This window comes from Perca flavescens, chromosome 2 (assembly GCF_004354835.1).
Source record: "Perca flavescens isolate YP-PL-M2 chromosome 2, PFLA_1.0, whole genome shotgun sequence".
Lineage (NCBI taxonomy): Eukaryota > Metazoa > Chordata > Actinopteri > Perciformes > Percidae > Perca > Perca flavescens.
The window spans coordinates 11,751,577-11,894,396 of record NC_041332.1 but is presented as its reverse complement, the minus strand read 5'-3'; the positions used below and the strand labels follow the sequence as shown (position 1 = coordinate 11,894,396).

Genomic DNA, 142,820 nt, shown 5'->3' with positions numbered 1-142,820 from the left:
AGGTTTTCAGCTATCTCTTTTAAAAATGTTCACATGCTGAATTAATATTCTCCCCTGCTAGAACACTGACCGAGAACAGAACTGAACCTGTTGGGCCACAAACCTAAACCATTACATTTACACTTTGTAATGATCTACAACTTATAAGGTCTACCATCTGAAATTGCTCTTCATACAGTCATGGTAAAGTAAGGCCATAGGCCTTTTTTTTTCAGACATTTTGTATCCGTAGGAAAAGCACAGGTGGACAAAAAAATCAAAATGTGAATGATGGAGCCATCGTTAATATTAGTAACACCTGTGCATTTCCTACCATGACCAAAATCTGCCATGAAAAAGGCATATTTAGATTGGTTTTTGGAACCAAAGTGAAACGCTAGATATTAATCATGGTTACTGAAAGTAATGAAAAGACAAAGTTTGACATCAAAACAAATTTAATGGTGCAGTATTAAAATCCATAGATCCTGTATTGTAAATACTGCTAGTTAAAAGTAGTACAAGTAAAATTACATTTTACTTAATACAATTAATCATTTTTAACCTTCATTTACCCAACATGGTGTTTGATCATTCTTGTCTTGGGGTTCACAGTCACCTCATGAAACTGCCGTCGGATTTTCTTCCAGGAGAACAAAATGTATCTAGAAGACTTTCTAACTCCACCTCAGCATGTGTTATAACAAGTCTATAACAAACTGACTTTGTTAAAACCAAGAGCCATACAATGATTACCGTCTGAGAAGGCAGATCAGACCAAAGGCAGATGTTAATTTGTAACTTTGATCAAGGCCATGAAAAATATTTTACAGTACTGTATTTGACTTAAACTTTCCTTTATATATATTTTGCCAAATAGAAACATGTAAAACAAGTCTGAGGTAAAGGGAGTCTTATTGGGAAGTCTTTTTTTATCTCCAATGATTTTCAGGACCAGGTCTCTGTTCTCAAGACTCCTGCTTGACCTCCATAAGGCACAAACCCGGAAGGTAGCCATGAGCACTGGGGAGGAGAACAGAAGAGAAGAGGAGCTTTAGAAATGTTTAACTTGGTAGCAGATTTTCCTCCGACTGTCAGAGTCCTCACCTGGTGTGTCCGAGCAGCACGACTACAGACAAGGTGCCTTCTGGGAGAGATCTGAAGAGCTTCCGTAGGCGGCAGTCCAACTTCCCCATCGTGAGATCCATTTCCTGGTCCTACACAGATTACATATTGGAGTGTTCATCACATGTGGTCAAAAAAATGGATGGCACCAGAGACAAAGCCATGGCGGCCTTCATCAAAATTAGACTCGGCTCTGCTGTAGCCGAGTGTGTCAGCATGCCGACTAAGAAAAAATGCACTGGCGGACAGAGAGGCGGGGCACCCGTTTTCACTGGGACTGACCTATTTTATTTATTTATATTCTAAACAGTGACTTTAGGGATCTGTGACAACCAACTGGAGTCATCACACCCTTGTCTTTACCTGAGAACTGGTGTGCATGTGAGTCCTCTCTTCGTCTTCTGCTGCTTCACGGTCAGGATCCGCTGTGGTGATCGGTGTTGTCATGGCAACCCATGAGGGTAAGTGGGGTGGAGTGAGGGATGGACAGACGAGGTATTTGTCCTTCCAGAGATCCTGAGAGGCGCTGAGGGCTGCATGTTTGCCCTCGGAGCTCTCAAACTCTGTCAACCAGAGACGCTCGTGTTACGGACACACAGAAACTGTGTTTGAACAGTAAAACCAGCCACCTGCACGTGATCCGCGGCAAAAACCGCGAGGCACGGCGCAGAGCAAAGAGGCAAAGCGCAGCGCAGGAACGTAATGGAATTGGCTGCGCCAATGGTCCCTCGGCGCCTTGAAAAGGTCATCGGCAACTAGGTCAAAGTTGAAATAATTTTAACTTTGAGTGCAGCGCTCGGCGCAAATCCGAGCGGCGCGTGACGCCGAGGATAGCGTAGTGGGCCGGCACCGCTGTCCCCGTGGGAAAACAATGGAACGGCCAGCGCAAAGTGGTTTTTACCGCGGATCATCACTAGGCGGCTTAATGAATAATAAAGCTTTTTACTCACTTATGTATGCATGTCTTGCACCTTTTCCAGGTTTGGCAAGCAGGACGACTCTCTCCACCGTACCAAAGTGACCAAATGTCTCTCTGAGCGTCTCCTCAGACAGTTTAGACTTTGTGGTTGTCGTGGGATGCGACCGTTGACCATTGACTTTCACTGAGGGTAACCTGTTTGCTGTTTTAACAGAACATTTGGCATCTGACGTGTGTCCATTGACCCTTGGAGAACACGGTATGCTCTCAGCGACACTGGGGTTTAATTTAACAGCGTAGAGGCGACTGGCGTTGAGACTGTCACACATCAAAGTATCAAGAGTCAGATCCAAGTCGAGCATCGACTCGTAAACAGGCCTCTGGACCTAGAAAAGGCACACACGGGCAGATAAAGCAGTCTACTAACGTTTTGGACTAACTTTAACTGTAATGTAAAGAGAATAAGTGACAGAAAGCAAAAGAAAAACAGGGAGAGAGTTACCTTGATGGACTGTCCCTGCATATCAAGTCCATTCAGCGTTTTTAAAGCCAGCATAGCTCCCTCGAGCAGCTCAAACTCTACCTCTGCATGAACCTGGAGACCAAACGTCGTCAGACAATAAAGGTACGATTAATAAACCACATCCAAAAAGGGGAGAAAAACTGATTTTAGAGTCCAAGTTTAAGAGAAACTAAAGCAGTAATTAGCAGCATATCTAAGACGTGTATTTAGTTGTCGATGTGTTCATCTGTGACAGAAGTACAGCTTATTAAATGTAAACTAAAGGATCGTAATTTAGGTGAGATATACCCTGACTGTTGTGTTCAACATTTTGATATTTCGAACCGGTCCACAGCAACAAAACAGCCGCCTCACTTCCCTCTCAGAGAAAGCCGCAGGGAAGGGCCCGGCAAACACTACACACATATCTCGAAGGTTTGCACACACCTGCAGGGCAAACAAACACATGAAGTAGTACATCTAAACAACTCTTAAAATGTATCATGTTGTGAATAAATGCCTCACCCCCTGGTGCTCCTGATGAGGGTAGCTCCTTCTCAGATGGTCCGAGAGGGAAGAAAACTGGAGCACTGAGAGGAACGGACACTTGGTCCGTCTCCGGAAAGAGGCCAACACCTGAAGGAGACGAGATAAAGCAACGGGTGGAGAATGAGAAGAGTTAAGGGGAGGATGGTGAGGAAAGAGAAGAAAGACAGAGGACACGTAGTGAGTGCAGCAAAACCATACGTGTATATTCACCTATAATGTAAACAATGATCATTTAAGTCATCTTTTGAACAAAAAGAGCAACTTTATAGTTCGTTGTCAAATTAGGCCGAAATGCCATTAAAGATTTTTCATCAAAACCAGATACCTGAAGATATTCACCACTGCAAATAGCTAACAAATAGGTAAACCAGCAAACCCTCTATGAGGATTGCTGTATATGCAGCACAAACCAAAACAGATCGATGCATAGTTTGGGTAGGAAACCAAGCTGACTTAGAGTGTTTGATCTGGTAAAGGTCAGGAGGCAGTTAGTCTATATCCAAGTCGTTCCTCTTCTGGGATTGCTCCGTTGCCGATGGAAATTCCGCCATATTTCACTCATTTAGGCCGGATATCCGTTACCTTGGGCTGTCTTTGTGTTGCCATTTTAAACTCCGGTCGATTTATGAGGAATATAGTTAACCTTTTCTCAGCTCTCTGCAGGGTAAATCCAGACAATCTGAGTTTTCTGTTGCACGACTAAAACAACCTTTGAACGTACACATGTTCAACCAAAACAAGTTCCTTCCCGAGGAAAGGCGATTGTGATTGGTTTAAAGAAATGCCAATAAACGAGAGCATGTTTTTTTCCCATCCCGGAATGCTGTGTGGACTCGCCAGACCCTCCTTTGCAGAGCTGTGGAGGAAGGTCTGGCAATGCGCGACTAGGAGACAGTAGACGGCTCCGGAGTCAAAACTTCTCATGTCTCACCTCTTTGTCAGAGTTGTGCCACTGCTGATGGGACAGATCCAGGTCGATGTCACAACGCTTTCCGAAAAAGGCTACCGACCGGCCAAGTGTCTGTAGTATGTCAGCAAACCTGCACGAGTAATAAAGATGAAGAATCTGTCAAATACAACTGCAGAAAGAACGTGCGATGAGATTGGTTCACATTGTGAATGAAGAGCAGAATCCTTCTATTAAAGTGATTCAAGATATATTTTCCCCATAAGTCTATCATTTTGGATTTCGTGGATCATGTTAAATCTCATAGACCTTTTTGTTGTTGTGGAAATGATTCTGTAGGACAATTAAATCATAGACATTTGAGTAGAAAATGCCATACTAAGTTAGAGAAAATCGGTAGACTGACTCAAACATTTCTGAAAACGTTTTCCGTGTCTGAGTAGGTTAACACCACTTTTTCAAAAGCTACATTTTAAAAGTCCAAACTCAAACGTGACGGCTTCATTTTTGTATTGATCCACCAATGTTTTTGAAAAGCTCAATTTTCGGGTGTGAAAAAAATGCTACCATAGTATGGAGGTCAAAAACCCAGAGGAAAGATATGGTTAACCGACTTAGTAAGGACATGGCCTGAGTAAATGTGGTAGGATGTAAAGAATACAAAGAGGTCTACAGATTGTATAACGTATTGTACCTGGGACTTGGTGTGGGTGCAGGTTCAGAGTCGGTGGACTCCTCCTCCACTATCGTATATCCCCACAGCTCTTCCATATGAAGTTCTACAACCTGACAGTGAGCATACACAGAAAATATTAGATAAATTGTGTGTGTGCGTGCGTGTGTGTCTGTGTGCGTGCATGTGTGTGTGTGTGTAAGAAAGCGATGTGTTACCTGACGAGGTCCTGTTTTAATAAAGTACTGAGCCAGCTCCAGGGCTGCCAGAGCATCCTCAATGGGATTATGACCATTCTTTTCTTCAGTTTGTATTTGCCTCCTGGGACATGAGTGGAAAATTAAATTATTAGCCGTGGTGGGTGAGAGAGACAAGAAAGAGAGACAAGGAGAGAGCGGGGAACTTACTTCAGCACGGTCTCGGCCAGGACCTTCAGTTTAAACCTCTGTCCAAACTCTTTCCTGTACAGCAGTGAGGTGTCGATCACATGCTGGTGGATCAGCTGCAGGGAGGGCACACACATAATACAGGTCAAAACTTCAAACTTCTATAGAAAGAAAATGGAATTTCTACCCCACAGTTGTATGCCTCTGTCAAGCAGTCAAGTTGCAGTTCCTGTCTGTCCAGACTCATATGATATATGTAGTGAAGACTTTGAAGCAATTAAATTAAAAAAAGCATTACGTGTTTTTCTTTTGTGGCAAAACATTGATGCTTCACACAAATCTTCAACCCCGGCAGCACAGAAAATCTATACAATCACCCCAGTTTAAAAGTTAGTGTCACCAAATGTGAAATATGTCCGAAAATGTCCCCTTCTGGTCCCGAGTTATGGCGTGAAGAAAGAAATCTAATCAGTTCATCGTTGAGTCCAAGTCGACGTTTGGGCCAAATGTGAAGAAATTCCCTCAAGGCATTCCTGAGATATTGCGTTCACGAGAGGGGTTTTAAAGCTTTGAAGACCACAGATGGTGTAGGGATGTTTTTACTCAACACACACTTCTATCTACGAACATTTACAAAAGCCTCATCTGCCCCTCAGATTCCTGACCCATTTAAACTGCCACGCACAACAACACCAACAACAACGTCAACTCAGAACCGTGTCCTGATAATGATATTGTTACAAGCAGACATTAAAATATTAATGGGATCTCACTTTCAGAGCCACGAGGTCGTTGTTTATGGAATGTCCCACCAGAACTGCGTCGCTCGGCAACAACTTCCTGAGCTTCACTTGAACGTCCCGCAGGGTGGTTGTGATTGGCCGCAACATCGCTGCGGTTATACCAGAGAACCTATCAGGAGGCACCCAGCAACGATAACGTGTATTAGAAATCAATCGTGTGTGTGTGTGTGCGTGTGCGTGTGTGTGTGTGTACCTGGTGAGGTAGTTGAAGATTCGGTTCAGAGGTTTCACCAGATCGTCCAGCACACAGTTCCCATCACTGTCCACCAGAGAGACACGAGCCAGCTCATATCCCTTTTCTGTCTGAACCTGAGGCACAGCATTATTAAGTGTTAATTGTTTGAAACTGCATAACTGGATTCTACAATCGGTGGAAATTATATGTATATTATATTATTATTATATTATTGAGAGCATCTCACCATTTCACAGTCAATTCCATACAGAGGGCTGTTGTCAGTCACGCTCTCAACACTGTCTGTGCACACATAGTCCTCGAAACCGGGCATTCCTGTGTCAAAACAGAGACGATCGAGATGGAGACACAGCCAAGAGAGAGGGAGATTATGTCCACGCTAGTCTCGCTTTGCCAGACCTTCCTCCACAGCGCCGCGGAGGAGGGTCTGGCTAGTCCACACAGCGTTCCGGGATGGGAGAAAAACGTGCTCTGGTTTATTGGCATTTCTTTAAACCAATCACAATCGCTAAGCGCCAGGCAGAGCCACGGTGCCGCCACAAAATAGCCTCGGGAAGGAACTTGTTTTGGTGGAACGTGTACGTTCAAAAGTTGTTTTAGTCGTGCAACAGAAAACTCAGATTGGACAGATAGTCTTGGACAGATAAACCTTACGCTTTCTCTGTGTTGTGATTTTAAACTCTGGTTGATTTATGAGGACTACGGTTAACTGCTCCTCAGATCTCTGCAGGGTAAATCAAGACAGCCAGACATTTAGGCCAGATATCCGTTACCTTGGGCTGTCTTTGTGTTGGCATTTTAAAGTCCCGTCGATTTATGACAGTGTTTCCCACACATAGACTAATTTGTGGCGGTGCGCCACACAATCAACACCGGCTGCCACAAGTTAGTACGGGTAAAAAGAGAGCTTTTGAAAAACAATAACATGGAGAATGCCTGCTAAGACAGTCGTGTGCAGAGTGGCAGTAAAAAACCACTCACCTTTGACAGGGAAGTGTTTCTTGATCATCTCCTCCTGGGTGAGCACATACGCTGTCAGTCCTCTCCTCTGTGTCCCAAACTTGGTGATTACTGGGTGACTCCTAAGTGCTGCAACAGTGTGTAAAAATAATAAAACACACACATTTAAGAACAAGATCAAAAACACTGAGAAAAAAAACACAACTAAAGCTAATAATAAATGTGATGATATTCTGGCAATAAATATAATGGCATTCAGAAGACAGAAGAAGATTTTTGACTATACAGTCAAATGGAACATTGAAACAATGAAACATTATTTGTACATTTAATCACCTATAACATCTTAATAAGCTTTTTTTAACTTTTTATTTTATTTTAACATCTTAATACGTTTAGAAATATTCAAACAGTTAACTCTATAGTAGCCTTAAATAATAATGAAAGGGCGAATTGTGTGGGCTACAGCATTATTTTTTTACAACCAAAATAAAAACCAATATCTACTCTCATATTACACTGATCATGTATTCATATATTGCCCCAAGTACACACACCTACACACACTCAGAACATATCCACATAAGATTCTCACCTTTGTGCAGTTCACTGGATCCATTGTGTTTTTGGAGAAGAAATGGACAAGCCGATTTAGGAACTTCACTGCTGAAGATTCCTGACGCCAGGTCGGCAGATGATGGAGTAAAGGTGAGCCTCTGATCCAGCCAGATAAAAAACAACAAGGACCAGTGTTAACCCAAAACACAGACACTGGGAATCTAGAAATGGACATCACCTCTGGTTACTTACAGTTGTGTAGTTGGTCCTGAGGTGTCGCAGGGTGAGGTAGTGTTTGTAAAAGTGACTCTGGGTCAGGCCCTCCACGATCACCATATTCACGGCTTTAACCCTCTTCTGATGCTGGAGACGACACCAACTGGAAGAGACACAGGGGGATGAAGACAGAAAACTGAGACTAGATAAGTATAAGTGGAGTAGACTAGGGATGGACCGATTATTGGCCCTGGCCGATTATCGGGCCGTTTTTTTGGCAGTTTGCAGATGATCTGCATCAGCGTTTTATTTGCCTGATAACCGATAAAGTTCATTCATTAAAAAGTGTCCTACTTTTGCTCTGCTACAGCTCTGTGTCCGTCTCTCTGACTGTCTATCTTTTACTGTGTAATTTTGTAACATTCCAAAATCTTAATTTGGACTTAAAGATTTTCATTTTCCCTGTAAATGCATATCGGTTCCAAATATCGGTTTCATTAACTACTAATAATCGGTATCGGCCTTGAAAAAAACAATATCGGTCGATCCCTAGTGAAGACTTTAAAAGGATCATTGAGATTGTTGTTAGAGCACAGGGGCAGAGTAAATGTGCATTACGGAGAGTTATTTGATGAAAGGTGATGAAGGAGATAACATCTTACAGTCATTACCTGGGCTGTTTAATGCCACCCGTTTTCCCCAGAGCGGCATAATGCAGCAGCTCTGTCAGCTCATCCGGTGTAATTGGTTGATGAAGGCGATCGGGCAACACAGAGATCCTCTGAGAGCGGGAGGAATGTCCACACTCCAGCAGCTCCTCGCCCTCCTGCGCAGTTTTTAATCTCTTGGCCTCCTCATGTGCCGTGGGGGCGATGTTTTTTCTTTTCCTTCTGTTGCATGTTGCTGCTGATGATGAAGGTTCCATGTTCAAGCTTATGTTTCTACTGGGAGGTAAAAAAAAAAAAAAAAAGATATTTTAAATGACACTGTCTCCTGGCTGTCTAATGTCAAACTGTATAATTCAAGCAGAAGTTTATGTACGTCTAAGATTTACACATGTTCCTCTTAGAATTAGTATTGAAGGTAGAACAGGAGATCACTGCGTTTAGCCAACTAGGGCTGTGTAACAAAGCTCAATGTTGCAAGTACTAACCACAATGTGTTTGTAACTTTGAATATCAAAATATTGTCAGTTATGCTTTAAGTGTTGTTTACTTATTCTTTGAGCAGATATTTCCTCGTTTTAAATCATCATTTTCAACTGCATTGTAGACTGTGGTTGCTTTGTGCAAAGACTCGAGAAATAAGAAATAAACAGAGAAAAAGATAAAGAAAATGAGTTATGTAGGTAAAGGTTTTTTATACGTTCAACAATGATAAAATATAGTACATCCCCCTAGCCCTATCCACCCAGCACCCAAGAAAATTCAGGAAATTACTTTTAAATGTTACAGTTTTAATATAGTTGAAGTAATTTTGCAGGTAAACTCCATCCGTGTGAGGCAAAACAGAGAGAAAGAGATCTGTATTTTTTTTTTTTTTTTTTACATTTTACAGTACAACACCTCTCAATGTGAGGCACTGAAAGAAGTACTATAGCCTCATATTGGCACAGGTATTGACACATTTCAAACAATACCTAGCCCAATCCCACCCTTTACGTGGGATTGCACTGGCATTTTATTTTTTAATAAATGCTGGTGATTTGGGTTAATGTTGATTACCTTGGTATACTGTATGTGCAGTTTAGTGTCCAAAATTCCCCATACAATGTCCTTAATTAGGAACCTGCTAAACCACCTGTTTAACAGGTGTTTGGGTTATGGTTATGGTTATGGTTATGGTTAGGATTAGGGCAACCTGTCTCAAATAAGACCCTCATCATTTGGGACACTGAGTTTTTGGAAATTAATTTGGGACACTAAACTGCACGTATACAGATTACGTAATCTAAAGCAACACAATGATTATTGGGATGTGTTGTATTTGGGGTACTGTATCCCATTATAAGTGGATATGTGTATTGCTTTATTTGTGCTGCAACTGTAATGTAAATAAAGGAAGTGTAATATGTATCTGTAACGTTAGGTCCAGGTGAACTGATTCCAGTGCCTTTGGCAGGGAATCTGAACTTTTACAGGTGAAGATACTTAACGTAAAGGGACAACTAGAAACAGTTCAACTAGGAACACTACACACTTAACGTTAGCTGGCTAACACTTTAAAAAAAATACACTTATACAATTATAATTAAGGAGTATTTATATGTTGGGTATAAGCGTGAGAATAGTAACGAGAAAAAATATGATGTAAATACCAGATGTTATTGGTCCTGCGGATTCCAAACTCATATTTTTACACTATTGATAGAAGCTAAAAACACATGGTGAAAGCACAGCTGCTGCTCCTGCTCCACGTTATAATTTGTGACATAAAGTTTATAAATAGTAGCACTACTTCCGGGTTGTAACGTTAAAATAACGTAAACGTTAAAAATAAACTCACGCAGTGACCGTTGGAATGTGTTTTAGTCAGTAGAGGTAACTACAATTGCGTAGATTTTTAAAGATTTAACAAAATCACATATTGCAGATCAGACTGACATCGGCATATAAATGTTTTTGATTCATAATGTCTATGGGCTGTAGTAATTTATGCTTTTGTTTTTGTGACAACATGGTATAACCGGAAATGCAGTTCGTTTAGTTTTGTCCAAATTTCTGTGATCGACTATTTCTTTCCGCAGTTGATTTTAATGACTAGCTAGCAGCCCTTGTTAATCGAGCTCAGACTGACGAACGGACCTGACGCACATTTGAAAAAACAGCGCGATTTTGGCAACATTTTCCAACTAAGACCCCTTTATACCTTCATGCTTTGTAAAGTTAGTTACCCAAATTTAACAAATAGCTTACGTTATGTCGACAAAGAAACTTGCCAAGTAAGTAACTGAATAACCATGAGCCTTTAACGTTAGCCTTACCGTGAAGACGAAGAAAACAAATATGCTATATTGTTTAAGGTTCTACGGTCGTGAGGCGTCGAGTTCTTGACTATTTTGAATATTACAACTATTTGTGTATAAAATGGTCAACTCTTTCTTACCCTATACATTGTATTTAGTAGTAGTAGTAACGTTAGTAGTGTTATTACCGCTAATATAATTGGCAAAAAACATTAGCTTTAACGTTACTGCATTTCTTGTTTCTCTTTCTGCCTCTACAGAGAACTGGGATTATTGAGGCAGCGGAGTCAGTCCTCTAATGGGTCAAAGAAATCATTATCAAGTAAGTATGATTATTTGCTTTGATAGTGTGCATATAGACCAACAGAAATGTTGAGACTTAATCCCCTTGTCATTACATGTTTACACTAGATTGCACTGTTGCACTTGCAATACATTTATACAGTTATACAGTATTATAATACTGTCTGTTTTCTTTCAGAGCAAGAGTTTTCATACCTGATCGTGATAGATTTTGAGTCCACTTGCTGGAGAGAGAAAAACAACACCACCCAGGAAATTAGTAAGTATAGCCCTTTAAATGTCACTTGTGGACCATTCTTATTTTTCACCCTTGTTGCTGATAACATACGGGCCTCTTTCCTTTCTTCCTTCAATGCAGTTGAGTTTCCTGCTGTTCTGTTGAACACATCCACAGGGGAGATTGAGTCTGAGTTTCATAATTATGTTCAACCCCAAGAGCACCCCATTCTGTCCGAGTTCTGCACGGAGCTGACCGGGATTACACAGGTGACAGTTTAAATACACAGCTACAAACACACGAGTGCACTTTCTGGTGTCGTGTGTGGTATATAGTTTTACATTACATCTGACATCTTTGTTTTTTCTGTCTCACAGATGCAAGTTGAGGCAGGGATACCCCTTCAGATCTGTCTTTCTCGGTTCAGCCGCTGGCTGCAAAAGTTGCAGCTCGAGATGGGTGTGGTCTTTCCCAACAGACAACAGAGATCTTCTCCACCTTCACCTTCTCAAAAACTGTGTGCTTTCCTCACATGGTCAGGTAAAATTCAATTGCTTTGTTCTACAACCTCTTTATGGTTGGTCTCTGCCTCAGTTAGTAAGGCTATTTCCTGCACTGGAGACCAGAGCACACTAAATATTGACTAGAATGCCATTTTTATCTTCAAATGTAGCAAATTTAGTACACAAAAACAGAATTATCTGGCTCCATAGTTCTAGGCTGCCTTATCACAATAACATGGTTTGTTTTCACCTTGTTGGAAATTTGAAAAAAAAAAAATTTTAAAACACATAATTCATTTTAATGTGCCTCCATTCGCGTTGCGTATCAGACTGGGATCTCGGAGTTTGTTTGCAGTACGAGTGTAAACGCAAGCAGCTCCATAAACCTGATGTGCTCAACAGCTGGATAGACCTGAGAAGCACCTACAGGGTAAGTTCACTCGCTTTGTCTTTAAACCTCTGTTCTCTTTAATGCTTCCTCATTGTTTAATGTACTAGGTATTTTTTTTTTTTATATTTAGTCTATATATAATATGAATTATATGTTAAAGTTATAGCAATCTCTTATCCTAAATTACTAGAGTCCAAATTAAAGTATTCAGTTTGCTTATTTTGTCTGACCAGCAGACCAAAAGGTATTCAATTATTAATGTAACCAGAAAAAGCTGTCAATCTTCACAAGTAAGAAGCTGTAACCAGAAAAAAGTACATTGATTAACCAAGTATTCACTGATAAAACGTTCTATCAATTAACTAATCACTTGGATTAGACCTAATCGTTTCAGCACTAATCATTTTGTGATCAACCCCCTTTTTTTTATTTTTCAGCTGTTTTACGACAGGAAACCCAAAGGCCTGAACGGGGCACTACAAGATCTAGGGATACAGTTTTCAGGGAGAGAACATTCTGGTATAAACAAAACAAAAGTAATTTTGTCCAAATAAGTCCACATTGAAAATAGACACAATCTAATCCTGTGACTTGTTTTTTTCTCTCTTTCCTCAGGTTTGGATGACTCCCGAAATACAGCTCAGTTGGCAGCGAGGATGATGAGGGATGGGTGTATGATGAAGATCACTAGGAGCCTGGAGAGGGTGAGTGCCCGTCGTCCAACGATGCATCCCAACTCCTAAATCCCCCGGCCCCCCTTTTGCCTCCCCAAGCAAAACCTGTTCTGGATGATGACTAAGTCTTCGTGGATAAAACTTGTTTGGTTCAGAAAGAAGTACATGTAGAATTTTTAAGTTTTATTGTGATGCTCTTTTTATATAAATAAACAAACAAATTATATAACTGGACTGTGGTCCAGTTTTTAGACTTTTGTACTCGATGCCTCGTAAAATTTGAAATAAATCTTTCCAGACAACAAAGGCAAAAGGAACAGCAAGATAAGTAAATGTGCAGCTTAAGGGGACTATACAGAGTAGCACCAATAACTACTGACATAGCTTATTTGACAATACAGTTTCAAGAAAAAAATCAGGAATGAATTACTGATTTTATCTCTCATTTTACCTTCTTAGAAGCCATCAATGGTCAAAACCATGTTTGGAAACACAGCTGCAGACAACAAGAAAGAAAACTCAAACACTGACAAAAAGGAAAACACACCAACAACAAACAAACCCTCATCTTCCAAGATTCCTCCCAAATTATGTCCGATAAAATCACGCTCAGAGAACATTACGAGGGACTTGGACACAAATGAGAACTCAAGTTCTGTTCAAATCTGTCAAAGCCTGATCGCACCAAAGACACTGCTAAATGGTACAACTATGCCACTATGGGGATGCAGCAGGAGGTCAGTTACAGCAGTGGCTGTCACTAATATTTCCTCTTCCGTTATGACAAATTGTCCTTCACCACAAATTAACAACAACGGCAGCCTTGTTCTGTGTTCTACTACTCTGGGCTGCCTTTCAAGTCGGCCTCAGCCAAACCAGCCCTCCAAAACAGGAGCAACAATAGGACGTGTGGAAGAAGAGGAAGGTTCAGAACTTTTGGTGGAAACAGAGGATAGGTGTGGTTCATATGATGATGTGGTGCTGGAGGAGGATGATGGCTTCATCAGTGAAACGGAGAGAGAATTTAACGGTGATTATGTGTCCGGTTTTGACAGCGGATGTCATGTGTGGGAAGAGCCTGATAATAAACATTCACTAGGCGGTCAGGTCACATTAAGGGACAAAATCAGAGAAAACGTGAGCGTTGAAAACAACTTAACGACTCAAAAGATGACCAGTGAATTGTCAACAACATCTTTACCTGCAAAGAATGACATCAGGCAGCATTCAACCATCTCAGAGCCCAATACTTATTTTGTTGTTCCTAAAACGGTGACTCGGGACTCCAAATCAAATCAGCACAAAACAGGACTTAGAACCTTTTTTCAAGTACAAGGAAAGTCAGATGAGCCTCATAAAAGCTCTAAAACAAACACGCCCTCTGTATTCAGACAAAAACCCTTCATCCCAGAAAATACCTCCACCCCTTACACCTCATTTGCCAGGCCCAAAGCAGTCGTCACACAACACAAGAAGCCCAAAGAGACTCCACAATCTTCCTTCACCATCTACACTGACCTAGCAAAACGCTCACCTCCCTTCTCACGCGGTTCTTTTTGCGCCTCAAAGAATGCCCTCTCCTCCCTGTCATCCAACACGCTCTCCTCACGTACCAATCGTTGGTCCATTTCCGCGACAATGAAAGGAGAGGCGAGGATCACATCCCCGCTGTGTGCGTGTGGGCGTCGTGCAAAGCGTCAGTCCGTATCCAACGGTGGTCCGAACCACGGGCGAGGGTTTTACTGCTGTCCAGTCCGCCGGTCAGGCAGCGGAGGCAGGATCCAGAAGGGCTGCGAGTTCTTTAAGTGGGAGTCGGCTCTGATGAAAAGCAGTTCTGTGGACTCTCCTGCTGTCGGGTCTTCTGTCTCACTCTGTCAGATCAACTCCACTCTGAGCTGTCGTCCACCCCAGAGGTCAACACTGAGAAAGAGCTATTAACTAGTTGGGAGAGGTGGAAAAAAAAAAAAGCAGAATGTGTGGTCTTCCTCAGTCACATAAACTATGTTATGTTATTATATTTGTAACCAATAGCCACAAAGACTGTTCCTCATTAATTGTATTTTGCTTTTTATGTTTTGTAATAAAGTCGAATCTGAATAGATACGCTTGAAAAAAAAAGGTGAGCTCTCTTTTTATAAACTACATACAGCAGTAAAAATCAAAGCTGTGATTTTATTGACATAGTGAATGCTCAATTAACTTTACTGATTCCAGTTTGGAGAATGAGTTGGCTTTTATAAAGTTAAAATGCCCCAAAATACTGACTTGTCGCTTTTCTGTATTTCGTATAATTCTGAAGTGAATATTTGGCACAATGTTAGTAATGTGTTTTTTACACACAAAAAAAACCTATCAACCAATAATGATAATATGCTTAATTTTAATTAATTAATTTTTTATGTGTTGTACAGTAAAAAGACTTTTTGGCAAATATGCTTTGGAGATCAAATGAAATGATAAATAAAATGATAAAGTGGCCGTTTTAATCATGACTTTGTTAAATGTTTTAGTTTTGCACTTTGTTTTGACCGTTGTTTTTATCAGTGGTGGAAGAAGTACTCAGTGTAAAAATTATTCTATTAGGCTTCAGTAAAAGTCCTGCATTCACTATCAATCAATGAATTTTATTTGTCACATGAAATCGTACGAGGTACAATTCCTGTGAAATGTTATTCCATCAGCTCTTTAAACTTAAACATCGTATCATCATAAAGCAGAATGTGGCCGTCAGATTGGCACACAGAAAAAGAGTTAAGTTAAAGTATTGGCATTAAAATATACTCATGCAGAATAGCCCATTTCACAAGCATATTTATGGTAGTACTGGATTATAATTAGTGATGCATTAATGTCCTGTATAAGCATCCCTTTAATGCAGTTGTAGTTGCAGCTGCTTAGGCGCTCATTTTAACTACTTTATATACTGACTTAACATTTAGTAATACATCATATGTATTAGTTGATTTATATTTTGTGTTAATAGTCTTAATCTGTAAAGTAACTAGTGATTAAAGCTATGTGAAGTAAAAAGTACATTTCCCTTTTGAAATGTAGTTGTGGAGTAAGTAAAAAGTAGCATAAAATTGAAATACTCAAGTAAAGTACTGGTACCTCAAAATATGTACAGTACTCGGGTAAATGTACTTAGTTACATTACACTACCAGTTTTATATAGTAAGTATACAACATTTTCTGTATAATCACTGCCAAAAATCCAAAAGGTGAACAATTAATCGCGAGAACGTTGAAGACTTTTGTCCCTCCTCACGCGCCGTACGGCGCAACCAAAAAACGTGCTATGTTGTGAGTGACTGAATGAGACATCGGTCCTCTGAAACAGCTGAAGTTCATTGATTTGAACACACATTTAAGCAGGCATTCTGTAGCATTTTGTAACCTTCACATGACTTTTACATTGTAGTCGCTACAGCTTTAAAATACCGGAATTTTTAGCCTCAACTGTTAAGCTAACGGCTAATAAAGCCGAGAGGGAGTAACCAAAACAACAAGTTAGCCCGCTGCTATTGAGCTTAAATACAAGGTTTTGATTCGTACCTAAGCTTGTCTGCTAATATGTCGGCCTTGTCAAACGACTCGAGGAAACGGAGCAAGAAGCGGTATGCGGGCGGTCACCACAACAAGCGGTGGAAGGGCTCCCGGGAGCTGGAGATAGGCATGCAGGGGATCCTCATCACATGCAACATGAACGAGAGGAAGTGCACCGCGGAGGCCTTCAATCTGCTCAATGAGTACGCCGACACGCTCTATGGGCCCGAGAAGGTGAGCCCAGACATTAATATTCCTCGTTATAACGTGATCAGATACCTTTCTTTGCCTGGACTGTTTCACGTTAGTCCTTTACTAACAATTACTGGGAAAGTTAGATCAAGTGCACTGCACCCTACAGTAGTGGGAAAGTGCTGACTTAATTGCATATTTTACCATAAGTTATTTTAGTTTTAGTTGCACATTGATTTTGTGTATTGCATAGGGGTAGCCAGAGCAAAAGCTTGTTATTGTGTACATGCCCATGTCAATAGACTTTAGCTAGCCAGGAATTACAAATGTAACCATGCACCAATCTGACTTTTTCAGTCCCGATATCAATACATGGGCTTTGGCTATCAGCCACCGATCCCAGTTTATATCATTGTAAATTCAATGTATTTGGCTTTTGGACTGTTGATTGGACAACAAAAAGTCATTAGAAAGGGGCACTTTTCAGTACTTCTTTAACATTTTATAGACTAAACAAGTAATTGAGTTTGCAGAAGTAATATGGTATTATAAACATGCCTCTCTCATGATCACAGTTGCAAGATAATAATGGGAGCAGTAGTGAAGAGGAGGCTGATGAAGAAGATGTTGATGTAGCACTGAAGAAGGAAGTGGCACAGCTGAAAGCATCTGGAGCTAAACAGGAGAGGCGCTTCCAGGCTTTGGACAGTGGAGCAAACAACGTCATCTTCATCAAAACTAAAAATCTAGGTAAGTCAAGTCATTTTTTTTTTTTTGTACGGATCATTGACATGATTTGTTTGCCTTTTAGTATTATTGTGGCCACAATTTGTTTGTTTTTTTCCTCTCCTAGAATCTGACAAGCTGGTTCATCACATCCTCTCTGATCTCCACACCACCAAGAAGAAAAAGTCACGTGTGATCCTTCGGATGCTACCAGTGAGAAGCTCAAATTTACAACTGTCAACCTATTTAACAGATGCAGTATAGAAATATGTTTTGAGTGTATTGAAATGAGATGCAGACAGTTTTTTTTTTTTTTTTAACCCTTTCATAACAAAAGTATTGTTAAAGAATAACTTAAACTCCATGCTGCCGCCGTGTCTTATTCTCGTTTTCTCCTCATCCAGGTAACTGGAACATGCAAGGCCTTTCAGGATGACATGGTGAAGTACCTGACTACATTCCTGGAGCCCTGGTTCAAAACCCCAAACAGTGGTACCTACCAGATCGCCTTCAAGGCCCGCAACAGCAGCCACAACAAGAGAGACGAAATCATCAAAGCAATTGCAGGTAGTGTTGGACGAGATTAATTTTGTCAGATGAGAATAAAGAAGTAAATGAAAAGTGAATTTCCCCTTTTTGATCCTCAGTGAACAAAACTGACTTGTCTCTTTGGTTTTTGACCGTTGCAGGTCTTGTGGGGAAGCTGAACCCTAAGAACAAGGTTGATTTGACCAACCCAGAACTGACAATCATTGTGGAGGTCATCAAGGCTGTGTGTTGCATCAGTGTGGTAAAAGACTATACACTGTACAGAAAGTACAATGTCCAGGAAGTAATGAAAGAGGACACACCAAAGCCTGACGTGACCACAGCAAAAACGGATATGAATACAGCTGAGCAGAAGGAGAAACACGATGCAGAGGAGACAAACAAAGAAGAGGAGAAGAAAGGCGATGACGACAATGACAACAATGGGCCACAGGACAACAAGGTGGCTGATAAGGAAGAAGTTGACGGGGAGTAAGAGCTCACATTTAGAAGAGCTGATTGTCAGTCAGATTTTAAATTTCTAAAAAAAAGTTAATCTCAACTTGCATTATATTGTAGTGATTTTGTTTTTAAATTGAAGGTTCAAAGCAAAGATTAGCCAATTTATTTTTTTCACAACTTAACCCACAACTCGAGTCCTCCTTTATCAGAATCCTGATATAATTTAATGTCTTTTTTTATATTCATAAAGATATCTATGATATGTTAGTACCAACTTTATTGGGGTATTCATTTTTAAATTAAGGTGATTTGAAATTAACTGAATGTCACCATTCTGCAGCACAACTGTTTTTTTTTTTTTAATGCTGAATTAGATTTATAATTTTAATGTCATTTTATTTATTTTGACATTTTTACTAAAGCAAAAGAGTTTTGTTCAGATCAACTTGTGTCACATTTAGTAACTCTGTTTTTTGTAACTGTTATTTCCTAAAGCAGTCCCTAAATTAAAGTTACCCGTGTGTTTGAATATTTTTGCCACATATCCTCATTTTATGGTACATTATGCTTCAGTGATTGACACCACAGGGGGGGGGAAGTAGATGAGAAGACAGCAGTGTCAAAACTATGTAAGCATAAAATAAGCAAGCTACTTTGCTACTAAAAACCTGCAGGGTGTCTGCAGTCTTGAATTTCACACATGTTGTCAAATGTCCTGTTTGACGTTATTAACCACCATCATTGAACTGGCAGTTCTTCTCTACACCACAAGATGGAGTTAATCCCTTATTTAGCGACATGGTCATTATGTGACCAGTGTGCTGTGGTTGTTGTTCCTGGAATTTACTTTATTTCCATGAATAATTTATCAAAATCTCCTGGTATAAATGGCTGCTTCAAATCACTTTTTAAATGTCTTGCAGCTTTTTGTAAAAATTAACAATGTAGGCTTTCATATTGACCACTACAATGTGATGACAAAAAACTGAATTGGTCTTGGGTGAGTTTCTATAGTGATCATATAGCTCACAATTCGCATGTTTTATTGTTTTGTGAACATGAAAAAAGTCCAGGACAGTCTTTCCATCAGAAATAAATGCAACAAGTATCAATCAATGATGTAGCCTAATAGGACTGCACAGCTGTGCTTTGACCTAATGCTAACTGCATGCTAACATGATGTTTACAAATATAGTAAGTTTACCAGGTTCACCATTTTAGTTTTAGCCTGTTAGCATCCTAACATGCTATTCAGCACTTAACACAAAGGACAGCCGAAGATTATGGGAGTGTCTTTAGTTTTGCAGGTTTTTTGGTCATAAACCAAATGATTGGACAAATGAAATGATGGTGGCGCTAGATTAAAATTCAGTGGATCACAAAATTATAACAATTCATCTTGAAAGGAAAATGCATATCTGTAACAAATTGCATGGCAATTCATCTTGTAGTTGTGTAGACATTTTTCTCAGTCACAAATGTCAACCTCATGGTGGCACTAGAGTAGTAGGAATTATCTGTCTGGGGAGCATCGAATGTCTGTACAAACAATACATTTCATGGCAATCAATCGAATAGTTATTGAGATATTTCAGTCTGGATAAAACTGGCAGACCAGTCAGCCAGCATTGCTATACCTATTGAGCAACACCAGGGTGACAAATGATCAAATATTAAAGCTACTTTCTGGTTTTTGTTTGCTGTGTTTGGACAGGTCTTGCATCTGTGACTCTTGCATGTGTTATATATATTTTCCGTTTACAGTTTTAAGCCAGAATGTGCTCATATTTCTGTAGAATTGTCCTGGGTCTCTCCTCTGCATCCACCGAGCCTTTCTGCAAAGGTCATGAATAGTTTAATGGTTTGTCTTTTGAAGATATTATCAGGAGAACTTGGCTTTGTTGTTAGCTGTGGGTAGAACAATCTAAACTAAATATCAAAATTTAAGAGAAACTTAAAAATGTTCTCTAAAACAAATATGGGGCAAGGCAAGGCAATTTTATTTATATAGCACATTTCAGCACAAGGCAACTCAAAGTGCTTCACACAAATCATCAATCATTAAAGAACAAATATAGGGAGTAAAATAAGAATAAAAATAGTAATGAATACAAATTTAAAACCATTTAAGATACATAAAAAAAAAAAAAAAAAAAAAAAGAAATCCATATTAAATTTGTATACGAAATAAAATACAAGAATAAAAATCACTGTTCGATAAAAGAATTAACAAAAAGCATTATCAAAAAGTAAGGTCTTCAGCCTTGATTTAAAAGAGCTGAGAGTTGGGGCAGACCTGCAGTTTTCTGGTATTTTGTTCCAGATATGCGGAGCATAAAAACTAAATGCTGCTTCTCCCTGTTTAGTTCTGACTCTGGGGACGGTGCAGTATAACCTGTGCTAGCATTCATGGAAGGCATTAATCATAGTGTGGAATTCCATAGTTCTCTGTCATGTACACATAACACACATGCATTAACAGAATTGTGAATTTTTCTGCTCATTACACTTGGGCTGAACTGTTGTTGTGACCCGTCAGTCGTTATCTCCACCACATTCAGCTTAAACTCACAAATTGCATTCTCACTGGCTCTCAGGTGCCCCAATCAGTGTGACCTGCTGACAAGCTTATAGCTCCAACACAAGGGGAAAGGATTGGATGTTTTCAGCCTGCCAGCGTGTTATTAGTACAATACCAATTAGACTGTGTGACGAGACTACATAATGGCTAACATACAGTGATGCCTCATAATGATATCACAGTGACGGCATCTTAATGATATCGTTGCTGTCAGGTGAAATCTTAGTAAGATAAAAACATATGGCCAAGGCAGTTATATAATTTTATTATATTTTAACAAATGTAGGTTATTTAAATTCTAGTCAATTCATAAAAAACATTCTGTAGAATATGACAGTTTTAAATGTTTAATGGCATAATTAAAATCAAGACAATATTTACTGTACTAACCACTGTGTGTTGTCTACATGAGAAAATAGCCTCTGATGTTTTAATTGGCCCCAAGGCCATTTCTAATTAAACCTCAGTTGGCACTAAAGCCCGCTGCTTTCCAACAAAATAGCCATACAAACACATACACACTGTTCTGCCACCCAGGATTGTACGCTCATTCAGGTTTAAATGTCACAGGCCTGTGAAACAATTGCATCCACAGGCGCATGAGCACACAGTCCCCGGGGTCAGGATTAGCATCCATTGGTGTGGCTCCATATCTGACCTTTATTAATGGCTAAGTAGTGCTCTCCAGGGTCTCATTTGTCTCACTTTACCCGAACAATGGTCTCAGCCCCCTCACAACTGTAGCCTTCTCTCTCACAGTGCAGAATGAACAAGTCGAGGCTCAAATTGTTGAGCTTCAGGGATTTTTAGGGACTCCCGGTCTACTTTCACCTACTTACTGTACATATGGTTAAAATAACCATTAGAGCCCCTGAAAATGTGGTTTAAACATTGCATTATAACCTTCCATATTTATTACTAGATAAGTTTGAAATTGATTTAGTCTTTCACTGAAAGACTCAGCTAATCTACTTCATTAGAACTGTGTTGATGTGGTTTTATTAGTCTCGCTTTGCCAGACCTTCCTCCACAAGTGCAGTGGGCGGAGAAGGGTCTGGCTAATCCACAAAGCATTCTGGGACAGGAGAAAAATGGGCTCTGGTTTCTTGGGATTTCTTTAAACCAATCCCAATCGTCAGGGGCAGCGCTAAGCACAGGACAGAGCTACGGTGCCGGTGCAAAATAGCCTCGGGAAGGTAACGTGTTTTGGTGGAACGTGTACGTTCAAAAGTTGTTTTAGTCGTGAAACAGAAAACTCAGATTGGACAGATAGTCTGGCTAGCTGTCTCGATTTACCCTGCCGGAGTTTAAAATTCCAACACAAAGAAAGCAGAAGGTAACGGACATCCGGCCAAAAAGAGTGAAATCCGGCGGAACTTCTGTTGGCAACAGAGCAATCCCAGAAGTGGAACGTTGTCGATATAGACTATGGTTTAATTACATTTGATTGACAGAGGCCTGACAACCCCACAACTGTCATCACATTTTGATTTGAATGTTGCTAAATTGTGATTGGTGCACGGCAGGTACGTGACATCAGGCACAAGAAAACATAAGGGCGCTCTTATTCACAATCCTGCAATAAAACCACATTTATCTTATGCGTCCAACCCATTACAAAATAATTACGGAGAATGGTGTAACTAAAACAGTGTCTCAAGTGTAGCATTAATCCTTTTGAGAGGAGATTTTGTCAATCAGCAATCGTATCCAATATCTGGATGTGACCTAGCCACATTCATTTTTTACCTTGAAGAAAGCACTTGACAGACTCAAGGTCCACTTTATCGCTTGCTTATTTTAGTTGAAAAAAAAACCTAATAAATATAGACATTTTGACATGTCACAGTAGGAAAAGCATAGGTGTTTGAATTGCCATTTTGTTTCATGTTAGTCATCATGTGCATCAGACACAAGAATACACATATATACAATATACAGTATGGCGAAGGGTAAAGTCTCAAAAAATCATGAAGATATACACAGCACGGCTGTATTTGCTTGTGGCAACTCATAAAGTTGTCACAAGCAGACCAACAATGACTGAGGAACACTGAATATGGTGTTTGTTTAATAAAAAATTATGGCCTCAAAAAATGACCACTGAGTTGAACCCAAACATCGACAGCGACAACAAAAAGCAATTATGAGCTTTGTCAAACTGGTGTTTACCGCAGAGCTATTGTATGGAGAGGCTTTTCTGTTATTTTGTCCAGGCGTCGGTTTGTAGCTCTCCAGATGCCTTCTCCTTTGTCACACACACATGCACAGTCAATAGATGCACACACCAATGAATTCTTTATTTATTTTTATCTATTGTGGCAATGGGAATATGGGTTTGGAGGACATCTATTTCTCTGAGAGATTCTGTGTGTGTGTGTGTGTGTGTGTGTGTGTGTGTGTGTGTGTGTGTGTGTGTGTGTGTGTGTGTGTGTGTGTGTGTGTGTGTGTGTGTGTGTGGCTGCCAGCTTTCTGAATGGGGTTCAATAATGAGAAATGCTTATCAACCTTCTACAGCCTGTCAGCCCGCTGCTATTAGCTGTTACCCCAACAATCCTACAGGTAGGGCAAGAGTGCTCGAATTGATTCCAAACATTCCTATTTGTCCCCGCAGAAAAAGGACCAATCAGAAGACGGATTTAGTTGATTAGGATTATGGGAAGTAATTTGTGGAGGAAATAAGTGGGCATTTTTAAGGGGTCTACTAATGTTGTGAAATTAGTTTTCTTAATACCTGGGATGAGGTTGCTGTTTGAATGTTAATCACTGTTCATGGGATTGGAACGTGGACACGAGGAAGAGGGCTGGTTTGTAGGAAAGCTGAGAAACAGTTTGCTGAGCTGAAGAGAAGGAGGTGGAGAGAGGAGAGAGCATAAGTGAACAACAAATTCAGGAGCAGTTATTCCCTTCACCACACACACTCACATCTACTCACTCATTATCATCAGCTGTATAATCCTCGCTGAGGGGGCTTACCATATCACTGGGTGGCTTTTGCTGCAGAGACGCATTTTAGCATAATGCTAACAAGAACCTTGACAATTAGTTAGACAGGATAGGGGACGTGGGGGCAGAGAGGCGGCCGGGCAGTGTGCAGAGTAAAGATGTGAATAAAAAGCTGGCAAAATAGAAGAACAGGAGACTATGGAGAGGAGGTGGAACTGGGGCGTCAGCTGTGTGACTCTAAAAAGCTTTAATTACTTTTCTTTCTTTAACCAGTGATCAGTGTTAGAAAGGAACTGGATCAAAGCCTTATTTCACTAATGAGAATTTTCCCTTGTATATATGAATACCGGTACACAGAAAGAACTCATATGAATGGCACCAAGACTCTTAAGATGAAATTGAAGCCAATAGTTGTTTAGAAATTTCTACAGGCAACACTCAGTGACCACTTTATTAGGTACACTTGTCAAATAGTCAGCTCTGCATGGCATAGTCACTTGTACTTTTCTATTTCACCATTTTATTAACTTGTACTGCAACTTTTAATATTTTATCAATATTATATCGCCATCATGATTATATATTTTGTTGTCTCATTGTGTATTGCTGCTCTGCATGTTTGCATGTATCAAGAAAATGGCTATAATCAGTGTTGCTTGGCTGTGTTTTGTTGCTTGCTTGCTTGCATGCATGGCTACGTGCTGAATGGGGATACTGTTGATGTATTACTGTACTAATGTCTTGCTGCTTCCTGTCGCTCTGCAAAGCTTCTTGAGAATGCTTATTTTGTTGCTGTTATGTTGTGGTTAAATAGGTGTTGTTGCACTTGACTGCGTTATATTGAGAGATGTTAGTAAGATATCCTTATTTACATACATGAGGAAGTAGAATATAAGAAACACTTCTCAAATTATCAAGTCCAGCACACCACCACCATTAACTTTCGCATGATCTTAATGCTGAAATATATCATTGAATTTACACATTTACAACAATGTTGCCAAAAACTAAACAGTATAGACATCTTTAATGTAGAACTAATTGCAGGGCTTGTATTATACTGCATTAGATTGTACAGGTGTACCTAATACAGTGGCCACTAGTCTGAGTATAACGTTATAAACACCTATTCTCAGGTTAACACTGTGGGCTACTTTGCTAGTACATCTTCTATCACATCAATGTATCAGAAACTACCATGTAAAACAATGTGTAAAACTTCTCAAGCATGTGGAGGAGAAGTTAAAGTTTAATTACTCAGTATAACATCGTTAATTCAGCTGCAGTACAGTAGGCTATTTTTGGTTTGTGTTCCATTGGATGATTTAACTAGTTTGCTATCTTATGTTAGCTTATTAGTCAAATACAGTACGATATATTATTGGATTCCAGCAACAACAATGCAGTTAGGGAGATAGTGTAATTGTAATAAATAGGTAGAGACAGGACATGTGTTTGACTACATTTTTGTTACATAACAAATATATTTGCCCTAAATGTTAAGTTTGAACTGCACAGTAACTACATATTTGGTCAAAATTGAATTAGGACCTGACCTTTTGACATTGGTTTTACTATATAAAAAAATTATTATACTCTGAAATAAAAAAAAAAATCTGCGAAAACAGAATGTAGAATTTACAATAACTACAAAATAAAGCTAAAAACAAAGCCACAGAGGGAGTTAGCTAACTAGACAACTAAAACCAGATAGCTAACTCTAGTGAAAACATAGCCACTGCTAACCTTAGATGAATCTAAATTAATGTTTTTTCCAAAGCTCTCTTTGTAATTAAAAAATATAAAATTTGATGAACTGACATCTTGGTAATTCTGTTTTTTTTCATTCTACATAACTAAATGTAGTATAGTCAGAAAAAGAAACGGCTAAATTAGTTTGGCTATAAGATAACTAGCCAAGCTTAACAGCTAGCAGTAAGTGAATTCACGTGATGTGGTTGAGTTGAGGTAAAATATTCAGCCCTAAAATGCATAAAATAATGCATTACAACATTTCTCTCTGTTGCACAGTTTGCTGGCCAGCCTGATTCCTTAAAACCCATTTTTTCTCAACTTCCCTATTTTTGTAGTTACTGCTCTCTGTCTTTGAAGGGCAGATACTGATTGCTAACTGTTATTTAAATTAAATGTATGTTAAAGATATGCTGATAGTGGTAAAGAGTTGATTGGCTCTATTCTGTTTGCTCGTACATTAATGTTTGGTCAAATGCTACTCATTCTTTTGCAAATTATGTGTGTTTTTTGGGCGGGGAAGCCCTCATTGGATTGGATAACAGCTGCCGCAGAGGATTGCGAGTGTGACAGTGAAACATGTATATGTGATTTTCAGGCAAATGACAGACAGACAGAAGGGCTCCTCAAGAGGACATACAAATTTAACAGGATTGGAAATGGTACTGACCAGCTGTAAGAGGTAAGAGAGAAAGAGCAGGGGATGAGAGTCAAAGTGGGAGGAAGGAGGGGTGGTGACTCAAGGAGGAGTGTTACTAGATCAGTTTGAGAAGAAATTAACTGTCATTAAGCCACAAAGTTGACTAAAGGACACATCTGTGTTTGTTGCAACAGCTTGAAAAGTTGGATAAGGAGGGTGAAACAAATGGTGGAGAAAAGAAACAAGCTTTGGGATGAATGAAGCCGTTAAACACATCATCAAACGCTACAGGCACAGCAGGGGGCCTCGGGATACAACCGACTGAGAGATGGGTGGTGTGGGTGTGTGCATGTGTGTGTATAGTTTTGTATTGGCCAAACAAACCATCCATCTGCAGGGAGAGGAGAACAGTGGATGGGGAGAGCGGGGGGGGGTGGGGGTTTACAGGACTCTTTATGCTCCATATTTACACCCCTTTCAAATGCACAGACCGACAGATACACAGTCCTGCCCAGAGGTTCTTTGATGCTTGTCGATACCGCTGCGTGATGATGTCATACGGCAGAGAGCAAGGGAGGGAGGCATGATCAAAGGACAGAGGGAGGGATGAAGACGCAGGAGAGGATATCCAAGACAACAACGGGACAAAGATGGCGACTGCTTCTGCTGTGGGACGTCCACTGGCGTCCAGACCTCCGAATCACCAGGAGGAACCCTGGCCGTGCAGGAAGTGTATTCACTTCCCTTATTCTAACAGGATGACCACCAGCATGACATACTGGAACCACCAAGCCAACGTCAGACACCACTACCGCCGGGCTAGCACGGTAAGCTTTCCGTCTACCTTAGCCTTTCCTCCGCTGCCGTTCAACCATCAAACCCTTAGCGCCCGATGTCTGGTTACCATCACTCCATCCCAAGTATTTATCATGAGTTGCCATTCTTTTTAATAACACATTTTATACCCATTTTCTTTCTTTCTCTCAGCCCTTTCATCATGGTCTTTTGGCTGTTAATATAGGCCTCTCTTTGCCATCAAAGGCAGCACATCAATTGCCTTGACTCCCAAGTGTATGTGTGAGAGTGAGAGAGAGAAAGGGAGAGAGGAGAAAAAAAGAAGAACACCATGTATCAAAGATCAAGGCACGCTTTCATGCCTGATTTTGGCCCTGGTTGGGTTTTGCTTTCCATCATCTTTCCATCCTCCTTTTTCTCCCTGTTCTAGGGCTGCAGCCGCTCTCTCCGAAACCATCACTTCCCTCCCAAACCCTCAGTCGTCCAAATTCCACGTTCACAGGAAAATGAAATTAGGCGCTTTTGTGGGGAAATGGAAGACATTTTTTTCTGGTTTTCTTTGAGAATATTCTTTAGCTTACAGGCTACTGGGCCAGAGCTCTGCCCCAATGATGACAATACGTGAAACAATATTTGAATAAGCAGCAGGAGGGCAGGCAGCTAATCCACTGTGGCTAATCCAGTATTGGTGCAGGCCATATTGGTAGCTGGAGTATTCAACCCCATCACAATACACATCAGCAGGACGCCATGGCAGATATACTGACACTCTTACTACAGGCATGGCTGGGAAAGGCCAGCAGATGGATGGATAGGTGGATGGAAGGATGTATGGATGGATGATATAGAGATACATGAATGGGCAATTGCATGCATGGATAGAAACCCTTGATATTGACACTGTGGTATCTTATTTCACATTTGTCTTATTCTCTTGTGTAACTTAATTAAAAAAAGAAAAAACTGTAGGAGTAAGACAAAAATAGACATACGGTTCTCAACTCTCAATGTCTTTAATAGTTCTGTGACAGTGTCTACATTTAAAGTAAACATGAACACAAACAGACCTGAAACATCGACATCGCCCAACTCACTCTAACATAATAAAAGGATTCACTGTACTAAATTCTCCTGTTCCTTTGTTTTAGAGCATGCATTGCAGCCAAGCAAAATATGTGTCTCCAATTAATTTTCTTAAAGAGCAGAGGTCTGTTTCTCTTTCAAGAGGTATATAATGAAGATTTCACTCTCTGTGAGCATCTAAATGGGTCTTTGTGCTGGGAGGCCCCCAAGAGATAAGCCTGTTTCTGACAGGCCTCCGTACAGATGCCCAAATCTGCTGTGGCAGCTGGAACAAAGGGACCCCTGAGCTGGACCAACACACTGACAAAGAGCTCTGTCTCAGTAGTCTAAGGGTGCTGCCTCAATTTAAGATTTAATAATCCACTTTTATCGTCACTGGGAATGGTTGTTTTCATCACATACTTGACAATATTTAGACAGTAATAATGAGGCTCTTTGTGTTTTTATTAAGACATGCAAATAGTTCAAACTAGCTTGCAAGGGTCATCAGTCGATGGATATAGATTGTTCATGTAACATTGACATTATAATCAGTCAGTACCAGTTGCATTGCTTAACCCTTGTCTTGTCTTCCATTCGACCATGCATCGTCCTTCCGGGTCAAAACTCGAAAAATCAACACCTTTTGTTGCACTTTTGGTGCTTTTTTCAATGTTCTTTGCGCTTTTTTTAAAATTTATTTATTTTACGTTTAACTTTTCTTTTTACTACCATGTATAAACACCAATAACACCAACTTATTGCCAGTTTTACAATTATTTTTGGAATTCATGGTCAATATACATCATTTATAGGAAATTATACCTAATTCTTAAGTTAAAAAAGCAGAAATTATGAATTATTTAGAATAATATTAAAGGAAGGATAATCACAGAGGGGTCAACGTTCAGTCGGGATATTGTTTCAAAACATTTACATTTTTTCTTTCAAATGCTAAAAGATGTAATGTAAAACACTCAAAATTCGATGAAGTAGAGATCCGATCTTTTGTTGTACTTGCAAAGCACGTTGTGTGGAATCATCCGTGTTATTTTTGGGCAATCGAAATTAGGCATAGTTAAAAAGAAACCCATATTTCTGATATAGAAATTTAGAAAATGGGTTCAATTTGACCCAAAGACAACACAAGGGTTAATCATCGTTTCCTGCAACATGTTCGTATTAGCCAAAACAGTCACCTAGAACTGAGGTTTTCAATCGTTTACCAGCCAAGGACCCCTTACAAGATAGAGAATATACCAGGGACCCCCTCGTGTATATGTACTGTACCTTGGAATAATATAATGTAGCCCATTTTTTACACTTCAATAGTCATAGTTATGTGAAAGAACAACATAAGAGAAATTTAGTAGAAAAATATTAGACATGTATTAACATATGCTGATTCTAAAAGTTATGGATTTGTTAGATTAGAACGTAATCTATGAACTATTATGAATTTCAAATTTCACATATTATTTGTTAAATTAAGCTTTTTGAAACAATATATTATTTTTGTATATCATGATCATTTAAATAAATGGTTCTAAATACTTTTCTCGGCCCCCATGGCAGAGTGCCACAGACCCCACCTTGAGAATCACTGTCCTTGAATGCCTCACAAGACACAGAAAGTGAAATGAAATACTAAGAATTACATTTCATTGTGCAATCCTGTATTGTATAATAATGACAATGACAAAACCTTGAATCCTTGAAGAATTGGTCATATGGATACAATCTTCCACCACAGTGTTATATTGTCATTTAATATGGCACTATAAATACATTTATTTATTTATAAGCGACTTTGAATCTATGAAAAGCGTTATATAAATTCAATTTTTTATTATTACCTCTGTGAGATCACATTTATGATCATATATGATCATTTTCATTTTTTGTGAGAAAATAAGAAAATTCAATTATAAAAAAGGTTAAAAAAAAATATAAAATGTTTTTTGATCATTACTGGTGTTTATTTCTTAGAACCTTTATCAGAAGAGGTGAAAGTGTTTGAAATGTAACAATTTTGTAACTTTGTGTGGGAATAACAAGACAACATAGTTTCATAGCACCTACATTTAAATACACTCGGGTCCAGTAGACCCTAACACCTCCTATGTAATAGTTATGTGTAGGGGGTGTACCGTGTGCAGTCATTAAAAATAAGTTTTTTTTTGTTGTTCTTCACAGAAAATGAGCCAAGGCCAATTAGTTTGAGTTAGAAGAACTAATAAATAGCATAATTTTTCTTTAAGCAAACATTGAAAACACACAAGGGTTAAAACATCCAATATTGGCATAAAGCAGCAATAGGCACATTTTCACAAAATATATTTTGACATGTCACAGAAGGAAGTACAGGTAGAAATAATAAAATGAATAAATGCTGAATTCTATTTAGCTGCTTCTGTTCAGGGTCCTGGTATTGTGCATGCTGGCTCACAGTAACTCATGGTTTACTGGGACACTTGAACAGAACAGAGCCATCGTAAATGTAAGTATCACCTAAGCTTTTCCCTACTATGACAAGCCCAAATGTCAGCTGTGACCCTAAAATAAACAAACTGTATACAGGGAAAATTTATATTGGATTAATTGAATCCAACTGAACACTTATAAATGTTTTAAATGTAACTGCAGTTAATGTTTAACTTCAGCTTCAACTGTAAAGGAAGCTATTTAGCCATACTTTAAGTGTTTACACATGCTGTAACCTGACCTAATCCCCAAAACCCCCCAAAAAAATTCTGGAGTCTTTTCATCACTGTGAGGTTGCCAAGCAACCAATGGACAAGAACTAGTCTGGCACATAACCAAGACATAACGTGTCATTTTTACAGTTTTTATACGGATGAAATGAGAGATATAACGTTAAGCGTATTTCAGCACATCGGCCAGCTTTAATAGGTTCATAAATGGATGGATGGATAGATCGATAGAATGATAGATAGATAGATAGATAGATAGATAGATAGATAGATAGATAGGTACTAAAGCTAGATAAATAGATAGATAGATAGATAGATAGATAGATAGATAGATAGATAGATAGATAGATAGATAGATAGATAGGTACTAAAGCTAGATAAATAAATAGATAGATAGATAGATAGATAAATAGATAGATAGATAGATAGATAGATAGGTACTAAAGCTAGATAAATAGATAGATAGATAGATAGATAGATAGATAAATAGATAGATAGATAGATAGATAGATAGGTACTAAAGCTAGATAAATAGATAGATATATAGATACTAAAGCTAGATAGATACTATAGATAGATACTAAAGCTAGATAAATAGATAGATAGATACTATAGCTAGATAGATACTATAGATAGATAGATAGAAAGACAGATATATAGATGGATAGATAGATAGATAGATAGATAGATAAAGAAAGAGGGAGCATGCAGCCAGGTGTATTAGTGCCCCCCAGGTGTGATGACCTTTCTTCAGCTAAGAGTTTAGACCTCTACAATACTCACACACACACACACACACAAACACACACAGAGTCGACATTCATTACAGATTCATAAGTACCAACATGCCCCCAGCCCCTCCTCACCAAGACATCATAAAGGTCAAGTTCATCTTCCTCAGTATTCTCTCTTTGCCTCCCTTCCCTCTCTCCTCATTGTCTCTGGGGGCACTGCAGCAACCATAACAACACCAGCCTGTTGCAGCAGTGTGTGTGTGTGTGTGTGTGTGTGTGTGTGTGTGTGTGTGTGTGTGTGTGTGTGTGTGTGTGTGTGTGTGTGTGTGTGTGTGTGTGTGTGTGTGTGTGACTGTTGAGCATATAAGCCAAAGGGATATATGAATACATTTCCATAATGAAGCATGTTTAGCTTGGCATGTACAGTCTGCCAATCAAACACACTGCGAAACATTTCATCATCATTTTCTCAAACCACCGCTGCAATCAACCCTGCCTGTCTTCATTGGTGCTGAAAGGCTTCTCTAGATCTCTGAACAATGTCACACTCACTAATTGTTCTCTAATTGTACCTATCTCTGACACAGATTTCTAATGTGACAGAAATGTTACACAACAATCGAATATACATGAGAGCAAACAGCACAGATGTGAAAAGATGTCTTTTGCCCATTTTGCTGGTTTTTCTGTTCCCCAGGTTCAGATTACTATGGAAGAACTGTCCATCCAGGAGTGGGCGGAGATGAGGACGGGTGTCTGGACCTCATCTGAGCCACCTGACCCTGCCTTCTCCACATGGGACAGCTAGCCTGACAGGCTTACAGGAGGCATGGTAAACTACTTTGTTAATCACTGCACATCATAGATGGATTTAGAGGTCTTCTTAAAATTACCTCTAAAATTGTTTTCTTGTAGTTTTTTTCTATTATAATGTACAGCTCAATTTGAATTTGTGAAATTGAAGAAGCTTTGGCTTGATTTTACCTTGTGCTCCACTAACTTGTGCTGCTATTATTCATTTTTAGACATATACAGTAAATCAGTGATTTATGGGTTTATTATTATTAAAGACAACGATCCACATTCATTTTATTTTAACCTTGTTATTAGCAGAGGTTTAAAGCTCCTTCTTGACCTTAGAAACAGCAAATCTCACCTTGCGGTGAGATAGTGAACAGCCAAGACAACTGACTCCAACTCCAACTGAAGATCATATGATGTAATCAAAAGCTCCGCAATAGGCGTATTTTCTGGACATAGTTATGCTGGAGCTCTCTACAGCAAGGATTAACAAAGCCAAGTCATCGACTATAGATAGACCTATGGAGAAACGCAGCAGCACCAGTATCGGTCCTAATGACCTCAGCATCACAAGAACTAGAGGAGAGTGACTAGGCAAGGTGTGATTTCTGTTTTTGTTTTTGTTTCTGTTTATTTATTTGTTTTGTTATTTGTTTTTTTTTCTTTTCTTTTCCTCGAGACCGTGGAGGGTGGGGGGGTGGGAGAGGGTGGTTGTTCTTGTTCAAGTGTGTTTGTCTGTTCTGAATGTTTGAAATGAAAAAAAAAAAAGAATACAAAAATTGATCTTAAAAAAAGCTCCACAATAGCCTCTAAATTGAGTGAGATTTTTCTCAATTATAACTTTTTAATACTTTATTTTTTTATTTCTACACTTTCTGATTGCCTGCTTTTATTGTTTTTTTTCCTGTTGCTTTATTGTTATTATTAAAAATGATTACATGGTAACCACATTTTACAATTACCACATGTGGAAGAGACCTTATGATAACATCCAGTGGTGGAGGAAGAACTCAGATATAGGTTGTTTTTTTATGTAAATGGAAATACTCTAGTAAAATACATGTATGTTACTTACGTAAGTAAATGTACTTACATTCAGTTACATTCCACTGCTGATTAAATCACAAATGAGCACAGGTGATTTTAAGATGTTCCTTGTGTAAAATGTAAAGTATCACATGTGAAAGCATCGATTTCACAGTTAAAACATGTGTGGAATAGATTGTGATGACTTGTCACTAAAATATTCAAAATGTGAATTTCATTTTTGGTAAGGGGTATTAAGCTATTTGTAATATTAAGAGGAAATGAAGACTGTTAACTGTAATATCTCTCTTTCTTTCTCTCTCTCTCTCTCTCTCTCTCTCTCTCTCTCTCTCTCTCTCTCTCTCTCTCTCTCTCTCCCACACTCACACAAACCGGTGGCAGCACGGTGCTCCTGACTGACAGCCCGGCGGAGGCGAGTGACAAGCAGGATGCTCAGGTGGTGGTGGCGGCGGTGTGCTCTCTCTGTCCTGTCAGTCAGTCTTTCAGTGGAGGTTGGCCCCGTTAACTGAACACCTGTCCAGAGGAAAGAAAATCCGTGAGTCGCCTTGTTCTTTTTGTGTACAGTGTTTCTCGGTGACATGTGGGTGGTCTCAGATTTGTCTCGCATTCAGAGCCGGAGCAAAGTCAGTTGTAGCCTACCTGGTCATGTTGTCTATGTGCTGTTCCTGTGTCTGGCTCTGTCATTTTTCTCTTCAGTTTCAATGCATTCGGCCTTTTTGTTCATCTTAATAGCCATGTGTGGTACAAACAACTTGCCATTAATCTTGTAATAACTACTAATTGGAAGGAACGCTAGCGTTTGTATTGCATTTCACTTTATGTTGTGAAATTGTGTAATGGCCATAAGGGGCGCTGTGCGCAATTTCGCTACCCGGACATAGAACTGGGGCAGATAGAACTGTAATGAACTATAAACTGATAGCCATAGATATTGTTCTATATCTATGCTGATAGCTGTGTGTGTGTGCGTGTGTGTGTGTGTGCGTGCATGTGTGTGTGTGTGTGTGTGTGTGTGTGTGTGTGTGTGTGTGTGTGTGTGTGTTCCTGCCTAATGTGTGCTTTTACGTTTGATGTAGCCTGTGGGCCTACATTTTTGCTGTTGATATTTCTGTACTTAAGTCAAATTTAAATGCAGGGCTTTTACTTATAATGGTGTAGTTTTACATTGTGGTATGACAATTTTTACCTAAGTAAATTATCTAAATACTACTTCCACAACAATGCACTGCATAACTACGGTCACTCAAAGAACTCAAGACCAGTGGAGTAGGCGCTTGTTTTAGAAATGGGCATCAGAACAAAAGACAAATTATGGCGGTTAGAGATACATTTTTTATCACTGCAATCACAATCGTCTTGGGCGGCGCTAAGCACCGGGCAGAGCCACGGTGCCTCTGCAAAATAGCCTCGGGAAGGAACTTGTTTTGGTGGAACATGTGTACGGTCAAAATTTGTTCAGTTTCAACAGATAGTCTAGCTAGCTGTCTGAATTTCCCCTGCAGAGATCTGAGGAACAGTTAACCATAGTCCTCAGAAATCCACCGGAGTTTAAAATTAAAACACAAAGAAAGAGCAAGGTAACGGACATCCAGTCGAAAAGAGTGAAATCCGGCCTAATTTTCAGCGACAACTGAGCAATCCAGAAGTGAAACACCGTGGATATAGACTGGTCGGTCGTGTGACTCAACATAGCTGGGGGCGTGGCTTGTGGCGGAGTCGCCATGGGGGGGAAACAATCCTTTCCCCCCTGATAACATAGCGTTAACCCAGTATGGACTACTCAAAAGCTCTTTTGCCACTTGGCAGAGCAAGATAAAAAAAAAAAAAAAAAAACTGAGCCGGATTGGGTCGGATTGTCCTGACATTATAAGTGACTGGACAAACGACCCAACAGAATGGCCAGAGGTGTCGTGTCCGACATTATTTGTTAACGTTAGCTACCTGATTGAGTCTCCAAGTAGGAGACCGCTAACGTTAACCGTTAGCTAATCTTACATGATTCAATCTGACTGTATTATCAGTAACGTTATCCCAGGTTTATAAAACAGTCTATTGTTAACATATATGTTAACATAACATCCATTAAAGCTATATTAAAGTTATCTAGTATGTCTTAGCATGTTAAATGAATAAATTCCATGTCACTGTTACAGTTTTGAGTGTAGCAGCGACGTTAGTGGTATTAACACCGGCTCCGTCTGTCGTTTATTTATTTATTAGAGGCGCAGAATGCCACACATCAACTTTTTGGCATTGTACCAAGCAAAAAAAACAACAATTGCAAATATGACAAAGAGTAAAGATTAAACGCTAACAAGGTCTACGCTCATTAATTCTAATGGTTTGTTTTCCCCCCCATGGCATAAACGTTTTAGTGGGCGTTCCCAGTAATGCTGACCAAGTCTATGTTACTTATGATCAGTAAGCTGCAGTGGTGAAGTAACTAAATGCATTTACTAAACTACTGTACCTAAGTACAGTTCTAAAGTTCTTGTAGGCCTACTTTACTTGAGTATTTTAATTATATGCATTAATGCATGTAAGTACTTTGTACTTCAGTACATTTAACACTACATTTATTTAACAGCTAAAGTTACTTGGCAGGTTGAAATTTTAAAAACATATATAAGTATCCAAAATAAAATGCTCACAGTAAATACATTTGGTAAAATTAGCTCCACTGCAAACAGCTACAACATTAAAACACTGCTTACGCAGCAGTAATAATGTAATATATAATAATGTAACACTGACAAAGGAAAATTTGCCTGCATATAGTGGGAACGTTTTTGCTGATTATACTACTGTACTTTAACTTAAGTTGAATACATGATTGTAGCTCTTAATGGAGTCTTTGCACATTGTAGAAATACTAATTTAACTGAAGTAAAGAATGTAAATACTTTTCACTGCTGCTAAACTGGGAACTTGATGTCGCTTCTATTCGTTATATTTCTATAAACGTACTACACACCGCACGGCGTCGGCGTGCACGCACGTATTCTCTCTGTATTATTGCTCAGAAACCAGCCACCATGGGGAGTTAAGGGGGCAGTCGACGGGTCATTTTTGTTAATATTTAATATCAGAAAGCTTTCCATATGCTGCGTTTTGGAGCACACAGTTCGCGCCAGTATCCCCAATGCAGCGAATTACGGGGATCGGGCTTTCAGAGACGGTAGGACGGACACTTCTGTGGAAAACACGGGACGTTAATGTACCTAGCTAAGCTAACAAGCTAACCAAAACTAGCTAACACCAAGTTAGCTGGCGCTGCAGCCAGTAGAGTGGAAAACGTGCCCTCGCTTTCTTGTTTTGTTTGATCTTAGATCGGCTGATTTGTTGGTGTTGATCAGTAGGAAAGTTGGCCTTGCTTCTGTACAAGTTGGCTTGTCACGAATAAATTTACAAAGTACGCTGGTGCTGGAGTGTTTTTGCATGCAGGCCCGTCTTGTGTGGTTGTAGAGTTTGTTTCTGTACCCATCCCCCACCGTCTTTGCAGGCCAAGATGAATGAGATTCCCACTTCAAAGCACTGGCATTGGTGGTGGCATTGCTACAATGCTAGCTAGCTGTCTTAGCTTGTTAACATAAGTTGGTTATTTAGAAAATGATGTATAGCTACGCTAGCTAAGTGTGAGCTTTGTTTTGACAACTGTTAGCGCCAGCTTTTAAGCTAGCTGTTAAACTAACGACAAAAACTTAATGGTCAACTTCAGCTTGGAAATTTACGCACGCAACATTTAACTTGTTTGTGGTCAGACTGAAGTCTTAGTTGCTAGTTGCAAGCAACTGACGGTATTTATAATACTGTAGACTAACATTTATTGGTTAGCAAGATTAACGTTACATACCAAGTTAGCATTCTAGCAAGATTCTCCTCATTGTCAACAACACTTGTTTATATCCTTCTCTATTCTATTTTTATGTATGCTGTTTGTTAATAGTGCTGTGTGTATGTATGTGTATATATGTATAGCTATGTACATGTTTGTATATGTGTAGTCTGACAGAATGAAGGGAGTGAGAGATGAGTCAGTCATTTGACAGCTTATCTTACAGATGATGTTTTTTTTCCCCTTTGTATCAACTCCCACTGCTACAGCTAACCACTTTTTCTTGTTTCTATCGTAGGGTGAATTGTTTGCCAGCAAAATCATTGCTAGAGGGGAAGATCTGACCTCTGCCTTGTGCAATCAAAGACATGAGTGTTGTCAGAGAATTACATGGGATTGGGTACAGGGGCGGTGGTGGGGTTGTGGCCTCTCTGAGCGGCCCTACCCACTTTACCGAGGATGCTCCACGACCCCCAGTTCCTGGTGAGGAGGGATCTGATGTGGACCCCCCAGTCCAGTCAGTCAACACCCGTCCAAACACCCTTTCCCAAACCCTTGGCTATCCGACGTCATCGTCATCCTCTAAAATGGGGGATCCATCAAGTTACACACCCTCCTCATCGTCTGCGACCCCGCGGCGCCCGGATCTGGACTTGGGGTATGAACCTGAGGGCTCGGCTTCACCAACTCCACCTTACCTGAAGTGGGCAGAGTCGCTTCATTCTCTCCTAGACGACCAGGAAGGCATCCAGCTGTTCCGAAACTTCCTGTGCCAGGAAGGGTGTGCAGACCTTCTCGACTTCTGGTTTGCTTGCTCTGGATTCAGGAAAACCAGCCAGGAGAAGAGGGCGAAGCTGGCGAAGGCCATCTACAGGAAGTACATTGTAGACGGAAGTGGGATTGTCTCCAGGCAAATCAAAGCAGCCACCAAGAGCTTCATCAGAGACTGTGTGGGAAGGCCGCATCCAGACCCGGCCATGTTTGAACAGGTAATTAAAACACTGATTTAAAGTTTAATGTAAATGTTCCCAATAACAGCAATGCATGATGGATCACACAGGCAAGCAGAAATTGTTATAGATTACTCACAGGCTGTATTTTGTCCATCTCAGTGCTTTTAAAATGGTCAGGTTCAGCCAGAAATGTTAGGCTGTTGGGGTATTGGCTAATGCAAAACAGAATTGCTTTGCAGTCTGGCAGGATACAGCAAGGAAATGTATGACACCAAAAAGAAACCGCAATTGGGTTTGATGGCAGGGCCGTCCGCAGGCTGAGGCTGAGAACCTTGTCTCTTTTTTTTTCTCACAACTTTTCTCACTTCTCTTCAGTACACGATTGAGGGACAAGTGTTTTTGGCCTACGTCTATGAAGTAGGGCTGCCATCTCTTAGTCGATTAGTCGACTAATCGGTCGTTTTGGTCTTAGTCGACGAAGATTTCTTTAGTCGATTAGTCATTTTTTATGCTTATTCATGCTTAATTACTCATTTCCAAGAAACTTCTGAGCACATTTATGGTAGACCCAAGATTTAAAGTGGTGCTTTTGCAGGATTAATTGTGGAGAAACTCAGTTTTACAGATGGTTAATTAACTACATTTATATTGTGCTTTTCTAGTCTTAACCACCTCTCAAAGCGCACAGCTCTGTCAATTAAATCAACTAATCGATTAGTCGACAAAATCGTATTAGTGTTAGTCGACTAAGAATTTCTTTAGTCGAGGACAGCCCTACTATGAAGCCATCCTAGTTAAGTTAAGTTGTATGTCAATGTTTACTTCTAGATTTGGGGAACTTGACAGCCATGTCTGCCTCCATCACGACTGGTGTAGCGGGCCTTTGAATAGGCCAGAAATTGTAGAGAATATATTTGTCTGTGAACATGCCAAATTGCATTTCATTTTTAGTGTAGAGAGTATGTTTGTGTTTGTATTCATTTTCTATGGAAGATTATTCACATTGATGGGAAGATTAATCATATTTGCAGTCAGAATTAATGCTGCACAACAGTTACTGGCTCAAGGCTTTTGATGGACTTGTCAGCAACATTTAGTACTGCTCCCTTGAAGAGACTTTTTAGTGGGCAGGAACTGTGGCTGAGGAACTATAACTGGGTCTGGGTTCCTGCAGTTAAAATGCAGTTATAGTACTTGAGTACATCAAAAGGTTTGTGGGTTCCCGAATATGTTTTTGTGGCCGTAAAGCGCTGTTACAGCCTTGCAGTAAAATTGAAATAATATTTTAAAAATATGTGACGAAGAGAGGATGCAACTATAGGTCCACACTTGTCACTGCCGAAGCACAGACTTGTATTTTAACTTGTTTTTTTTTCTGCTTTAGTAAGTAAACTACAACAAAAGACCAATTCAAGTTGTGGTTTAGTTTCTGGTTAGTATTTTGCTCACTCTCCCAACTGTGCCCCTTGATCTCTTTCATTCTTTCTGTCTTCATTGCTCTTTTTTGATGCGATATTGCTCTGCTATGTGTGTTACCAGACCACACACATAAGAGACTGCTATCACCGGTCTTTCTAATAGAGACTTGAGTCTCGTACTGAAGTTCCTTACACATCACCACTAAACAACAAAATTACACAGAATAAGATTATATAATTACCATGAACCAAATGAGGCCAGTTTCACTTTTCTCTGCAGCCAACCTTTTCCAGCTTTTCTGTTGTTTTTTATATATATATATATATATATATATATATATATATATATATATATATATATATATATATATATATATATCTGTGTGTGTGTGTATGTATGTATGTATGTATGTATGTATATATATATATATATTAGGGGTGGTACGGTTCATGAAAAAACATCCGAACCGCTCGGTTCGGAGCGTGTGTGTGCCGCACGGTTCGTCAGTACACTGTTAATGTGCACTAACCACTTACTGCTGTAGTGCCCACTTTCGACACCTATGTTAAAACACTGGAAATGATTGCGTCACATGGGTCTTGCTGCTCCTGAATTTCAAAACAGACTGTCATGGGGGCTCGTTCAGAATACGATCTCATATTGTACTAAAATAGTTCACTGAAATGTGTTTCTGAAAACATTTTAAGCGCGGAATAGGCCATGCAGTTGCTGAATCGGTCTTCATTTCAGATTGACAAAGGTCAGTTTAAAAGATTTTCGTCAGATTTTGAGAGGCACCGAGCCGACCGCTCTTCGAGTGGAGTGGGGTTTTGCTGCACGTCACGTCACATGCAGAAATGTGAAGCGGGAGAGAGGCTGCCCGGAGTTGGAGGATGCGCCAACGTCGTTTATAGTCTGGTGTGTGGGAATATTTTGGATTTCACGTTACCTATGATGAAATAAAACAATATATACAACTGCCACTGTGTGCATGTATTGTGCAACATGCATTCAATATGCTAATTTTAGCTACAGGGTTCATATGTTTTGAAAAAACCTGGAAAAGTTATGGAATTTGAAAAATGCAAATGCCAGGCCTGGAAAGGTTTTGGAAACTTAAAAAGACCCAGAAAGTTTTGGAAAAGTCATGGAATGTTTTTTAACACAGCATAATAATATGTGATTAATAAATGTATTTCACGTCGTCTTAACCTAAACGTTGTATTTGGGGAGGGATATTATGAATCCCACTATGAACCACATAAACTGTCATTCATTTTATAGTTAAACCTCTGAGGGTAAACTTTGACACAGATTTGTATTCTTATTGTATAATGTCGACTGACATTTTGAGGAACACATAGTCATGGAAATTTGCCGAAAAAGTCATGGAAAAGTATTGGTTAAAATGCGTATGAACCCTGTAGCTATATATCATATGCTAAAATATATTCTGGAGTGTTAAAGATTAAAAGAAAAAATAACAAGAACCGAAAACCGTGATCCGAACCGTGGGTTTTATGAACCGTACCACCCCAAATAAATAAATAAATATATGTGTATGTGTATACATACACACTATGTGTGTGTATGTATATAGAGACACACACACACACACACCCTTAAAGGATTATTAGGACCACCTGTTAAATTTCTTTTTAATGCAATTATCTACTCAACCAATCACATGGCAGCTGCTTCAATGCATACAATCTCCTGAACTACAAACTGAATGTCAGAATGGGAAAGAAAGGTGATCTAAGCAACTTTGAGCGTGGCATGGTTGTTTGTGCCAGACGGGCTGGTCTGATTATTTCATAATCTGCTCAGTGACTGGGATTTTCACGCACAACCATTTCTAGGGTTTACAAAGAATGGTCTGAAAAAAGAAAAACATCCAGTATATGCGGCAATCCTCTGGGCGAAAATGCCTTTTTGATGCTAGAGGTCAGAGCAGAATGGGCCGAGTGATTCAAGCTGATAGAAGATCAACTTTGACTCAAATAACCTCTCGTTACAACACGCCCAACCTTGAGGCGGATGGGCTACACGAGCAGAAGACTCCACCGGGTACCATTCATCTCCACTAAAAATAGGAAAATGAGACTGGAAAGATGTTGCCTGGTCTGATGAGTCTCGATTTCTGTTGAGACATTCAGAGAGTGGAGTTAGAATTTGGCATAAACCGAATGAGAACATGGATCCGTCATGCCTTGTTACCACTGGGCAGGCTGGTGGTGGTGTAATGGTGTGGGAGATGCTATCCTATCAATATGGGCCAACATTTCTAAAGAATGCTTCCAGCACCTTGTTGAATCAATGCCACAAAGAATTAAGGCAGTTCTGAAGGCGAAAGGGGGGTCAAACACGGTATTAGTAGGGTGGTCTTAATAATCCTTTAGGTGAGTGTGGGCTATATGGGGAGAATCTAATATCTCTATATTTTTGACCAAATACCTCAATATCGATATTGTAGGGTTGACAATTGGTGCTTTCACAAAATATGCACACAATAAGATTTTTGATAAATAATTATCAGTTATGTTGATATAATAACTTAAGTGGGTAAAGGCAAATAATGGAACAGCTAAAACAGTCTGGTGTGTTTGGAAAATTACATCACTCTACTGTAATGCAGCCTTTAAAACCAGGAAAAGATACCACTTGTGTCATAGCAGGATATTATGATATCCAAAATTTAAGACTATATCTAGCCTTATATATCGATATCGATATATTGGCCAGCCCTATTAAGCACCCATAAATTACATTTCAAACCTGGTTAGGAGGACTATCAAATTGATATACCTTCATGTGGGCATAACACACCTCACTGTGTCAGTCTGGATTAAGTGTGAATAGCTAGGTAGTTCCTCAGTTGCATAAATGTGGGTTTACCCTGTGTCATTGTGTCAATCTGGAGTGGGTAATAGTTTGATTTAAAACCCCTATAGTGATCATTGGGCCTGTAACTAACAGTATTTTTGTTTAAATCGATTAGTTGTTTGGTCTATAAAATGTAATTGTTAAATCAGACAAGGTGATGTGTGATTGACTACGAACTCTGTTTGCTGGTCAGTTAGTGTAATCACTGTAGGGCATCAGTATAAATGCTCTTGAGATGAATATTTGTCTTCAGTGAGTTTTATTGCCACTTCACGCATTATGCACCATTTACACTCTCAGACAAGAAGTAAATCTGCCCTTGTGTGGTTTCTGTAAAAAAAAAAAAAAAAAATATAATATATATATATATATATATATATATATATATATATATATATATATATATATATATACACACACACACATCAGAACTAACAAGAATAACATTGATTATAGCTTATGTATTTATGTGCATGAACAGAACACATGGCTTTACTGGGCAGAGCCTTCTCAGCTTGTACACCTGCTTATTCAGTAAACATGCAGTGGACGGCACACTACTGCAGTAACTTGTTACAAGCGCCCTTTAGCTGTTTAAAAACATTCACCATTTCACACCGTAATGAAAACGTATTGTGCACACGCACAGCATTACTACACATTGCATGTAATGTAGGCTAGTTGTCACAACTTAATTACCATTGCCATATACACATTAGCTTATAGCTTACCCATTACATGCAGAATTAAAACAGCTAACTAACATGAAAACAAAATATGTACTGCTAACATTGCAACAGGTAGCAACTTAGACTCATGTCTGCAAACAGAAGGGAAACTTGCTTTCCGATGGACGCACACAGGCTCTTACTCCCAAACTATGCAGTGTTATTTTTAACTCAACTACAACAACACTTTGCTTATAGTCCCCACCGCTCCGAAGCAACTGAAAGTAATACAACTGCCATCTAATACGGAGATTGATTGACAGGCTAACAGAGGTAAACAGTAGGCGGGACTTAGCAGATGATAAATCAGGATGCAAAACTAAAGTACTTAAGCAATATAAACTGAGGTAGAACATGTACAGTAAAGATATGAGATCTTATTCACAGTAATAGAATGGCCTCAAATGTCTTGTTTTGTTCTTAACTTAAATAATTGGTTTACTTTTATATAGAGGACCAAAAAAGAAACAAAATATTCACAAGCTGGAATCAAATAATTTTGACTTTTTTAAATTATTACTCAAACCGATTAATCAATTATCGATTTAATTTAATAGTTAACAACTAATCGATTAATCTTTGCACCTCTAGAGATAATAGTCACCTGTGTTCACATTTATTTTCAAAAGCTAAGCTGCGTTAAAATTGTGTAAAGCCTAAATTGAGAGAAAAGTTGCGAGCCAAGAGCTAGGTCAAAACCTTTCAGACCATAACCATTGGCTTCAGTCTGAAAAGAGTATACGTCCTCGATGAGTTGGTGGACTTCATGAAATGATACATGAAGGTAACTTCTTTAGGCATCATTAAGTTCTGTACAAGCTCTGAGTCCCGATATCTGACCACTGTGTGTGTTTGTTCCAGGCCCAGACAGAGATCCAGGGCATGATGGAGGAGAACACCTACCCTTTGTTTCTTAAGTCGGATCTGTACCTGGAGTACACGCGGACAGGAGGAGAGAGCCCCAAGCCTAACCCCAGTGATCAGAGCCCTTCATCGGGGCCAGCCAAGCCTGTGCCTGGGTACTTGCCCACACTCGCTGAAGATGAGGAGTGGAGGTGAGACGATGCACCACTAATGTCTTATATTGCACAGGATCCATGCCTGTCATGGACTAGCTCAACAATAAATTTAGGGCTCCAGACATTTTGCGACCATTTTTTTGAGACCGTGCGAGTTAGGGCTGTGCAATTAATTGAATTTCGATTTTGGCTCCCAACGATCACCAAAAAAGATGGCAGCAGCATTTGGTGAGCAAAAAAAAATCAAAACCAACTCAGTTGTCTGGGAACAGCTAACGTTAGCTAACCCTGCGGTCCCTCTGCCTTTGCCCCCCCCTCGCTGTAGTAGACATTGTATTCCCCCGCTTACTGTTTAAAACTTTTTCCAGCTTAGTGGGGGTGCATAGGCATACTGCTCCAAACCAACATGAAATAACATAGTAATGTTCCCTCAGCATTTAGTTTTGTTGTTAAACTGTATGTAAATGAGGGACGTTAAATCACTTGTTTCACGTAACGTTACTCCTAAGGTACCGTCTATGTGCTGGATTTTTCCTAAGGTTAGCTAGCAAATAAGCCCACTGACGGCGACATTATTGTTGATATTTTGGCACAATGTTTAGTAATAACAGTAGTAGTGGTCATAGTGAGTGAACATGTGATGTGAGATGCACATTGTGTTATGTCTGTGGAACTGTTCATTAGCTGTGTAACGTTATGTGTGATATCTGTAAAGCTGAACCGACTCACAGTAGTAAAACAGATTTTATTCGGATCCAAAGACTCTTTCTGTGAGATAAAGGACACTAACAGATTATACCCTGGACACTATCCATTATATCCAAATGTTAATGAGTAATCGTGATTTCAATATTGACCAAAATAATCGTGATTATTATTATTTCCATAATCGAGCAGCCCTAGCGCGAGTATTTTTTTACAACTTCTCGCACATGTGCAACCTGCAAAAAAAAATGTGTGCGTGAGAGGGGCAGGTTCCGTGATTAGTCAACTGCGTGAGTAACGCATGGATGAGATCTACACTCTCAAGTCTCACTTCTGTTGCGTCACACTCATCAACATGCTGTTGCACAGCGCTGTTGTTACCATGTTTCCATGAAAATCATAATACAGTCACGAGTGGTGATCCGCAACCGAAGTTCATCCATTTTGTTTGACAAAGACTGTACATTGGTGAGGAAAATGCTGCGTAGTAATAGCCGATAAGGAGTTAAAGCCTTTACACACTGGGGGTGTGACGAAGAAAGACATGAAAATGCGAAATAATCACTTGCAAATATTTCTCATCCAAGCTATTCATGCCGGCAGTGTGGTGAATTTACAGCAATTTTCAATAAAAGTTTTTAAAAGAGATGTGGTGTGAGAGGATGAGAGAGAGAGATTGGAGCTGTGACAGCAGAGAGCTGAGACCACTTCTTTGAGAGAAAAAATACATATAGACTGCTAAATATATAACTATTATCCTCATAAAACAAAGTACTTGTGTGTTTTGAGTGTTGTGAGCTTCTCTCTCTCTCTCTCTCTCTCTCTCTCTCTCTCTCTCTCTCTCTCTCTCTCTCTCTCTCTCTGGCTCCCTCATCACTCAATATTTCCCACACTGAGTGGTAGATAGTTAGATACAGTACTCTCCTTTCCATGGAAGTTGAATCACCTTTGATATGATTGCTGTTTCAGTTTAACAAAAAAAGACAGAGGGAGGGATAGCCAATAATACAGTACATTGCCAATAATAATACTTTATTTACATTTCTGAATATGCAATTATAATTTTTTATTTGATTCAGCACATTTTACAGACACAAAGTGCTTCACACAATACACATTTGTTAAAATACAGTAGGATCCAAAACAGAAAATAAACCAGCAAAAAAAAATACTATACCAATGAAGGTAAAAGATTAAGACTATAAACCCCAAATTACAAACCTCAGACAAAAGTCTTAAGCTGCTTTCTAAAAGCGTCAGAACGTAATGGTGCGTTCTTTTTGTCTTGTAATCGCGACTAGTAGCTCGAGTGTTACGTCACATCCATGTCGGAAAACGAATAACCGTGGGTTGTTGCGTTCTTTTTGTCACACAATACTACGAGTCAGAGAAAAGATGGATTTTTGTAACATTTTTAGTAACATTTAGGATTCTATTCACCCAGTTATTGACATATTACACAAATATATTTCACAGTTTGATACATGAAAATTACGTTTTGATTAACGTTAACGTTAGGCTACTGCTCTGCTTTCTGCTCAAGACTCGGCTTAAAGCCGTTGTTGTCATATAGCAACCAAGCGTCTCTAGCCAATTTCAGCTGCACAAGCTACAAAATAACTAATTAGGCATTATTTAACTCATAATAAGACTGTAGCGACATGCCTATAGGTAGCAGTATACAGTGCTATGTGTACGACTTCTTCATTTGGTTACAACAAAGACAAAAGTGCTTAAAATTGTTGAAAAGCACAATGTTTACTACGTGTGATGCACGAAGTAGCCATCTTTGAAAGTGAACTCGGGGTCCTCTGAGTTCAGACAACTTGACGAGTCGTATATACGACCTCGGTGGCGTTCTTTTTGCAACTTCCGGTTCGTAACTCCGGAAAACAACTCGTAAATCGACTTCGGTGGACAAAAAGAACGCACCATAAGTTAATAGGAAGGGCAACAGAGTCGGAGCTACCACTTCAAAGGAACCGTCACCTTTAGTTTTCAAACGAGTGCGTGGGACCACCAGTAGTCCCTGGTTAGAAGACCTGAGTGACCTGTTGGTGTACGGATGGAGCAGGTCGCCTGACCCTGCACTGCTTTATATGTAAGAACAAGAACTTTAAATTGGATCCTGAACTTGATCGGAAGCCAATGTAACATGGATAAAACAGGAGTGGTGTGCAACATCCTGCTGGACCTGGTCAACAGCCTTGCAGCAGAGTTCTGGACCAGTTGTAGATGGTCCTGGGGAACCTTGCTGAGACAGGTGAAAACTGAGTTGCAGTAATTAAGCCAGGATGATATAAAACTATGAATGCTCATCTCAAGTTCACATTGCGAAACCACGGCTTTAAGTTTAGCAATGTTTCTCAGTTGAAAGAAACATGCGGGTTAGTGATTTGATATGTTGGTCAAGAAACATATTCTGATCAAATATAACACCAAGATTTTGGAGTTTGGACTGTACAGCTGAAGAAGGGGACTCCAAAAGCTGAACAACCTTGGAGGCTGTAGTATCTGGAGCAACAGTAAAGACTTCAGTCATATCTTCATTAAGCTGCAAGAAATTGTTTGCCATCCAGTCCTTAATGGAAGACAAACATTTGAGCAGTACTGACACTTTGTAAGTCTCTTTCGAATTAAAAGAAACCTACAGCTGGATGTCATAGAAATGATAATGGATATCTCCAAATTGCCTAATTATGTTGCCTAGTTGAAGCATATACAACCTGAATTAAATCGGACCTAACACAGAGCCTTGAGGCACCCCACAAGAATGGGCAGCAGTTTCAGAGAAATAGGGACCAAGTGACACTGAAAAACTTCTATCTGAAAGATAAGAGGAGAACAGTCCAGGGTGCTCCCAGAGATACCAACCCAGTGCTTAGGTCTCAAGCAAGATGGCGTGATCCACAGTATCGAAAGCTATGGTCCAGCAGCACCAAAATAGAACATTTCCCCGCATCAGAAGACATCATTAAATCATTGAACACTCTTAGATGAGCGGTTTCTGTTGAGTGTTTCTGACAGAAGCCAGATTGGTGTGTGTGTGTGTGTGTGTGTGTGTGTGTGTGTGTGTGTGTGTGTGTGTGTGTGTGTGTGTGTGTGTGTGTGTGTGTGTGTGTGTGTGTGTGTGTGTGTGTGTGTGTGTGTGTGTGTGTGTGTGTGTGTGTGTCCAATACAGCAGAGAGCTGTTTGGAAACAACTTCTTCAAAAAATTTGGAAATAAAAGGCATCTTGGAGATAGGCCTATAGTTTAATAAGGAAGTTGGTATAACCTCTACCGAGCCCAAGGAAGATTTCATACTTCTCACCAAGTCAGTGAGTTCTTGCAGTGAAATAGGAGCAAAATGATTCAAAATTGATGGCTAAGTAGAATGAACAGAACATGCAATAGCAGAAGAGATGATGCTATTCCTGACATCTCTGATCTTATTTTCAAAGAAAAATAGAAAGTCACTGCAGTCCTTTTTTGAAAACACTGGCACTTCAGGAGTAGCAGGATTGACAGTGTTGTTGACGGTGTCAAAAAGGATTTTGGGGTTACACTTGCTGGAAGAAATAAGGTTAGAAAAGTAAGATGTCCTTGCCTCCTTAACCATATTATTATATTCAGATAATAGTTCTTTGTGATAGATCCGGTGAACATGAAGCTTGGTGGTCCACTGTCGTTCAGGCCTCCGACATTCACGCCGAAAACAGCGAGTGGAGTCATTTAACCATGGGGATGAGTTGACAGAGGGATCAAGTCACATTTTACTTTGAGCCACTTTATCCTAAACTGATGAGCAATACAGTATGTGTTGAAGGAGTAGCATTAGAAGACAACTCTGCACTTTGGTTAAAAGCTGCAGAAAACCTTTCAGCTGAGAAGCGATTTATTGATGCGCGAACAGCTTATACGTTTACTGGGCCGTAAATCTAAATTTAAATACGGGCTGAATAAAATGCAGTCATGGTCAGTAACATGGAGCTCCTCAGAGCAAATAGAGTCAAGATTAAGAACAAGTGTAAAAACAAGGTCCAAAGTATGACCCCTAATGTGTGTAGGACCAGACACATGTTGCATAACCACTTTTTCCAACCCAATAATAGAGGACAAAAGATCACTGAATTCAGACATAAAAGAACTGTTTGAACCAGGGGGCTGGTCAATTAAAACACAAAACAGATTTGAACTACCAACTTTGGTCACCTGAAGTTCAAAGGAGGAAAAAAAACCCAATGGTTACTGTCCGACTTTGAAAGCCGTTTTTATACACAACCGCAAGCCCTCCACCCCGGCCCGAGGTCCTGGGAATACTGATAAAACAAAGTTCAATTAGAGTTCCGAATTCCATGTTTCTCTGCCAAGTCTCAGTCAGGAACAAGAAATCAAGGCATTTGTCAATAAATAAATCATTCAGGATAAAAGGCTTGTTGGTGATGGACCGAGCATTTATCAGCGGCATCCTGAGAGGCACGGACCCACTGCTAGGCACAGCAGATACCTGGACACTGATCTGCTGGAATGCTTGCTTCCCAGGGAGCGAAGGCCTCACTATATATAGTCTGAATAGCCAATGACTGGCAGTGGGGGGTTAACACAGTTTGCAATCTCCTGAGAAAAAGTGGTAGTAGTAGTTAATATTTTCAACCGCATGGGGGAGTTAGGGGTGTTCGTAGGAGAAGGAGAGTTTGAAAAGGTAGAGACCGGTCAGACTGGATATGAATTCCTAACTATGTAGAAAAGGTTGTCGGTAGAGGGATCAAAAGAGAGTTCGTTGTCCTATTTAACAGCATGGAAGAATGATCTTTAGGAAGACATTTCTAAAGAAGAGTGGACGGAATCTTGTTTATTTGCCCAAAATCACAGCATCAATACTAGGTGTAAATTGCTGCAATATAAATGGCTTATGCGGACCTACATTACCCCAGTCAAACTACATAAATTTAATCCAAATATTTCAGATAACTGTTTAAAATGCAAACAAGAAATTGGTACCCTTTATCATTGTATTTGGGAGTGTAATGAGATTCAAGGATTTTGGAAGGAGATTATTTTTATGATTGGTAAATTGGTTGAAGAAAATGTCCCTCTTGTACCTAAATTGTGTTTGTTTCATTTATACCCAGTAAATCTTGAGGTGAATGCAAGAAAGCGCAAACTAATTGATTTTAGTTTGCTTCAGGCCAAGCGTGCTATTGCTTTAAAATGGAAAGAGACCCAAGGACCCACTCCTAGTCAGTGGTTTAAAGAAATGACCAGCAACCTTGCCTTGGAAAAACTGACTTATGTTGTTAAAGGGAAACTAAAAGATTTTTACAAAATTTGGACTCCCTTTTTGCACTACTGTAACCAAATTGATCAGACATCGGATGACTGAAATTAGGGCAGGGCGATAAAACGATAATGATATGTATCGCGATAGACACATAATCAATATCAATGGAAAATGCGGTCGATAAAACGTTTGATAACTTGTTTTTCTTCATCAGAAGAAACCAGAGGTTGTAAATCAAGTTTGGGTGCATGAACAAAGGCCCTCACTCTCTGGCAACCTAGCAACGTAGGGAGTGACACTCTAACAGCCAATCATGTAACAGTATCATGTTTGGTTGCGCCACATCGCTGTCTCGTGTTCTTCAATAACAGAACCGGCGTGGAGTGGAAAGTGAGTGCCGCAGCGAGCGAGGAAATCGTTGATAAAACAGGAAAAGTCAGTATGGTAGTTTTGGGGATTTTATAAGTCTGACCGTAGTCAGACCAATGTCGTCCCCACCAACACTGGTAATACCATAAAGTTGTTTTACCACTTTAGCCACGCTCACACTTTGGAGCACAGCCGTATTCGCCAGCAACGTCCAACAACATCTGCAGCTGCTACACAGCACAAGCAGCAGACCGCCATGGAGAGGTACTCTGCATCAGCGCTTTTCTAAACGCTACAAGCAGCAGACCGCCATGGAGAGGTACTCTGCATCAGCGCTTTTCTAAACGCTACAAGCAGCAGACCGCCATGGAGAGGTACTCTGCATCAGCGCCTTAATAAACGGTACAAGCAGCAGACCACCATGGAGAGGTACTCTGCATCAGCGCCTTACTAAACGCTACAAAGAAATAACGGAGGCAGACATGCTGAGCACTGTCCAGAAGCCAGGTTACCAACCTAGCACTAAACCTGCAGAAAATAGTTCCTTCTCAGGTTTCTTATATTTAGCTAACACTTTGCACTATTTTATGACAAGCGTTTCTTACTTATTCTTTAATTTTGCACCTTAATGTTAAGAGATAATTGTTAAGTGTTCATTGTGATTTTAGACCTGTTTACATTTTAATTATTTGAGTGTTTTCCATGGTTGTGTTGACATTTCTGCTTTTATAACTGAGGGGATTATAATCAGAGCAGGGTTAAGTTTAAAATAAAAATGTTTAAATTTAATATATTTTTCTCCTGGTCCTTATTTTAAATAGGTCATAAAAAATAACAATAATTAAACTTATATCGTGATACAGTTTTCAACCATATCGCCCAGCCCTAACTGAAATAGCAAATTAAACTACACAATGTATGGCTGTGAACTGTGATATCCAAATGTATAATTTACTTATTTTATGGTTTAGTTTTGTTCTGGATGTCCTGTAATGTTTTTATTTATTTTTTATTATTATTTTTTTTTTTATATATATATATATGTGTGTGTGTGTGTATATATTTTTCAATGCGACTATTATTGCCTTCACACCCCCAACCGGCCCCGTCAGACACCGCCTACCAAGAGTCTGGGTCGGCCGAGGTTTCTTCCCAAGAGGGAGTTTTTCCTCGCCACTGTCGCAATAGCCATTTATAATGCTTGCTCTTGAGGGAATTACTGTAATTGTTGGGGCTTTGTAAATTGTAAATTATAGAGTGTGGTCTAGACCTACTCTATCTGTAAAGTATCTTGAGATAACTCTGTTATGATTTGATACTATAAATAAAATTGAATTGAATATATATATATATATATATATATATATATATGTATATGTATATGTATGTGTGTGTGTGTGTGTGTGTGTGTGTGTGTGTGTGTGTGTGTATATGTTCAAACAAAAGCCAATAAACATTTTATTGAAGAAAAAAGAAAAGGTTGTCGGTTAAAATACGTGAACCAAGGCCTTTGGGGTGTATGCCATCACCACGGAAGAAGGCTGGACGTTTCCAGAAGAGGTTAAAATTGTCAATGAAAGCTATCTTACGGGCTGTTGTTTAAACACCATTCAATTAAAATGTGACTGTGAACTAAAATAAGACAGCAGATTGTAGTTTCTGTATTTAGCATTTATCAGTAATACAGTTAAAATGGGAAAAATTGCATTGGAGATTGATTGATTCAAAATGTTCTGCCTGTACCCCTAACCTTTTCAGTTATGGCGTTTTTCCATTACATGGTACATACTCGACTCGCCTCGACTCGACTCAGCGCACTGTGCGTCCCTTTTCCATTGCAGATTTTAGTAGTGCCTCAGCGTGGCTGGTCGTCATAGCGACTGCCGTGGGCGTGGGCTTGGTAGCGTTGCATTTCCCCCCGACTCATTTCCTTGTTCTCCTTCTCCGTAAACAACATGAAATCAACAAGATAGTTAACTTTTCCTGCTCCAGATTTCCCACCGTGGTCAGAAAGAACAGGGCAGACACTTTGTTTCTCTCACTATATGACTCTAGAGTCACTACTCGCTGCGGAGCTAATCGCCGGCACTCTCTCACTTCTCCCTCGCTCACCAGCTACACACACACACACACACGGCGACTCGACACACACACCAGCGCACAAGTATAAGTATATATCAGGCCACTTGTATGCTACGGAGAAAGCTCTGCGTGGAGCCTCCGGCAGCAAAAAAACTCAGCTGGCTAAACTATTTAAAAATGCCGTCTGTCGCTAGCAATGCAGTAATCGGTGATGATTCTTTCCGACCAATCAGCACCCTGCAGGGTTTCACGTCACCTTCTCGGCTCGCCTCAGCTTGCTTGGAACCTCGACTGAGGAGGTACTAAAAAAAGTACCTGTTAGCAGGTACCGGGTACTTTTTTTCGTAATGGAAAACCAAAAAAGTAGAGTAGAGTAGAGTAGAGTCGAGGCGAGGCGAGTAGGTACCATGTAATGGAAAAGCGCCATTAGGTACTACAGTGCTCATGGTAATAATGTTAGTCTGGAGCCCTGAAATGCCATTGACATTACGAAGTTGCTTAGTGAAACACTAACAAAATATCAAAATATTCTCATAACGTGGGAAATAATGAATGTTTCTTATGTTTTGACTAACAGATTTAATTTTAATTTGTACTTAGGTGTGGAGGAGGAGTGAGGGAGGAGGAGGAAGAGAAAGATGAGGATTGCGGAGACACACCAGCTGGTAGGCTGACTCAAAGCTTGCTGATGCAGACGGCACCGCAGAGAGCCTCGACCAACAGGAGGAGGCCGGACAGCAGGGAGTACAGGTGGGTGTGGGTCTCAAGGTGCTTAAGTTTATACAGAAGAATCTGGAGATATAGATATATCAATATCGTGATATGAGACTAGATATTGTCTTAGATTTTGGATATTGTAATACTGTAATATGACATAAGTGGTGTCTTTTCCTGGTTTTAAAGGCTGCATTACAGTAAAGTGATGTAATTTCTGAATTTACTAGACTGTTGTATCTGTTCTATTATTTGCCTTTACTTAGTCATTAGGTGTTTCCACATTACTGATGATTATTTATCAAAAATCTCATTGTGTAAATATTTTTGTAAAAGCAACAATAGTCAACACTACAATATCGTTGCGATATCGAGGTATTTGGTCAAAAATATCGTGATATGTGATTTTCTCCATATCGCCCAGCTCTAGAAGAATCTGATTGATTGTATTATTTCCTTTCACAATGTGTAAAATATTTTTTTAAATCAGTATTGATCATGTACAAGGTCATTTAGCCAACATTGAAGATACCAATATTTTCATTTTTTTTATAACACCGTGTCTAGTGTAAATAGTTTACCCATTTTACTGTAATAGTGAATTTTGATGCAAATGTAAAAGTCTTAAAACACATTTTCCTATACATACTATGTGTAAAAAAATAAATAAATAAAAAAAGAATAGGAAATTCTTTACTTAAACCCTTTTTTATCAACTTGAACAGTGGTTAGGTTGTTACACCTATTTTGAAATGAATTAATAATTAAATGTATGGTTTTCTGTATAGACTCACTTGTTCTTTAAATTGTGTTTAAAATGACATATATATTATCTGAATATTGAAGTAAAAATAACGAACCAAACCTGCTGAGTTGAAGATGCCAAACACGACAAGTCTTGAGACGTGTCCTGGTCATAGAAATTGTGTTCAATGTTCTGGAAAGAAAACCCTGAGAATTCATGCTGACCCTTGCGTGCGTGTGCATGAATCAACATTTGAATGTGAGCTCGCTACATTATAATCTCTCCGCTCGTCCTCAGGCCGTGGAGGGAGCCGGTAAACCCATACTACGCAAACATGGGCTATGCTCGCGCTCCAGCAACCAGTGCCAATGACAGCGAGCAACAGAGCATGTCGAGCGATGCAGACACACTGTCACTGACCGACAGCAGTGTGTAAGTACACACAGATTCACCCAGAATTACTGCATACCTGTGACAACACTTTTCAGAATGAATGAGTTGTTCAGATCTGTGTTTAATTGTGGTTTATCTGTGTCTTTGTCTGCAGAGATGGTATTCCTCCATACAGATATCGGAAGCAGCATCGCAAAGAGATGCATGAAAGTGCCAAAGCCAATGGACGTGTTCCCCTACCTCATATACCTGTGAGTTATACAGCCACTACTCCCTTAGCCTCATGTCAGCATTCATAGTTGTATTCATGTAGCATAACGTTAGCATGAGCCCTGGTGACCTAATACAGATATTAGTGGGGAATTGTTTATCAGCATGACTATTGCAGCTTTAATTATTACTGTAGCAGTACAGCTGTTTCATGTATTTCTCTTCACAGTATCTTACTCCTATTTGTGCTATTAAATGGTTATTACTGTTTTTCTTACCCTTAATTTGTTAATAATTTGCACGTTCATTTTCTAAAATGACCTCTAAACTTGAGCTGCAGATGTGTATATGAATTTGTGGCATGTAATTGTTGTTTGTGTCTATATACAGCGCACGTACCGCATGCCAAAGGACATCCACGTAGAGCCTGAGAGGTTTGCAGCGGAGCTCATCAGCAGGCTGGAGACGGTTCTCAGAGAGAGAGAGGCCCAGGAAAGACTTGAAGAGAGGCTGAAGAGAGTACGACTGGTAAGTGCGTGCGTGTGCGTGTGCGTGTGCGTGTGTGCGTGTGTGTGTGTGTGTGTGTGTGTGTGCCCTCCTCGTGATGTAATTCGGACATTGAGTGGAGCTGTAGTTCATCCCAGTGTTGATGTTGTTTCCTCAAAAATACTTGAATTATGGGCTCCTGGGTAGCTCACCTGGTAGAGCAGGCGCCCATATGTAGAGGTTTACTCCTCAATGCAGCAGCCGCAGGTTTGACTCCGCTCTACGGCCCTTTGCTGCATGTCATTCCCCCTCTCTCTCCCCTTTCATGTCTTTAGCTGTCCTATATAAAAGGCTGAAAATGCCCAAAAGATAATCTTAAAAAAAAAAATACTTGAATTATTAGTGAAGATCAAAGTAAATTGAGAACATTTACCGTCTATCTTTTTTATTAATGATAAACTGTGTGGTTCTGTCGGCAAATTGTCTCACAGGAGAGGTACCGATGGGGCGCTAGGATTTTAGAACTGAACTATGGTGAGGATGCACACTTTTATTTCTTAGATGGTGTGGTTTTCACATCATAAAGACAGGTGTATTAAAAAAGCAGGAACCACTAGCACGTGACAAAAAAAACATATTTTTTCATACTCAACACTCCCTCCTTGAAGTCCAATATGCGGCAGAAAGTAGCGATGCGGAGTCGACTTGGAAAATTCTGATTTGGGTACAGATTTTCACATTTGCATATGGTGTCACCTTACATCAAGCTGTATACACTGAGAACAAAAGCTAAATGTGGTTATGTTTTTAGATTTGACTTTATTGTCCACCTTGGTGGAAATTTGTCTTTGGCTTCTCCAAAATATTCATCAGCTCTTCATGTTATATGCTTATAGTCATTTGTGGAAACCTCTTAATAATGAATTCTGTCAAAATAACGTATGCTGCTGCTGTTGTTTTTTCCTCCCTGGGGGAAAACACTTGTGAATTGGGTCAAAATTCTGTTGAAATTTTAAATCTGACAGGTTTAACTGTACGCTTTTTGAAGTCTCTTTATTTTTAATAAGAAATTACCAAATCATTTTTGCGTTATTTGTCTGAAAGGTACCTGCACATGTTAAGTTTGGTAAGGGCATTTATTAGTTGTTTTTTTTCTCAGTCCGTGTCTTTGTGTGTACATACTGGTTTATACAATGTGCATTTCCAGTTAGATGTGAAATATTTTTCTCGTTCTCTCAACAGGAAGAAGAGGGTGACGATGCTGACATCTCCGTGACAACCTCCATGTCTTCTCATAGTATACCACTCCCCCTCCCCTCGTTGTTTCCACCTCACTACGGCGCCCGTTATTCAGAGACCACTGCTAACACAGCAACAGTCGCCACTTACGGCGGCCTGGTTGCCATGGAGGATCCCCAAGACGACGACCCGGAATCCATTTTGGATGAGCATGTACAGCGCGTGATGAAAACGCCGGGCTGCCAGTCACCAGGGGCAACCAACAGCACCTTAGGCGGAGGCGGTCGGCACTCTCCTCCCAAATCATCGCGTTCACCTGACGGGGGGATCGGCCCGCCTCACTGCCCCCCGCACCGAGTGGGAGGCCACAGTCAGCCTCCTGCTGGGGTCAAAGGTAAGAAGCTGTGGAGGGAAAGGAGAGGGGGTGAAAGGGTGAGAGACCAGAGAGACTCAACTCCAAAACACACTTGCAGCATACGATTATCCACCTGTTATTTTCTATGTAAACCGGGCTGCACAATTAATCGCAGCGGGACGCAAAAATGTGTGTCAAACCATTCTGAACTAAGTATTGTGGTGGTGCAGAGACGTCCCGGCCTACAAATCCTATCCTACAGACTAAAGAAAAAAATCTTGGTTTGGTACAACTCCTCGCAAAAATCGCACTATCATAATTTTAATTTATTTTAATTGAGAATAATGATACAAAAATGACAATTCCCTCCAATATCGTGAATCGTATCGCGATTGCAATATCAGTCAAAAATAATCGCAATTAGATATTTTCCTCATATTGTGCAGCCCTATATGTAAACCAACCAGGCATATCCGTGCTGGTGAACAGAACTCTGTAAATATGTTTTTTTTGAAAGACACATATTTACTATTATACCATAACTCATTCTCATGTCAGACATTATCTTCTGTAGTCCTATAGCTGCCACAGTAAAATCTATATGTTTCTTATGTGAACAAATCCCATGAAAAGACTCAAACCAACAATGTATTATTCCATTTTTATTTTCCGTCTTTCATGCCCTCGCAGGCGTCAAATTAAGCTGCAGCAGCGGTGTGTTTTGGTGCGCGATGTATTGAAGAGAGGCTAGTATGTCACTAATAAGTCTCTGTGATGTCTGTATCAGGTATGCATCACCACAAGCCGCTGTATCACCACAGAGGAAGAGAAGGGCCGGAGGAGGCGGGTTCTAGGCCTCAGGCCAACCTCATGTGGAACGGAGACCCGGCCAGCCAGTACGCAGGGAGAAGTCGTAACTACGCCGACGGGGCTGGAGCCAGCATGCTTGACGGCATGGGTTACAGGTAGGCTGGCGTGGTTAAATGGGCTGACATTTGCTAGGTGTACAGCAAACTGTACGTGCTGTTTTAATTCACATAACTTCAACTGTTTGTGTTAACTGTTCGTTCTGCAGTAGTAAAGGCAGCACGTTGTCACGACGAAGTTGCAAGAAGACGCCAGAGACGTCAGGCAAAGTTGATGAGAGTGGGCGTGGCATGGATGGCCAGGTACCACTGGAGGATCTGGAGAGAAACCAGAAGATCCTGCAGTGGATGATGGAAGGAGACAGACAAAGGAAGACCTCGCATGGGTGAGCAATATTACGTGTATTACTCATGATTATTATACAAAAATCTAATTTAACATTTTAAGATAATTTTTTGAAATTTAAGAATTGAATTCATATTTGTTATATATTTAAAATTATTTTTTTAGTGTTGTAATGATTTACCAGTTCAAACCAGGTGTAAGATTTTCAAGCAGAACTGTTCATGCAGAACAATAGAGGCTTGACTAGACCAGTAAAGCCCGACATGTATCGTCAACAAATTAACATTTAATAAGCCATCGATTTTTTTTGGTGCTTGACAACACTGACATATCACCAATAGTTGCCTATTTACACATCCAGCAAACGCATAAGCAACATTAGCATTCATTAGGAGTCGTGATTGTGTCCACCTGAAGTATATACGCCAAGTATTTACTCTCCATTTAGCCATGTTTTGGTCCCCCAAACTCAAATACCTGTCTCTTTACCTGCTAAATGATTCACTATGTTCACAAGCTAGACGCTAACTTTCTCGGTCTGCCGTTTGGTACAGGACAGGTAGTGTACGTTGGGTCATAGTACATTATACTGTGCGAGTGCTACGAGTGAAAACAAAAACAGTTAAGGGGGCTTTTTGGACCGTTTCTAGAGCTGTAATTTGGCATCCATCTCAATAGGGGGTAACACTTTCATTTGCATATTTTTGGTCCTTTGACATTCATCCTCTCTCCCTCCCCGTTGTTTTTTTTTTTTTTTAAGTGGCAGCACCAGTAGCTCTAGGAGGTCGGGAACAAGCTGCGAGTCGCCGCGTCCAGTTTCTGTGGAGCGACCTGGAGCCGTGCACCCCTGGGTCTCTGCCCAGCTGCGTAACAACCCCTCTTCGGTGTCCCCTGCCATCCCCGGCTCATCGTCCACCCAGGTCAAGCCCTCGCACCCGTTCATCCAGGACCCAGCTATGCCCCCCAACCCGGCTCCCAACCCCCTCACCCAGCTAGAGGAGGCTAGGAGGAGACTGGAGGAGGAGAGGAGGAGGAACGCACTACAGCAGGCCAAGCAGAGGTAGGTGTCGAACCCAATTTTATTTGCTTTTCCCAAAATATGTCACATTTGCCTCAAAGGGCTTTAAACTGTGTCTGTGTTTTAATGTATTGTTATTTTAGTGTTTTGACATGGATCTTTCCCTCTCCCAGGCATAAGTCTGGTAAGCGCCAAGTGTGTGAGAACATGACGGTGGCTTACTACTTTTGTGGAGAGCCAATCCCATACAGAACATCAGTCAAAGGCCGTGTGGTGACTTTGGGCCAGTTCAAGGAGCTGCTTACCAAAAAGGGCCATTACAGGTGAGATCATGCATCTAGTCTATTATTTATGGTTTGGGTAAGGGTTTCACATTTTAAAGGAACCATTTTTGTCACCGTTTTGACTTCAAAATATTTAAGCTTGTCTTTTTTTTTTTTTTTTTTTGCGTGCAGGTTCTATTTTAAGAAAGTGAGCGACGAGTTTGACTGTGGCGTAGTGTTCGAAGAGGTTCGTGACGATGACGCCATCTTGCCTATCTTTGAGGAAAAGATCATCGGGAAGGTGGAGAAGGTTGACTGACATTTGGATACAGGAAGATGACACAGAATTGGGGGGGGAAAAACCCATCATTTTGAGAAATGGAGATAGGAAGAGAACATTGGGGTTGGATAGAAATGCCGCTGTGAGAAAATGAATGAAAGAAAGTAGAAAGATGGAAGGAGCAATGTGTGACAGAAGGGAGAATGCGCTGCAAGGTAGAAGCTTGAGTATTAAGGAGGTGGTTATTTGTATGGACTATCTGGATGTCGGTGTCACGCCTGGATCAAACCCACATAAAACAGTAGCGCAGAAGAGGAGCATAAATTATTTCACCTGTCTTGTCTCCACTGTGGATATTCGAGGAGCGCTGTTCAAATCGGACGTTTGACCAGTCTTCCACTTTCACTGCGATGGATGGAAAAGGGTGCGGGGGGCTGCTGGAAGGAGAGACGAGAAAGTAGTCTTCCGCTTGTGCTCTGGAGGAGTCTGTCCTCCGCAGACCATTACGATGCTGCTACATTACCACGGAAACTCTTCAATCGGTGCTCAGGACAGCAAAGAAAGCAGTTTTGTTCCATTCGGGAGTCTCGCTGCCTTTTGCTGTCTCTGTCTCATCAGCTGGTGACAAGGGGAGAAGACAGATGATTTTAGGGAGTGGAACTTTGGCCTGCTTCTCCTCTCGTTGAATTCATAGCCTCAAAACAGAGACTTTGTCACCCTTGATTCCTAGATGTCATGTAGTGATCTCTCACATCAACATGTTCAGACAACAGTTCTCTACATAACTTGTTTACCAAAGCTACATATTTTTGATAAGACAAGTATCCTAGCTACTTGTTTCATTTTATTTGAATTGTGTATGTACAAGGCAGGTACTATTACTTATTAATGCAGCCTAATTTCGTTATATCTCAACTTAATGGTGTATTATTGTGTATGTTTTGAAGCTTGTTCATTAGTCATTTCAGGACAGCCATTTTGTTTGCCTCCCCTCCCATAATACATCCCTACACCTCACTTCTGTACTGTTTACCTGTGAGTGGGTAGTTCTGTTCTCCTGCGCAATGGATTTTAATTATAGGCTTTTCTTCCACTCACAAATTCTCATGAAAAAGAGCAGCGCACACTAATGGTGTGCCATCTCAGACCACAATATCTGTTTTTAACAGGTCACACTGTCACCTCATATGCGTCATATTTTTCTGCTATACTGTGTACTCCGAACTAAGTAGGTGCCTGCCTGCCTGCCTGTCTGTCTGCCTGGCCAGTGCCATTACTATCTAGAATGCTTATTCTGAAGCGTGTTGGTGAGTGGGAAAGTCTGTGTCATGTACGCCTGAACTCAGCCAAAGAGCATATCATGTGTCCCGTATGCCTACATGCATGTCTGTGCAGTCCCAAGTCCACGAGCATCAAATGTATTTTTTTCATCATGAGCAGAAGGGAATCCTCTTCCTTTTGCAGATTCACAATCTTCAGACATTGCAGCTGAGTTTACAATCTGCATCTTATCTTAAAACAGTTGGACATTTGGGGAATTGTTTCATTTTGACGATTTGGGTGAGAAAATTGATAAAACTCTGTCTGTACGGCAAATATAAAGCTGCAACTAGCAGTTTGGTTAGCTTAGCATAAAGACTGCAAAGGGGAAGCAGTTAGCTTGGCTTTTATATGGATTAAACATAGAGCACTGCAACTAGTGGATATGTTTATGATTGATTAATATGCCAATCCCAGATGTCTAAAAATTGACCAACAGTTCAAATCGTACAGATATTCGGTTTACTATTACAAAAAAAGCAGCAAAATCTGCGCAATTTAGAAACAAACTAGAGAATGTTTGCTTGAAAAATGATTTTAATCGATTACCAAAATAGTTTATTTTTTATTTTTTTTCTGCACAATTAATTTAGTTTTCAGCTCTAAAACAAACTAGAGATAACGTGTTAACTAGTTGAACTGTAAAGGTGCTGGTCGGTGTGTTTTGTTCCCATTGGACAGAGCCAGGCTAGCTGTTTCCTGCAGTTTCCTGTCCATGTGCTAAGCTAAGCTGACGGGCTGCAGGCTGTGGCTTCATATTTAACACACAAACGTGAGAATGGTATGTCTAACCCTCAGCAAAGAAATAAATGAGAAATAAGTGTATTTTCCCAAATGTCAAACTGCTCTCGTCAGTACAGCACTGCAGCAAGGCCTTGAGGCCAGAATATCATAAATCTAATATCATAAATCTCTGTGCAGACAATGCACTGATCACACACCAGCTATGTAAGCTGAATGTAATTTGACGTTTTTAACTATCCCCTTTTTATGCCCTCAAAGGAAATCTCTTCATTGGTCCTGTCATCATGCCGGTCTTCAGTAATGATCTCAAACTGTTGGCCTGACTTGAGTGTTTTGTGTTATCTATGCTGGTAGTTAATTGAATGTGTTCATCAAAGAGGTCCTATCGTACGTCTTGCAGGAATGTCAAATACAACTTGTCCTGGGTTTCTGCCCAGTAAGGGAAACATAGGATCAGAAAACATATTTGTCCTCACTTCAACCCATTATGCCTTCAATATAAAAATTTTAAATTTAGATATGTATTTGTTTATAAATAAAAATGTAATTTTAATAATCACCAAGCATGCTCTTTATAAGGAATCTTTTCCTGATGAGTTGAATTATCTATTTTGTTTTAATGTTTATGTGCGAACTGCTATGGCCCTCTGATATATTTTATCTGTTTTGTTAGAATGCCCAGGGACAGTTGAATGACAACATTTGTTAACAGTTGTTTCTTGTGATTATGATTCGATGGAGAAAACAACAACTGCGTCTGTTGTGTAGTCAATTTGTGTGAAACACAGTGCCTTTTTCATGTTATCTTTCGAAATATCTTTATTGAACCAATCCATTCTTTTAATATAAGTTTTTATTTTTCAGTCAGTCCTGTTGTACTTTAGCTGCGATCCTGCTTGCTCACTTCTGTTCTGATAGATCCTCTGCTGTAAATATGTACATTATCATTTCATATGTGTCTTCAGACCTGCACCACATGTCCACGGTGTTTCTGTTTTTCAAAGGTAAACGCCAAGATGTCACTGTGCTGGTTCCACTTGTACATTTCTTTTAAAAAGGTACTTCATAATAAAGATGTTGAATAAATCCTTCCTCTCTTTAATTGTTCAGCCATCATTCTTTGTGTTTACCTTATTGTGCTTGTTCACATACTTTGCTACTCTGACCATAAATTAAGACGGTGCCCCCTGGCATTTTAAACACCATATGTCTTTTTCACAGAGATATTTGGACTTGTCAATAGGGAAAGCACAGGTGTTCCTAACATTAATGAAGGCTTTGGTCTAGTTAAAGGTACTGTAGGTAGGATTGCAAAGATCCAGAACTTAGCCAAAAAATTTGAACATCGACAACTTCTCAGTCCCTCCTGAAAAAGGGCCTATTTTATCATTGTGTTGTTAAAGGAGGAAGTAATTTCCACCAATCTATAATTATTATATACTAAAGTATTTCCATTGTATGCTACATTCTACTTTACTTCATTACAAATCAGAAATAAAAGTTGATGACTTGAGTTGATACTAAAGATTACCTAAAACAAACTTGTTTGTCAAAATGTGTTTAATTATAGATTGAACCCTAAAAACAATAACCAAGTAATATAGGTGTAGTTGGATATTGTACGAGTGTAATTACTCAGCAATTACAGAGTAATTGCTGAAATCATGTACAGGCAGTGATGGATGTACAGGCAGTCCTGCATTCAAAAGTTTACTTAAGTAAAAGTACAGGATTTTTAGCAACAACATTTGTTTAAAATATCAGTATGATATTATATTATTGGATCATAATTAATTAATGGGTACGTTGTACTTACACGTTTTATCTAATTTGAACGTCTTCATATATAGTTGGTGAGTTTAATTTATAATAATGTATGACAAATCATGTCAAATCTAAATCTGAAAAGGTTCCAGAACAGCTGTAAAATGAATGTAGTAGAGCAAATAGTAAAACATTTCCCAATGAAAGGTAGTGGAGTAGAAGAAGCTGAAAATGGATATACTCAAGTAAAGTACAAGTGCTTCAAATTTGTACTTAAGTACAGTACTTGAATACTTGTTACTTTCCACCACTGTGTACAGGATATAAAGTAAACACTGGAGAAGCTAACAAAAGTTGCTGGTAGCCTAGTTACTGAGTAATATACATCTTTAGCAGTATTTGTACTGTAAAGCCAATTTTTTTAAATTTTTTTTTATTCAAAAACAACAACAACAATATTTGTGTGGCGAAAAAGTATCTTGTTCATAACAATAAAACAAACCATTTTAATGCATCAGTGAAGACAATTCAGAAGCTGTGCTTCAACTCCACCTTGTGGATTTTGTTTTTCGTTGAAAGACGTAACTACAACGTGAGGTCAAAGTTAAAATATGACGCAAGCACGTACGAAAAGACATAACTAGTTGGACTTAACGTAGCTAGTTGGAGGGAGCATTTTGTAAACGAGTTTGTCTTAATTCTTTTAATTAATGAATGAATGCAATTACCCGAGCCGAAAGAACTTCAGTACGCGAATAATTCTTTTTTAATAACCGTTGAATTGTTGAGCCCGGAATGACCACACAAGTTGCTAGCTAGCTAGCTAGCTAGTTGTTGATAAGTTAGCATGTTAGCTAGCTGATAGTGTTAGCCCATTCGGTGGCATGCTATGGATGCGTTTAGTATAGTTGCGGATGAAGTGGCTTTGGAGGGACTGGATGGAATAACTATTCCCTCTCTTTGGATACGATTGGAAGATAGACAGCCCAAGTTCCCCCTCAAGCTCGACGACTGCACCAAGGAGCTCATCTGGAAGTCACTTATCAGCAACACCGACCTGAAATTCTATCAACTCCCGAAGGAGAGACACGACATTGAGCTGTTTGACAGGTCAATTTTTCGTTCTGCTTATCATGAGAGGCTCAACCAAATTTTTAATAAGATTGTCATAATGATAAATAATTTCCCACTTAACCCAGAACAATCTCCAGGTTATTCAAGATAATCCACACTGTAAACATTTTTAGTGGGACTATTTTCTACCAGAAAAACACTCAATTAGCAGTTTCACAGGCCCACCCATCTTTAATTAATGCAGTCTAATACAACAGTCACACCATAATAAAGGTTATAATGTCAATCAATGTCTTAGTCTGTTTCAGAGATCTGTTGATTCAACGTCATGGTCATGTTGGTGACTGCAGTTTGTGCTGCTCTTGTAAATATGTACAGTATAAAATCCACACTGTCAGAAAGCTACACTATTTTTCCAAAAGTATGTGGATATAACTTGTAGTGTGGGAACTGGGTACATAATGGGTTTTCGAAAAATGTTTGATATAGGGTGTATTAAGAAAGACATTAACGTTTCCGGTGCCTTTGTGTTTTATGGGTTTTCAGGTATAAAGACATTGACCCAGAAACAGGCATTGAAAAAACACAGACGTTTTCTGAGACACGTAAAGACATCTACCCAGTCCATATTATTCTAGAAAACAAGAATGGGATACAGGGCTCATGTGCACTCTTCAAAGAGAGGAAGGACATCACTGAGCATGTCCGCTCCAAGACCCCATTACTCAACTTGCAGGAGGCTTTGGAAAGGTTTGTTTGATAGAATGTAAATTTATTCAACACCTATTCACTTTTTTTCCACTTCAAAACTAAGACATACAATATCAAAGACCACAAAAAGTTATTCAATTAATTAAAATGTCTTTATTTCATTTAAGAGTTTGGTGCAACTGTAGTTTTGTCTTATGTCACATATTTTCCTCCTTCTCTCTTACCCATCTCTCCTCAGATATGGCCGAAAGCTTGTTGTCGTGGCGTCTCAGGCGCTGCGATTCAGGACCCTCATTGGAAACGAGAGCGATCCTGATTTGAAACTGAATGATGATTCTTACTGTGTGTTGGAACGAGTAGGCCGAGCTCGATGGCAAGGAGAGCTACAGAGAGATCTGCACGGATGCTCTTTTAAGTAGGAGACACCTACAAAATCATAAAGCACAGTGTCCTCTGCTCTGTGTTTACTCTGTGTTACACGCAGCGGTTTAGGTGTTCACTGTCTAACAGTCAGTGTTGTCTTTCAACAGGATCGATGCTCGAAAGTTGCACTACATGAGGAAGGCTCTTGTCAGACATGGACTCCTCAGCATGCAGTCTTATGTCACACGACTAAAGGCAGGATCACAGTCAGGACAACAGCAACACTCCATTCTTCTGCTGCTCAAACGCTTCCATGTAAACAGGTCTGTTCATGGTCTGTGTCTCAACACTGTTCTGCTATTGTGCACATATAGAGAAGTCAGTGGGGGAATAGCTTGCTTTCCCTTCTGTAGTCTTTAATTTGTTAAGTGAAGTCAAACCTCAATACTTTTTAGCCATGCTAGGTGTAGCTTTCAGGATGGCAGTGTCGACCTGATGGTCTGCCAGTCACCCACTTTGATTCTGAAATATCTCAACAATTATTCAATGGATCGCAATGACATGTTGTACAGACATTCATGATCCCCAGAGGATGAAGCCTAATGATGATCCTTTGTTTTTTCCTCTAGTGCCACCATGATGTGGCTTTGTGTGAAATATCTCAAAAACTATTGGATGGATTGCTGTGAAATTTGGTTCAGTTTAATTGTGTCCTGATGATGAATTGTAATAATTTGGGGGATCTCTTAACTCTTCATCTAGTGCCACCATTTGGTCAAAAATGTGTCAATAGTTTGGTTCTAGACCAAATGGCTGAACATTCAATGACATTCCCGTCAGCTTCAGCTGTATTTTGTGTTCGGTACTAATTAGAAAATGCCAGCATGCGAATATGCTATACTGAGACGGTGAACATAGTAAACACTAGCATGTTACCATTGTTATTGTGAGCATGCCAACGGTAGCATTTAAAGTTTTCAGAATGCGTCTTTTCTCAGCCATTGACATGCTACTTTAAGGCATACTCTTTGCAATACTGAAAATGTTCATAAGGAACAAAGCCAATGCTCGTTTACAAATGTAGTATTAAGATTTCGGAGCACCCCTCGAAGAAACTTCACTTAACCCCCTCTGCTCTTTCAGGAGGACTAAGTATGACATACTGATGGAGTACGTGTCCAGCTTTCTCCAGCAGTCACCTGGTCAGTTTTCCACTATGCTGACACTCAAAGAACTACTTGTGAGTATCTCTCTGTGAGTGTCTGTTGGTGTGTGGGGGTGTGTGTGTGTTTGTCTTCTCTTTGTGGTAACTGTGTGCTTTCTTGCAGAATGTAGATGAGGGTACTTTTAAACGTGTATTTCAATACATGCGATCTGCCAAGTTGGTTGAGTATTGCCAGTTCCCTCTGGAGGACTTAGATCCCGGCGCCGGGCCCTGCACCAACAAAAAAGGTAATCTATTTGATATGGTAAAAATACAATACAATCACTAATTACATTTGCTGATTTTATTATGGATATTAGTAATTGTTGTGGTAGGCAGTTTCTTATTTAACAGCCCAATTTAAAATGTGCATTTTCCCATAATCCTTTCACTTTGTTCTCCAGGGAATAAAGTGCTTGTGCGCTGTGCGAGACTGTTAAAGCCGTACGCAGGAAAAGGCGTCGCTGAGGATGACGACGATGAGGACGAGGACGAAGAAGATTATGGTGGAGCGAGAAGAAGAGCTCTCCCTTCAGAGGGGCGAATCATGGAGAGCGATGTCCTGTCACAGGCCTATCACATTGGTAGGTTTCATTACTGTCCATGTTTACAAAACAGATTGCGGGGATACTGTCCGTCAGGTAAATAAAATGGATTAATTTGGCAAGGCTTAATGTTGTTCTAAGTAGGTATGGAAACTGCGGTCTAGAATTCCATTGTTTTTATTCAGATCCCATGTTCAGCAGGACAGACAAAACAAAGGACAACATAGGTAGGTAGATAGATAAATAGATAGATAGATAGATAGACAGATAGATAGATATTGATCCCAAAAATGGGAAATTACAGTGTTACAGCAGCAAAATATCAGTCACACAGCACAGAATATACATGACATACTAGGATACAATATACATGAAATAAAAGGATACAATATACATACATACAATATAAATGAAATAATAATAGGATATAATACAAAAACAAATATTTAAAATATATACAAGTTGGGAATACAAAATGTACAACTGCTTAACTAGTAATGATAAAGATGTAGATAAACCAATTGTGCAAGTTGCACTTAGTGCAGATGTGATGTCTAAGAGTCTTATCTAGCACCCAGTGATGAGGTGTTAAAAAGTTTTATTGACTGTGGTAGGAATGATTTCTTATAGCGGTCCGTGCGCCAACGAAGCTGTCTCTTAGCCTCTTAGAGAAGGTGCTCCTCTGTTGGACCAGTGTGGGGTGGAGAGGGTGGTTGTGGTTATCCAAGATAGATAACAGTTTGAGCCAGCCTTCCTGATCAGTTCGTTCAGTCCGTTTGTGGCACTGGCTCCAATGCTGCTGCCCCAGCAGATGGCGGAGGAGAACAGAGCGCTAGCCACAACAGACTGGTATCATTGTCCGAGAAGTTATTGATTGCACTGTAATTGTCTGAATTAAGATTCCTCATGCCAAATTACTTCATTATTAATTATTGCCTGTGTCCTTTTTGGCTGTAATGCAGTAATATCCTGTGGCCCAAAGGGAATCCCCCAGACGGGTATCGGGTCAAGGATGAACGTCGGTAAGCTGGAATCTCGTATGATCTGCCGCAGGCTGGAGAGGGATGGAGTGATAAAGGTAAAACCTATGCTGTTATTACAACGTTTCTCTTGACAACAACATACATTTGCTCCCTACCAAAAATACTTTTTCTGTATGTACTATTTCTTCCTTTCAAAATCTGCTTAAAACTTCAGTGAAGTCTAAACCAGTCTAAATGAGACTCATTTATTTGCAGTTGGAGAGATTGGGGAAAATATAGTTTGTAAATGCAATCACGTCGGCAGCAGACTTTCAATTGTCGGATATGTTTGGGCTTCCCACCCACTCAACTTCCACCAGAGGTCAAGCACCACAAAGAAAACTCCTCCTCTGTACAATGCTGTGATAAACACCAGAGGCCTGTACTACGAAGATTAACATGCCCTGGATTTATTTCCATTACCTGACTTCACCAAACCTAACATCCGCATAAGCTGTGCAAAAAATAGCCGTCGCTGTAAGTGCGTAAATTACTAGACTTATCAACGTCACTGCCCCATCAGTCAGGCTCAAGATCTGACCATAATTACACTTGTGCATTCCATAAACTGTCGTTGCTGTAGCCTATTCTTTAAGATGCAACCCTGGAAGTTAAGCGATCATGAGAGCAAATAAAAATTAAATATAAAAGCATAGGCCTAATTCATACCGATTTGTGGCATTGGAAACATACGGCTCAAGAAGCTGACAAAGATACGTAATTCCCTGCACTGAAAATCTATATCTTTTAATAAAGATAACCATCAGGGAATGCCAACAGGGTTTTCGGCCTCTAAATGTTTTAACTTTTATGAGCGCACCTCTCTCTCTCTGCGCACCAAGCTCCGGATCTTCTAAGAACGGTGACGCCGTTATCAATCGAGTATTGATTGGTCAGTAGGCGGTGCTTTAACACCGGTTATCTCTAATCTCCAACATAACCTGCTCCCGAGCAGGTTAGGTGTTTAGCATAAGACATTTTAATTAATTGAATAACATTGTGATACACAAAACCCTGGGTTGAACCTGAAGTTACCTCGGTAACCCCGAATCTTACTACGTAGTACAGGCCTCTGGTCTGATTGAATCAACGAAAGATTGTTTGGTGTCAGTTGGGAAGCTTGTGGATCTGTTTGTTTGAGTGGAAAATAGAGTTGTTTTTTGTGGTGAACAATGGGCAATATACATGCAGCAGTAACATTTTAATCTTGGATAAGGCTGCTAATGCTAATATGCTTACACTGAGTATGTATCCAGTATGACACCATAGCAGCCTCAATCTGAGTCAAGACAAAGTATTAGGTTATACAAAAACTGAGCATTTTAAGTAATGTAGTATTTAATTCAGGGCTATTTAATTGCATTGTAAAGGGTTTCCATTTTTCTGGTCACTCATTGTTTGTGTGTAATGTGTTTTACCCTCCAGGGATTCATGGAGGACGAGGGTCGCCAGAGGACTACAAAATTTATCAGCCATGAGTGTGTATTGCTATAAACTAGTGTAGCTTTCTAAATTCTTACTTTACCACCACATCATATCAAACACTGTTGTATTGCTCACTTCTCATGACAGATGTTTTGGTGTGAGTGATGAACTCCAGCAGTTCGCTAAGGAGCAGGAGCGGAAGAAGCTTCTTTACTCTTCTGCACCACAGACGTCAGATGCTGCACCGCCCAGCCCTAAAACGCCGTCAATGTCTACAGCAAAAGAAAACTCCAAAACTCCTGCACCAAAGAAGAAAAGCAGAAAGAAAGCAGGTAGAGGAGGAAACAAAGATGCAGAGGAGGCTAAGCAGACGTGTGGCGATGGAGAAGAGGATACAGCAGATGAAGGCTTGGTTGGAAAGGGAGGTGAAGCAGGAGGAAACGGAACGACGGCAGGGGAGAAAAGCAGTGTGGAAACTAATCAGACACAACCTGAGATCCCCATCGTACAACTCACATCAGCTGAAAGTGAGTACTCATTAAACCGTTGCAAATTTCACATCAGAAGTTACTTTAAAAGGACTTTGTAAGCTAAAATTCAACTTCATAACTGTGACCTGTGGTAATCAAAGTGTTGGTTTAATAACTCTTCATGTTGTCCAACCTCTTCACTCAGGTGAAGCTCCTGCCTGCAGCAACTCCACCACCAGTGTGACACCAGACTCCGTGTCCCCCACTCCCACAGCAGGTAATTAGCAGAAATGGGCCTAAACACACTACACTTCATCCAAACTACGGCAACAGTCAAATGGGAGATAATCATCTGTGGGTTAAGCAGTCGCTTCATCTCTCGCTTCGTCACTTTCCTTTCTGTCTTTTCCTGTGAAATAAAGCTGCTTTCATGTGCGGTCGGAAATGTTGGTCTCCCCCGCCGCAACCGAAGCTTCGAATATTCGCTGGTGAAAAGCACCGAAGCTAAAAAAAAAATGGTATTCGGTACAGCCTTAGTGGGTTTGTCAATTTGAGCAACCCCTCTCACAATCGTATAGTCAATATAAAAACATTGACGATTGCAGCTTCAACAAGTATGTTTAAGACATAAGCCCGTAAATATGTTATTCTTATTAACTCAGACAGACCAGTCATTAGTCATGAACATTACTTTATAATGTTACAACCTAATCTAATTTTAACTTTTACGAATAATAAAGTCTCTCTCTTGGTCACACATTGGTTTTTACCTTAAAAATGAGCTTGATTAGCTATGAATGGCTTATTAACCATACAGTCATCCACTGTGCTGCAAATGAAGTGAATGGGGCATGTGCAGAATGTGTTCATTAAAGAATGTAACTATGAGATCCATATGCCATTGACTGTGGCTCCTCTTTGATGATTTGAGTTATGTTGAGAAGATGTCAATGTAACTGAAGTTTGGGCAGACATGATTTGGCCCTATTTTGAGCTCTGACTGTACCATCATTTAATATTTCTATCATCTAATCGTGTCATGACAAAGTTATCTTATTGAACTATGATATATATTGATATCCTGGTTCAAAGTTCACATGGCTTGTTATGATTATAACAAGTGAAATTTCCACAAAAATCTGCCACAGTATGAGATAAGAAATACTTGAGAATATATATTTTTAAGATTGAATTCTGCCATTAAAACAACAAACCATTTCAATCAACGGGACAAGCATTGTTTTAACTTTCTTAAGATTGAAGACATCATTAAATACAGGTTCATATTGACAATAAGATAATACTGTTTATTTGTATTAATATTAATGCATATCGTCACTCCTACTTGTCTCACTTTTGTCTAACATATCAAAGTGTTGCCAGACCTAATTTATAGTCAAAAAAAATTTCTTCAGTCTTTTTCCATGATATATAGTATATGTGTGTTTTTCCTTTTGGTCTGTTCAATCATATTTAATTCAGACTGTCTCTTCTATCAGAACAAGCTCGAGTTGAGGACGAAGAATCCAACTCCAGTACTGCCAGCACTTTGCCTCAGAGTGAGCCGTTGAACGCAGACGATAACCCGGGGGAGAACAACATTGTGCTCGTTAAAGATGTTTGCAAGCCACGGGTCAGTCTGAACAAGTTGCTTTCAGTTTTTCTCGTTTCACTGTTTGGTTCCAGCTGTTTGAGATGAGTGTTAAAAGCAGTGGTGGAATGTAACTAAGTACATTTACTCAAGTACTGCACTTGAGTACAAATTTGAGGTTCTTGTGCTTTACTTGAGTCTTTTCTTTTCATGGCACTTTCTACTTCTACTCCGCTACATTTCAGAGGGAAATATTGTACTTTTTACTCCACAACATTAATCTGGCAGCTTCAGTTACTGGTTACTTTTATAGATTAAGATTTTTTAAGACAAAACAAATCATAAATTAAACTACAAGTCCAGCTGAAATGATTAGACAATTAAACCCAGAACTGTTTGGATCGTTTCCAGTTTCTAAAATGTGAGGTTTTTTCTGCACTTTTGATACTTTAAGTATATTTTCCAAATGATACTTACATACTTTTACTTTTACTTGTATAGGGTTGGGTACTGAAACGCGGTGCCAATAGGGCACCGGTTCTGACGTAACCGGTAGTAACGAGGCCGAATAAGAACGAACATTTTCTTCAGAAGCATCGCTGCACAGGATGCTACGTTACCGTTAGCTAGTAGCTGGATTAAACACAACGGTTAAAATGCTGACAGTTTACGTTAAGCAGTGTAAAGTGTGACTGTATTTCCCTGTAGAGGATTCCAACACCGGGACGTAACAGTCTGACTGCAGCAGCCGTTGTCGGAAAAACAATACGGACGGTGCGTTTACTTGAAACTCGCCAGCCAAGTTATTCTAAAATACCCTTTTGCCATCTGGTGCTTGTTTTTGTCGCTTACCAGCAATTTACTGGTGAAATAAGTCATTTTAAGTTATTCTTATTACATTATTAATCAATCATTTAATTTAGACCACATGGCCTATAAACAAGCCATTCTTTAATGTCGGCAACTGTCATTTTGTGCTTTTTTTTTTTTTTTTTTATATCGTTTTATCGTTATATATATATATATATATATATATATATATATATATATATATATATATATATATATATATATATATATATATTTATTTATTTATTTATTTTGGTTCAGGCACCGTTTAGGCAAAGTATAGTTTTAGCACCGGTATCGGAAAAAACCCAAACGATACCCAACCCTATACTTGTAACAGAGTATTTTTACAACGTGGTAATAGTACTTTTACTTAAGTAAAGGATCTGAATACTTCTTCCCACCAAGTAACAGTTGAGTTCACCCCCTTTAGGCGAAAAGAAAATACAAAAGGGCTTATGAGAGATCTCACGAGACGTACCGCCTGCTGAGGAGGAAGAACCTGATCGTCGAGGCTGTCCGGAGCTTCAAAGTCATCGAGGGTCTTTTCCCGTCAGTTTGTCTTCAAAGTGATCAGTTAATTTCAAAGCATTTTAATCTCACAATTAGAGAGGGAACCCAAAATGTCAACATCAACTATCTTTTCTCCAGGCTACAGAAGATAATCAATGACGACGAGAAGCAGGACGGATCCAGCTCAAAGTGCTGCAGGAAGACTATTTTACGTCTTGTCGACAGTCTGTCCAGAGAAGGCTTACTTAAGGTTTACAAGACCACCGTCATACAGGATGGAATCACCAAGAACGTAAATGACCCGCATCACACCTTGATGGTTATATTTTCAAGCCTCTAGTCATTTGGAAGTCGTTCATTGCTTCCACTGCCTAAATAAAACGACTGACCACACGGTGAAGGCCTCTTACCGGTCTGGTTTATCCAATGACATTTAATTCACCTAGCTGATCTGAAAATGCTGTAACTGACTCAGATGAATTTCTTTTTTTGTGATGTTTTTTTTTTAAGCAGTTAAAAAGAATAGTTTGACATTTTGAGAAATAGGCTTATTCGCTTTCTTGCTAGGAACTTGAAGATAAATTTGAGATGTAACTGTCAAGTTGTTCTAGTCATAAATCAAAAATAATAAATGTATATTAATTGTGAAAGTGTCCAAGGGCTTAGAACGTTTAGAATATAATGGAAGTATATGATGGCCATTTTCATGCTCACTTATGTCTTAATATGCCTTAATTTTTGGTTGATGCCATTTGTTACACAAATTAGTTGCAAAACCATTTTTGGCGCAACATTTAAGAGGTTAAATGACTACTATGTGAGGAATTATTTATCTGTTAAAAATTATGCATAATTGAATGTATTGTAAACAATATATTGTAATACCTTTTAATCAGTGTATCATACACAGTCACGGTGAGGAGAGCAAGAGAAAAGAGATCCTGCCTGTTGTTAATTGTTGACATTCTTCCTCATGCAGGTTGAGATGGTCGTTCATCCCTCCGTTCAGCCCAAAGATGACGTAGTGAGCCGAGTCATTGAACAGGTCCGCTTCAGAATCTCCAGCTCTTCCGCAGCTGTGCGGTGAGTACAAAAGAAATACATTAAAATAAGTGAATTAGTCCGTAGTATAGAGCAGGAACATGTCTTTTACATTACATTACATGTCATTTAGCTGACACTTTTATCCAAAGCAACTTCCAATTAAGTGCTTTTAACCCTGAAGGTGCAAACTCCAGACAACAAGTAGTAAGTGCAAGTATATTAGCTTTAAATAAGAAAAACTACAGAGAGACATATGAAAGTGCAGCTTCAAGAAAAAGAAAAAAAATATATGTGTGTGTGTGTATATATGTGTGTGTGTATGTATGTATATGTATTTATTTCATTTTTTTATGTTTATCCGAGGTGTAGTCGGCAGCTTTGTCTTTCTTTTCTGTCCCTTAGTCTGCAGCTCGCCGAAGAGAATGCCAAAGAACAAGGATCAGGGTCTGACGAGATGAACTGCAGCCTTTCTAAAGCCCAAAAAGGAGAGAAGAAGAAGAAAGACCAGTTCAAGCCCACGACAGGTTCTGTTCCATTGCATGTTAGAAGAGCAGCAAAATGGGAGGAGATACTTCGTTCAGCATGGAAGTCTGGAGGGCTGTTTGTCAGGGTCACAAAAATACCAAACTGTTGCCACGAATTCAGGGCCCAAAGAAAAAGAGGAGTATTGGATAAAAATGATTTCAGATCTTGCAGCTTTGCCCACTTTGCTGCTCTATTTAAGTTTATTTTTGACTGTTTATGCACTGTATTGATATCCACAAGATCAGATTTCATTCTCCTCTAAATCTTTCACCCCTATTCATGTTTTTTGTTCTTTGTCTCTATTTTTATAGTTCGGGGATTGGGAAAGACCTTTGGATTCCAGCCTAAGATGCATCGCCTGCGTCTTGTTCATAACTTCCTCTGGTATCTGATATACGGGCACCCGCTCAGACACAACTCCACTGACTCCCACTCGACCGGCCTAACACCAGCAGACATGAACAGATTTGATCCTGATGCCAAACAGCCAGACAGCCACGAGAAACAGGATCTGAAAGACTCTGTGGACCCCCGAGCTGCAGATTGTAACTTGGATGTGGCATTGTCCGGCGATGAAGAGGAGGAGCTGAATGATGGATCAACACCTGGTCGCTCTCAGTCTGACCTGAAAGGTGAAAGAGCAATGAGCCGACCATTGCTGTCCTGCATGCTGTTAGATATAGTGAATAAAGGGTGCAATGCGCATATTGTTGTTTTATTTATTGGGATGATGTTGCTCTTTCAGGGTAGGTTTTATAAACCGTTTCCCAACTAACCATCTTGATTTTTTTTTTCCCCCACAATCTTCTACCTGTCTCTGAACAGTGTATGCTGATGAAGACTCATGGAAGAAATTCATGCCTCCTGTCCGTGTGCACAAGGAGTTTGGCAGCGGCTGGGCGAGGGTCGGCGACCTGCTCCTCTGCCTGCCTCTCTCCATCTTCATTCAGGTCATACAGATCAATTACAAGGTGAGGAAATCAATTTAGTTTTGTTTTAAAAAAGGATGTTCTGCAGTTCATCCCACTTGCCTTACTTCTCATGGGCAGCAGTCAGTGTCAGATGTACTGTTAAAATGTATACATAAATATATGATACACACCGCCTGTTTCCTTATAGTGTTTAATAAATTCACTGTAACAAAAGTTGAGGCCTCAAAGTTTCACTGAAATTGGTCTTCAACCAAATAAATTATAAGTCAACTAAAAGTCAACATTCAGGCCAATTAATTTCTTTGTGGGATTGAAATGTACTTTACCTGAAGATTTTACATTTAACTGATGAATTTAATCACAGTGCAGTCTCAGTCTGCTTTATTGATTGATATGATTGTTGGAATAAACAAGACCTCTGAAGACGTCATCTTTCCCCAGCCAAGTAGACTTTAATTGCTAAATGTTACCTGCAGGGGATATACACTCAATTTCCAGTAACATTAGGTACACCTAGCTTAAACAAATTCAGTCTAATACCACAGTAAGGCAATTCATCCTACTTTATAAAGGTTTTAATGTTGTTGTTTTAGAGAGTTGTTGATTCAACTTTATTATAATTTGTGGTACTGTTGAACTGTATTGAGTTATACTAAGATATTATTCTAATATTTAGCCTGTTCTCATTGATAAATAAATGGGGGTGGACAAATTAGAACATATACAAATAGGTGGACCTAATAAACTGAATATAAATTCTATTATGCCTCATTAGACATTCATGAGTTCTTCTTGATGGCCTATTTCTTATAGCACAGCTTGCCACACATGAAGAAAGATACATTGGATACATAAAGCCACATTTGCTGACTTGTGTCCACAGGTGGAAGGACTGGAGGATTATCTCAACGACCCTGTAAAACAACACCATCTTATTAGAGCGCTGCCCGCCAGAATGAGAAGACAGCTGCTCTTTAAACGGTGACTTTCTTTCTTCCTTTTTTATCTCTCTAAATCACAGTATTCCTGTAATTCTAAATGGAGTGTTTATGTTTTTTTTTAAATATATATATATATATATATATAAGGAAATACATATTCTCATTTCATGAGAACTTGCAGAAGTTGGTCTACATGGGTCTGCTGCAGTTTGGTCCTGTGGAGAAGTTCAAGGAGAAAGACCAGGTATACACAGTAACCACATCAAGTTTGTCAATGCTACAAAAACACCACACAGAAAGAAAAGAACCTTATCATCCAACTGCTGCTCTGATCCCTTCGTAAATCACAGCATTTCTGTTTGAAAGGACAGAAGACAAACGTTATTGCTGATTTTTTTATATATGATTATAAATGTAACCGTTTTAAATATTCACAGCGTGTGTTTCCCCCCTGTTTTATTACAAAACCTATGTAGAGCTATACAAATATACAAGTAACATATAGTTCAGCAAAATTTTAAATAAAACATGACAAATTCATCTTAAATCTAAAATTACAAGCAATATAAATTGTTTAATCTAAAAGGGGCTTATTTAGACATCAGATGTTTGTGGGGATTTAGAAAAGATATTTGTTTGATTTTTTCTTTTTTTTTTCTTTTTTTTTCTAGTAAATTCAATCAAATAAAATTGTTGGCCAAAAATCTGGCTAATAGAGTATGAGAAGTTGATTTTACAAAAGAAACCAGACATAGTAGTAGAAGTAGGGGAGCAATCAGTATCTGTGGTTTTAAATAAGGCATTATTATCACATCAAGAAACGGAAGCTCTTTATTTGGTCAAAAGAGATCAAAATTGAGTAAATTCCCTTTTTATTTGTCTCATATTTTTGTCTCCATATCTGCACTAATCCAGGTGTTTTTGTACCTGAGGCGCAATGCTGCCATTGTTGACACCACCAGCGCTGAGCCTCACTACTGGCTGGTCACAGAGTCACAGGACAAACCATTTGAGAGGCGCCAGTACACATTTAACACTGCTGAAGATGTAGAAAACTACTGGTTTGACCTGATGTGTGTCTGTCTCAATACACCACTGGGTACACACACACACAAAGCAGAATCACTCACAGCACTGGCAATCATATGGAAATGTATATATTTAAATTTTAAAAATGTGCCTGTCTGTCTATGTTTGCATTTCTATAGGGGTAATCCGCAATAAGAGAAACGCCACAGACGAAGTAGATGATCCTTCCTTTGTGCAGGAACGCAACGTGTTCGTAGGATTGGCATACCTGCTCAAGTAAGTGGAGCGTGAAGGGTCTAAATGACTGTACATTTTATGACATTTGTGTCACACTTGCTCCAATATTGACTAAGTTGTAGCTTGTTATTAAATAATACGGTCACTGTGAGATAACGAATCAGCTGTAAACAACATGAAGTCATTTAAGTTACTCTACCAGTTATCTTTTTCATGTCTTATAAGATAATCAACTCAAAGCTTTTACCAAAGAAAACAGGTTAGAGAAGTACAAATACAGTTCATTACCAGTGTGTTATAGTAGCACTGATGTATCTGTACACACACACACACACACACACACACACACACACACACACACACACACACACAGGGGCAGTCGTGAAGCGTGTGATGACGGGTCGATACCAGGAGACTGTAAAGGAGCAGGAGGTCTGGACTCTGAATTCTTTGCTCATCTTAAACGCAACTGGTTGTGGACCAATCACCTCCTTGCTGTCAAAACGGTATGTAACAGTATGTATGTGCATGTAGACAGGGACAATATTAAATGTGGCCTAATGTTTGTGCACATGTATCTGTTGTTTTTTTTAGACCCCAAGTGGTTTAGAGGCGAAGGAGAATAAAATCCGACTCAAGAGTCTGCTGAGTAAAAATGCTCTCAGGATTGCGCTTAAAGCTGGTGAGTTGCTGCTGCATAGAACATAATTAATTTTTTTATTTATTTTTTTATTCATTGTGTTACCTCATTCGGCAATAGATGGTGACTTAACAGACATTTATTTAAATAAATGTGTGTGCAACAGGGGCAAGTACTACACCTCGATATGTGACTGCCAAGCGACCGCTGACTGCCAAGCGACCACTGATAGAAACTGTTGAGGTTTGAGTCCTGTCAATTTCATTTCTTTATTGCTTCATTATATATTTATATGCACTATGTTTTTAGGTGCACCTAGCTAAAACTAATGTAGTCTAATACAACAGTCCTGCAAAAAAGATTATATTGTTCCGTTTTAGTGGAAAAAGTGTTTAGGAGAGGTGTTGATTCAACTGTGATAGTTTTGGAAGATGTAGCTTGTGATGCTGTTAGGTTTTTCTTTTATTTAGCAAACCCTCTTTGATATAAATGGGCTGGAAAAAATAATAGAAAATTAGGCTACAGACAGTGTTTCTTGTTCTCATATGTTTATAATCAGGTGGATATTGAGCCTGCTTCCAGAAATCAGCAGGTGGTCGGAGGAAAGAGACAGAAAAGGAAGAGAAGCAAAAAGGAGGTCGTCAAGGCCCCACGCAAGAAGAAGAAAGGTACAGCGTGAGCTTCAAAAAATCACACATTTGACTGATGGACTAAAGACTGAAGACCACTGACCGATTGTGTTTTGTTTTTTTGCCGTAAAGAGCCCAAGAAGCGCCTGCCTGCCCACGACGAGGCCGACCACCGAGCCTTGAAGAGGATGACCAGACAGAGAGTCTACTGGTCTGTACAGGAAGACTCCCTGATGATGCTCTGCAGTGTAGCCTCACAACTGCTCAACAGCAAGGTACGCACACACAAATACATGGAGAAGTGTGTTGTCGTTCCCAACCTTTGCATGGACCCATGTCTACCAGTTATGGCCAATTAAACCAGATTGATTTTTATGATCTCATGATTTTTTTTCTTGTTTTATTTGAATCATTTTTAGAGGTAATTCAAAAATTGGGGAAAAAAGATAAAATAACATGGATCAAAGTGATGTCTTAGAAACTATATTTGGTGCAACATAAATATAATTTTGCTTTCTAAACTTTTAATCATCTAGCATAGTGGCCCCCAGGTAAATGTGATTAGTCACAAGATGATTACATAATTGGAAGAAATTTAAAACAGATTTCTGCTACACAAAATTATGTTTATTTATATTGCAGATTGTCTAGTTTTTTTGTTGTTGAAATACTCGATAATCTCTTTGTAGCTTCTCTCTCACACCAAGTGTACAAAAAGGCATAACCAGAAACAAGGGATCAGTAGAAGACATTGATTTGGGGTCACATGCCAAAAAGGTCAGGAACCACTGATCCAGTTTAGTTAATTTTATTTTGGTTTAGTTTATTTGATATGGACATCACAGTAGCACTGGAATTGTAACACATGTATGCACAAGAACCAGACGTACTATGTTTAGTGTTGGTAACGCAAAGCTAATTTACATCTGTCAACACTTGTCCACACAAGGCTTTTGTCTAAAATGTAGCAAAGCTGTCCGGTGAAAACCATTTATCTCCAAAACATCATCTTTTCATGTCCCTTCTTTTCGGCTTTGTGAAACTGCATATTTAAGCTAATACAATGTGTTTTAAAATGGTTTATGTAGCCTAAAATGGCTATGCCAGATATGTTTATAATAATAATGTATTATATGATATTGAGTAAACGATGTGAATGGGGTTGCTCGTAGTGATGAATCCACAATTATCAACTGAATCTGCAGCTTCCCAAAATGCCCCAGAAATATGTTTTAAATTGTGACATGAACGGTTACATTATTATATATGTTTTGAACGTACAAAAATTGCACACCATTTTGAAAAAAGAAGTTATGAGCGCTTGTTTGGATCAAAACATCACTGTGTGTTGTTAATGTGTTGCAGCTGAAAAGGGCATTCGTACCTTACTGTCTGGTAAGAGACCTGCTCCAAGCAGAGTTTGAGATATCAATGGATAAAACTTCTCTCGCTGTTGGGCGTCGCACACGGTACATCCTCAAAAACCCTCAGACGCTTCTGAACTACAGGTAGGTAGACCTAATAAAACCACACATTTCTGAAACATAAACCCTAAAAAAAAAGTCTAAAAAAGTGTTATTAATCAACTGTGTGTTGCAGGATCTGTCTGGCCGAGGTGTACCAGGACAAACATATGATGAGACTGTTGGAAGCGAAGCAGCCTGCAGATCCAGACAATCCAGAGGTGTCTTTTTGTTTCGTTGATGTTATTGTTGCTCTATTTTTTTGGTTCCGGAAGCTTGAAGTTGACTTATTATTATTTATTATATAGGCATGCACGGTTCGGGGAAAAATATGAATCACGATTTTTTTGCTTAGAATTGATGTCACGCTTCTCTGCCACATTTATTCTCACCAAGTGTAATGTTTGTTGCACACATGAACCATGACAAAACAAAACAAATTGGCAATACCAAACATAGATTTTTTTGGCACCTATAGCACATTGCGCATCACCACAAGCCTGTAAACATAGAGGCTTCAATGAATAAAGAAAATAGAGTACATACTGGCCATTTAAGTACAGTAGGCTACCAAAATAGTGACATATAACACATTGAATTAAATATGGCCCTGATACAGGCTCTATCAGAACTCTTTGAACATGTCTTTACATAATTAAAACATGTCATTGTCAAATGCTTTCAATAAATTAATTGAAGGAGAAAAAAAATATAATCACAGTCATTTAAACATTAAATCGCAGGGGTGAATCAAGATTACGATTTTATAACGATTTATCGTGCAGGCCTATTCTTATATAAATATCTCTGCCTGTGTTGTTTTAGGATTGTGGGAAAGCATTCTCTGAGTATGCCAGGCTGCTAAGACAGAAGTTCAGCGCTGTCTTTCTGGGTGCTCGTGATATGATCATGCCTGACACGAAACATCAGCTCTTCTCGCGGTAAGAAGAGGACGCGGTTTGACGTGCCGACTTTAGACCAGCAGTGATGGCTGGGTGCAGTTTGTGATGCAACGCTGTTTGTGTGCGTTACAGGTTTAAAGTCTCGGCAATAGAAGATGGAAGGCGGGTGGCATGGAAAGACATTCTCAGCTGGTGAGGATTCACTTCGATTTTCTTCTACCGAATACATTTTATTTAATGTCATGGTCGCAGTTAATTGTTTGCTTGTGTGTGTCCATTGCAGCACAGATGACATTCATGCCATAGTGTTACATAACTTGATCCAGAGCACCCTGGCCATGACCAACATTCAGATGAAGTCGTCAAGATCCTTTCAGGTACGGCCATCTTTAATTTACTTCTCCTTGTTCATTCAATTTATCTGTGTAGCACCTTTCATGAGCAGAACTTTCTGATTTAAAAAAACAAACTAAATAGGGCAGCAGACATAAAAAAAAACATAGAAATAAATAAGAAATGACACAGTCTGATCAGGAGGTTTTTTGAGCTGTCTACAGTGTCAATTTTATCTGATTATCCATCCATCTTCTTTCTTAGACCTTCCACATGTACAGTAAGTATAACCAGGAGCTGCTGTGCCAAGTGTTTGTACAATGCAGGAAGAGGGGTCTGGTCAACCGCCGTCGGGTCAATCAGCCGTTTGGGCCGAAGAAGAACCGAGCGCTGCCCATCCTGCCCATGTCCTACCAGCTGTCCCAGTCCTACTACAGGTACACCGATTACTGTGAATACTCAAATCACTTACATTTTATTTAACTAGGATGTCTCTTGACAGACATTATCTAGTTTACTAAACATACCTGGCCAAAATGTATCATTGTAGCATCTGCAAAAGACAATAAGCCTTACTTATTGTTTTTTTTATTTTGTATTTGTTTTGATATATTTGTAAGAGACCATTGCAGTATTACATTTTATATTGATGTTACTGTAGGTGAGCGCTACTTTTTTATTTGCAACATTTGCTGTTTCTTCACAATAAGAGCTCCCACTTCTTCAAATACAGGATAACCTGTACAATCTTATACAACAACAGAATATAGTGCAACCTGCAAATAAATACCACATAATTGTAATACACTTCATGGCAGCCATTAGTAGGATGTAAAAGAGCATTGTAGGCCTTTTTGTGACTGCAAGAGCTCATCTAGGAACCCAGGGACCTTTTTTAGGAACTCTACCTACATTCAATACTCCAGATTTGGTTTCCGAGCACTGTGCTCTAGTTCCTGCATTTTATAAGTCACTGCTTCATGGGGAGTCATTTCCAATCAAAAGCCTCAAAACTGAAACATCTTCTATACAACGTTCATTCAGACTGCAAAGAAGCAGCGGCTGAGTCTAGCAATATTAGGATATGGGAATTTATATGAATATTATTGATTGATTTTAGAGTGGTAGTTTATGTAGCAAACTCTTCAAATAAACGTATAAAGCAAAACAAATACCAAGAAAACCACAAACACTGTTTGATTGCAACACTTTTTGACCACGCTTATCCCACTCCGTCCTGACAGGTGTTTTGCGTGGCGTTTTCCACACTCACTGTGCACTGATTCCTTCCGCTTCTTGAGGACTCTAATTAACAATGGGACAGGAGACAACAGACCCTTCATTGCGTTCTACCATGAACCCGAGAACAGGTCAGAGAACGGCGAGGAATTGGCGAGAAGAACAGGGTCAGAAAGGGAAAGAAAACGAAGCGAAAAGAAAGAAGATGGAGGAAAAGAGAGACTATCAGCGAGCGAACCAGAGGCACAACCAGAGAAGGCTGACAGTGACTCCACAAAGGAAGGAGAGAGAGACCAAAGTAAAATTGAAGGAGAAGAGATGTTGATGGAGGTGAGCAACGAGAAACCTGAGGCAACAGACAAACCAGTTGACCAGAAAGACCCAGAAGATTGCCTCACAGCTGGTCCTGGTGAAGATCCATCCAGCAGAGAGCAGACAGATGATCAGCAGTCCAAAGACGAGCCACCAGGAGTGGCTGCTGCCACGAACGCGGCATCAGAGGAGCCTCCAGATGTGTCGGACATGCTGCGCTTCTCTATGGACTCTCCCGGTGGAGCCTGTGTAGTCGCCCTCAGCCTGATGTCTCTGGGACTGCTGAGTGTGTACCTGTCCATTCCTAAACAGATGGTGGTGGTGGACAGCAACATGGTGGACAATGATGTAGTCAAGAGGTGAGGTATATTCCGTGTACTGCATGTGAATTTATTTATAATCTAGAGGAGATGATCCAGAGTAACAGGGACTCTAAAGAGATGTTGCTAAGAGCACCACAAACTGAATTTACCTGCATTGTCTTGGGGAGGAGGCACACATCTCAGATATATTTATAACCTGTGTGTATAACCAGAGATATTTCATAACCTGGTCAGATAGCAGCATCACTACTTACCACTATGAGTAAATAGGAAAATATGATTTGAATTGATATAATTTGTGTGAACTGACCCTTAAAAAAAGCCCCATTATATAGACGTACTTGTAGTACATTTACTGCTTGTTTTTGTAGTTTACATCTCCCATAGTCGTGTGTGTGTGTGTGTGTGTGTGTGTGTGTGTGTCTGTGTGTGTGTGTGTGTGTGTGTGTGTGTGTGTGTGTGTGTGTGTGTGTGTGTCTGTGTGTGTGTGTGTGTGTGTGTGTGTCTGTGTGTGTGTGTCTGTGTGTGTGGGGCACATGTAAGTAAACTTCAAGTGGCTGTTAGGGGTTTTATAGTAATCAGAGAACAACATAATGAAATCATTTCACTCAGATGTAAATGAGGTAACAGTAAAGCATAGGAGGAGATATTTATGAAAGATTTACATCTTTAGGCCCAAATTGCTTCTGTACTTTTATCACGACAGGACCGCGCTGGGGTTTTGTGCAGGTAAAATAGAAGAAAAGCTTGGCCTTGTGTGTCCCCATGTACTGTAGATGTGCAGAAATACAAATGGCCGCTGCACCTGATGCATCTCTGTTGAGGAAATGTTGTCTTAGAATAAGCAGGTGTTAAAACTGTGGTACTATTTTATCAGACACACACAAAGGTAGACATAGCCAGTATTTAGAACTTTTACTTAAAGCAAGAAAAAAGTAATAAACTGTCATGTAGTTTAGTAAAAAGTACAACGTCCCACTGAAGTGGAGTAGAAGTAGCTTAAAATGTAAAATGCAGTGGAAGTACATCAACATTGTAGTACTTGAGTGAATGTACTTACTACCACTGACTATAACAATGTGCAAACAGTGAGGGGGGAGACAGTGAGACAAAAACACTTCAGTGACAGCACAGCATCTTATTTAGCGAGACTATGCAAATAAGATAAACTGCAGCTGCGCTCATTTACATCAGAAGTCTCAGTAAATCTTGCTAGATTGTAAAATTGTGTTGAGGCAAAATGTTGCACCCTTGACGGTAATTTGCGACAGTCTTAGTAAATTTCACCTGATGTGTTCGCTGTGATCGTCTGCTGCTTTTGATTAATTAGCCAATGGAACAATTTCAAGTCTGTGTTCAAATATAATGTTGAGGTAAACTGTGGCTTTTCAGTATGGCCGCCGCTCTGGAAGAGGAGGACGATGATGATGACGACGGTGACGAATGTGAGGGGAAAAAAAGACTGGAGGTGAAGTCACATCAAGCGTCTCACACCAACTACCTGATTATGCGCGGATACTGCTTTCCTGGCATAGGTAGAGTTCCAATGTTTTACTTACTTTTCTTAGATAAATGTTTTTTCTGCTCACGTAATGTGTGCATTTGTCTCGCTTGTCTCTGGTGGAGTTTTTAACCTCATTTGAATGTAAAAAATCATCCTTGCACTGATTAAATTGAATCATTATCTTTATTTAATCTATGCGAAGTAATATTTAAAGCTTAAAAAAACAATTTGGTAACATTGACTAGTTTTTATTTTCTCCCAAGTAGCTAATGAAATGGAAAAACATATAGAGCTGTATATAAACAAGATAATTTAAAGAGCACAAACACGGAGGTGTCTCAGTACATTTTACATTTATATCAAAAGACAACAGCAAATGTAAATCATATATCAAATCATATTAAAACAAGCAAGCTTTATAGCTTATTTACAGGAACAAAACCTAAAATATTTGATTTGAATACGGAAAAAAAATAAGCCTTTGATTTACTATAAAAAGTGCTCTTCTGTGTATTTAAATTTATCAAGCAAAAATGCTACACAATCTCTGGTTTGAGCTCTTTTTTCTGTTTTATACCATTGCAAATGTAGTATGTTAGTTTTTAGGACTGTTGTTCAGACACAATTAATTGATTATTTAATCAAATTAAAAGAGATTCATTTGTAATGAACATCATAGTCGTTTGCAGCCCTATTCAGATTTGTAAAAAAAAATCTCTAAAATGTTGTTTTTGTTTTTAGTAAAAATACGTAACCTCAACACCACTGATAACATCGTGGTGGAGTCGTGTATTATGAGGTTGCAACTGCGCGACACACCTGCTCACAGCATGTTCAGTAATGAGAGTAAGTACCAATGCATGTAAGACCTTTTACAAACACTGTTTCATCTGCAGAAAGTAACTCTTTATTTGCTTTTTTTTCTCCTTCATTTTTAGACTCTCCACCACTGGACTTGACTAAATGTGGTCCATCCCTGCTGCCCTCCATCCTCACCTACTCCATCCGTTCCTCCTCCTCTTCTCCCAACAGTGTGAAGGAGTGCGAAAGGCGTTTGATTCAGGAAAGAGGATATACTCCCCAGGACAGTGAAGCATGTGCTCAGCTCCGGAGGAGTTTAAATGCAGCTGGTGAGAGTGGTTTGGAAATACATAACCTCTATAAGACTCACTTAGACCTGGAGGAGCCACAGTCTGGACGCACCAGGAGCCTGCAGCAGTACATGAAGGTAAGCACATGTATGTGTTAAAGGTGCAGTAGGTAAGACTTATAAAATTAACTTTCTGTCATATTTGCTGAAACTGACCCTATGTTCCAGTAGAACTACATGAAGCAAGTCATTAAAAATAGAATTTGGCTCCTCTGGCACCACCTACAACCTGTAGTGCGATTTGCAAAAATCCACCGCTCCCTGTTCAGATGCACCAATCAGGGCCAGGGAGGGGAGTCTAACTGCGTTTCAATCACTGCTCATGCACACGCATTCATTCTCCCTTGTGGGGGGAGGGGCTTAGGAGACCGTTTGGGCTTCAGCAGAAAGCGGGGAGGGATTGAGAAGTTGTCAATGTTCAAATTTTTTGGCTAAGTCCTGGATCTTCGCAATCCTACCTACGGCACCGACTGTTTGACATGTTTTACCATATAAAAAAACATTTATATTATATTATTATACCATAGAAATATCTGAATTCAGTAAAAACTGCATGTAAAATGTGCACTAACTACAAAATAAAGCTGAAAACCAATCCACGATTACTGCACTAACCAAGCTGGTTAGCCGCACATGCTAACGTTTGCAGCTTAAGAGTAGATACACTGTTGAATCTATTCCTTCAGCAGTTTCAATCAACAATCAGTTTCCTATTTTCTTCTTTTTCTGTGGTTTTTCCTGATTTTTTTTAATTTTCCCTTTTGCCCCAGGAGTTACAAGAAGAAGGCCAGGTGTTACAAGTCGGGGGTTTGAGCATACGTTGGGTGCTGATGCAGCACGCTGATCCATGGCTGCTGACCGTAAACTCCAAGCAGTGGTCCCAGTCACGCTTCACATCTGACCGACTCCCCTTTTTGGAGAAACCGCACAACATCCCCTTCATGCGCAAAGGCAGGCGAAGCCGACAGGACTTGGAGGAGCCGCCGGCAAAAAAATTGGCTGTGGACGGGCAAAAAGGCGAGGACAGACGGGACGCTGAGGGGTTGACGAGTGACTTAACAAGGGAGAAACCTATTGAGGAAGAACAGCTGGAAAAGCAGAAAGAACGGACAGATGATGGAAGTGGAGACACATTGTTGAACATGGAGGATAGAGGAAAACAGAAGCCGCCTGAAGAGGAGGAGGGAGGAAAACAGATGCATCCTGAAGAGGAAGAGGGAGGAAAACAGATGCAGCCTGAAGAGGAAGAGGGAGGAAAACAGATGCAGCCTGAGGAGGAGGGAGGAATGCAGATGCAGCCTGAAGAGGAGGAGGGAGGAAAACAGATGCAGCCTGAGGTGGAGGAGGAGGAGGAGGAGGGAGGAATGCAGATGCAGCCTGAAGAGAACAGAGAGCAGGAGGCTGGCAAGGAGAAGGTGAAAACTGAGGAAAGACAGGAAAAGAGAGATCGTAGAGTCCGAGCGAGCAGAAGAGCTGATGAAAGAGAGGGACCAACAAGGCCAGCTAACGTTGATAATGGGTAAGTGCAGACTTAGAGGGATTGATTGACTAACTATTAGGGCTGTCCTCGACTAAAGAAATTCTTAGTCGACTAACACTTATGCGATTTTGTCGACTAATCGATTAGTTGATTTAATTGACAGAGCTGTGCGCTTTGAGAGGTGGTTAAGACTAGAAAAGCACAATATAAATGTAGTTAATTAACCATCTGTAAAACTGAGTTTCTCCACAATTAATCCTGCAAAAGCACCACTTTAAATCTGGTGTTTACCATGAATGTGCTCAGAAGTTTCTTGGAAATAAGTAATTAAGCATGAATAAGCATAAAAAATGACTAATCGACTAAAGAAATCTTAGTCGACTAAGACCAAAACGACCGATTAGTCGACTAATCGACTAAGAGGTGGCAGCCCTACTAACTATCTTATTGCAGTTCATAATCTCTTCTTTCTCTCTGCTTCCAACCTTTTCTCCTCACAGTGAGAACGTGAGTTTCATCAGCCGGCCGTGGCGCATGGTCGACGGCAATCTGAACCGACAGGTGTGTAAAGGCATGCTGGAGGCCATTTTGTACAACATCATGTTCCGACCCGGACTCACGCAACAGTCACTGGTGGAGCATTACAAAGATGTGTTGCAGCCGATGGCGGTGCTGGACCTGGTGCAGGTAAACGCAAATACTCTCACCTGCACTAGCTCACATGGCTATCAGCTGATAAACTCGTCTCCAGTAAAAGAGCAACTTCATTTGGGCAACTTCATGGCTCTAGTAATTATTAGTAATTCTTTTTTTTTAACAACACACAAACAAAATTGGGTTTACTGGCCAGTAGGTTTACACATACAAGGATTTTGCCTTGATATTTTAGTGCATAGCAATAAAAATAGTAAAAAATACTATATAAAATATGTAAGATAAATCTGTTTTAAAATGAAAGAGCTGTACAATTTTGTGCGGAATTGTGCAAATTATTGACCAGGGATTGTGCAGTTTGCAGTATTAAGTATTGTATGAAGTATCAAGACATTGAATAGTAAAAGTAAATATTAGGGCTACACGATATGAGGAAAATATGCGATATACGATAACGTAGAATATCACGATAACAATATTACTTGCGATAAATGAACAGATATTTAAGTAGACTCAGTTCTGCCTTTCTGTTGCTTTCAGTATTCTTCTAAAACACAACAACTTGCTTGTTGAATTTAAAACAAATAAAAGGAAATAATTTTTAACATTATTTTACTGAACAAATTGAACATAAAAGGCACCACTTTAAAAAAGAATGAGTTACATTTTAATATGCAGTTTTCTACTGATATTTTCTTTCAACTAACACGTAAAATTGCATCTATCGCAATATGTTGCAGCCTTTCGTGATAGATCTTGCGCTAGTTGATATTGCGACGATGATTTTATATTAGAGATGTTCCGATACCGATACCAGTATCGGTATCGGCTCCGATACTGCCTAAAACGCTGGTATCGGTATCGGGAAGTACTGGAGTTTATGCACCGATCCGATACCACGTAATAAAGCCCTGAAGAAAATCTACGTTAAATTAGTTTTTTTATGTTCTTTTTCCGTTATAACTGACTGTCAAACTGGAGAATAAAAGAAAGTTCTGGGGCATTCATTGTTTGTGTTTGTTCATGTTTCACAAAGAGTTTTACCTGAGCCAGACCAACAACAAAGATAGACATCCATACAGGGATAGTAGTATACAGCTGTTAAAACATAATGAAATATATGACACTCTGGTATCGGATCGGTACTCTGTATCGGCCGATACGCAAGTTCAGGTATCGGTATCGGGAATCAGAAAAGTGGTATCGGGCCATCTCTATTATATATATATATATATATATATATATATATATATATATATATATATATATATATATATATATATATATATATATATATATAACAATACCAGTCTCCTCCACAGGCACTCATCGACATTGGCTGTGTGACGAAGAAAACTCTGGTTAAAGCTCCTAAACCCTCGCTGTTCGCCCGCTCTGTGCCCCAGAGAAGCAGTGAGACCAAAGTGAAGATTGAGGAACCAGACACGGTGTTTTATGAGCCCACCATCAGCTGCTGCCTGCGGCTCAGTCAGATGTTACCCAACGAACGTCACTGGAACAATTGCCTACCATGAAAGCAACCATGAGCCTTACCTGGCCTGACCTGATCACATATTAGGTACATAATAAGGCTTTTGAAGTCAGCGATCAGACCGTTGTGATACACATAAATAATTTAATTATAGAAAAAAGTGTCATGTCATCAGGTCCTCTGACAGATTTCATTTCTGGTTTTACAGAACAGGGATTTCTTTGTACATTTTCTTAATGGATTTTTTTCTTCTTATGGTTTGTCTTAGAATTCAATTAAGTTTTGTGTTCCTTTTTTTGTATGCCAGTTAACTTAAACTATTAATAAAAATGTGTTACATTACATTCTTGACTTATATTTGTCTTGCAGATAAATGGCCAGTGTGCCAGAAAGGAGTCTCTGGTCAATTATTGAACTTTAGATTTAACTCCTCAACGTCTGACGCCATAGTAAAAAAAAAAAAAAAAAAAAAAAAATAGTGAGCTTTCTTCAGGATGGAAACAAGTAGCTGAAGCTGGTGAAGAAATTCTTAGGGTCTTTACAAGTTCAGAAGAAGAAGAAGGCTTGCCTTTATTTATCCCGCAAGTGGAAATTCACATTTTTTCCTCTGTTGGTACAGTTGCAGTTACACACATTACCAACAGGCCTGAAATACACACACATGCACATAATACTGCAGCCCAGCCTTGCTTAAGGGGTATGGTATCGAGTCACCTATGTGTTTGGTCCTTGTGCAGCTTGCATGTAAAATGGCAATTAAGGCTGTTTGGGAGCTAGTTTCCACAGAGCTTGTATTTATAGTCAGGTATCCTAATTTAGTGGTTCAGATTGTTTTGTATTCACTGACGTACAGTATCCTCCAATTCTCTAATAAATAAAATATATATATATATATATATATATATATATATATATATATATAAAGTTTTAGGCAGATATGAAAAAAATGCTGTAAACTAAGAATGCTTTCAAAAATGGAAGTGTTAATAGTTTATTTTCATCAATTAACAAAATTCAGTGAATGAACAGAAGAGGAATCTAAATCAAATCAATATTTGGTGTAACCACCCTTTGACTTCAAGACAGCATCAATTCTTCTAGGTACACTTGCACACAGTTTTTGAAGGAACTCGGCTGGTAGGTTGTTCCAAACATCTTGGAGAACTAACCACGGATCTCCTGTGGATGGAGGCTTCCTCAAATCGTAGACAGACTCGATGATGCTGAGATCAGGGCTCTGTGGGGGCCATGCCATCACTTCCAAGACTTCTTTTTTACACTAAAAATAGTTCTAATGACATTGGCTGTATGTTTGGGGTCGTTGTCCTGCTGCAGAATAAATTTGGGGCCAATCCTACTCCTCCCTGATGGTATTGCATGATGCATAAGTATCTGCCTGTATATCTCAGCATTGAAGACACCATTAATCTTGACCAAATCTTCAACTCCATTTGCAGAAATGCAGCCCCAAACTTGCAAGGAACCTCCACCATGCTTCACTGTTGCCTGCCGACACTCATTATTGTACCGCTTCACAGCCAAACGACCTGCCTTCTGCTACAGCCAAATATTTAATATTTTGACTCATCAGTCCAGAGCATTTTTCTGCACCCCAGTTCCTATGTTTTCGTGCCTAGTTGAGTCGCTTGGCCTTGTTTCAATGTCTGAGGTATGGCTTTTTGGCTGCAACTCTTCCATGGAGACCACTTCTGGCCAGGCTCCCTCTTACATCCAGGATCTATCGCACGCACACACTTCTGGTCGCTCTCTGAGGTCTTCAAGTCAAGACCTTTTAACTGTTCCCAGAACACGTTTTAAAACAAGAGGTGATCGTGCATTTTCTGTGGTGGCTCCAAGTCACCACAGAAGTCCAAGGCTTTCAGGGCTAAAGGGAGAGAGTTCCAGAGCCTTGGACTCTGTTGAAACTTTTAGGAAACACCTAAAGACACATCTTTTTTTCATTTAGTTAGCAATATGGCTTTGTTTTGTATTTTATTTGTTGTTTCTTTAATTTGTTTCTTCTGTAAAGCACTTTGTGACCCTTCTTGTCTGTGAAAGGTGCTATATAAATAAAGTTTACTTACTTACTTACTTACTTCTCCGGACAGTAGATGGGTGTACCTGGGTCCCACTGGTTTCTGCCAGTTCTGAGCTGAGGGCACTGCTGGACATCTTCCAATTTCGAAGGGAAATAAGCTTGATGTGTTTTTCATCTGCTGCACTAAGTTTCCTTGGCTCGTTCCCTGACTTTTTCCAAGTGTACCTATAAGAATTGATGCTGGTTTGAAGGCAAAGGGTAGTAATGCCAAATATTGATGTGATTTAGATGTTTTTTTGGTTGCTCACTTTGCATTTTGTAAATTGATAAAAATAAAAAATCATATATATTTTTGAAAGCATTCTTAGTTAACAGCGTTTTTTTCACACCTGCCTAAAACTTTTGCACAGTACAATATATATGTATATATGTGTATATATATATATATATATATATATATATATATATATATATATATATATATATTATGCAGTCGTTACGAGCACTGGTGAAGGATAAGAGAATTGTAGAGTGCCTTGCCCAGTATTCATGGGAGGGCTCTCAGGAAACTGAGCGATAAAGATCACCGGAAAGTTAGGAATAATGTTGGCTTAAAGCTCTGCACTCCAAGCTGTTTCCACATGATATATGCGCAAAATACTTCCTCTACTTTGAAATACCAAACTTTGTTCCTTGTGTGTAGAGCACATAGGCCTGCCGATGTTATGCGCATATATCAATATGTCTGTGTGATAACGTGGTTCTGTGATAGTCCTAAACTAGCGCAATTACCCAGAATGGCAAGTCAATCTATAGGCTTGCTTCTATAAGCACTTCCTTAGATTAATAGCACTGAAGGTTTATCCAAATACAGGTACAATAAAACCTTTGGCTTTAAGCAGTGGTGGAGGATGTACTGAATCTCAGTACTTATGTAAAAGTACAAATAACCAGAGATATATTTACTTTAGTAAAACTAGAAGTACCACAATGACAACCATACTTAAGTAAAAGTAAAAAGTAGGCCTAGGCTACTTTAAATGTACCTTAGTAGTATTAAAAGTAAAAGCAGGCCTACTTGCATAACAATTTATTCTCTTAATGTCTATATTCTAATAATAATTAAAAAAAAAACATTTTAATTAAGTTAGTTTTAGGTTAATGTAATTGTGCTTACCATCTGGGGCCCAGTTTACATTCTGCCTTACAGTTCTGGTTATCTATCAGGGTGATCTGCATCAAGATCGACTTTGCATTATTTCCCACGGGACAGTGAATGCTGCACACATTTATCTAGCGAGAACACACGGGCTTGGACAACAAGTACGTGGCTTCACAGCTGAGGAGGACCGGGAGTGTTTTTAAGATAAATATACGGGTTATATTAATTATATATTAACCCTGTGTGAACGGATACTTCACATATGACCAAGCAGAGTAACGGGAGCAGTAGAGTAACGGGAGCAGCGGTGGCACCGGGAGCGGTACGCGCCTGGTGTTGGCGTGGCGGTGCAGGAGCCGCTGCTGAAGGCTTCCCGGCGGACTGCAAACGTGTGACGGTCAGGAAGACGTTTTGGGGGGGGACGGATCCGAAAATGTAACGCAACGTTATAGAAATGTAGTGGAGTAGATATCTTAGATAATTGCTGCAAAATGTAAGAATGAAAAGTCAAAACTATGCACTATTGATTCTACTTAGGTAAAGTACAGATACGTGAAAAATGTGTGGTCTTTCTCTTCAGAGTTTCATTCCTCTCCTTGGAATCTTTTGTGCAAGTCTCTTAATTCCTGCTGTACTGTACAGAGGACATCCTGGGCTTTTCAGTGATGTGTTATTTGATTGGCTGGGAGGCCGGGAACCGCCTCTATCTTTCAATCCAAAATGGACAGCATAGGAACAAGCACATTTTATGGAAAGATAAAAGATGAGTCAAATATTATTTGTCTATGGTTTTGTTACTATGATAATCATATATTTTCTTGTTCATTAAGGTGTTAGGAATCATATATTGAGTTCTGATAGAAACTACATTATGTATCTTTTGAAAAATTTGCCATTTTATGAATGTCAATTATAGTGGACATCAGGACTATCTTCATGTAAATAATGACTCCACATCTACCAAATTTGTCTTTTTTCGTACTCAAATGATCCTGTTGTCCACTACAGTGGACATACTTTAAATAAATAAAAATAAAAAAATTTAAATTGTAAGATGTTTTTTTAACCTTAAACAGGTATGGAATCACAAAACAATCTGATTAGGAAAAACAAAATTTTCCTTGGTTCTCAGGTTTTTAAGTACAGTACATTCCACCACTGGCTTTAAGGGTCTGTAACCCAAATTTAAATAGGGCTGTAGGCTACCACACTTTCACTTTCAAGACTGAAAGGATATCTGTGAAAAAACGTAGAGAGGATGTGTGATGTGAAAACAGGCTGCGCTGCCAGCATTCAATAGAAAACCATTAAACGGAGTGGACTCATTTAATTCCTGACCACCTTTGGGCGACGGTTTTTGTTACTTGTTGTACAAAGAAATAACTGGGAATAATGTTTTTCCATTTCATTCTTCTGGTTGTTTCTTTGATGGGTTTTCTGCGCAGCTTCCATGTGTCCAGTTGTGGTAAGTGAATTTGTATTTCCCCTTAAAAAACAAAACTGCATTAAGTGATTGGCAAATAAAGAGTTAACATCAGAGACCTCAATATTCATATATTCAATAACAAAGAAGCAGGTGGAAGCATTTTCCTCATCAAAGACATGACACGACACAAGCCAATGTATAGAGGTATTCATCCTCATTTTGGTAGCACTCAGGGTGTATACATGTTCAAAATGATAAACACTTTATCGTTACAATTAAACTCAATATAACCATGTTAACCAGCTGATTTTTTTATCATATTAGAATGTTGGAAATGTTTTTGGACGGAAGGACAGATTTCTAAGTGCTTTTAAAGTGTATCTGATTGTTAATTCCACAACGAGCTGTTTAAAAGCAATATTGTCTAATTGATTGTCTGTGTTACAGATCCCAGCTGTACAGATAAACCTGAGTTCACTCCAACCAGTCTGGTAGTGAAGTATGGTGACCCAACCTCTGCCAGCTGCTCTCTATGTCAGCATGCTTGCCTCGACAACAAAAACATTTCTAATGTGGAGACCCCTGTTGGAAACTTAACAAAAAACGGAACCACAATTTTATGGACGGTTGACAGACTGACTGAATGGCACATATCTCCCATTTGCTATTATAGCAATGCTGGTTACCAGTGTTGTAGCACCCTGAATGTAACTGTGTACCGTAAGTAAACACAAAAGAACTGTTATTAGTCATAATTTAATGAGTAATAAAGCTAATGGGTACATGTAGGTAGTTTATATTCTTTCCTGTTGTTACTTAACCTTCATGTTGTCCTCCGGTCAAAATTTGTATTTCGTTCAACAAAATTGTCAAAACCATAAATAACCGGAAGGGTTCCATACAACGTTCTTCAAAAGTAAAATACAAATACAAAAAATTATAAAAGAATGTTGAAAAAAGTGACAAAAATGTTGGAAAAAGCTTAAATAACATGGAAAAGCCCCACAAAAAAATAAAGCGCAAAAACATCGGAAAAGCTTCAGAACGGACGGAAAAATTGACAAAGACATCAGGAAAAGCGGCAAAAGTGTTGAAAAAGACAACCAAAATGTTCGGGAAAAAACAAATTTGACCCAGAAAAAAACAAAAGTTGCACGGTCGACGGGAAGACAACACGAGGGTTAATGTGTTCCTGCATGTCTCTCTGTTTGTCTCCACAGAGCCTCCAGACAGAGTGTCCATCAGCTTTGTTAATCACACTGGGCCGATGTTTGAGGGTCATCAGTACACTCTGCAGTGTACAGTACAGCACGTTGCTCCTGTTGAAAACCTCGTTGTGACTTTCTACAGAGGACAGACAGCGCTGGGTCAACCTCAGTCCAACAACAACACAGAGAAGAAACCAGTGACTGAGATCTTCTCTTTAAACATCACACCCAGTAAAGAAGATGATGGAGGCCAGTTCTGGTGTGAAGCAAAGCTAGAACTGGGACCTGATGGTCCACAGCTCCCTCCAGTGGTGACGTCAGAAAACATCACTGCCACTGTGTACTGTGAGTCTGACGAGAGGAAAAAAAAACTACACTCCTTAATCTTGCAGTGATTGAGCCAACCAGAATCTTGCTGTCATGCGAAAAAGAACTAAACAAACAACAAATGACTAAATTAGTAGCAAACTGTTGATCTTTGGTCATCCTGTTGTTCTCTTTTACAATGTATAACCATATTAATTGAATACCGTATTTAAACATTTAGGGAAATGCGCTCATTCACTCAAGTTAACCTTATATGAGAAGACATCCAGCAGCCGGTTAGCGTAAAGTGTTCATATTATGCTTTTTGGCTTTTCCCTTTCCTTCATTGTGTTGTTATATATATATATATATATATATATATATATATATATATATTTTTTTTTTTTAGACCTATAGGTTTAGAAAGTGAAAAGCCCAAATTCCACCCCAAAGGGACTTACCATCTCCAACAGAAAACACTGTTCACAAACTGCTCCAAACAGCTCTATTGTAGTCCAGCCTTTACTTCAGAGACAAACGTGCGTCACTTTGTAACACACGTTATAATGCTCGCCTAGCTGCTAGCGTGGCACGCCCTCATACTCTGCTTCTGACTGGCTAGTAGTCCTTACCTAGCTACTGCGCATTTGTGACTCCCAACAAAGATGGAACAGAGGTGAGATGCCTCACTCTGTAGCTAAAACAGAGAGCTCAAAACACAGGGTGAAAAATGAGCTGGAGCAATGTGCAGTACAACAAAAATACAGTGTTTTTTGAACATGCTCATGGAGCAGGTGAATTAAAGGCATACTATGTAACTTTTCGCTCTTCGGTCCCCCTACAGGTTGTCTCATTGGAACTACAGCCGCGCGAGCTGTAGTTCCAATGAGACAACCGAAGAGGGAAAAGTTCGCCTGCCTTTTTCGTATGCCTTTAAAGGGAATTTCAAAATTTGTCAAACTATTCTTTGACAACCATCTGTTTACTTAACTGTTTGTGGACTTGTATTTTTCTCTGTCAACCCGCAGATAAACCTCAGCTAGAGGGGTCGTATCTCGTTCCGATCAATGTAACAGAAGGAGATCCTGTACAACTGAACTGCTCGGCCGTGGGAAACCCCAGCCCATCGTACAACTGGACGCTCCCGTTACTCTCTTCTCTCCCCGCTGGCAGCGCTCTCTCTATCGAATCTGTAACTTCTAAGGATGAAGGGCAGTACAACTGTTCTGTCAGCAACGATGTGGGGACTGTCACTGTGATGTTTAACGTGCATGTCCAAGGTGAGTTCAAACTTAAATTTTTCTTTCTTTTTTTACCTAAAGCTCTGATTCGGCTCTGTTTGCACTCAACTACAAATTAGTTTTTAAAAATGCCCTGACAGCAGGAGTTGTGTGTTGGCCTATAGTATGTGCCAGACTTGGTATTTGCATAGTCCTATAATCTATCTTGTTAGCGTTATGGAGCAGCCATAGAGCCCCAAATCTGACAAAATGTAGGTAATTACTGAGGAATGAATGAGTAACGAATGGTTAATTAATGATTAGTTACTGACTGACTGTGATTCAAGCCTTAATGTTTAGTTACTGGTAAACAGACTACTGTTAAATGAATGAGTAACAAATGGTCAGCTAACCATTTGTTACTCATTCATTTAACAGTGCCAGTCTATTTACCAGGTGAAACGGTACGAAAGATTTACACAAGAAGAAAACATAGCTAATGTCAGCCCTACATTCAAAAATGTTGATTGAAAGGGGCGGCCTCTAGCTCACCCAGTAAGAGCGTGCGCCCCATGTAGGCTGAGTCCTTTGCAGCGGCGCAGGTTCGAATCTGACCTGTTGCCCTTTGCTGCGTGTCATCCCCCATATCTCTCCCCCTTTCCTATCTATCCACTGTCACTAATAAAGTGTTTAATAAAAAATTTTGATTGATAGAATCACAAGTCAACTGTCTATTTGTCCATAGGTTTAAAGTCAACCTCAACCAGACTGCCGCCAACAACTACCACTTCAACCACAACAACCACACAGACAACAACCACACAGACAACAACCACACAGACAACAACTGTACCGAACTGCAGCACCAGTAGCATACTGCTTCACAGGTCCATGTGTTTTGTGCTTTTATTCTCTGCTCTGGTTTGAGTTCATTCCTAGAGAACATAAACGGTTTGTTTCTAGAGCAATAGCAGGTCATATCGTTGCCACTGAACAATATAATAAGACAATAAAAGGTATTTTATCCATGTCCTACATAGCTCACATTTGATGCCAATATCAGTTCTCTAAATACATTGAGAAGGCAGCCCGTTGTGTGAGAACGCTTACAATGTGTAATACTCAGTGTTAACCTTTAGAGTGCATTAGCTTGTAAATGAGCAGTGTTTGCCTTTCTGAAAATGCACACACGGAACATACTGTAAAAAATAGAGTTAGAGTGGATCAATTTAATTGACAATGAAAAAAAACAGTAAGTCTACAGCCATGTTAGCAGCACTGTGAGGCCATACTTGCAAATGCACTTGTAAATGCTAACATCACTAAGCTAACATGCTCACAATGACAATGCTAAGTAGTACATGTTTAGTAGTAGCTATGTTTACCATGTTTACTATCTTAGTTTAGGATGTTAGTATGATAACATTTGCTAATTTGCAATAAACACAAAGTGCAGCTGAGCTGGTGTGTCATTAGTTCCTTGACCGGATCTTATTACATTACATTTTGAAGGGGACTTCAATGTCTTACCATTTTTTTGCCAATTTATCAGCTGATGTTAAGATAATTTACTCGCCAGTAGAAAAGTCAGAGAATTACCAAAGTTGTTCAGGATTAATCTTCTGGGGATTGTGAATTTCTGTACCAAATTTCATGGCAATTTATCTAATAGTTGTTGAGATGTTCAGTCTGGACCAAAGTGGTGACCAGCCAACCGACATTCCTTGAGCAACGCAGCTAGCATGGCTAAAAAACACTGATTCAAAAAGTACCAATAAATGTTATGTTGTTGCCGTAATTGTGTGTATGGTATGTTGCGACATTCTTTTAATGTATTGGCGTTTTCGGAGCAGGGGAACCCGTCTTTTATTGTGTCTGCACCGCAAGAAAGAAGAACTAGGAACAGTCCTAGTTTTTAGAACGCCGTTTTGAGGGACTTTTTTTGCTCCAGTGGTTGCCCGTGTTATTATTTTTATTTTTTTTAAAGTTAGCCGTATAAACAACAGGCAACACTAAACACAAACTACAGCTGGTCACGAAAAAAATCACAGGCAAATGGACAATTGAATCAGGCTTTGCTGAGCATATATGCAACAGGGAAAATACAATGCAATGTGTTGACCCTTTGAAGGGACATACAAGAATCTTCGGTTACACTTTACTTGAAGGTATCTTCACAAGAGTGACATGACACTGTCATGAATGTGTCATAAACATTATAAACAAGTCATAAACGTTTATGACATATTGCTTCATTGCGTCATTAAGTGTCATTCGGTTTTTGTCATGACAAGTTAGGGTTAGAGTTTAGGATTAGGGTTCATGTGTTCATGACAGTGTCATGTCACTCTTATGTAGATACCCTCAAGTAAAGTGTTACCAAATCTTCTTCCTATACAAACCGTATATTGGAACAGAAATGATCCAGGGTTATGATCATTTAGTGAATCACTGAAAAGCAACTATACTGTTCTCAATATTAATTTCTTGCTACTTTATAATTCCTATACTATAATGTTCCATCTTAAGAAGAAGGCAGCCTGTTGTGATGCAAAGCACTTTTCACAATGTAATACTGTTATTTTACCGCTAAATTATGTTAGGCTATAATCTGCAAAATAAGCAATTTTAAAAATGATAATTTCTGCCTTTCTACCTCTGTCAAATCCATTGACAAGGCTGTAACTTCCGCCTAGGACACTAAGGTCATGTCCTGTATATATTTCCCTGAGAATTTAAGGTTTTTAGCAACCTCTTTATATTGTTTAAAAACTCAAACATAGTGAGTAGTTTACAGGCTGATACTAACTAGCAGTAGTTGTGTTTGCTTTACTTAAATTTGACTTCTTTTTTTCTCTTTGGGGTATGTGAACATGTTTCGAACCTTTTCTCAAACTGCTAATTGTGTTAAATGAATAACTTTGCTTGAATAAATACAGTTTAAACTTAGACAGGTCTCCTAATTTAAGTCAGGGAATATCTGATCAAAGAATAAGTGAAAAATCTTCAAACTCTGTCAAAGCATCCAACATATCTGACACTTTTTGATACTTGCATGCAACAGATGTATTTGGGTCGTTACTCCGAATGTATTGAGGTCCAGTATAATAAAGTACTCAAGAGTTTTTCTACTACAATTATATTCCTTGCAATGTGGAGAAGGCTTTGAAACAACATTTAAACCTTCATATTGGGAAGGAACTTTTGCAAAAAAAAAATTCCAGTGAACTACATAAATAATATTACGTGTAATTTGTTTTAAGCATCATTTTATAATGATGTAATACATTATATTTAAGTTTTACTCAGTCCAATACACTATTTTCATTTTCATGTTCATGTACTTCAACCGTTGAAAGGAACGAAAGTTTAATGAAGTTCAACACTAGAGTCAAGATTAGAATCAAAGCATAGTGTGCAGTCACACAACTCTTCAAGCATTTCCTTTAATTGAAAAGTTGAACTGTTCCCTTCCCCCAAAAATAACAAACAGGATTTTGCTCTTGTACCACAGTTTAATTCACATACGGTATGATTCATAGCATGTAGGGCTTATTATCAACTAGAAGTAAGCGCCCTTTGAGCCCTCTTTTTCCACACAGGCAGCTTTTGCTGCGGCGCTACTGGCCTGCCCCATCTTTCTACATTGAGTTTGCCTTCCATAATGACCCTCAATAATAAAATGTTTTATTCAAGCCTGTGATGTGGCTGCTCTAACCGGTTAACGACATCTTTATTCAGACTTCCTGATGGGTGACGCCCAATTACGTTTTTGTAAAAAGTGTGACAGTCCATAATCATACCTAAAGTTATCAATGGGTGGGGTTAGGGGTGGGGTCATTTTTTACTGATGTTTATAAAGAAGTATGTTATGTTGTGATATGAGAGCACTGAGCAACATGTGATGGGCAGGTTGTTACCAGCACAGACCTCACCCCTCTTACCTGTCCAGTTCTGTAGAACTGTTAACAGCCAAAACACACCTGGCACGTTAGCGTTGCAGCGCTGCGTAGCGCAGCTAGTTTTATTTCGCCGCCCGTCTTTGTTTCGGAGTCTCCTCTGTTTCTTGCACGAGATGCAAGCGTGTGTCAAGCCAAGCAGGTAATCACATAGGACGAACACAGTGCAGCATGATACTTTACAAAAATAAAACACATTCAAAATAAAACCCTTTCAGGGTCATGGTGATTTTGGCTGTCTTGTCTTGACTTCTCACAGTGAGACATGGGGGACACACACACACACACACACACACACACACACACACACACTGCAACACACGGATTGCTTTGTGACCAACGTGTATGCGTCCCGTATGAATGGCCAGTGTGTTCCAGCTGTCTGCACAACACAGTGGCGATTTTAGACCCTTTTTAGTGGGGTTCAAGCCCCCCTAAATTTCATCTCATTTTTTAATTCTTTTTATCAATTTTAGTGCTTCAAGTGAGAGTTTGCGAACATGTCTGTTAGTAAACAATTACAGCTTCAGCACTTTTGCAAGGCACTGTATCCGTGTCACATTCTCTTTAGGGGCTGAGCCCCCCTAGAGCTCTGATCCTAGAATCGCCCCTGCTGACACCAAGAGAAAGTCACAGGGATTAATACGCTATGTTGTAAGTCAAGGGTTCAAAGAGTGTGGAATACTTTTTGTGTGAAAAATGAGAATTAGGAAAGCTTCAAAGATTAAAATAATATATTATGTAAAAAATGTACCTGCATGTCATACTTACAGACCAAATGTACGATCAAATGTAAACGTGAGTGCAAATCCACAATGTAGACAACGCAAAGGATTGAAGAGAACAATGTGCCATGGACAAGTGAGGAGTATGATACCTCACAATTCAACTCATTTCAATACTTGTTTATTTATCCCAGTAATATGGAATGGAATGGATATTGATTTATTTGAAACAGGGACAATGCACAAATAAACATTAAACTTGTTAAACAAGAGAATATGTCTTGGGCCAGGTTATAGCAACAATTTGCTAATTTCCACCTTTAGTCCCTGGGCAGGTATGACAAATTTAAAAAACTATTTACAATTTTAAATAGAAATATCACAAAACTATATATAAATGACATGATGTGCATAGTAATTAAGAACAAACAGTTTAGTAAAAACAGGGGCGCCATCAACCCACTCACTCTCTCTTTCTCCCCCCTCCCAGCACACACACTGAAAGAGTTCAGCAGCAGCTTAGGCACATTAGAGTACATGCAACTCCAGATATTCATTCATACAAGGATACACACACACAGACACACACATTCACACACACACACACACACACACACACACACACACACACACACACACACACACACACACACACACATAAATACAGTATCTTATAGATGTGAGCAAACTTGTTTACTCAACAACCAACTCTTTGTTGAGAGAGAAAGAGGAACTCCCAAATTGGGTTTTACGTTGTGGGATGCTACACCCCCCCCCCCCTTGTAACGCTTCGAGTTGTTGGCTATGTTATTTCGGAGCAGAGTGTTACAAATTTTTTCAGAGGGGGAGCAGTAGCACTGTATATGATTCTATGTAACAAAGACACATTTGAGTGTTTTATTAAATTATCAAAACTAAGTAGATCATATTTGACAAGTATATGGCAATGATGATAATGACTTTTTTTTGTCATGAATCTTGAGGCAGTTTTTATACAAAGATTCCAAGGGTTTTATGACTGTTTTACATGCCTGAGACCAGGATGTAATGCAGTATAAAAAGTGTGTGTGTGTGGTGGGGGGGGGGGTGATCCTTGCATTTAAGTATGTACTAGATGCTTCAGTGGTGAGAGAGTTTCTTAAGTATCTCAAATTTACTAAATTGAATTTCAGTTTGTTACACAAATTTTTAACATGACCTTTAGAACTAAGTGTTGAATCTAGAGTTACCCCTAGATATTTAAATCTCTCTACGTGTTTTATATATATTATTTTATATATATAATATCACAATGTCTGCCTCTCTGCCCTCCTTTAACACATCCCCACTCCCCTCCCCCCCCTTAGTGACGCTGATACTTGAGCCGTGAGACAATAATGTATATTCCCCTTTAAATTTCATCATCTGGATTGTGTGAAAGAGTTGTAGATGATACAACACTTCTGACTAAACATGACCTCAGTGGATGACAACAGGCGTCTGAGGTTGGTTCGTCTGAAGATCATGATGCTTCTCTGTCCAGTTCAGACGGGGGAAGTTTAGTAATACAGAAAAATAACGCACACCAAGGGTTGTAGTGAGGTGGACTTGAAATTAAAAAAAATGTATAGCACACTCTTGCTCCATGTGCATAGCTCTATTTATTCTGATGACGTTTCAGCGTCTTTAAATCAACAAGTGAAGTTTAGTAACCCTCATGAAATCCCCCCCCTTTAGGACTTAAAAGTAACCCAAGGTCAAGTTCCTCTTAATAAACCTCAGCTGATCTACATTTACTTCTGTGTTTCACTTCACTTTACTGTGCCTCAAAGAATGGATTTCAAAATAATTTTACTGGTTTATAAATCACTAAATGGTTTAGGGCCAAAATACATTTCTGATCTGCTACTACATTATGACCCACCCAGACCTCTCAGGTCATCTGGGACAGGTCTACTTGTTGTCCCCAGAGTCAGGACTAAACAGGGGGAAGTTTTTATGCTCCACATCTTTGGAACAAACTCCCAGAAACCTGTAGGTCCGCTGCAACTCTCAGTTCTTTTAAATCTAAGCTAAAGACCTATCTTTTTGATGTTGCTTTTCTTTAAATAATCTATTTTATTAACTTTAATTTCTTATACTGCACTGTAACTTTTATTCTTATACTGCACTATCAATTTTATTCTTGTCTTTTAATGTTTTTAATTTGTTTATTAATGTTTTTAAATTGTTTTTAATTGTCTTCTAACTGCTCTTTAATGTTTTATGTAAAGCACTTTGAATTGCTTTGACTTGCCTTGCCTTACAAAACTGGAAAACTTATTCTAAAAATACGTAGAATAAAAACAGTACATTTCACAAAAGGGGAATGGCGTGGTGTGGACATAAAGCTCAAGTCCATTACTTATTTCTGAGTTTAATTTATATCTAAAGACATCTATAAATACTTATTTTGACCTGAGGCCTAAATTGAAAGTCAATTACATCGAAGCTGTTACTTTAATTTCAATAAAGATTAAACGTAAAGGCTACTCTGCCAATCTATGAAATATGTAAAGATAAGAACAAATGTTTCATTGAGTAAATTTAGCACTGACGTTAAACAGAGAGTGGTAATTCACATGAATCTGGAGGTGATAACAGAGTTAAGCATATACAGCCAGGTCCTGGTTCACCCTGTCTCTGTTTATATGATAGTGTCAAACTGTTTATTGCAGGCCGTCTCCTGCTGCACCAACTATGTCATTACTGTTAACTGGAACACACCCTTTATCCAAAGAACATGTTCTTAAAGAACATGCAGAGACATGCTTATAAGGTTAAAGAGTTATGAAAAACAACAGACTTTGAGGTTAATCATTGAGTTTTGTATAGCAACTGCCTGTTGAACCTGATAAACAGCTGAGGTACAGTCTGCCACTTTATTCAGATCGGAGATCATTTACCATATGAAGTAAAGTCACATGTTATTGTTTGTTTTTTAAATCGTTGGAGCTATGGCTCCATTTATGTGTTTGTGCACTAATGTGTTTTTTGTTGTTTTTTTTTTAACATTGTGGGACTGTTAGAAATTAGTGCTCCGACTGTGGAGGAACAGTTCAACATTTTGGGAAATAACGTCATTAGCTGTTACTAGCTTATAACTGACCTAAAAATCCTAAGTAAATGATTAATTGACCCTTAATAAAGAGTGGTTAGTTAGAAAGTGGTCCTGGTAAGGGTTTGTCACTGACATGCTGTATACCCCCAGTTCCATGATTGCCTTCTGTTCAAGTTGTGTGACTCGATCTGTTTTTATTCTAACACCAAGTGCTTCTCTGATATGGAGTCCTGCCTTCCTCTGGTTACAAGTAGTGGGGGAGGGGGGCAGAAAACATGTAGCATATAAACAGACTAGAAATAACCATGTGTGTGTGTGTGTGTGTGTGTGTGTGTAAAAATGAGGAAAAATCTGGAGTATGAAGCGGAGATGTGTATGTGGAGGAGAGGGTAGAGGTTCCCAATAGTTCTGCAATCTGTGGGTTTGAAAGCAGATTTCCGAGCATGACTTTTAAGGGAGAGGGCTTTCAGGAAGGAGATAAGAGAAGTCTGCTTCCGGACCACTAACATTCCTTAACCAAAAAAAGAGGGCCTACCTAAACTGTGTGGCCTATACCTATATATATATATATATATGTGTTATGTGTAGGCTATACATTGGTATACATAGGCTATACCAATTTCACTATACATTTATAGTTCAATTGGTCACGGGGCTGGCTTTCAGGCTGAATCCGTTTGAGTTTATCAGTGTCATGATGAGTATGTCATACTCCACTGGAAGGTCTACCGGAATTTCCCCAAAATGCTTCGGAAATCCTCCCCGATAGTTTCGGTTTTCACTTGTCCTTTTCAATGACGTGACGCTCTCTCTTTGGGGGAAAATAATAAGGGAGTGGACTTTTACTTTCAATATCATTCGCACTCTTTTGACTTTGGGCTCAGCCGTCTGCTTACAAGACCCAGGCTACTAAAAATAATGTTTTTCTCCGACATATTTTTGGTTGTTTCTTTGATGACCTTTCTGCGGGACTTCCATGTGTCCAGCTGTGGTAAGCTCTCCGTATCCGTTGCGGTCTGAAAGCGGGTTATCTGCCTCCCTACGTTTTATCATTATGGGGCGATTAGACGTGCCATCAAATACAGCTTAGTGTTGAAAATCGTTATCGTGTTATTGCTTCAATTATTAAATCGTCTTTATCATGTAGGCCTAGATATAGGCTGATAGCCGTTATTCTTTTTTTCAATAACTTGTTGTTTTCTGTCCCTAGGCAGTATGTTGTATGGTGTTAATTCATGAAGCTAGAAATGTACGAACCATTTATCTCTCGTTTCTCACATTCTGAATATTATACTAACAAATGTTGTACAATATGCTGTGGCAGTACTGTCATAATTACTGTATGGCCATGCCAAATTAAACTTGGAGTAGCTTTCATTAACAAAGCATTCACAGTAGCCTACTAGGTTATATTTACCCACCCACTGCTAGACTACAGTCAGTTCTCAAAGTTAAACTGGGACAGTATATCTTAAAAAACGGTTTGGACTGTTGTAATCACAGGAGATTAACCGGCAGACCACGGACAAAGATATATTCTGTGATTGACTAGAAATGTAGGAATGCAAATCTATAATGATTAGAAAAGCATAACTAGGCTCCTTACAAAATTGTGAGTATATATATGCCAAATAACATTAAAGCTAGACAATGGCTGATGTTGTCTTTTCAGACCATTTTAGGTTGCCTGGCAACATACCATACCAGTAATAAAGTAGAGATAGGCTTTCTATATAAGAACAATATAAATACATTAAACAAATAATGTGTGTATCTTATTGCTAGTTTTACAATGAGCTGTTTAAAATCACAACCTTTTCTGTGTTACAGATCCCAACTGTACAGATAAACCTGAGTTCACTCCAACCAGTCTGGTAGTGAAGTATGGTGACCCAACCTTTGCCAGCTGCTCTCTATGTCAGCATGCTTGCCTCGACAACAAAACCATTTCTAATGTGGAGAGCCCTGTTGGAGACTCAGCAAAAAACGGAACCACAATTTTATGGACGGTTGACAGACTGACTGAATGGCACATGTCTCCCATTTGCTATTATAGCAATGGTAATGGTTACCAGTGTTGTAGCACCCTGAATGTAACTGTGTACCGTAAGTAAACAAAAGAACTTTTGTTAGTGATGATTTAATGAGTAATAAAGCTAATGGGTACATGTAGGTAGTTTATATTCTTTCCTGTTGTTACTTAATGTGTGCCTGCATGTCTCTCTGTTTGTCTCCACAGAGCCTCCAGACAGAGTGTCCATCAGCTTTGTTAATCACACTGGGCCGATGTTTGAGGGTCATCAGTACACTCTGCAGTGTACAGTACAGCACGTTGCTCCTGTTGAAAACCTCGTTGTGACTTTCTACAGAGGACAGACAGCGCTGGGTCAACCTCAGTCCAACAACAACATAGAGAAGAAACCAGTGAATGAGAGCTTCTCTTTAAACATCACACCCAGTAAAGAAGATGATGGAGGCCAGTTCTGGTGTGAAGCAAAGCTAGAACTGGGACCTGATGGACCACAGCTCCCTCCAGTGGTGACGTCAGAAAACATCACTGCCACTGTGTACTGTGAGTCTGACAAGAAAAATGAACACACTTTTACACCCTTTATTGTCATGTTGGCCACTTTTACAGTGATGGAAGAATCATTTTGATCTGCTATGTAAAGCCGCACTAATCAATATTTTTAGGCTATATTAGCAATGGGCTTGACTGCTGGTATGTGAAAGGGTTAGCTAATAGTGATGATGAGCCTTCTTGACTCTGCAGTTCCTTTTATCTTTACTGAACTTTATCGTGTCTTTCATCTCATTGTTCTGGTTTTAGTGCCCGCAACATTTCTATTTTGGTTTAGTCTCATCGCTTTCATTAGCATGTTTTCATGGAAAAAGTTAAAAACAAAACAAAACAAAAAACACTGTAGATAAATGGGCAGTGACAAGGCCAGTGGTTCTCAACCTGGGGGTTGGGACCCCCAAGGGGGTCGCGAGATAATTTCTGGGGGTCACCAGAGGGTTTGGGAGAAAAAAATACATATTTTAGACTGTGGAATGCTTTTGGAGTGCACTGTAACAGAACCTAAAAAGTGAAGTACAACAGCCTGTTAGGTGCTTTCCACCACTTCCCTTATACAATGTATTGTATATCTACATCAATGAAAACTCTGTTTAAATTTCAAAATTTTGCCCATGTTACTATAATGACATGTTGTGTCTCTTCATCATTTAATCCACACACAGATAAGCCTCAACTAAAGTCATCACATTCAAATATCACCGTTGCAGAAGGAAACTCTCTACAACTGAACTGCTCGGCTGTGGGAAACCCCAGCCCCATGTACACGTGGACATCAGATATCCGTTCCTACTCCAGTGGCAGCGTTCTCACTATCGACTCTGTAACGTCTGAGGATAAAGGGCTGTACACCTGTTCTGTCAGCAACCGTGTGGGGACTGTCACTGTGACATTTAATGTTGATGTCAAAGGTGAGTTTGAAGTGTTGTCAGGTCTTCAGAGTTATGATGACTGTTACTGGAAAGTGTGTGCAGTTTCTTTCTCACAGCAGTTGAGGATTGATTCTGACACGTGAGGAAGGAAGTTCATTGTGACTGTTTTGGTATTTGTCTGACGTATTATATTCTCTGTTCCTTTTTTTTTCTTAACCCATCCCCCTCACCCCACTCTGCAGTAAGCTACATGGGACTCATTATAGGTGTGATTGCAGCAGTTGCTGTTCTGGTTGTCATCTCTGTAATAATTGGATACTTATTTTTCTACAAATCCAATCGGATGGGACAATACAACTTGAAGGACGTTTTCCGCTTGCACACAAAACACTCTGCCGTGCCCTCTGTGGAGTAAGCCTGCGGTACGGCATGAAATGTGTATGGGCTGGTTGGATTTAGCTCTCCCTCATTTCCTGTCATGTCTCTACTGAAGCTGTCTAATGACATAAAATGCCACTAATCATAAAAAAAGGAGTCTCTGTCTTGTAAAGCACCTTGTTACACTTATTACACTGCTTCTCCATGTTTATTTCTCACTCTGAAAACATGACCCAATGACTGAAAATGTCTGGGTGGGTCATAAAGAGGCAGAAGATGTAAAAACAAAACAAAACAATAAACAGTTTGCTAAGGGAAATGGGAAACTAGATTCATGTCAACAAGTCAATATTATGTGGTGCTTATTCGGCCAATTTTGGCTTAAACATCCAGTGTGGTTGTTTTATTGTTTCTCTCTGTTGTATTTCAGTTGTGTTACTGCAAAGAACTTCAGATGTGTTGTGTATATATAAAGCTTAAGAGTAGTATGTGAAATTGCTCACATTGACCTTCACAGTTGTGTGTTAACCCACTGAAAATGTGTGCCTGACTTCATTTCAACCCATAGACAGAGCAACAGTTTCCTGTTTCCAGTTTCCGTGTGAATGTGCATGTATTTGTTTTGTACATTTGTGTGTATTTATGTGTGTGTGTGTGTGTGTGTGTGCTGTATTGATGTTAGTGACACTGAAAAAGAGGAATGTATACAAGCAACTGTATAATAATGAACTGCTCACTGGAACTTTAATAAGGAAATGTAAGGTTTTATCACGTTTATTATTTTGTTTTTTAAATAAATGACACTTTGTTCATGCTCAATGAGATGCACACTCTTCATTAATATTTAATGTGCTTGCAAATACATGGAACAAGGTCCTGTCAATTAACAGTAATTTAATGGAGACAGTGTCTAAACACCACAATATCAATGCATGTTAACAAATAAATACGATATTATCGGCTTTTTATTTCATAATTGTGTTAAATTAAAGCATTTAAGTCACAGACTGGCCTTAGTTTATTTACAGTTATCCAGTGTAAGAATCAGTACTTGCCTCATAATATGTGAAAGATGGCAAGTACAGTAAACCCCCAAAGTACTGATGGAATTATAGATTTCCTGTTTATGAGATTCTTTATCACTAAACTAGCTTGACTCCAAACTCTTAAGGATTTTTGGATCTCTGAGGCTTTTCCAGGAAACTCCACTGCAGAGATTCTTTTCAGGAAGGAGTGAGTAAAAGCATCCCAGATATGTTTCACTCCTACTCTTTTCTTCCCCTCCCACCTCTCCTTTCCTAAGAAACTTGAGTGAGATCAGGAGAGGAATGAGTTATCCAACCAGTGTTGATCTAGGCTACATCTCTATCTAAACCTGCTAGGCGTTCATTAATTTGAGAGTGGAATTATGGCTGGTCAATCCTTCATGTCCTAGTCCCTGACAGACATGTGTTTAACAACTCTACAACTGAAAAGGAATGGCAGCTTACTTACATACAAGCTTTCACTACATTTACAGTGTCATCACTTGCTCAAAAAATAAAAAATAAACACTTCCTAAGGAAACACCTTTGCATCCTGGCAATGAACCTTTGCCCAGTACGTGCATCCATGTTTATGATGGCAAAAGCCCATGCTTGCAAATTGCAGAAGTCCAGAAACATTTGATTGTTCCTTGTTGACCTTTGTGTATGCAATAAAAAATCTCCCGGGAGCAAGTAGAAAGTGAAACAGTGGACCAAAGTAAGCATCCATTAAAAATTTAAAATCCATCCACATCCTTTCAGGTTCTCAAGCTATCCAATAATTTCCTTTACTGAGATACTGCTACATAAAATCATAAAGGTATTTTAACAAAATGCTAAGCTACATTTTATTGTAATAAGTCAGCAAAATCATATGATTATTGGGTAACACTTTACAATAAGGTACACAAAAAAATAGGTAGTTAATGATTAGTTACTGTTTTTGAAAGAGTAACAAATGATTAGTTACTGTTTTTCAGAAGGGTAGTTACTGTTTTTTGAAAGGGTAACGAAGGGTAGTTACTGTTTTTCAGAAGGGTAGTTACTGTTTTTCAGAAGGGTAGTTACTGTTTTACCTACCCCCTCCCCACACACACACACACACACATACACAATTTTTTTTTTAAGGTGCACAATCTCTACCTCCAACATTGCCAAAAGACACAACATAGAATAAATATTCGAAATAGCACAAATCCTTCATCACACAAATGTGAAAACACACTAAAGAGAATGTAATTATTACACTATAGCACTAAGAACAGAAAACCCAAACTAAAACCTGACCTTTCTGGCCTTCCTTGATGCAAAATCAACAATGATTTCATCGTATGAAATCTGCTCCCCTATTGAGTGATTGATATTGATGACGGCAAGGCAGTGATCTGTTTCTGGGACATGATTGACCTCAGGTATGACTTGATCAACTTTAGTTTGGAAAAGCTCCTCTCTGCTTGAGCCACAGTGACTGACAGGGACGGACTGGGACCAAAAATCAGCCCTGGCATTTTGGCCCAGACCGGCCCACCACATAAGATCACAAATAAATAAATAAATAAATAGATAAATAGATTTGTATTGATCCCAAAAAAATGGGAAATACCAGTGTTGCAGCAGCACAATATCAGACACACAGCACACACATAATATAAATGAAATAATAGGATATAATATACATGAAATAATAATAGGATAGAATATAAGAACAAATAATTTAAAATATATACAAGCCGGTTCTGCCACACAGAACCGTTCTGCCACACAGAACCGGCTGGAGAGAATGGCTGAGTTTCAGCAGAGAGGGGAAGATCTGGAGAATAACTTATTAGAATGCAAGAAGCTTTTGGAGGAAGCCCAGGGACGACTTAAAGAACTGGAAGAAGGAAGGAACGAAGGAGAGGAGGATGAGGAGAGAGAGGCTGAGATCAAGAAAGTCCAGGGCGAGGTCAGAAAACTGAAGAAGGATGAAAAGTCTTTTGAGAAAATGATCGAAGAATACCGGCGAGAAGAAAAGAAGCTGTGTGATTTGTGAGATTTAGTGTGACTTTTTCAAACTTTATTTTGCATTTTTTTAGGTTACGAAAAAATAATAATACAAAGACGGCTATATAAGAAATTTTTTTTACATATGAGACTACTCCAAGACAAAGTTGAGCTTTATACATTTTGTATTTTATTTTTTCAAGGGGCAGGAATGATAAAACCTCCTTTATAAGTCTATGTATGAATTCTTACGTACGTCTGTATGATTGGTGTTTTTTCCTGTTCCACTGCAAGTGGCTGGTGGAGAACAGTCTTCATGTTCTGTATGTATGCAAGTACACAAGGAACTATGACAAATAAGAAAACTAAGACATCAAATATTTGTTGTCAAAACCGTGTCTCATACACAGTGAGGAGGCGTCCTGCCACTTATCCTCAGAGAGTTCCACACCTAAATCCCTTTCCCATACAGCTTCTATTCTGGTCCAGGTAATCTTTTTTTAATGTTCTGTATCAGACTGTAAAACAAAGATACTCCTCTCCTCTTATAAGGGTCTATCATCCCCTTGGGGTTCATCGGTTTTCTTTCTCTTGTTTTCCAGAGTGTACTAAACATCGAGCCTGTAACTAAGGAGGAGACGGAGGAGGAAAAGGTGGAGAAGTACAAGACCTTTGCTGAGAAGTTTAAAAAAGAAATCAGACACTTTGGTATGCTTTGTGGTATTTTCCTTCCTGATCCCTCACAGTGTCTCTTTCTTTCTTTAAGATGCATCCTTTATGACCGCTCATGGACTCTGTACAAAATATTTCACTCATTCACTGTTCACTCATTACTTTATAGAGAATTCTGTCATTCAATTTTTCCTGTTTTTAATAAATAATGGTAGTTAACTCCTGGTTAGTGTGCATAGATTGTAAACTGCTTTGCATGTTGCATTGTGGGATACTAAAGTTCAGGGCTGGACTGGGACAAAAAATCGGCCCTGGCATTTTTGGCCCAGGCGGCCCACACCCACCGTGATTGGTCAGACACATTCCCTGCAGATAGTCCTCTTAAAATATGCGTGCATTCTATGATATGAGTTCTCTAGTGTTCAGCGTTCATGTGATAGTTTTGGATCCTTCAAGAGGGGTCTCAAGACTTATCTGTTGATCTTACACTTAAATAATTAATTCATTCTTAGAGTTATGATTTGTATATTTATGGTATTTTTATTATTGATATTTGATGTTGCATTGCCATTATTGTTATTATTACTATTTTGCTTAAAATTGGCTTAGCAACCTTACTATTGTAAGATTCATATTTTCACATTTAATACTATAACCATAACTATAACCCTTCCCAAAAGCTACAATAAAGCTGAGAGTAGTATATGCCCTGGAAAAGAGCACCAATACAAGAGAAGCTAATTAAGCCATTCAAGGAACACTGATGCTTGTATCAACACTGATTTTATAGATCACACAGACTTTTCAGCTACCCAACAGGCTAACCACTAGCATTTTCAATGTAAGCTTAAGCAGTTAGGTTACCTGACAGCCACTAACTTTAATGTTACAACCAAACTGCTTGTTATCGTTATGACGTGACACACACACACACACACACACACACACACACACACACACACACACACACACACACACACACACACACACACACACACACACACACACACACACACACACACACACACACACAGACACAGAGTGTTTTACAATGTACAATTTATAAAATTTTAAAAGGTTTGGCTCCTACTTGTTTGCGTAAGTTTGTCTCTTACCGCACTGCTGGCTCTGTAAGGTCCACTAGAATAGCTTCCATACACAACTGCATTGTACCTTTTCGCTCCTCAGCCTTTGGGCAGGCAGCCTTCTCTTTTAAAGCCATTACCTAATGGAATACTATGTCGGATAATGTACAAACCTGTGGTTTGTTTGGTAGCTTTAAAGCTAATCTGAAAAATCACCTAAAAAACTCTCAGCAATGCTCGCACACTGTCAGTTAATCACTCCTTAACACTTTGTCTCACTATTCTCTCTCTCTCTCTCTCTCTCGTGTGTGTGTGTGTGTGTGTGTGTAAATGGGGGGGTTGTGTGCTGTGCATACCGCTACACCTCTTGATCATGTTGTGTGTGTGTGTACCTGTTATATGAGATGTATTTTATTGCTATTTGTTATCTGTTTTGTTTTTTTTACTAACTGAGTATTGTTTGGTTTTTAAATTGTTGTATTTGTGCTTTCTGTGGGACTACAGATGCAAATTAGCCTAAGGCTAACTCTGGTGCAATGCATTAAATTATTACATTTATGTTTAAATTGCACACTGTCCCTTACAAATAAAATTGAAATTGAAAATTGAGAAAAGTATGTGTGAATGTTCTGGGTAAAAAAAAAAAGCAACACCTAAATCTGCCACGTAGAGCCTTGTTAATTCTCCATGTACTTGTAGAAACATGCACTAATGGAGCAGGTGGCCCACCAGGCCATCGTCCTGCAGTTCATCCTGGATTTGGCTCGGACTCTTAAGGTCGATGCAAGAGGATGCTTCAGACAATTCTTTTCAAAGATCCAGGTCTGTAGTTACCAAAACGTGCTCTCCTGTGTCTTTATCGGTGTGGTCACTTTTCACTGGGGAAAGTTATTTTTTGTTGTAGTATTTGTGGGAATTTGGCCATTTAAGTGTGTTTGTGTCCGTGTCAGACTGCAGACAAGCCGTACCTAGACGAGTTTGACCGTGAGCTGGAGCGGCTGAAGGAGCGGATCCGCAGCTGTGCGCAGATGCGTATGGCGAGCGCTGTGGAGGAGCTAGAGGAAGAAGAGAGGCAGAAGAGACTGGGCCCAGGTGGTTTAGACCCTGTAGAGGTCTATGAATCATTGCCAAAGGTAAATAATGTATACTTTATTAATCCCGCAAGGGGAAATTACAATAACCATTCACAAATGCGTTATTATGGATCCCACGCAACTTCTAGGCAAGTCCCGCCCTACAAAGCAGCCTGGTTGGTTGGGGTTAGTCATTAACCTCGAGTAGTTAAGGTTAGGATAGCCGACTAGTCAGGGGATAGGACCTGAACAAATCGGGTTCCGTTACCTTGCGTAAGCATGGACGCCTGGCCAATAGTAGCGTGTGAATGCTATTGAAGGGCGGGTCTTGCTTAGAAGTTGCGTGGGTTCCATAATAATGCTTCACACACACATTCATACAGGAAGTGCGGAGAAGTTAGCCACAGTGGTCAGCACTGTTTACATGTGGAACTATAAAGTAAAATGTAAAATAAATAATTGAAAAACTAGGTAACATGGTGGGACAAACAATAAATCCTGGTTGGTAAGTTCAAAATAAGTATGTTGAAAATAGGATGTTTCCATACTCATGTTCACTATAAATATACAATATTTGATATAACCTTACACTGCAACTAAAAAGTGGTTGTTTGGCCTGCTCTACATCTCCTGGGGCTACATTGGAAAATATCAGGCCTGTTAGAGTGTCTCCCATTTCATCCAGTTTACACACCACATCAATTTCCACCAGGGGCGGATCTACAGGGGGGCAAAGGGGGGCAGCTGACCCCCCACTGTAGGGCCTTGCCCCCCCAACTGCCCCCCTAACTTTGGTGTTCAAAAAACTTTGCTTGTAAAAACAAACTGCCACAGGCTTCTTAAAACATTGAAACAAACAATTAATGTATATTAATTCATAATAAATAATAATAGTAGATTTAATCTTAGCCCCCTGCCCCTCAAATACTTAGCTACGTCCCTGCATCAAACGTGCAGAGCTAAGCGGCGTTCGCACATTCTGGATCACACACAGCGAGTCTGCTGTCATTTGAACTATGCCCGTTGGTCACGCCTCTTGTGCAGAGAAAATACAGAGCAGACTCCCCAGACCAATGCTCAATCTCAAATCTATTGAGCTTGGCTTGGTCTGGTGATAGGTAGACTAGTAAAGACCTACATTGAGCCGTACTACAGTAATGTATATTCCCCTTTAAATTTCATCATTCGGATTGTGTGTTAGAGTTGAGATGATGCAACACTTCTGACTAAACATGACCTCAGTGGATGACTGTAGGCTTCGGAAGTTGGTTCGTCTGAAGATTGTCCTGCTTCTCTGTCAAGTTCAGACGGGGAAGTTTTTCTTTTTTAAAGGTTATTTTTGGGCATTTTAGGCCTTTATTATATAGGACAGCTGAAGATGTGAAAGGGGAGAAAGAGGGGGACTGACATGCAGCAAACAATCGCAGGTCGGAGTCGAACCCGACGGGGAAGTTTAGTAACATAGAAAAATAACGCACACCAAGGGTTGTAGTGAGGTGGACTTGAAAATAAGAAAAATGTATAGCACACTCTGGCTCCATATACGGGCACTTTCATGTCCTTTGATCATATTTTATAAAAAACATTTAATTTTGGAAAATTCACACTTTCATAGTTAACTTTACAATTAAAGTACTTGAGGAACGTTTTACCGGTAGTCTCTGATGATTTTTTCACCTTTTTCAAACCACACGGGTCATTTTTTACCTACTCATGCATCGAAGGGTTCATATGGTAAAGTGTAACTAGCACCATTGGATTCCTTGCCCATACAGTGTGGGTTTAGCAGTAAAAATCAACATTCCAGTTTATTCAGAAGTCGAGATATTACAATTTAAAATTTTACTGTGGCCATTTTTTAAACTTCAATATGGCCGCCATATAGACAAGTGAGCAAATGCAAACACTGATTTTCTGACTCCATATACAATAACCTTTCCAAAAACGTATATAGTTTAGCAAATCCCCAAAAAATTCCCACAAAGATTAAAATCTGAATATAATTAACCTTACTAAGCCGTTCTCCAAACAACCGACCAATCAGAGTTGTTTTTGAGGCGGGTTTAGGTGTGACGCAACGAGAAGTAACTGTCTAAACAACATGGCAGCTTCCACGGATGAGATGAGCGTAGCTATATGGCAAGTTTTATCCGAATTAGAAAGAATTCCTTCATTGAAAGAAGAGCAAAAAACGGCACAGGAGGCTTTTCTCTGAGGAAAATACGTTTTTGCTCTTCTCCCGACTGGTTTCGGCAAGAGTTTGATCTGATTGGTTGATTTATCACCAACATAGGTGGTGATAGACAGATGGTTTATCCAATCAGCTAACCAGTATTTTCGCCCCTTCCCAAAAATTCTCCAATGGATAGTTCCCAGATGGATATGCCGAGCAAATGCAAAGCGATCCATCTGGCGGAGTCAGGTTACCCGTGAACCTCCTTCTTCGAGGCATGTATCGAAGAAATGAACCAATTTGGAATGAAGCTTTGTATCGGAGCTTGATTCGTTTTGTGACAATCACGTGACCAGTGACGTCCGAAGCTTCATTTCACACACACCCAAGTGACTGCTTCGAGGCTGAATTCAAAGCTTTAAAAATAGTGCGACACAGGGTGTGTATTTGTGAGTTCTTGCAGTAGGAGAGTCAGCAGAGTTAGTGAATATAGAGAGATTATTATAGTGTATATAGCATTATAGCAAGTAGAGAGTTTATTGCAGGTAAGTTTATAGCGTGTAGACAGTTTTTTGCAAGTGTTTATAGCGTGTAGACAGTTTTTTGCAAGTAACTTTGTAGCAAGTAGAGAGTTTTTTGCAAGTAACTTTGTAGCAAGTAGAGAGTTTATTGCTTATAGCGAGTAGAGAATTTATTGCAGGTAAATTCATTGCATATCTGGCAATCCATTTTTTATGAAAACGTCCCACAACAATCACAAAGAAACTCGCATTTTTCTGGAAGGACTGTGTATCATGTATCATCTAATGTTGGCTCATATTCCGCCACTGGGCGGGAAATTTATTTAAAATAAATTATCACAGACTATGGCCAAACATGAGAAAAGCACATCCTTTCATTGGAAATCAAAAAACATCAATTAAGGATACTTATTGTGAATTTTTTCCATGTTGAGGCACTTCCGTGCCAAGCATGACTGTGCCACTGCCTCTGAACAAGCTGAATCCAACAGTCAGGGTGAGTTTTTCTTCTGACTCATTTGTTCCTTTTCAAGTGTGACATCAGTAGTGTCTCAATATACTTCTGTCTTAACCGTTTGTGTTTTTCACATTTCAGTAGGCCTACATGCATGCAATTACTAATGTACATTTGTTGTGTTGTAGGAAATAGAATGGACAAGATAAGAGGTGTCAAAAGTATTCACATTCATTACTCAAGTAGAAGTATAGATACTAGGGTTTGAAAAGACTTTTGTAGAAGTTGAAGTATCAACTCAAGCTTTTTACTTAAGTAAAAGTGTAAAAGTACTGGTTTCAAAACTACTTCAGGTATAAAAGTAAAAGTAATGTAAGGCAGAGATCTTCAACAGGGGGTCCTCAGAGTCATTGCAGGGGGGCCTCCAAATTATTGTACATTTTTGAGTCTTTAAAACAAAAAAATTAAAATGCCTTAACATAATTATTACTATAATATTAACATATTATTAGAAAATATAAATTCCCACTGATGATAGGCTTACTGGCCTATAGGTAAGGTAGTCACTAAGATATCAGCCCACAGATACAGTTAATCCTAGATTTTGACTATAATGTTATATTAAAAATCATACCTGCAAACTCAGAAGGGCGGAAAAAGGTGACACATCTCTTCTGTGTTTTTCAGACAACGGCAGCTACAGTCTGGTGTTTGAATCCTCTCCATTGAAATACAGACACACTTTTACACCGTTTAGCTGTCAGCATTTTAACCGTGTTTACTCATTATACAGTATATAAGAACTCCAGCTGCTAGCTAACGGTATGCTAACGTTACCTGCTGTCGAGTGTAGTGTTAACTAGCGTCCCATGCGGCAATGTTTCAGTTCCCTCTAACGTCCGTTTTTTGAGCATCAGAGAGAAGCGCAGGCATTTAAGTGGCACCTAAATAAGGCACCGAAATCCACGTTGCTATTCAGTCTGGTAGATAACGGTCATTAAAGCACCGGCGGCGTAATAGCACCAGTTTGTGCAGGTGCGATGTATCACGTACAAACCAATAGGGTGTCGTAATAGCTATGTTATATGTTTATACTTCTTCTACATCCGGATGGAGCAATTTGGATAGTTTTTTTTTTGTGTGTGTGTTTTTGAACGATGACGAGCCGGAATGAAATAGGAGTAACGAGGCTATTTTTAAAATGTAAGGAGTAGAAAGTACAGATAATTGCCTGGAAATGTAAGTAGTAGAAGTAAAAGTATGCTGTAAAATAATTACTCCAGTAAAGTATAGATACCCAAAATTTCTACTTAAGTAAGGTAACAAAGTATTTGTACTTTGTTACTTGACACCTCTGGACAGGATTGATGAAGCACTTGTCAACGTGGTCGTAAAAGACTCACAACCCTTCAGAATTGTGGATGATATTGGATTCCAAGCTTTTGTGAGCCTTTTGGATTCCTCCTATATTCTGCCATCATGGCAAACTTTGAAAGGCATGGTGGAGTCCAAGTTTATGGAGGAAAAGCAGAAGGCCAAGAAGGAATTGCAGAAGGCTACAGCTGTGAGTCTGACCTCAGACATGTGGACATCAATCCATATAGAGGCTTATCTTGCCATCACTTGTCATTTCATTGATGGTGATGACAAATTGTCCACTATTTTATTATCTGTGGGGAAGTTCCCAGAGAGGCATACGGCAGCAAACATAGCTGCTACAAAGAATTCTGTCATGGAGGAATGGGAGATTAAGGGAAAGGTGAGATGCCTTGTTACTGATGGTGCCGCAAACATGATAGCATGTGGGACTATTTTGCAGGTCAGACACAGCCTTTGTATTGCCCATGCTTTAAACCTGGTTGTGAAGAAAGCCATTGACCAGACACCGTGTCTGGAAGAAATAAGGGGCAAGGCAAAGAAGATTGCGGCCTATTTCAGGACGAGCACTGTCGCCAGAGAGCGGCTCCTCAGCATCCAGCAACAGATGGGGATACCGACTCACAAGCTTGTACAGGAAGTGGAGACTCGCTGGAACAGTACATATGACACGATGGCCAGGCTGTATGAGCAGAGGGAATCAGTCAGTGCTGCAGTGGTGTCACTGTGCACCGATTTGGCGGCTCTGACCTCAGCTGAATACCAAACCATAGCTGAATGCCTTGGAGCATTGTCTCCCCTAAAAGAAGCAACAATGGAGCTGTCAGCAGAAAAAACTGTCTCTGGTTCCAAAATTGTTCCCCTTGTGCGAATGCTGAGGGATGCCATAAGTTCGAAACAGCGGGAGGTGAATGGTGAGATGGCTAAGCAGCTCTGCAACAACCTCACACGGCTCATGACTGAGAGATTGTGTCACTACGAGCCAGCCAATCAACACTCCCTGGCCACTCTCCTGGATCCACGATTCAAAACAATGGGGTTTTGCAGTTCAGGGAATTCAGACAACGCTGTGAGAAGGCTAACGGCTGAATGTTCTTTTCTTTTAAGAGACAGCAGCACTCCACCTGACCCAGCAACACAAGAGCCTGCTGAATCCTCAGGTCTATATTGTCATGTTTATATTGTATTTTTGTAGCCTAATGCATTGTGTTTTTGTCACTATTCAGGAAGTGGCCTATGGGATTTGCTGGACCAACATGTTTCAGAGACCAGGAAGGTGAAAAGTGCCAATGCAAATGCCACTGTAGAGGTGCAGCGGTACCTAAGTGAGCCGATCGTCCCACGCTCAGACCCCCTCCAGTTTTGGGCACAACACAAGCATGTGTACCCCATTTGTACGTGCTGGCCCGTAATATTCTGTGTACACCTGCCTCCTCTGTGCCATGTGAGTGTTTTTTTTTTCTAAAGCTGGTGAAGTGGTCAGTAAGAAAAGAAATAGGCTCAGCCCTGGAACAGTGGAAAAAATTCTGTTTCTGAGTAAAAATGACATTTGATGTCTATTTCCACAAACATTTGTCACCAAGCACAATAATATCCCCCTGACCTGTCCACGAGCACTGTTATTGTCCATAAGCACCATCACTGTTTGTTAACTGTCACAAGCACTTTCACTGTCCCAAAGTATGTCCTTGCCACTGTCAAAGCACTGCCCCAATCAATTGACTCATACTATTTCTATAAACACCACACTGGCAGTTGACTACATGTCAGACTGTTAGATTGCTCATATAGCGAAGGCCTTCCGCACTGCCTATCTCACCTATTTGGCTGAGGAGACAATGTTGCTCTAGGCTACTTCCTCAATATAAATCACAGAAATGTGTATGCAATGTGTTCTTCATTCATTTCCCTCCCAAACTGATGTATTTGTTTACAAACACAAGACAAGTTCACAACCAAAATCCTAACTTTATTGTTTGTGGAGAAGGCAATTACATTTTTATTTATACAAGGTCCCAAATAGGCTTAGTTATTTATGTCATTATTTATTTATCCATGAATTCATACTCAAAATGTATTCATCTTCTGTGAAAGTTTGTGACACAATGCTATCCTTAACTTTCACCAGCAGATGTCCTCATAGAGTTCTGAAGCTTCGAGTATTGAACCTTTTTTCGATACAATTGGATTGAAAGCTTCACTGATTCAGAAAGCTTCAGTTTGCCATCACTACTGTTTTGTGCTTGTCCTACACCCAGACTTCTGATCTTCAATAATGAAAAAAAAGTGTCAAAAAATTATTTATCTATTTTTTTTTTATATGACTGAATAAAGTATCAGTAAAATAATCAAAACATAATTGTGGTATTTAAGGTCAGACAACTATTAATGAGATTTTATATACAAAATGTAGTTGTCCCACAGTATTGCCATCATTTCCACCACAACACTGTTTGTCTGTTTTTATGAAAGATTGTTTAGGGAGTTTCTATGGAGATGAACAGTGACATCACAGCACATGTCTGACATGGAGGAGATTTTGAATTTCTTCATCAACTTGGAGAAGAAAACTCAAGGTAAATATAGCTTGAAATGAAAATATTTTTATTGTATGTCATTTCCAAACATGGCGTGACATCAATTGAGTTTGTAAATAAATAGATTTTTAACATAAATAGATGTATTTTGCATGCATGTAATACTAGCTACCAATTTATAGCTAATTTGTAATCAAAGCATTTCTAATAAGGGAAGAAGTTTCACTCTCTTGTTACTTCCGGCTTCTGAACTGGTTGTAGTTCCACCAGAGTTCCATATAGGGGGCGCCCACAGGCCAGTGCAGAATGAATGGGGCTCTATGGAGCTATACCCCTCAAAATCCACTTGATATGCGTTTTTTGTCTAATAATTTGAATGTTGCATTCGAAAGGGGAGGCTAAGAAAATACACACTGCTGGGTGTTAAATTTTTTTAAAGTGGCTTTTCTGTTCTAAAAAGCCTTTTAAAATTTCAATGACCTCATACACGTATACAGCCAGAGATACTGCTTTACAGCAAGCTCTGAGTCACCGAAATATTCACTCTGACATTCAGGCTCTGCTTCGGATGCCGTCAAGCGGGATCTCTTGTCGTAATCAGTCCTTCCCTGACCAATCAGCATTCATTAGCAGAATGCTAGTGTGTTATGGGCAACAACAACTCAACCTGTAAGAAATCGAAAGGACATAAGTACTCGTTAATTCAACTTTTGAGCTATAATCCATGTTGAACTTGCAAAAACTACAATCAAATCTGAGAATGTTCAACGACAATCAAGCAAAAGAGACAAATTTAGCCTTCTAGCTCCAAAGAGTCCCATTCATTTTGCACTGGACCACGATCACCCCCAGTGGAACTCTGGTGGAACTGCAACCAAATTCGGTACAATGGGGCTGAGTAGGGAGTGGAAAGGCTTTCTGTAGACCGGCTTTGCTGTAATTGTAAGAATTAGCTGGACTGAATATATCTGTAACAGCTGTAGGCTGGCTCCTCATCTACAATGGGTCCCCGGTTAGAGAGATAGACACAGGGAGCAGAGGTCTTGATTCCACTTAACTTTACTGGTGTTCAGAATCTGGTACAGTGGTTCGAACAGTAGGAACAGCTTCCTGTCTATGTAGGAAGATAGTATGATGCCTGTATGGTGCTGCAACCCGGTCTCACGCCAGGTCGGGAAATAGTCACGTTATTTTGATTTATTGATTTGTTTACAGGTCACGATTTTGACGTTTATTTCGTGTACACGTTGCGAATTTTAAACGTTTATTTTCGAACCTGCTCTGGGGGACGCAACAACGGGGAAACGAAACGCCACACGCCGGCCACAATACAACAACGGGACGGGCCGCCACTCGTGGGATGCAATCCCTGGGCACAGGGGCGCCACACGTCGGCCACAACAACAGGACGGACCGCCACAGTTATATTTATATGCTGCTCTCACAGCTTAGCATCTCACAGCATTAACATTAGCGCGTTAGCATTAGCTTAATAACAGCGATGTAGCAACAGTATTAAATCTACTCACAGAAATATTAACAACAATCAAACTCTCCAAATCGTCCTTAACACAGTAAAGCTCTACCACAGAACATCAAAGTAACTGAAACATGGGTTCTGGTTATTTAATAAACTTACTCATTCACGCAATGTTCACTCACTATGAAATAAGGACGAAGCATAGACATTATATAAGAATGGACCAACAGATCGCGTTGCTCTGGACGGAGACCAGTGAAGGATATTAGAAGCACTTTTCCGGTGAGCGCTTAGGGCCGTTAAAAGAGTCAACGTGAGCAACGCGAACAAGCAACGCGAACAAGCAACGCGAACAAGCAACGCGAACAAGCAACGCGAACAAGCAACGCGAACAAGCAACGCGAACAAGCAACGCGAACAAGCAACGCGAACAAGCAACGCGAACAAGCAACGCGAGCGACGTCCTCCCTTTCATATTCTAAACAGCGGACGCAAGTAGACCCAAGCGTCACGGGCGATGCGTGAAATGCAATACACCGCCCACAGTAGCAGAGTGCTCCACGGTGTTCGGTCGGCAGAGCGAGACCCTCCCAGAGAGTGGCTCTTGTCAGGGAGAAGATGGCTGGCTGACTTCTTTTTATGAGATGCTGGCGTGTTTCCCCACCAGCACAGTGTGCTACGATTTTGGTAGCACTGACCAACTCATTGATAAAAGGTCGCTTAAACATGGTTTAGCAGGTTTTAAAAATATATAAATACATTTGGGTCTCTCTCTCGCCTCTTGAGGAGGGCACACAGCATAGACTACACACACACACAACGTTGATACATACCGAAAAATGTGACTCAGTAGTCCTATGTTTGATGAATTTGCTCAGCTAAGTTGATTCAATATTTTTGAGTAATGTACAATACGGGCAGTGTCACCCCAACCGACAGCGCATAGTATTGTGCGCATCGGCGCGTCGCGTATCAAAAACTGGGACGACACATTTGGCTACGCATCGACGCATAATGGCGGCCGAAGCGTAGCGATGCGTAGCCTTGCGGACGTGTATGCGTACCGATGCGTTGACTGTAACGACCTTTAGCGTTATTGCGCAGCCTCCCACTGAGAGAGATGACATAAATGTGACGTGAGCAACCTGTCTAAAAGTTGTAAGTCTTCTGGTAGCTTCAGAAGAAGACTTACGTAAGTCTTCTGGTAGTATTCGGAATTACTTCGGAATTACCTTGTATCTCATGGCGCCATTTTGATGCTAACAAGTGATCACCCGCCGTTAGCATTCTATTGACTGCCATTCATTTTGACGTCACTTTGACCGCAAATAACTTTACATCTGAAGTGTTTAAAGACTATTTGTCCATTGTTCATTTCTAAAGAAACACAACAATGTATAAAAGGCTCCATTACCTTGTATCTCACGTTATGGCTCCGTACCAGCCTTTTTTTCTAAAAATAGGCTAACGATTGTGTCATAACCAAGTGACTTACTGTCGCATAGTAGAGGAATTACCGTATAGTACAGGAGAATCTCGCAGGCAGTTTGGACTTACATGAGCTGTTTAGGTTTAATTACTGATGTTAACTAGCATTTTAGTTAGCAATAATTAGCCTGTGCTTATGTTATCTCCTTACATATACCTACGCTCTCCATCTCTGTAAGATTGGGAATGATTGAGATTTCTCTTGGCACAGCTACCAGAAGACTTACAACTTTCAGACACGTTGCTCACGTCACATTTACGTTGTCTCTGTCAGTTGGAGGCTGCGCAGTAAAGCAAGTGATCACCGGAAAAGTGCTTCTAATAGCCTTCACTGGTCTCCGTCCAGAGCAACGGGGTCTATTGGTCCATTATCAATGGGACGAAGTATCAAAGGACCTCAGTCCCTTTATCTAACTAATACTGCCAACTAGTGGTAATAGTGGGAATTCAGTACAGTAATACTAGCTTGGATTTGTTTACAAAATACTGTAGGATTGTCATTTCCACCACCGTCATTTCCAACACATCACCTTCTTGGGTGGAAATGACAAAGGTGAGGGGGAAATTATATTTATGCTTACAAGGTGCAATTCATAGATTGTGTGGCTACATACAGTATGTGTATTTTATTTATTGAAATGTACAATGTTGAAATGCCTTTTCATCTTTTTTTAAGATGCAGCGGAAGTCAACTGCAGAAAGGTCTCAGTCCTATAGGGACAGACTAAAAGAGGACCCTGTCAAATATGAAGAGCGACTGAAGAGAGACAGGGAGAGATACACGAGGAAAAAGAAAGAGAGGTTGTAAAGCCAATTGCAGATTTGTCAAAGCGAGAACAACGCAAAAGAAGGAGACAATGGAGAACCAATCAAAAAAATTATCGAGAGAAGATGAGCAAAGCTCTTAAGGTACAGGCCTACCTTTCTACCACTACACCACCAAACTCTGTGCAGCCAGAACATGAATTAAGTCAAAAACAAAGGGGAAGGAAAAAGGAGGCCGAGAGGTACCGCAAATGGTATGACCGATTAATGAAGAAAGTGAAGCAGACTGACTCCTCAAATGCCAAGTCAAAAAAGCAGATGGCAGCACCACCACACACTCTAAGAAGAACTTTGATTTTCCATAATGCTCTTCTTGCTGAACTGAGAGACGGATATGAAAATCTGTCCTCCGAGAGAGGCAAGCAACTTATTTAGAAGATAATGGCAGGAAAGATCCTCAATAAGTACCGCCTCCTGAAAATGGCTAGAACAGAATTTGGCTTCTTTGCCAAGAGAATGAGAAATAATGAAAAGAGGTCAGCAGCACTTAAATACACAAGGAAGAAGCAAAAAAACAACATCAGCACAGACACAGAAGAGAAAATCAAGCAATTCTTGGAAAGAGATGAAAACAGCAGAGATTCCTTAATGAACCCATGGAAATACTTCATGAGAAATTTAAGGAGTATCCTGACATACAGATTTCTTACAGTGAGTTCTGCAAGAAACGTCCTTTTTGGATTATAAATCCCACAATTAAGGACAGAGACACGTGCATATGCAAAACACATGCCAATATGCAGCAGTTAATGGCAGACAAACTGCTGCAGCACAAAGTGATCAACAGCAGTAAAATTGAACATTTGGTTGTCTCTCTGTGCTGTTTACCATACACCAAGGAGTATATGTACAGAGAATGTCCCAACTGTGTGGACAAAGAATTGCAGATCTTGGCCTTTGACCCTGGGGCCCAGACATTTTGGCACGCATGGTAGGCAAAGGCTGAAGAGAGAGAGAAGAAAAAGAAAGATGGAACTAAAGAGAAAATCACAGTTCATCTCACTGTTAAGGAAAAAATAGAGGGCACACTGCATACTTGACTAGAAGACTTTTCAAAAGATCTAAAACAAAAACTTGGAAAGCATGTGTATAACATCAGGGTATCAGTATGCAGCTCTCCGTGGCCTAGTGGGAAAACTTGAGAGAAGACGAGGTCATTCTGCATATTGATTTAGCAGACAACTTCCAGTGCAAGTACAACAGTGAAGTCCAGGCGGTACATTTTGAAGATTTGCATCACCAGGTCTCACTCCATACTGGTGTGGCCTACACCTGGAAGGATGTAAAGTCATTATGCTCAATCAGCTCTTCTTTTCGGCATGATCCCTCAGCGATATGGGCACATCTAACCCAAGTGCTAACTTACTTGAGAGCAACAGCCACCACACAACATGTGGTCAGTGCCGGACCAACGACGCAATACCGCTCAACAAAATGTTCCTTACCAAATGGTTTGGAAAAGGGTGACCTGGAATTTCTTAGAGGCTGGCCACGGCAAAGGCCCAGCTGATGGGATTGGAGCGGCGTTGAAGAGAAGAGCGGCTGATCTTATTGCAACAGGGAGCGACATTCCAGACGCACGAGTACTGCTTGAGGAGCTTAAGCAGCAAAAGTCTGCCACCGAGCTGTTCTATATTGAGCCAGATGCCGTTGAGGCAATGGATGTTCACGTTCCATCTGAATTACAGACAATTCGTGGAACGAGGAAAATTCATCAGGTATGGTCTCGCTGTTGTTTCTTTATACATTTTTTGGTCTTGCTGTTGTTTCTTAACACAAGTTATGACTTTTTTTTTATCTCCTTGCAGATGACCTCTCATTCTCCAAGTCAGATGTCATGGAGGATTCTTAATCTTTTTGACGATTGCAATGGTTTCACACCAGAAACGGTCAGGTTTCAGCCATGGGATGAAGCTACACCCACAACCAGTACACTTCTTGTCACATCCCAAGATGGAGGTCTGCAACCAATTTTGGACTTGCATGAGGGTTCAGTGGTGTGCAGTGGTGTATGATGAAGATGTGTACCCAGGTATTATTCAGGATGTTGAGTTATACAGTGGTGCTCAAGTGAAAACAATGACTGGTATTGGGATCAATCGCTTTTATTGGCCACTGAGAGATGATGTCATCTGGTACCAACCCATGGATATAATAGGCCTCATCCCTGAGCCCGTACCAGTGACAAAACGGCACAAAGAGATTAAGACGGAAGTTTGGAAAGAAATCTGCAAGTTTTGGCCTTGAATCACATTGCCTCTTTCTCTCTCTCTCTCTCTCTCTCTCTCTCTCTCTCTCTCTCTCTCTCTCACTCTCACACACACACACACACTCCCACTCTCATAAACTGTCTCTCTCTCACACACACACTACCTCAATTTCATGGACACATACTGTAAATTATCTCTCACACACACCCCGTCTTGTCACCCTAAATGCCCTCTGGACAAACCTCCATGCTTAATTCTCTCTCTTCTCTCTCTCTCGCTCTCTCTCTCTCTCTCTCTCTCTCTCTCTCTCTCTCTCTCTCTCTCTCTCTCTCATGCACGCACAGCCATTGTGTTCAAGATGCTTTACAGTTCATGTTATATGATAATTGATACAGTCATGGCCAAAAGGCACCCCTGAAATCTTTCCAGAAAATCAAGTATTTCTCACAGAAAAGTATTGCATTAACACATGTTTTGCTATACACATGTTTATTCCCTTTGTGTGTATTGGAACAAAAAAAAAAAAAAAAGAAGGAAAAAAAGCAAATTGGACATAATTGCACACAAAAATGGGCTGGACAAAATTATTGGCACCCTTTCAAAATTGTGGATAAATAAGATTGTTTGCAGCATATGATGCTCCTTTAAACTCACCTGGGGTAAGTAACAGGTGTGGGCAATATAAAAATCACACCTGAAAGCAGATAAAAAGGAGAGAATTTGACTTAGTCTGTGCATTGTGTGTCTGTGTGTACCACACTAAGCAAGGACGACAGAAAGAGGAGAAGAGAACTGTGTGAGGACTTGAGAACCAAAATTGTGGAAAAATAGCAACGATCTCAAGGTTACAAGTCCGTCTCCAGAGATCTAGATGTTTGTTTGTCCACAGTGCGCAGCATTATCAAGAAGTTTGCAACCCATGGCACTGTAGCTAATCTCCCTGGACGTGGACGGAAGAGAAAATGTATGAAAGGTTGCAACGCAGGATAGTCCGGATGGTGGATAAGCAGCCCCAAACAAGTTCCAAAGAAATTCAAGCTGTCCTGCAGGCTGAGTGTGCATCAGTGTCAGCACAAACTATCCGTTGACATTTGAATGAAATGAAACGCTATGGCAGGAGACCCAGGAGGACCCCACTGCTGACACAGAGACATAAAAAAGCAAGACTACAGTTTGCCAAAATGTACTTGAGTAAGCCAAAATCTTTCTGGGAAAACGTCTTGTGGACAGATGAGACCAAGATAGAGCTTTTTGGTAAAGCACATCATTCTACTGTTTACCGAAAATGGAATGAGGCCTACAAAAAAAAGAACACAGTACCTACAGTCAAATATGGTGGAGGTTCAAAGATGTTTTGGGGTTGTTTTGCTGCCTCTGGCACTGGGTGCCTTGACTGTGTGCAAGGCATCATGAAATCTGAGGATTACCAAAGGATTTTGGGTCGCAATGTAGGGCCCAGTGTCAAAAAGCTGGGTTTGCGTCCGAGATCGTGGGTCTTCCAGCAGGACACTGACCCCAAACATACTTCAAAAAACACACAGAAATGGATGGCAACAAAGCACTGGAGAGTTCTGAAGTGGCCAGCAGTGAGTCCAGATCTAAATCCCATTGAACACCTGTGGAGAGATCTTAAAATTGCTGTTGGGAAAAGGCACCCTTCCAATATGAGAGACCTGGAGCAGTTTCCAAAGGAAGAGTGGTCCAAAATTCCGGGTGAGAGGTGTAAGAAGCTTATTGATGGTTATAGGAAGCAATTGATTTCAGTTATTTTTTCCAAAGGGTGTGCAACCAAATATTAAGTTAAGGGTGCCAATAATTTTGTCCAGCCCATTTTTTGAGTTTTGTGTGCAATTATGTCCAATTTGCTTATTTTCCTTCTTTTTTTTGTTTTGTTCCAATACACACAAAGGGAATAAACGTGTATAGCAAAGACAGCTAAACGCGAAGGGGGGAGAAATTCGGCACATAGCTACACCGGTAGCGCTACGGAGATGTAGCTATAGCTACCGCTATGGATGTTGCCGCTTTTGTGACTCGGTGCTGGGTCTGATATAGTCTGTTTCCCGACGTTTAATTAAACTGCTGTTAGCGTCGTAAGCACCAGGCACTGGAAATAAGTTCTGGCCGGGGGTTGCTGTAATGAAAGTAGCTGGCTGATAGCTGACTAGGGGCTAACGGTAACTAGCTAGCTAAAAGTCCCGGGGCTGTTGTCAGCTGTCATCCCGACTGAGTCTCTCTGCGCCAGGGGAGTGAGGCAGACAGACCGGGGTGTGCTACTTTGGCTAAATTAGCATTAGATTAATTGTCTATCTATACAGTTAACGTTACTAGTGAAGTTATTCGTGGGTTAGCTCAGTCCTGTTAGCTGTGGTCGAAACAGTCATAAAAATAACTATTAGCGTGTTGAACGATGTTGTAGCCTCATAATGTTACCCACAAAGCTTTAGCATCAACGTTAGCACATTGTAGTAACGTCAAGCCGGTATCGATATTGAACTTTCAAAATAGATAAGGTCTCTGTTATATTACTGTGATAAAAAGTGGGATGTAATTAATCACAAAATGATGCTATATGGCAAAAAAAAAAGCAGTATTACAGTTACACGTATTTTTTTTCTGTGACATTGTATGATTTACAATTACTCCTGAACGTATCATCTTGGTGCCAGTGTTCTGACGGAAGTTAGAGTAACTGGAGGGTAAAAGGTTATATGACGCCACTGACGGGCGACTAAAGGAAACGTGCTGTGTCTGAAAATAAAATAACAGATTTCTCTGGGTTTGACATTTGGTGGAAACATACTCATAACTCATAAAAATATATAACAGGTATGGTCATTTTAAGACATTTTAAAGCAGAAATGTTACATATTGTACCTTTTAAATGTTTTCTTCAGAACAGTGTTCATCTAAGAGACCGATTTTTACAATACCAAACTCACTCACACACAGTGTGTGTATGCTCAAGATGCTTTATAGTTCATGTTACATGCATCGACCTGACTAAAGTTTAAGTGTTTTTTTTATCTATTCCAAAATTCAAAACAGTGTTCATCTAACCAATTAGAATGTTACAATTTTACAATCACAATTTATGCATAATTTACATTTTTTGTGGCTGAAGTTGTTTACGGTAAGACTGTAAGTGTTCATCTGGTTATGGAACCAAACAGAATAATGACTAATGAGACTATTGATTTGTTAAATGGAATTATCTGCTTCAGAAGGTTTCAAATAAATGTCTTCTGTTTTTCTACATGGACGTCCATTCATTGTCATTTCCACAACACCCAGTCATTTCCACCACCTCATACCTTTTTAAAAAAAATATTAAATATATAAAATTCTAATCAGTCTTAAAAAACTCTCCATAGTTTATGGGATAATGTTCCACTTAATGTAATAACACAAGTAGTTATTTTTCTGAAATGTATCTAACCAATCCAATATTATAGTTCAGGTTGTGGTGGATGTAAACTTGTGTTTGGTCCTCATGACAATTAATTTACTTAATCCACAAATCTATGGTAATTGCAATATAGGTATAAACTGTTAAAACTATGTGTGCAAGTGGTCTTACACTGTTAAGAAAGTATGTATATCATACTATTTTTAAATAATAATCAAATATTTACATGTGATGGAAATGACATTTGTTCAGTGCGGGTCGGAAAATGTGTCAAAAAACACCAATTTGTCTCATAATGTAAGTGGGTTCTCTTATGGATCATCAAACTAGACTGTTTATATTAACCTGTTAGACTGTGACAATTTTGATTGAACACTTTTTCCCCCCTCAAGTTCACAAGGCCAAAAGTGCCTGTAGTTGAAGAAACACCCATGCATATCTCTATTTATTCTGATGACATTTCGTCCCTCAGGCCTTCTTTAAATCAACAAGTTAAGTTTAGAAACCCTTACCATGAAATCCCCTCCTTTAGGACTTAAATGTAATCCAAGGTCAACTTCCTCTTTATAAACCTCAGCTTATCTACATTTACTTCTGTGTTTCACTTCACTTTACAGAACTGGAAAACGTATTCTAAAAATACGTATACTAAAAACAGTACATTTCACAAAAGGGGAATGGCGTGGTGTGGACATAAAGCTCAAGTCCATTACTCATTTCTGAGTGTAATTTATATCTCAAGACATCTATAAATACTTATTTTGACCTGAGGCCTAAATTGACAGTCAATTACATCGAAGCTGTTACTTTAATTTCAATAAATATTAAACGGAAAGGCTACGCTGCCAATGTATGAAATATGTAACGATAAGAACAAATGTTTCATTAAGTAAATTTAGCACTGACGTTAAACAGAGAGTGGTAATTCACATGAATCTGGAGGTGATAACAGAGTTAAGCATATACAGCCAGGTCCTGGTTCACCCTGTCTCTGTTGTGTCAAACTGTTTATTGCAGGCCGTCTCCTGCTGCACCAACTATGTCATTACTGTTAACTGGAACACACCCTTTATCCAAAGAACATGTTCTTAAAGAACATGCAGAGACATGCTTCTAAGGTCAAAGAGTTACGAAAAACAACAGACTTTGAGGTTAATCATTGAGTTTTGTATAGCAACTGCCTGTTGAACCTGATAAACAGCTGAGGTACAGTCTGCCACTTTATTCAGATCAGAGATCATTTACCATATGAAGTAAAGTCACATTATTCTTTTTTTTTTTTTTTTTTTTTTTTTTTTTTTTTTGGAGCTATAGCTCTATTTCTGTCGTATTTATGTGTTCGTGCACTAATGTGTTTTGTTTTTTTTGACGGACTGGCCATCTGGAATTTGGGCAAATGCCAGAAGGGCCACACCCCTATGGACCCATATGGGCCACTACTGATAATATGTATTTTGTTAATTTTGATAAGTTATTTTATGCATGCAGCCACAGATATTCAAGATTGTAATGCGGCAAGGTGCGTGGAAAGATTCACTCGAAAGGCAGAGTTACTACAGTTTATTTTTCCAATTGCTAACACACTAAAATGACATGCATATATAGCACAATTATTTAAACTGACACACAGAGAGCAAGACCTCTTCTTAAGTCTCCAAAAGACTAAACACATTTTCTGCTTTACACACATTTTGCAAATCAAAATATATAATAATGCATAAGACACAACAATCTGACATAAAGTCACATGTTTGCCATTTCAAAACACTGCCATTCAAAATGACACTACATGAGCTAATTGGCCAATATATGACACCTCGATGGTTAATTGTTACCACTTCAATCAGGAAGTAAGCAGTAATGATACCTCTTTCTTTTTTTCTTTTAAAGTTCTATTGATTGGTATTTAACAGACGTTACACAATAAAAACCCACCCCAACCCACAACCCACACACCCTAACATCCTCTTGTGGTTACAAAAAGGGATCAAATCATCTTAAAACCATTAAACAAATAGACAAACATTATACAGTACACCTTATCCAAAAAAGAAAAGGGAATAAAAAAATAAATAAAATAAAATGAATAAATAAAAAAAAGAAGAGCTACACCTAAAGTCATCAGCCTGTCACAGATAGAGAAGACCGTACTGAACCAGAGGTGTCACCTATTTTCTAAGGTTGGTCATCCCAGTCTTTTATATCCTTCAAGGTATCAAAGTAACGTAAAAAAGGACCCCATACCTCATAAAACGTGGACTTGCTTCCATGCAGTGTATTTTATTTTGACCAATTTTAAGTGAGACAATACATCTCTCAGCCATCTAGCGTGACAAAGAGGTCTAGATCCCTTCCAGTTTAAAAAAGAATGAGGAGGCGCGCCAGAAGTGTTGTGAAAGCAACTGATGGCTCTTTTTTTTCTATATATTTTTCTGCACATTTTTTCTGCAATTTTCTTTTTCAGTTTACTGTTTTTTGTGAGCATATTTTTGTTCAGTCCAATGTAAATATATCTGCTGTGCATATGTTGCACTGACTTGTTTTGTGAAAAAAAAATTTCAACAGCATGTGTGTGTATCTTATACACATGCATTTCTGTGTATGTGAAAAATCTGAAGAATTTTCTATAATTTGAACTATTTTAATATTATGGCAAAGCATACTAAAGATGAGAGTGCTTTTCATTATGCCCAATGTGTAGTTGGTTAGACAAAAATAATCTGGCCTTGGTTTTTATAGGTGGTTGATGAGCTGATCAATTCCAGGTGCACTGATGAGTAACTAGTGTCAGGTGCGGGGAGAAAACAGCAGGAAGGGCGTGTCCACATACTGTGGAGAGTCAGGGTGACAAACAGGAAACAAAACACACCAACCACACTGCAAGCATACAAACTGAAGAAATAAAGCCACTGCCATTGGGCGTGACACATGCTGTATACCCCCAGTTCCATGATTGCCTTCTGTTCAAGTTGTGTGGCTCTGTTTTTATTCTAACACCAAGTGCCTCTCTGATATGGAGTCCTGCCTTCCTCTGGTTACAAGTAGTGGGGGAGGGGGGCAGAAAACAGGTAGCATATAAATAGACTAGAAATAACCATGTGTGTGTGTAAAAATTAGGAAAAATCTGGAGTATGAAGCGGAGATGTGTATGTGGAGGAGAGGGTAAAGGTTCCCAATAGTTTTGCAATCTGTGGGTTTGAAAGCAGATTTCCCAGCATGACTTTTAAGGGAGAGGGCTTTCAGGAAGGAGATAAGACAAGTCTGCTTCTGGACCACTAACATTCCTTAACCAAAAAAAAGAGGGCCTATATACCTATACTATAGATATGTGTGTTTATGTGTAGGCTAGCCTATACATTGGTGTCTTTGGTTCAATTGGTCAGGGGGCTGGCTTTCAGGCTGAATCAGTTTGAGTTTATCAGGGTCATCCTCCACTGACAGAAGGTCTACCGGAATTTCCCCCAAAATGATTTGGGTGAAAATAACAAGGGAGTGGACTTTTACTTTCAATATCATTTGACTTTGGGCTCAGCCATAGGCTATATCACATCTTGTCGGCTTACAAGACCCAGGCTACTGAAAATAATGTTTTTCTCCGACATATTTTTGGTTGTTTCTTTGATGACCTTTCTGCGGGACTTCCATGTGTCCAGCTGTGGTAAGCTCTCCGTATCCGTTAAGGTCTGCGTCCCTACGTTTTATCATTATGGGGCGATTAAACATAGACGTGCCATCAAATACAGCTTAGTGTTATTGCTTCAATTAATAAATCATCTTTATCATATAGGACTACATATAGGCTGATAGCCGTTATTCTTTTTTTCAATAACTTGTTTGTTTTCTTTCCCTATTGTTTAGGCAGTATGTCGTATGGTGTTAATTCATGTAGCTAGAAATGTACAAACCATTTATCTCTCGTTTCTCACATTCTGAATATTATACTAACAAATGTTGTACAATATGCTGTGGCAGTACTGTCATAATTACTGTATGGCCATGCCAAATTAAACTTGGATTAGCCTAGCTTTCATTAACAAAGCATTCACAGTATTAGGCAAAATTTATCCACCCACTGCTAGACTACAGTCAGTTCTCAAAGTTAAACTGGGACAGTATCTTAAAAAACGGTTTGGACTGTTGTAATCAGAATAACCAGCAGACCACGGACCAGGCTACTAGATATATTCTGTAATTCACTAGAAATGTAGAAATGCAAATCTAATGATTAAAAAAGCATAACTAGGCTACTTACAAAATTGTGAGTATATGCCAAATAACATTAAAGCTGGACAATGGCTGATGTTATGTTTTCAGACCATTTTAGGTTGCCTGGCAACGTACCATACCATTAATAAAGTAGAGATAGGCATTCTATTAAAGAAAAATATAAATACATTAAATAAATAATGTATGTATCCGATTGCTAGTTTTACAATGAGCTGTTTAAAATCACAACCGTTTCTGTGTTACAGATCCCAGCTGTACAGATAAACCTGAGTTCACTCCAACCAGACTGGTAGTGAAGTATGGTGACCCAACCTCTGCCAGCTGCTCTCTATGTCAGCATGCTTGCCTCGGCAACAAAACCATTTCTAATGTGGAGAGCCCTGTTGGAGACTCAGCAAAAAACGGAACCACAATTTTATGGACGGTTGACAGACTGACTGAATGGCACATATCTCCAGTGTGCTATTATAGCAATGCTGATTACCAGTGTTGTAGCACCCTGCATGTAACTGTGTACCGTAAGTAAACAGAAAAGAACTTTTGTTAGTGATGATTTAATGAGTAATAAAGCAAATGGTTACATGTATGTAGTTTATATTCTTTCCTGTTTAATGTGTGCCTGCATGTCTCTCTGTTTGTCTCCACAGAGCCTCCACACAGAGTGTCCATCAGCTTTGTTAATCACACTGGGCCGATGTTTGAGGGTCATCAGTACACTCTGCAGTGTACAGTACAGCACGTTGCTCCTGTTGAAAACCTCGTTGTCAAGTTCTACAGAGGACAGACAGCGCTGGGTCAACCTCAGTCCAACAACAACATAGAGAAGAATCCAGTGACTGCGATCTTCTCTTTAAACATCACACCCAGTAAAGAAGATGATGGAGTCCAGTTCTGGTGTGAAGCAAAGCTAGAACTGGGACCTGATGGACCACAGCTCCCTCCAGTGGTGACGTCAGAAAACATCACAGCCACTGTGTACTGTGAGTCTGACAAGAAAAATGAACACACTTTGACACCCTTCATTGTCATGTTGGCCACATTTACAGTGATGGAAGAAGCATTTTGAGCTGCTATGTAAAGCCGCTCTAATCAATATTTTTAGACTATATTAGCAATGAGCATGACTGCTGGTATGTGAAAGGGTTAGCTTGTACAATGTATTGTATATCTACATCAATGAAAACTCTGTTTAAATTTCAAAATTGTGCCCATGTTACTATAATGACATGTTGTGTCTCTTTATCATTTAATCCACACACAGATAAGCCTCAACTAAAGTCATCACATTCAAATATCACCGTCGCAGAAGGAAACTCTCTACAACTGAACTGCTCGGCTGTGGGAAACCCCAGCCCCATGTACACGTGGACATCAGATATCCGTTCCTACTCCAGTGGCAGCGTTCTCACTATCGACTCTGTAACGTCTGAGGATAAAGGGCTGTACACCTGTTCTGTCAGCAACCATGTGGGGACTGTCACTGTGACGTTTAATGTTGATGTCGAAGGTGAGTTTGAAGTGTTGCAGTTGTCTGCAGTAAGCTACATTGGACTCATTATAGGTGTGATTGCAGCAGTTGGTGTTCTGGTTGTCATCTCTGTAATAATTGGATACTCATTTTTCTACAAACCCAATCGGATGGGACAATACAACCTGAAGGAGGTTTTCTGTTTGCACACAAAACACTCTGCCGTGCCCTCTGTGGAGTAAGCCTGCGGTACGGCATGAAATGTGTATGGGCTGGTTGCATCTAGCTCTCCCTCATTTCCTGTCATGTCTCTACTGAAGCTATCTAATGACATAAAATGCCACTAATCATAAAAAAGGAGTTTAAGTCAAGTTTCAACTTGTGTAACCTAAACTGAATGGAACAAGTCACTAGCTCTCTGTCTTTACAGTAGCTTAATTTACTGTAAAGCACAGTGTTACACTTATTAAGGAGAATGTATACAGCTCAGGACAGTTAAAACAGGTATTAAAGAGAATAGAAAATAAAAAAGTTAAAATAGAGCATGACGGGTATACAAAATATAATATAATATAAAAGATACAGTGCAGTTTAAGAAATTAACTATTACTTAATTTAATAAAAGGCAGCATCAAAGAGAAAAGTCTTCAGCCTAGATTTAAAAGAACTGAGGAGTGCAGCACACTGCACTTGTAAAACTATGTAAAAACTGAACGCTGCTTCTCCATGTTTATTTCTCACTCTGGGGACAGAAAACATGACCCAATGACTGAAAATGTCTGGGTGGGTCATAATGAGGCAGAAGATGTAAAAACAAAACAATAAACAGTTTGCTAAGGGAAATGGGAAACTAGATTCAAGTCAATATTATGTGGTGCCAATTCGGCCAATTTTGGCTGAAACATCCAGTGTGGCTGTTTTATTGTTTGTCTCTGTTGTATTTCAGTTGTGTTACTGCAAAGAACTTCAGATGTGTTGTATATATAAAGCTTAAGAGTAGTATGTGAAATTGCTCACATTGACCTTCACAGTTGTGTGTTAACCCACTGAAAATGTGTGCCTGACTTCATTTCAACCCATAGACAGAGCAACAGTTTCCTGTTTCCGTGTGAATGTGCATGAATTTGTTTTGTACATTGTGTGTATGTATGTGTATGTACGCTGCATTGATGTTAGTGACACTGAAAAAGAAGAATGTATACAAGCAACTGTATAATAATGAACTGCTCACTGGAACTTTAATAAGGAAATGTAAGGTTTTATCACGTTTATTATTTTGTTTTTTAAATAAATGACACTTTGTTCATGTTCAATGAGATGCACACTTTTCATTAATATTTTATGGCATTTAAAGTACTTGCAAATACATGGAACAAGGTACTGTCAATAAACAGTAATTTAATGGAGACGGTGTCTAAACACCACAATATCAATGCATGTTAAAAAAAACGACATTATTGGCTTTTTATTTCATAATTGTGTTAAATTAAAGCATTTAAGTCACAGACTGGCCTTAGTTTATTTACAGTTATGTAAGAATCAGCACTTGCCTCATAATGTGTGAAAGATGGTACAGTAAACCCCCAAAGTACTGATGGAATTATAGATTTCCTGTTTATGAGATTCTTTATCACTAAACTAGCTTGACTCCAAACTCTTAAGGATTTATGGATGTCTGAGGCTTTTCCAGGAAACTCCACTGCAGAGATTCTTTTCAGGATGGAGTGAGTAAAAGCATCCCAGATATGTTTCACTCCTACTCTTTTCTTCCCCTCCCACCTCTCCTTTCCTACGAAACTTGTGGGGAGATCAGGAGAGGAATGAGAAGGAAATGAAAAAACATACATGAAAAAAGTACAGATAAAGTAGCTCTGTCATAACTGATGAAACCCCTCCGTCAACATGGTTATCCAACCAGTGTTGATCTAGGCTACATCTCTATCTAAACCTGCTAGGCATTCATTAATTTGAGAGTGGAATTATGGCTGGTCAATCCTTCATGTCCTAGTCCCTGACAGACATGTGTTTAACAACTCTACAACTGAAAAGGAATGGCATTTCTGCAAGCTTTCACTACATTTACAGTGTGATCACTTGCCAAAAAATAAACACTTCCTAAGGAAACACCTTTGCATCCTGGCCTGGAACCTTTGCCCAGTACGTGCCTCCATGTTTATGGTGGCAAAAGTCCATGCTTGAAAATTGCAGAAGTCTGGAAACATTTGATTGTTCCTTGTTGCTTTGTGTATCGCAATAATAATAAAAAATCTCCTGGGAGCAAGTAGAAAGTGAAACAGTGGGCCATTAAAAATTGAAAATCCGTCCACATCCTATCCAGTATCCGTTCAGGTTCTCAAGCTATCTCATTTCTTTTACTAAGATAGGCTACTGCTACATTAAATCATAAAGGCATTTTAACAAAATGATAAGCTACATTTTATTGTAATAAGTCAGCAAAATCATATGATTAATGTTAAAAACATAAACAAACAAGCAAACAAAATTACTTTTTTATTATTTATTAATTTATCATGGGTGTAGCTACGCCCATGATAAATTATCGACCCGAACCGCGCCTCTTGATGACGTGTATTGATTGGATTACAGGCTTGCGCTGAGCTGCAGTTTAGATATCGGCAACGGCTTGTGTGGTTGCCGTGGTGGCTGCCTGCCTCGCTAAGAGGATTGGGAAACTATCAATTTCTGTCGTGTTTGCTGCCGCCTTATCGGTGTTTTGTCCCAGCTGTAGGCCTACATCGCTGCAGCCTCCCTCTTCTGTAACTGACACTGAAAACCCGCAGAGGAGAGGGCAGAAAGAGCCATAAAGATGAGCACCGGAGCGGGCATCGACTACAGCGTCTGGGATCACGTCTACGTGTCCGACGATGAAGATGTGACCAATCCGTATGTCGACACGCCGAGCTTGTTCAGAATGAGACACCGGGTCAGCAGTGAAACTTGTAGTAGCTGTGACGTTTGGATTCGTATACCTGGTTAGTTTTACCAGTAGAAGTGATTTAACTAGTAACCGACAACCAGAAGAGTCTATACACAGAGAATGACCAACAGGTGTTACACAAAAATCTGTGACCCGTCAGATTCTCTGACTCTAAAGGATCTGCCAGCTAAATAATTGGCAAGCAAACACATTTGCAAAGAACTTTACAGGAAAAGAAATGGAAAAAGAAGGAGAAGGAAGAGGCAAAGAAAACATAATCTGAAAATAGGTAGAATTAAATGTTCCACCCACAATTTAAAAGATGACAGTATTGACAGTTTAGTGCTCTCAATTTACTGCCACAGCTATTTTTTTTTACCATATGTAATTATCATTACAATGTTTGTGGTAATAGCTATTAACATTTGTGACCCAATCTAAATATTATGTAAGCTCCCTTTTTGGCAGCAGCTAACAAAATAGTATGTGACCATGACAAATGTATGTGTAATGTAAACTGCTCAAAATCCTCATTGGTAGCAGTGATGGGTGACATTATTTTTACAGTCTACCCCCTCTTGCTATTTTGTTAAGGCATTTATGTCTGCTGATCAGTAATAAAAAATGCAATGCAGAAAGGCCAAAGTTATGTTTTGAGGTATAGTGTAAAGCAAATATCTTGGAAATAATAATTTCATGAAATAAGTGAAGCATTTTCCGGAGCTTTCCACTGCATCTCACAGACTGCATCTGTCTCCATTCACTGATGAATGCCATGAGATGCTGTCAAAAGCTAATAAGTAGACCTTTAGTTAAGATTACTTTGTCAAATAGTTTGAGGTAATTTAGATACGGTGTCGCTGAGTTTAACTACAATTTCAATCAGACAGCACTGACAAGTTTATTTTGCAACTGTAAAATCTTTCTGTCAGTAAAGTACATAGGTTCAACAACCAAATCGGCACAACTTAAAGGATTCTTATAAAAATGTTTATGTTGTAGGCCTAGCTATATTTTATTTAAAAAATTTAAATTCGCTGAAATAGGCCTATATAAGATTTTATTTAAAGTCTGAAATTTGATATATCTGTGTCAAAAATCAAGTATCAGTTCAGGCTCTAGAAATAGCTTTAACCAACTGCATTTACATTACCCTGGATCCTCATTTCCAACCCTCTTGGTGTGTGACCCCTTTGAATGTCTACCTGAACTATTGTCAACCGTTGCCTACATATACATTTTCTTTCTTTTGTCCTACTCTGTTAGTTGTCCCAAAGCCCCACAGATTAATCTTGCGATCCCTTAGGTGGTCCCAACCTAACTGTCATCAAATTGTGAGGTGTAAAATCCGTTAAAAAGATACTCGAAATTAAAAAAAATGAGTTATGGAACTACCGTAGTATGGTTGCTAACTGCATTGGTCAAGCTCAGTTTGTATGGCTCTGGTTCTGTGTTGATAATAGGCTTAGCTGGTGCCAAGCTGTCACATGACTAGTTAAGTGAAAGGTCTAGAGCGGCTTGTAGTTTCCAGCACCCTCTCTGGTTTCCCTTGTCTGTTTTCTTTTCCAGGATTTCTTCTGGGACATTCCTTCTTATCTGATACCAGAGAATCAGAGCTCGCTGAGATTTGGGAAAATTACAAAAATCCGCTGGCTGATATGTTTGAAATGTTATGGGCTGGTACACTGGCACATAAGGTTCATTATCAATGATACTGAACCTCAAATCTGGCCATGTTATTGGTTAGAGATAACGAAATGAGTCAGAACAAGGCATTGTGATTCATGCGCCTTAACATATTCCATTGCCCAGCAACAATAGTTCCAACTAATATTTCCCAAGATATTTGTGATATTTTTCCCACATCAAGCACTGATTCATTTGTTTTAAATAAAAGATGGCTTCTCTAGGTAATTAGTTCTCTGTCATGTGCAGACTTCTTTCTTTCGGTCGTGCACACGTTTGTTTTGAATATGTGTCTTCTAGTTTTCTTCTAATTTGACTTTTTAGCATCTTCTCCCTAACCAATCTTCTTCACCCTCTCCTCATCTCCCACCATCTGTGTCTTATGATTTTTTTTTTTTTCTCCACTTATCTCTTTACTCTCATCCACTGTGGCCTGCCACACAGAACCGGCTGGAGAGAATGGCTGAGTTTCAGCAGAGAGGGGAAGATCTGGAGAATAACTTATTAGAATGCAAGAAGCTTTTGGAGGAAGCCCAGGGACGACTTAAAGAACTGGAAGAAGGAAGGAACGAAGGAGAGGAGGATGAGGAGAGAGAGGCTGAGATCAAGAAAGTCCAGGGCGAGGTCAGAAAACTGAAGAAGGATGAAAAGTCTTTTGAGAAAAGGATCGAAGAATACCGGCGAGAGGAAAAGAAGCTGCCCTGGGATGTTGACACTATCAGCAAAGAAGGTTTCAGCAAGGTAGGGCATGGCAGCAAGAGCACAAGATTTGTGAGATTTAGTGTGACTTGTCTTTTTAGGGGTTCCTCTATTTTATTTATTTCAAACTTTTTATTTTGCATTTTGTAGGTGATGAAAAAATAACAATACAAAGATGGCTATATAAGAGGAAAAAAGTGTACATATGCTCCCTCCTCCCATGAGGCCCTAAGAAACAACAACGCATAAGCACAGAATATGAAAATAAAAACAGAATTGGACAGGGACAACACTTCAGTATCGTAGCAGATAATCTTGACTATAATAACAGAAGGCAAATAAATAATATCAATACAGTGCTATCATTGAAATGAAAATGTTTTTCAAGGAGCAGGAATGATAAAACCTCCTTTATAAGTCTATGTATGAATTCTTACGTACGTCTGTATGTTTGGTGTTTTTTCCTGTTCCACTGCAAGTGGCTGATGGAGAACAGTCTTCATGTTCTGTATGTATGCAAGTACACAAGGAACTATGACAAATAAGAAAACTAAGACATCAAATATTTGTCGTCAAAACCGTGTCTCATAC

General features: G+C 39.5%; 9 protein-coding genes across 13 annotated transcripts in view; 8 read left to right on the top strand and 1 right to left on the bottom strand.

Annotated features, from left to right (window-relative positions):
• Window positions 1-451: 451 nt before the first annotated feature.
• On the bottom strand, window positions 452-10,191 carry rexo5 (RNA exonuclease 5). Of its 2 annotated transcripts, none has more exons than XM_028601489.1 (19): window positions 10,091-10,191; window positions 8,445-8,717; window positions 7,810-7,936; window positions 7,595-7,715; window positions 7,021-7,128; window positions 6,266-6,354; window positions 6,037-6,152; window positions 5,814-5,952; window positions 5,062-5,156; window positions 4,873-4,975; window positions 4,676-4,767; window positions 4,006-4,114; window positions 3,051-3,161; window positions 2,835-2,972; window positions 2,526-2,618; window positions 2,055-2,409; window positions 1,468-1,667; window positions 1,087-1,196; window positions 452-1,002 (listed from the first exon to the last, which is right to left on the bottom strand). In XM_028601489.1, exons 2-19 carry the CDS (start codon window positions 8,696-8,698, stop codon window positions 948-950), a joined length of 2,415 nt encoding a protein of 804 aa, XP_028457290.1. In that variant the 5' UTR covers window positions 8,699-8,717; window positions 10,091-10,191; the 3' UTR covers window positions 452-947. The 2 variants fall into 2 exon arrangements, with proteins under 2 accessions (XP_028457290.1, XP_028457299.1); XM_028601498.1 differs by having other exon boundaries at window positions 8,445-8,714.
• A 345-nt stretch (window positions 10,192-10,536) lies between these two features.
• Window positions 10,537-14,927, top strand: eri2 (ERI1 exoribonuclease family member 2). Its single transcript, XM_028589116.1, has 9 exons — window positions 10,537-10,714; window positions 10,999-11,060; window positions 11,220-11,300; window positions 11,400-11,527; window positions 11,636-11,798; window positions 12,091-12,191; window positions 12,590-12,671; window positions 12,768-12,856; window positions 13,286-14,927. The coding sequence occupies exons 1-9, from the start codon at window positions 10,692-10,694 to the stop codon at window positions 14,762-14,764; spliced, it is 2,208 nt and encodes a 735-aa protein (XP_028444917.1). The 5' UTR covers window positions 10,537-10,691; the 3' UTR covers window positions 14,765-14,927.
• Window positions 14,928-15,926: 999 nt separating this feature from the next.
• Window positions 15,927-18,809, top strand: thumpd1 (THUMP domain containing 1). The gene is made up of 5 exons (XM_028589129.1): window positions 15,927-16,606; window positions 17,140-17,314; window positions 17,418-17,503; window positions 17,695-17,857; window positions 17,980-18,809. Exons 1-5 carry the CDS (start codon window positions 16,400-16,402, stop codon window positions 18,312-18,314), a joined length of 966 nt encoding a protein of 321 aa, XP_028444930.1. The 5' UTR covers window positions 15,927-16,399; the 3' UTR covers window positions 18,315-18,809.
• A 17,542-nt stretch (window positions 18,810-36,351) lies between these two features.
• On the top strand, window positions 36,352-62,690 carry LOC114562602 (axin-1). Its single transcript, XM_028589103.1, has 13 exons — window positions 36,352-36,530; window positions 37,486-38,176; window positions 44,035-44,228; window positions 53,210-53,359; window positions 54,366-54,500; window positions 54,616-54,712; window positions 55,062-55,199; window positions 56,400-56,790; window positions 57,539-57,716; window positions 57,827-58,003; window positions 58,724-59,023; window positions 59,155-59,304; window positions 59,437-62,690. The coding sequence occupies exons 2-13, from the start codon at window positions 37,556-37,558 to the stop codon at window positions 59,561-59,563; spliced, it is 2,658 nt and encodes an 885-aa protein (XP_028444904.1). The 5' UTR covers window positions 36,352-36,530; window positions 37,486-37,555; the 3' UTR covers window positions 59,564-62,690.
• A 1,289-nt stretch (window positions 62,691-63,979) lies between these two features.
• Window positions 63,980-90,292, top strand: gtf3c1 (general transcription factor IIIC subunit 1). The gene is made up of 40 exons (XM_028588556.1): window positions 63,980-64,462; window positions 64,973-65,176; window positions 65,376-65,552; window positions 65,668-65,823; window positions 66,644-66,740; window positions 66,829-66,952; window positions 67,109-67,288; window positions 68,212-68,327; window positions 69,697-69,749; window positions 69,844-70,223; window positions 70,372-70,443; window positions 71,666-71,799; window positions 73,040-73,158; window positions 73,258-73,411; window positions 74,099-74,202; window positions 74,566-74,687; window positions 75,000-75,320; window positions 75,514-75,659; window positions 76,504-76,601; window positions 76,709-76,805; window positions 77,477-77,660; window positions 77,770-77,866; window positions 78,201-78,333; window positions 78,422-78,509; window positions 78,634-78,710; window positions 79,027-79,135; window positions 79,229-79,371; window positions 80,462-80,604; window positions 80,696-80,780; window positions 81,385-81,500; window positions 81,594-81,653; window positions 81,745-81,838; window positions 82,059-82,231; window positions 83,039-83,704; window positions 85,061-85,203; window positions 85,914-86,018; window positions 86,111-86,400; window positions 87,093-87,841; window positions 88,303-88,489; window positions 89,779-90,292. The coding sequence occupies exons 1-40, from the start codon at window positions 64,242-64,244 to the stop codon at window positions 89,989-89,991; spliced, it is 6,930 nt and encodes a 2,309-aa protein (XP_028444357.1). The 5' UTR covers window positions 63,980-64,241; the 3' UTR covers window positions 89,992-90,292.
• A 3,961-nt stretch (window positions 90,293-94,253) lies between these two features.
• On the top strand, window positions 94,254-98,768 carry LOC114566540 (basement membrane-specific heparan sulfate proteoglycan core protein). The gene is made up of 5 exons (XM_028595078.1): window positions 94,254-94,613; window positions 95,022-95,294; window positions 95,795-96,127; window positions 97,117-97,368; window positions 98,054-98,768. Exons 1-5 carry the CDS (start codon window positions 94,541-94,543, stop codon window positions 98,233-98,235), a joined length of 1,113 nt encoding a protein of 370 aa, XP_028450879.1. The 5' UTR covers window positions 94,254-94,540; the 3' UTR covers window positions 98,236-98,768.
• Window positions 98,769-105,781: 7,013 nt separating this feature from the next.
• On the top strand, window positions 105,782-109,718 carry LOC114566547 (vascular cell adhesion protein 1). Its single transcript, XM_028595092.1, has 5 exons — window positions 105,782-106,062; window positions 106,902-107,177; window positions 107,311-107,643; window positions 108,315-108,560; window positions 108,764-109,718. Exons 1-5 carry the CDS (start codon window positions 105,990-105,992, stop codon window positions 108,934-108,936), a joined length of 1,101 nt encoding a protein of 366 aa, XP_028450893.1. The 5' UTR covers window positions 105,782-105,989; the 3' UTR covers window positions 108,937-109,718.
• Window positions 109,719-134,636: 24,918 nt separating this feature from the next.
• LOC114566533 (vascular cell adhesion protein 1) lies at window positions 134,637-138,292 on the top strand. The gene is made up of 4 exons (XM_028595065.1): window positions 134,637-134,869; window positions 135,684-135,956; window positions 136,086-136,418; window positions 136,700-138,292. The coding sequence occupies exons 1-4, from the start codon at window positions 134,797-134,799 to the stop codon at window positions 137,146-137,148; spliced, it is 1,128 nt and encodes a 375-aa protein (XP_028450866.1). The 5' UTR covers window positions 134,637-134,796; the 3' UTR covers window positions 137,149-138,292.
• A 1,217-nt stretch (window positions 138,293-139,509) lies between these two features.
• cdc37 (cell division cycle 37 homolog (S. cerevisiae)) overlaps window positions 139,510-142,820 on the top strand; it is an 8,032-nt gene continuing 4,721 nt past the window's right edge. For 2 of the 4 annotated variants that reach the window (XM_028598785.1, XM_028598802.1), the window contains exons 1-2: window positions 139,510-139,899; window positions 141,975-142,271. In XM_028598785.1, the coding sequence (XP_028454586.1) occupies window positions 141,990-142,271 (282 nt within the window). In that variant the 5' untranslated portion in view covers window positions 139,510-139,899; window positions 141,975-141,989. Of the gene's footprint in view, window positions 139,900-141,974; window positions 142,272-142,820 lie in introns of those variants that run through there. The other 2 variants (XM_028598813.1, XM_028598794.1) reach the window with 2 other exon arrangements.

Bases quoted from the DNA above. Each gene is read 5' to 3' on its own strand.
- rexo5 (XM_028601489.1), bottom strand. From the start codon at position 8,698: ATGGAACCTTCATCATCAGCAGCAACATGCAACAGAAGGAAAAGAAAA. The intron at 2,973-3,050 runs GTGAGGCATTTA...TTTGCCCTGCAG, and splicing joins CTCATCAGGAGCACCAGGGG to GTGTGTGCAAACCTTCGAGA. The intron at 1,197-1,467 runs GTAAAGACAAGG...TAATCTGTGTAG, and splicing joins ACATGCACACCAGTTCTCAG to GACCAGGAAATGGATCTCAC.
- eri2 (XM_028589116.1), top strand. From the start codon at position 10,692: ATGTCGACAAAGAAACTTGCCAA. The intron at 11,528-11,635 runs GTGACAGTTTAA...TCTGTCTCACAG, and splicing joins AGCTGACCGGGATTACACAG to ATGCAAGTTGAGGCAGGGAT. The intron at 12,857-13,285 runs GTGAGTGCCCGT...TTACCTTCTTAG, and splicing joins TCACTAGGAGCCTGGAGAGG to AAGCCATCAATGGTCAAAAC.
- thumpd1 (XM_028589129.1), top strand. From the start codon at position 16,400: ATGTCGGCCTTGTCAAACGACTCGAGGAAACGGAGCAAGAAGCGGTAT. The intron at 16,607-17,139 runs GTGAGCCCAGAC...TCATGATCACAG, and splicing joins CGCTCTATGGGCCCGAGAAG to TTGCAAGATAATAATGGGAG. The intron at 17,504-17,694 runs GTGAGAAGCTCA...CTCCTCATCCAG, and splicing joins TGATCCTTCGGATGCTACCA to GTAACTGGAACATGCAAGGC.
- LOC114562602 (XM_028589103.1), top strand. From the start codon at position 37,556: ATGAGTGTTGTCAGAGAATTACATGGGATTGGGTACAGGGGCGGTGGT. The intron at 54,713-55,061 runs GTGAGTTATACA...GTCTATATACAG, and splicing joins TTCCCCTACCTCATATACCT to CGCACGTACCGCATGCCAAA. The intron at 57,717-57,826 runs GTAGGCTGGCGT...TTCGTTCTGCAG, and splicing joins CTTGACGGCATGGGTTACAG to TAGTAAAGGCAGCACGTTGT.
- gtf3c1 (XM_028588556.1), top strand. From the start codon at position 64,242: ATGGATGCGTTTAGTATAGTTGCGGATGAAGTGGCTTTGGAGGGACTG. The intron at 64,463-64,972 runs GTCAATTTTTCG...ATGGGTTTTCAG, and splicing joins GACATTGAGCTGTTTGACAG to GTATAAAGACATTGACCCAG. The intron at 66,953-67,108 runs GTAATCTATTTG...TTTGTTCTCCAG, and splicing joins GCCCTGCACCAACAAAAAAG to GGAATAAAGTGCTTGTGCGC.
- LOC114566540 (XM_028595078.1), top strand. From the start codon at position 94,541: ATGTTTTTCCATTTCATTCTTCTGGTTGTTTCTTTGATGGGTTTTCTG. The intron at 95,295-95,794 runs GTAAGTAAACAC...TTGTCTCCACAG, and splicing joins CCTGAATGTAACTGTGTACC to AGCCTCCAGACAGAGTGTCC. The intron at 96,128-97,116 runs GTGAGTCTGACG...GTCAACCCGCAG, and splicing joins CATCACTGCCACTGTGTACT to ATAAACCTCAGCTAGAGGGG.
- LOC114566547 (XM_028595092.1), top strand. From the start codon at position 105,990: ATGTTTTTCTCCGACATATTTTTGGTTGTTTCTTTGATGACCTTTCTG. The intron at 106,063-106,901 runs GTAAGCTCTCCG...TCTGTGTTACAG, and splicing joins CTTCCATGTGTCCAGCTGTG to ATCCCAACTGTACAGATAAA. The intron at 107,178-107,310 runs GTAAGTAAACAA...TTGTCTCCACAG, and splicing joins CCTGAATGTAACTGTGTACC to AGCCTCCAGACAGAGTGTCC.
- LOC114566533 (XM_028595065.1), top strand. From the start codon at position 134,797: ATGTTTTTCTCCGACATATTTTTGGTTGTTTCTTTGATGACCTTTCTG. The intron at 134,870-135,683 runs GTAAGCTCTCCG...TCTGTGTTACAG, and splicing joins CTTCCATGTGTCCAGCTGTG to ATCCCAGCTGTACAGATAAA. The intron at 136,419-136,699 runs GTGAGTCTGACA...ATCCACACACAG, and splicing joins CATCACAGCCACTGTGTACT to ATAAGCCTCAACTAAAGTCA.